The 122348-nt window shown below is 40.7% G+C and overlaps 5 protein-coding genes across 6 annotated transcripts; 1 reads left to right on the forward strand and 4 right to left on the reverse strand.

Annotated features, from left to right (window-relative positions):
* The first annotated feature begins 385 nt into the window (after nucleotides 1-385).
* On the forward strand, nucleotides 386-11227 carry LOC143041357 (uncharacterized). 2 transcript variants are annotated; one of them, XM_076213188.1, is made up of 2 exons: nucleotides 386-1752; nucleotides 10207-11227. In XM_076213188.1, the coding sequence occupies exon 2, from the start codon at nucleotides 10361-10363 to the stop codon at nucleotides 11147-11149; it is 789 nt and encodes a 262-aa protein (XP_076069303.1). In that variant the 5' UTR covers nucleotides 386-1752; nucleotides 10207-10360; the 3' UTR covers nucleotides 11150-11227. The 2 variants fall into 2 exon arrangements, with proteins under 2 accessions (XP_076069303.1, XP_076069302.1); XM_076213187.1 differs by lacking the exon at nucleotides 386-1752 and adding an exon at nucleotides 2525-2625.
* A 6668-nt stretch (nucleotides 11228-17895) lies between these two features.
* Nucleotides 17896-32225, reverse strand: LOC143041358 (uncharacterized). The gene is made up of 2 exons (XM_076213189.1): nucleotides 32117-32225; nucleotides 17896-20705 (listed from the first exon to the last, which is right to left on the reverse strand). The coding sequence occupies exon 2, from the start codon at nucleotides 20630-20632 to the stop codon at nucleotides 18332-18334; it is 2301 nt and encodes a 766-aa protein (XP_076069304.1). The 5' UTR covers nucleotides 20633-20705; nucleotides 32117-32225; the 3' UTR covers nucleotides 17896-18331.
* An 8363-nt stretch (nucleotides 32226-40588) lies between these two features.
* On the reverse strand, nucleotides 40589-55314 carry LOC143041168 (uncharacterized). The gene is made up of 2 exons (XM_076212991.1): nucleotides 55224-55314; nucleotides 40589-44055 (listed from the first exon to the last, which is right to left on the reverse strand). Exon 2 carries the CDS (start codon nucleotides 43734-43736, stop codon nucleotides 40932-40934), a length of 2805 nt encoding a protein of 934 aa, XP_076069106.1. The 5' UTR covers nucleotides 43737-44055; nucleotides 55224-55314; the 3' UTR covers nucleotides 40589-40931.
* A 17638-nt stretch (nucleotides 55315-72952) lies between these two features.
* On the reverse strand, nucleotides 72953-86607 carry LOC143041169 (uncharacterized). The gene is made up of 2 exons (XM_076212992.1): nucleotides 86511-86607; nucleotides 72953-75354 (listed from the first exon to the last, which is right to left on the reverse strand). Exon 2 carries the CDS (start codon nucleotides 75116-75118, stop codon nucleotides 72956-72958), a length of 2163 nt encoding a protein of 720 aa, XP_076069107.1. The 5' UTR covers nucleotides 75119-75354; nucleotides 86511-86607; the 3' UTR covers nucleotides 72953-72955.
* A 12270-nt stretch (nucleotides 86608-98877) lies between these two features.
* LOC143041170 (uncharacterized) lies at nucleotides 98878-115320 on the reverse strand. The gene is made up of 2 exons (XM_076212993.1): nucleotides 115224-115320; nucleotides 98878-101276 (listed from the first exon to the last, which is right to left on the reverse strand). The coding sequence occupies exon 2, from the start codon at nucleotides 101035-101037 to the stop codon at nucleotides 98878-98880; it is 2160 nt and encodes a 719-aa protein (XP_076069108.1). The 5' UTR covers nucleotides 101038-101276; nucleotides 115224-115320.
* Between the last annotated feature and the right edge of the window lie 7028 nt (nucleotides 115321-122348).

The raw sequence follows: 122348 nt of genomic DNA on the forward strand, positions 1-122348 counted from the left end.
CTACAATTCCCATTATGTCCGGTTCTTTTTCCTTCAGATAATCATTTAGCTCATTCAATCCTGTAATTAATCCATCTATATTTGTGTAAGACACTCATAGTTTTCTGCCACTTCCATTGTATTCTCTGTTTCCCTTTTGTTTTTCTCTAGTATGTCGAATTTCCTTACTTTTACAATATTCACCACTCTCCAATAGAATTTCTCTTTTTCTGACTCTGTTCTGTTCTCGTTTTTTTCCTTAGCTTGTTGTCTTTTCATTTTTTCCTCCTCTCTTTCCTCTTTATTCATTTCCCTTTTTATCCATACCTTTTTATATTGTTCACTTTCTGCTAGTTTCCCTGTTTTTTATAAGATGTTCTCTGCCGTCGTTTGTGACCTGAATTTAATCTTAATTGGTCTGGTCTTATCTGTACTATACTTTCCGAGTCTAAACTTCTCTTCAATTTGTTTCATAATTTCAGGTTCATCTTCCTGAACTAATTCTAGTAATCTGCTTACTTTTTCATTTTCCTCATTGATTCTTGTGGTTCTATCTGGGTTGTGTTTCTCTTCCATTCCTAATATAATTATACATTTCTTTTTATCTGCTAAGTCTCTTACTATATTCTCCTTTTGTCTCATCACTTTAATAACTGAGTCTTCAGTTTGTTCATTCATTTGCTGTTTAATTATGTCAGTAAATGCAACTATACTGTTTTCTTGGATTGTCTTCCAACCCTTAGCTTCTTTAACTATGGCCTCTTTGTTTTCTTTATTATTCCTCTTTAATTCTTCATTCTCCTCTTTCACTTCTTTTAACTGTCCTTTTAGCTCTTCTATTTCCTTAGTTAAGTTTCTGTTTGCCTTCTCGAGTGCTTCCAATCTTTCAACCCTTTTCGCCATTTTTGACATTCTACCGAACCTACTCTCCCAATGTTCGGTCATTTGTTCAAGTTTTTCTTCGAGTCTTGCCAGTCGGGGGAGGTTGGTATCCGCCCCCCCCCCTCATTAAATCCATGGAAATTATCTTCCTCACCTTCTATTGTGCTACTCATATCTCTCTAATCTTTACATTTTTGTTAGACATTTCGTCGTCACTAAATTGGTCCGGCCCTCTTTTGTTTACATGGCGTCTGCCTGCCTGGACCAAGTCCTCCCCTTCCTCATTTCCTTCCATTTCCCTCAGTTATACCTCCCCTTCTCCCTTTTCCTCACCCTCCCACTACACCACGAGCAATCCCCCCATGTAAATACAATAGGTACTTCCTTTCCTTTGGGATCCACGAAAATTTCACTTTTTCTTCAGAACGTCCTCTACGCCGTCCATCCGATCAAGTGTGTGTGTGTGTGTGTGCCGATTGCACTATGTATGGAAATATTGTATAATGTAATTGTAATGGCGTATATAATTGATGTACATGTAAAGAGGTGTATTTCGTCGAAGTAACGGCAATTACGGCCTGTGAGGTTGAGCACTTGGTTATGAGTCGTATGTAACATAAAATGGAAAATGTTATTGTATAAGATTGATGGAATATAGTGGTCCAGTGTATATAATGAAATAAAACAAGATTAAAGAAACACTAAAGAAACAAGGAATGTTAAGTAGAACATGACTCAATTATTTACGGTCCCTTGTATGTAGCACTCCGCCAATTGAAAGTAGTGCGAGTTTCCCTCGCCAGGTTCGTAATGATAGCTGTTCTTTTGTGTTCAGAGATCAGGCAAGTGAAGAGGTGTCCACTACGATAAGTTGCCTGGAAACCATTATTGGTAAGACGAAAGAAAATTAGAAGCACTAGGCAGTGTGTCAGAATGCCAAAGCTGTGACAATTATTGATTAAACTTGAGCTTTTTTCTTTATCTTTGATAGTCAGTATATATTTATTGAAGCATTAAAATCATATGATATCAGTGCTCATTTCTTATTTATTTGACTACCGCAGTAATAGAGTCGTTTACTGCGGTAAAAGGCAGTACCCCGAGTTTCATGACGACTTGTAGAATGTCTGCCTGTGGTTCTAAAAAAGTGCCTTCCCGCTAAACTTTCTTCACTAGGTTGGCATACACACATCTATCACTACGTCTTGCCAACCAGGGCCGAGAAAAAAAAATCTTCTGCTTCTTCAGTTTCCGTAGCTTTCGTACGTTTTTTAGTAAATGAAGTACAGTTATAACCAGTCTTTCGAAGTATATGTGGTAATCTTCTACAAGGTGGCAGGAGAATAATTGGCGGGAAGTATGGTTATTGCTAACTACCCGCCAGCCAAAAAGTCGACAGAAAAACTTTCCCAGTGTGACGGATACGCAAGCAAGTAGTACATGCGTATACTGTACAATGTTAGCTAGAAATGCTTGGTGTGTCAGGTGAGTGTAAAAATGAGCCACAATTCCTGCGGTTTATGTATAGAATATAAATAGAATTGCATATTATTGGTTATGCATGATATTTTTATTTATTATTTTTAAATGTCACTATACTTTTATTAAAACATTAAAAGCAATATGGCAACGTTTTGATTTTCATTTGACTACCTCAGGTAGACTCACTGTAGATATAAACGAAAACATAGCCGCGAGCTTAGATATTGTTTTCGTTTGCTGCCAGCCAAAAAACTATCAAACAAAACACTCCCTATGTGACAGGTACGCAAGAGTTTGATAGCAAAGTACCACAAGCTAGTATAATTATTAAGAAATGCGTAGTGTGCCGCCACCTTAAAGATTGGTAGATGTGGTCTGGTTTTTCATGGGTTGCAATCGCCGCCACCAAATTTGTAGACAGAATGAAGGCGAATTACCACATGCTTCTTTAGTGTTTACATTCTCTCACACCAGACGTGCAATTACTATAGGCAAATTTACAAACTAGTAGACTTTCTAAGGGTATTGCATTGATGGGCTACCGGGGTTTTATGCATTATATGATTATTTGCTGGAATACTCAAAAGTTTAAAGTGCATAACTTTAATATTTAATTACTTGAAAAGTACGGATTTGCGACGGAAGTGATGTACACCATCGTTCATATCACAACATTTCTCACCAGAAACACATAAGCCACACATCAAATTCTATGATTAGGTGAAACTATAATTTGTCCAAAATGAGATATTGTTCAGTTGAAAGAAACCCAGCGTTTCAAAAATTGTATAGGGGGCTGTTTGAAGGGACATTAAATTTTGTTTTGGGTTGGGATACTCAAAATTCAAAGAAAGCATTTCAAATGACAATAGCCCTTTAAGAACTAGGAAGTAGTTAACAGTATATACTGATGTTTTAAAACAATTCCAAGTTGTAAATACACATTTTGACGTAAGTGTAGAATTGGGTATATGTAAAGATGTTTGCTTGTCTTTTTTTCAAATCACCACTGATGTTACTATAGATTTGTGGTACTTATATCTGGGGTTGAAAATATTCAGAATGATAAAAGCTACTTACTGATGCAGGTAAAAATTGGAACCTTGAGATTTAACATAAAGTAACCTAACCTAATTCTTGGTAACTGTAAAGATGCTCGTCTTAGTGTTTTAAAAATCGTTGCCGACATTACTATGAATTTATTATATATAAACATGGGCTAGCAGATGATATAGGGAAGGGTTGCAGATTGGCAAACATCTGTGAATACTTAAAATTATGTAGAATCATTAGATAGATAGATAGACTTTATTTGGCACTGAATCAATGTCCATGAAGTGCAAATAATGACAAGAACACAAGGTTCGGAATAATAATTGCAAATTGCCGAGGATAACACAAAAAGCATGTACGCTTATTTCCATTGTGGTCCTCATCAGATTATTATTCTACACTAAGTCGCACAGACAACATACATAGGGGGTTAAGGGGACCAGAGACAATCATGAGTAATACCAGTCAGTACAAATATGACATATAAACATTGTTATAGTTTTGCTAATATTACTAAAATGTTTGTACACATAGGATATTGAGACCAAAAAATTGAGCACCATCACAAAAAGGAACATTGCATTAAGCAAAGGAACAACAAAATAATGTTAAATTGTAACAAAACAGTGTGAGTGAGTACTATATCAGAGTAGTACATTAATGATATACTGCATTATTCTACAGCTGTATGAACATGTATGAGTGTGTACTGTATCAGAGTAGTAGTATTAATGATATACTACAATATTCTACAGCTGTATCAACATGTTATAGTGAATGCTACACTGCAGCTAGGGTCACCTATTAATTAAATCTAACATTTTACCTGAATCTTAGGATGGAGTGGGCAATTAGTATGTGCACTAGGGAGTAGTATATTATAACCTGAAGCACCAGAGGTAGGGTACAGGGGACCAGTACTCGTATGAGTAAAACAAGGAGAATGAGGAAAAAGGTCATATCATAACCGTTCTTGGACCCTACCTGAGACATATACCATATTATGACTAGCAAAACAAAGGTGGAAACCAATTTGTAACATCAATCATTGTTATACTAAACTAAACTTCTGAAGGACAAAAAAAAGGGGGGGAGGTCAGAACAGTTATGAGTGAAAGCAGATTTGAATGGTATTACTCATGGAATCAGGTATCCCTCACTAAGCTAGTAGTACATAAAATCAAGTCTGTTCTCTCCATAGCTGAGACATATAATAACCCTTGACTTTTTTCTTGAAGGTAACCTTGCTATTTGACTTCTTAATGGACACAGGTAGTGAGTCCCATAGTTGAGCACCTGTGAAGTGAAAGCTGTTTTTGGTGAAGGGACCTGCATGAGGTACAATAAGAGACTTTTGACTGTTCTGGGTTCGGTTCTCAGCTGATAATGTAAAATTACAGCTCACATATGAGGGAGCAGAATTATGAACGACATTGTAAACCCGGTTTAGTTTCAGCTGCTGGACACGATATTTTACAGGTAACATTCTACCTTGCTAAATTCTTCTATACCAATATGACTACATTGAGGTAAATTTAGTATGAATGTAATGATCTTATTTTGTGCAGCCTATAGCTGAGACTGGTTTTTTCTGCTCAGACTACTGTACCAAGAGCTACAAGTGTAATCAAAGTGATGTTGTAACAAGGCTGAGACCAGAAGCTTCTTTGTTTCTAGATCAAAATTTCTGGCTTTTCTGTACAAAAATTTGACTTTATGTGAACACTTGGATACAATCTTATCCGTTATAGCATTCCCTGAGAGGGACTGATCTAAGGGTATTACAAGATAGGTTACATTTTGACACCAAGACATTAACCCCACATCTGACCTGTACATCGCTGTGTTTCCTGAGGTTGGGTTTTGATGCGAAGACAATACTTTCCGTTTTACCGAGGTGTAAAGACAGCCTATTTTCTATGAGCCAGTCCTGGACCGATGACAGTTCGACACTCAGTTTCTCCTCTACTTCTACCTGAGACAATTAGTGCGGAGTCGTCTGCAAATAGCAGTAACTTACAGTTCACCACACCTGGCATGTCGTTAATATAGACCAGGAACAGTAGCGATCCAAGAATTGAACCTTGTGGTACAGCACAAGTTATCTCTCTGTCTTCTGAGCAGGCTTCATTTACCTGTACAAGTTGTTTGCGACCTGTAAGGTAGGACTTGAACCAGCCAACATTCGCCACTCCTAATGCCTGAAGTTTTTTCAATAAAATATCATGAAAATTATCTTGTATAAAATTATCTTGTCTCAGATACAGGCATACATATACCAAAGGATTTTTCCCCCTACATGGGGGGTAGCCAAAAAGAAAAAGGCATAGAAACCACTCCCACCCATTCCATTTCCTTTATATTCCACTCCCCTCCACCCTCCTCCCTCCCTCTTATCTTGGTATCTCCTAGATGATGGGTGATCCCTGCATCCTGTCCACTGCCCTGGGTAAGAAGTAGTTGCAAGACAGCACATCCACAGGAAGGCCGCTTCATAAATTTGACGACACCCCCTCTCCGTCCCCTCATGTAGAAAAGGAGAGGACGGGGAGAAACCCCTTCGGGCTGCATCAAATTTTTTCTCATACATACTTCCTCACCCCCCATCCCCCCACCCACTCCCCCTCATGCATCACAGCATCATCTATACACAACCCCTCTCCATTTCTAATGGAACAACAATCTCATTTTTAATTTCCTTTAAGATTCTTGGATGCCAACCGTCAGGCCCTGGTGTTTTATTAACTTTGAGTTTATCTATACACCATATGGGCCCTCCCCAGCTGCAAGCATGTGCTGGGGAGGGCCTGTGCCAGTAACTGTCCCAAAGAGCCCCAGCCTCTTCATGAACTTATCATTAGTGGTAAATGGGCTGTGACAGTAGGCGACTCTCCAGTTCAGTTCCTCCTACGTGAAAGTGGCCCCGATTCTGATGAGCATGTCATCATCTTTGCCACAGAAGAACATCTCCAGTAGCTAGCAGCAGCAGCATATACTTGGTGCATGGATGACAACTTGCCCATGCCCCCGTCAGTCTTCATGCAACTGTATGTTATCCAGGGAACAGTTGATAGTGTTTTCCTACCCCTCGCCTATGCCCTTCTTCAACATGAAGTCACTTTGGATTATCAACAACATCAGTGAGGGCTGGAACAACAAGTTTTTATCCCCTGTTGGCCACCATCATCCATCCATCTGGAAGTTAGTAGAGTGCCTGAAAGCCGAATGTGCCAATCACCACAGTGTTGCTCCAGGCAGAAATGGGTGTCCGGCCAAGAAGTGTACCAAGAAGGTGTGCATGGAGCTTCAGTCTCGGCTACACAACCTTTGTGAAGATAGGGTCTCTCACAAGAAGACCATTCCTCAGTTCCTCAGAGGGCTTAGCCATAATATTTGTGGTGGGCAACCCAACATCTAAACATGAACAAACTCTGATGCACAAATGGTAAACAATATTGTGACTTTGCATATTAGTTATTATTTTTCGATAATGTGTGATATATGAATTGTGATATTTGCTAAGGTGCAGGGATGACCCGTTATCTAGGAGGTGCTAAGATGGGAGGGAGGGTGGAGGGGTGTGGAGTGTTTTCAGGGATGGAATGGGTGGGAATGATTTTATGCCTTTTCCTTTATGGCTACCTCCCTAGTAAGGGGGAAAAAGCCTTGGTATATGTATGTATGATGTAAAAATGTATAATCATTGTTTTATCGGATCAATAAACTTCCCAGGCTACAGGTTACACAAGATAATTAGATTCATACTAAATTTACCTCAACGCAGTCATATTGGTATTGAAGAATTTAGCAAGGTAGGAATGTTACCTGTAAAATATTGTGTCTGGCAGCTGAAACTAAACCAAGTTTACAATGTTGTTCATAATTCTGCTCCCTCATATGTAAGCTGTAACTTTACATTATCAGCTGAGAACTGAACCCGGAACAGTCAAGAATCTCATATTGTACCTCATGCAGGACCCTTCACCAAAAACAGTTTTCACTTCACAGGTGCTCAGCTATTGAACTCACTACCTGTGTCCATTAAGGAGTCAAATAGCAAGGTTACATTCAAGAAAAAAGTCAAGGGTTACTATATGTCTCAGCTATGGACAGAGAGCCTTGATTTTGTGTACTACTAGCTTAAGTGAGGGTTACCTGATTCCATGAGTAATACCATCCAAATTCTGCGTTCACTCATAACTGTTCTGACCTCCCCCCCTATTTTCTTGTTCTTCAGAAGTTTAGTTTAGTATAACAATGATTGATGTTTACAATCTGGTTTCCACCTTTGTTTTGCCAGTCTTAATATGGTATATGTCTCATGTTGGGTCCAAGAACAGTTATGATCTGACCTTTTTCCTTGTCTCCTTGTTGTTTTACTCATACGAGTACTGGTCCCCTGTACCCTACCTCTGGTGCTTCAGGTAGAATGGACTACTAGTGCTCGTACAAATTGCCCACTCCGTCCTGAGATACAGGTTAAATGTTAGACTTAATTAATAGGTGACCCTAGCTGCAGTGTGGCATTCACTATACCTACATGTTGTTACAGATGTAGAATATTGTAGTATATCATTAATGGTACTACTCTGATATAGTACTCACTCATACATGTTGATACATCTGTAGAATAATGCAGTATATCATTAATGGTACTACTCTGATATATTACTCACTCATAATGTTTTGTTACAGTTTAACATTACTTTGTTGTTCCTTTGCTTAATGCAATGTTCCATTTTGTGATGGTGCTCAAATCTTTGGTCTCAATATTCCTATGTGTACAAACATTTTAGTAATACAGTATTAGCAAAACTATTACAATGTTTATTTGTCATGTGTACTGACTGGTATTACTCATGATTGTCTCTGGTCCCCTTAACCCCCTACATATGGTGACAGTGTGACTTAGTGTAGAATAACAATCTGATGAGGACCACAATGGAAATAAGCGTACATGCTTTTTGTGTTATCCTCGGCAATTTGCTTTGATTTATTCTGATCTATGTGTTCTTGTCATTATTTGCACCTCATGTACATTGATTCATTGCCAAATAAAGTCTATCTATCTATCTCTATAGTTGATCATTTAGTGATAATGAGTCATTTGACCGAAATGTCCTGGTCCGAATGATCCGGTCCGAAACGTCCTACAATTCTCAAACGTCACGTGATGACCCACAGTGGACAGAAAAAATTGAATGTGACCTGTGTGATGCAGCTTTCTCACGAGAGGATCATCTCAAACGTCACGTGATGAACCATAGTGGAGAGAAGCCTTTCAAGTGTGACTTGTTTGATGCAGCTTACTCAGAAAAGAGTGCTCTCAAGTATCACATAATGACCCATACTGGAGAAAAGCCTTTCAAATGTGACATGTGATGCAGCTTACTCAGAAAATAGTGCTCTTAAATGTCACATAATGACCCACACTGGAGAGAAGCCTTTCCAGTGTGACGTGTGGTGTGATGCAGCTTTCTCACGAAAGAGTGATCTCAAACGTCACGTGGTGACCCACAGTGGACAGAAAACTTTGCAATGTGACCTGTGTGATGCAGCTTTCTCACGAAAGGAGCATCTCAAATGCCACGTGGGAAGGTGTCCTCCTGCATGTGGGGAAATGACAATCTTGGAAGATGGATGTGGGGAAATGACAATCTTGGAAGATGGATGTGGGGAAATGTTCATGTGGGAAACTGTCCGTACACCGGTGTTAGGTTTGGTATCGAATCCTGGGGCAATGCACGCATGTGTAGTATAAATATTTGAGAAATTGTGCTTGTCCGTCTGTCTGCTTGAGTGCCATGGTATGTATGCCACGAAACTTCGACGATATGGAACCAATCGTTGCCAAAATTGGAACCTAGATTGGTCGTTATATGTGTGTGTGTGTGGAGGGGGGTGTATCCCGGCAAATTGAAACTAATAAAGGATTCGCATGAATCACACAAACATTGATTTCTGATATCCTTGAGTATTGGATGGGCGAAAATATCACCAAGATTTTTTGTTTCCAGTTATGTGTGCTATTGTATATCATAGTTCTCTTCGTAATATTTATTCATTCACTCCCGTGGTTTGCTGTTTTTCACTTTACCAGTAACTTAGAATATTGAATCTTAGGCCACATAAAATTGGTGATTGCCTTGTAAAAAAGATAAAAGTGGAAATGAGTGTTTTTATTGTATATATTTTCTTTCACAAAAATTCTGGAGTTTATCATTTCATGACATCTTAGGATATACATTAGAAATACCCTCGCAATAGAAAAGTAAGTTTACAACTTGGACCTGTAAGATTCACCTAAACATCTGTCTTCTTTCTGGAACAATAAACCCAAGTGACATGTACAATCGCGGTTTTATTATCATTATTTTTATTATTGTTACGTCAAAACTACCAGTACTTTCTCCCACCAATTGATTAGGCAGCAAATTTATACATTTAAAAGATATGTGTATATATATATATATATAGGTGGGCGTAAAAAGGTGCATAGACCAATATACCTGGGCACTAGGAACACATTGATAGACTCGACAAAAAGTGAGAGGGTACAGGATGAAGAAAGGCCACAGTGTGTATAAACGTGATTTAATTTATTTCCTTTTTCGTTCAAGTGTGTAGTCCACATGTCCAACTAAGTAATCCGTGACCAATGTTAACGGTGGTGGTTGATGGCGAGCAGTTTGGGTACGTAGGTGGGCACCTATTCGAGGGCTGGAACAATGTAACTGGTGTGGATGTAATGTGCACACATCCCATTTTCATGAGTGATTTTAATAATCAATTTTACTGTTCTTTTTTTAGGCCAGGAGAGAAGCCATTTCAGTGTGACCTGTGTGATTACCCTTTCTCACAAAAGGGTGATCTCAAACAACACATGGCCCACACAGGAGAGAAGCCATTCTAGTGTGACCTGTGCAATAAAGCTTTTTCACATAAGGGTAACCTCAAATGTCACATGATGAACCACACAGGAGAGAAGCCATTCCAGTGTGACCTGTGCAATAAAGCTTTTTCACGTAAGGCTGATCTCAAACGTCACATGATGATCCACACGGGAGAGAAGCCATTTCAGTGTGACCTGTGTGATTCAGCTTTCTCACTAAATAGTCATCTGAAACGTCACATGAAGACCCACACAGGAGAGAAGCCATTTCAGTGTGACCTGTGTGATTCTGCTTTCTCGCTAAAGGGTGATCTCAAATTTCACATGATGACCCACACAGGAGAGAAACCATTTCAGTGTGACCTGTGTGATTCTGCTTTCCCACGAAAGGCTGATCTCAAACTTCACATGATGACTCACACAGGAGAGAAGCCATTTCAGTGTGGCCTGTGTGATTCTGCTTTCCGCCGAAAGGCTAATCTCAACCTTCACGTGATGACCCACACGGGAGAGAAGCCATTTCAGTGTGACCTGTGTGATTCTGCTTTCCCACAGAAGGCTAATCTCAAAGTTCACATGATGACCCACACAGGAGAGAAGCCATTTCAGTGTGACCTGTGTGATTCTGCTTTCCTACGAAAGGCTGATCTCAGACGTCACATGATGACCCACACAGGAGAGAAGCCATTCCAGTGTGACCTGTGCAATAAAGCTTTTTCACATAAGGGTCATCTCAAAAGTCACATGGTGACCCACACGGGAGAGAAGCCATTTCAGTGTGACCAGTGTGATTCAGCTTTCTCAGGAAATTCTGGTCTCAAACGTCACATGATGACCCACACGGGAGAGAACCCATTTTAGTGTGACCTTTGTGATTCTGCTTTCTCGCAAAATGCTAGTCTCAAACGTCACATGGTGACCCGTGTACACTGTTACAATTACTATTAATATTTTCATTGTTATCATTAGCATTGTCATCATATTTACCACTTGCTAAGCATTATCATTATTATTACATTTGCCACAATGAATTTTTAATGTTCACACTTGTCACCAACTATGGTACCACGGGGAGGTAGTGAGGTCCACCCCATGTATATAACGCCCACATCCTGTTTATACACCATTCCTTTGAAAAAGCATACCTGCGAAACTAGTCAGGAATAAACTCTAGACTAAGACTCCTGTGTTTCCTACTCCGCTTATATATATATATATATATATATATATATATATATATATATATATATATAATATATATATATATATATATATATATTATATTTAAGCGTTACCACTATCGCCGCCCTTGTAAAATCCTCCATATGGATATAGCGACTCACTTCTGTCCGGGAAAATGAAATGAATGAATGAATGAATCCCCGAAAGGACATATATTGTACAAGATCCTACGGGAGCTTAGCGGTGACGTGAACCAACGAACTTTCTCCTCCGCCGTTACACCAGATTCCTTCTTTCAAGTCTTGACGGCATAATAATCTCGAGTCAATATTTTTCTTGCTTACACAAGGGTTCTACTCTCTTTTCTACCTATCAAGACCTTACAAGACAGGTTATTTATTATATGTATTATATTTTGCATGAGGCTAAGGCGGGAAGTCCACCCGTGCAGGGAGTTTGTATACATGTACTATATAAAATTATTTGATGAAATAAAAAAAATGTGAAAGTTTGTATGCATGTATATTGTATAAAAATATTCTTAACCCTAATACAACAATCGGCAGACCAGTACGGCATAGCTACTATACTGTGTGTTTTTTTTTCTCCCTCATTTTCGTCTCCTCCAATCGTTGATAGCTAGTGATAAAAAGTTGACATGAAAAGATTCTTAACCTAACCTAATACATATACATAATATATAAAGATCTCGTATAGGCTCTGTTGTAACCACTTTTATGACATTAAATGTTAATATTAACGAAGCCATGGAACATTTTGAAAAAAAAGTCCAATCAAATGAGCCCACATTCTGTGTTTCGATAGACGTTCCTCATAGAGACTGTGTTTGCATTAAAGCTGATGTAGATTGCCGAAGAGTCCTAGGACATGGTAGCCAGGGGAGGTGAAATGTCAGCCGTTTGTTTGCAGTTATGTTGGTATAGACGAAGCAGGAATGCTAGGGCAGAAAGAGAAGAAGAGAAAATGTCAACAACACCTGGTGTTCCCAGGAGGTCACACATCCAAGTACTAACCAGACCCAACGCTGGTTAACTTCGCTCATCGGCCGAAAAGTGGTGTGTTCAAAAGTTGTATGGCCGTTGGCAACGATTTCTCGTACTTCACAACTTTTTATCTCTACTTCCACGCTACCAGGTTATGGTGGACGAGGTGTTGTATTGAGACGTTGGATCGTGCGTTGCATTTGGGACACTCTTTTGCCTTAAAAGGGCGCTTCAGTTGTACAGACTAGGAGAAGATGCTTCAATATTTCTTCCGGGATCTTAGGGGGATGCAATTCAGGGTGACGATACACAATATTCAGGATTATATCTATTGTGGGAAGAATAGGAACATGTGAAAATAACGATTCCACATCGAGGGAAGCCATTATTCCTTGGGGTTGCTTGCTGTGTAGTATGTTGATAAAATCCTCAGATGATTTTATGGAGTATTTCTTAGGAATGAAAGGGGTGATGATATTGCTGAGCTGTTTGGCGGGTCCATATGTAGGTGTAATAATTTGTGAGATGATCGGGCGGAGAGGGGAGTTTGGCTTGTGTGTTTTGACGATCCTATAAATATAGACTTGAGAGAATTCACCGGTAATGGGAGGGGTGTGCAGATGGTCCACGACTGCGTTATTAGCTGCGATGAGTTTGTTAACCTGAACCTCAAGTGGGATCACTAGAAATTTTCTTGAATTTAGAAGTGTCGCAGAGGATGTGGTTAATTTTAGAGATAGTCTTCTTTGTTAAGTAAGACATAAATGGACTTATCAGCTCGTCGAATGACGAGGTTAGGGTTGTTGCGTAACTCAGAGGCGGCTTGTTTGAGTTGTGGAGTGAGGAGGGAACTATTTTTGTGACTGCGGCTTTTGGTGGTTTCAGCTAATAACTGGGGTTGTAAATCAGAGGAAATAGTAACCTTACCATCTTTCTGGAGTTGGAGGAGGGACTGAAGGAAGAGTTCCACCTCGGCAACCTTATCCGCTTTATCAAAATTTGGCTGCAGGTGACAGTTGAGTCCAAGATTGAGAAGTTCCTTTTGCGCTTCTGTCAGGATGTGATCCGAAAAGTTAATGTAAACTTCAGAGCGCTGTGGGAGAAGGAAGAGGCCTCCGTAGAGGCGACTCAACTTTTTGATAGTTTTGTTTTCTACGATGTTCTTGCGATGTTGCTTGACGATGTCCAAAGTAGAAATGAGGCTGCGTCGGACTTCGGATGTTATGGAGAAATCGTCAAAATGGTTCATTAAATCATTGAGCTTCTGTTGCTGGATATCAAGCTGTTCGGTTTTTATAGTAATTTGCCGTTGGATCAGTTGCTTTCTATATATATATATACATGTATATAGGAGTTGGGGCATATTCTCACCAAAGCGGGTGTGAGCGTTGCTTTCTCCACGGGTAAAAAATTAGGAGAAGTTGTCAAGAATAGAAATAAATCAGAAAAGGATATAGAGAAGGGCGCGATTTACAATATACCATGTGGTGGTTGTCCGTTAGGATATTATGGAGAGACGGGAAGATCAGTGGAGCTACGGACATATGAGCACAAAAATGACGTCAGAGCTCACAGAACCTCCAACTCGCTAGTATATTTAGACCAATGTGGTCATCTTCCAGATTGGAAAAAGATAGAGGTGCTCCACAAAGGTCTAGAGAAAAAGAAAAGAAAAATAGTGGAGGCAGCCCACATTACTTCCCACCCCTGCATCAACCATAGGGAAGGGTTTATAAAATTAGCAGGAGCAGTAAGTACTCTGATTGTCAAGGAGGTAAAAAGGACAATTGAGAACGGAGGGAGAAGTGACATGGTCGGAGTCACATGAAAAAAAAGGGTAGAGGACGGATGAGAGTATAGAGAGAGGGGAACACGGCAAGGATGGATTATATAAGCTGTTAATTTTCTGAAACTGTATGTACTTTGAGAATGTCCTGGTAAGGACGAAACGTCAGTGAATAAAACTCCAACTGTTCTTTGTGTTTAACTCACCACCCTTCCACTCATTTGTCTTACATACTTCAATATGTATATATATATATATATATATATATATATATATTATATATCATATATATTATATATTCATATATATATATATATATATATATGCAACAGTAATCACATAAAACACGTGAATAAAGATTTATGCTTGTAACCACGAGGAAAATAAAGATCGGAATACTGAACGTTTTCGTCTTAATAGACAAAAACGTTCAGTATTCCGATCTTTATTTTCCTCGTGGTTACAAGCATATATATATATATATATATCTATATATATATATATATATATATATATATACGTGGAGTTAAAAACGACAGCATTGTTGTAGTTCAGTTTTTTCTTCGTATTTTCGATTTTCTTGATAAGATATTTTCCATTAACTGGGTGAATTGAAATTAGGTCTCTATATTCTTCCATTTGTTCTTATTTGACATCGACGTTTCGTCTTAAACAAGACATTATCAAGATATAACTGAAATAGCAAAAATTACATGGTAACAGCAAAGGTACTAGACAATATCAAGATATAACTGAAATAACAAAAAATACATGGTAACAGTAAAGGTACTAGACAATATCAAGATAAAACTGAAATAACAAAAATTACATGGTAACAGAAATAATAAAGGTGACAGATTTGTGAAAATAAATACAAAGACTTACATTTAAAGGGGGCAAAGAGGAAGAAGGGTGTGACAATCGGGGATGACACAAGGGGGGGAGGAGGAAAGGGGCAGACAATAAGAACCTCAGAGGTCAAGGGGTAAGGGGAGTGGGGTAACTCCACGTGTATTACTGAGAACCTGCTCCCCCCTTTACTAATATATATATATATATATATATATATATATATATATGCAATAAAAACACTAGCAGCGTGTGTTCACAAATGCGTAAGTAACCACTAGGAAAAGTAAACTAACGAAGCAGAGCGCTTTCATAATTCCTTCTTTGTATCTGTACTGAAGATGTAATTATACGAAAGCGCTCTGCTTCGTTAGTTTACTTTTCCTAGTGGTTACTTACGCATATATATATGTATATATATACATACATATAATTTATATATATATATATATATATATATATATATATATATATATATATGCGTATACTTTGGCAGGAGGTTCTCCCTCTGGCACGAAATGTTGTATATAATAGCATGATGGCAACTCACAATTTTCTTGTTAACTTGTTCAATACTGTGAACAAGGCGACGTATTTCAAGAGGCAATCTATGTAGAAGGTCAGCAAAGGACATTTCAACACTGCCTCATTGTTGAAATGTCCTTTGCTGACCTACATAGATTGCCTCTTGAAATACGTCGCCTTGTTCGCAGTATTGAACAAGTTAACAAGAAAATTGTAAGTTGTCATCATGCTATTATATACAATATGTATATATATATATATATATATATATATATATATATATATATATATATTCATACTGATGACCCACTTTCTGTGATCCTCTTCAGCAGATATGAATTACAGAGTAGAGAACAATGTGTATTTATACTAAAACAGTGAGGTAAGCTAGAAGGGACGGGGGCTCAGGTGACATGTCCGGCGCGCATTGTGTGCATCTTGGTGGCTCAGGTCACATGTCCAGCGTTGCATGGACCTTGGTGTCTTTTGTCCACCGCTAATGTAGATAACATTTTATTTATAGCAAAAGAAGAAATACAATCTGGTGACCATTGGCCATAGGAAATGTTATAATTTTTCTTCTGACACTACATTCGGATTTGTAAATTAATTATTTCAGCATCGTCCCAATTTATCCGGTGGTTTTTGTTGGCGACGTGCTGAAATACCGCGGAATTTTCCTGCCGGTATTTTACAGAGTTCTTGTGCTCCTTGACCCTGGTAGTGAGATCTCGACCTGTCTGTCCCCAATATACATCCTTACAATCTAAACAAGGTAATTTGTAAACTCCAGGAATTGTATTACTCTTGGATCTATGATGTATATTGACGACTTTACTGAACAAATTGTTGGGATAATTGAAAATAAAATTGACCTTTTCCTTTAAAGGTATCAAATGAGACAAGTCATTAATTGATTTAGTAAAAAACACGATCCAACGTCGCAACACAACACCTCACCCACCATAACTTGCACCTCATTAACCATTCGCTCCCATTGCCAGACCACATCCAAACATATAAATACATCACGCGCGCGCCTGCTGTAAACGTTTTAAGTGTTAGTATCTCTTGTTGCGAGGACTTACTGGTGGGTTTCTTTCATCAGTCACTTTTAAGTATAAATATTGTGTAAGTTACGAGTGTAATAATGCTTTTCCAGCCACAATCACACCTTTCGCTGTCAAACATTATTAAGGCAAAAAAGTGTCCCAAAAGCAACGCACGATCCAACGTCGCAACACAACACGTCCTGGGAACACCAGGTGTTGTTGATATTTTCTCTTCTTCTCTTTCTGTCCTAGCATTCTTGCTTCGTCTATACCAACATAACTGCAAACAAACGGCTGACATTTCACCTCCCCTGGCTACCATGTCCTAGGACTCTTTGGCAATCTACTACATCAGCTTCAGTGCAAACACATTCTCTAAGAGGAACGTCTATCCAAACGCAGTATGTGGGCTCATTTGATTGGACTTTTTTCAAAATGTTCAATGGCCTCGTTAATATTAACATTTAATGTAATAAAAATGGTTACAACATAGCCTATAAGAGATCTTTATATATTATGTATATGTATTAGGTTAGGTTAAGAATCTTTTTATGTCAACTTTTTATCACTAGCTATCAACGATTGGAGGAGACGAAAATGAGGGAGAAAAAAACAACAACAACAATATAGTAGCTATGCCGTAATGGTCTGCCGATTGTTGTATTAGGGTTAAGAATCTTTTTATACAATATTTCTTTATTTTAAAAACATAATTTTATATAGTACATGCATACAAACTTTCACATTTTTTGTTATCAAATAATTTTAAGTACATGCATACAAACTCCCTGCACGGGTGGACTTCCCGCCTTAGCCTCATGCAAATTATAACATACATACAATAAATAACCTGTCTTGCAAGGTCTTGATAGGTAGAGAGTAGAACCCTTGTGTACGCAAGAAAAATATTGATTCGAGATGATTATGCTGTCAAGACTTGAAACAAAGAATCTGGTGTAACGGTGGAGAAAGTTCGTTGGTTCACGTCACCGCTAAGCTCCCGTAGGATCTTGTATTTTATGTCCTTTCGGGGATTCATTCATTCATTCATTTCATTTTCCCGAACAGAAGTGAGTCGCCATATCCACATGGAGGATTTTACAAGGGCGGCGATAGTGGTAACACTTAATATAATAATACACACACACACACATATATATATATATATATATATATATATATATATATATATATATATATATATATATATATATATATATTCATGTAAGCGGAGTAGGAAACACAGGAGTCTTAGTCTAGAGTTTATTCCTGACTAGTTTCGCAGGTATGCTTTTTCAAAGGAATGATGTACAAACAGGCTGTGGGCATTTTATACATGGGGTGGACCTCACTACCTCCCCGTGGTACCATAGTTGGTGACAAGTGTGAACATTACATATTCATTGTGGCAAATGTAATAATAATGATAATGCTTAGCAAATGGTAAATATGATGACAGCGCTAATAATAACAATGAAAATATTAATAGTAATTGTAACAGAGTACACGGGTCACCATGTGACGTTTGAGACTAGCATTTTGCGAGAAAGCAGAATCACACAGGTCACACTAAAATGACTTCTCTCCCGTGTGGATCACCATGTGACTTTTGAGACCATTTCCTGAGAAAGCAGAATCACACAGGTCACACTGAAATGGCTTCTCCCGTGTGGGTCATCATGTGACTTTTGAGATGACCCTTACGTGAAAAAGCTTTATTGCACTGGTCACACTGGAATGGCTTCTCTCCTGTGTGGGTCATCATGTGAAGTTTGAGATCCGCCTTTCGTGGGAAAGCAGAATCACACAGGTCACACTGAAATGGCTTCTCTCCCGTGTGGGTCACCATGTGACTTTTGAGCTGACCCTTACGTGAAAAAGCTTTATTGCACTGGTCACACTGGAATGGCTTCTCACCTGTGTGGGTTATCATGTGAAGTTTGAGATCAGCCTTTCGTGCGAAAGCAGCATCACACAGGTCACACTGAAATGGCTTCTCTCCTGTGTGGGTCATCATGTGAACTTTGAGATTAGCCTTTCGTGGGAAAGCAGAATCACACAGGTCACACTGAAATGGCTTCTCTCCTGTGTGGGTCATCACGTGATGTTTGAGATTACCCTTTCGTAGAAAAGCTTTATTGCACTGGTCACACTGGAATGGCTTCTCTCCTGTGTGGGTCATCATGTGAACTTTGAGAACATCCTTTCGTGGGAAAGCAGAATCACACAGGTCACACTGAAATGGCTTCTCTCCCGTGTGGGTCACCATGTGACTTTTGAGATGATCCTTAAGTGAAAAAGCTTTATTGCACTGGTCACACTGGAATGGCTTCTCTCCTGTGTGGGTCATCATGTGATTTTTGAGATTAGTCTTTTGTGGGAAAGCAGAATCACACAGGTCACACTGAAATGGTTTCTCTCCTGTGTGGGTAATCATGTGAAGTTTGAGATCACCCTTTCGTGGGAAAGCAGAATCACACAGGTCACACTGAAATGGCTTCTCTCCTGTGTGGGTCTTCATGTGACTTTTGAGATGATCCTTACGTGAAAAAGCTTTATTGCACTGGTCACACTGGAATGGCTTCTCTCCTGTGTGGGTCATCATGTGAAGTTTGAGATTAGCCTTTTGTGGGAAAGCAGAATCACACAGGTCACACTGAAATGGCTTCTCTCCTGTGTGGGTCATCATGTGATGTTTGAGACTAGCCTTTCGTGGAAAAGCAGAATCACACAGGTCACACTGAAATGGCTTCTCTACTGTGTGGGTCATCATGTGATGTTTGAGATTACCCTTTAGTGAGAAAGCAGAATCACACAGGTCACACTGAAATTGCTTCTCTTTTGTGTGGGTCACCATGTGACTTTTGAGATGACCCTTACGTGAAAAGGCTTTATTGCACAGGTCACACTTGAATGGCTTCTCTCCTGTGTGGGTCTTCATGTGAAGTTTGCGATCACCCTTTCGTGAGAAAGCAGAATCACACAGATCACACGGAAATGGCTTCTCTCCTGTGTGGGTCACCATGTGATGTTTGAGATCATCTTTACGTGAGAAAGCAGAATCACACAGGTCACAATGAAATGGCCTCTCTCCTGTGTGGATTATCATGTGACGTTTCAGATAACTATTTAGTGAGAAAGCAGAATCACACAGGTCACACTGAAATGGCTTCTCTCCTGTGTGGTTCACCATGTGACATTTTAGATCACGCTTTCGTGGGAAAGCAGAATCACACAGGTCACACTGAAATGGCTTCTCTCCCGTGTGGGTCACCATGTGACCTTTGAGATTACTCTTACTTGAAAACGCTTTATTGCACTGGTCACACTGGAATGGCTTATCTCCTGTGTGGGTCATCATGTGAACTTTGAGATTAGCCTTTTGTGGGAAAGCAGAATCACACAGGTCACACTGAAATGGCTTCTCTCCCGTGTGGGTCCTCATGTGACTTTTGAGATCACCATTTAGCGAGAAAGCAGACTCACACAGGTCACACTGAAATGGCTTCTCTCCCGTGTGGGTCTTCATGTGACGTTTCAGATGACTATTTTGCGAGAAAGCAGAATCACACAGGTCACACTGAAATGGCTTCTGTCCTGTGTGGGTCTTCATGTGAAGTTTGAGATGATCCTTACGTGAAAAAGCTTTATTGCACTGGTCACACTGGAATGGCTTCTCTCCTGTGTGGGTCATCATGTGAAGTTTGATATCAGCCTTTCGTGGGAAAGCAGAATCACACAGGTCACACTGAAATGGCTTCTCTCCTGTGTGGGTCATCATGTGACATTTGAGATCAGCCTTACGTGAAAAAGCTTTATTGCACAGGTCACACTGGAATGGCTTCTCTTCTGTGTGGTTCATCATGTGACATTTGAGATTACCCTTATGTGAAAAAGCTTTATTGCACAGGTCACACTGGAATGGCTTCTCTCCTGTGTGCGCCATGTGTTGTTTGAGATCACCCTTTTGTGAGAAAGGGTAATCACACAGGTCACACTGAAATGGCTTCTCTCCTGACCTAAAAAAGAACAGTAAAATTGATTATTAAAATCACTCATGAAAATGGGATGTGTGCACATTACATCCACACCAGTTACATTGTTCCAGCCCTCGAATAGGTGCCCACCTACGTACCCAAACTGCTCGCCATCAACCACCACCGTTAACATTGGTCACGGAATACTTAGTTGGACATGTGGACTACACACTTGAACGAAAAAGGAAATAAATTAATTCATGTTTATACACACTGTGGCCTTTGTTCACCCTGTACCCTCTCACTTTTAGTTGAGTCTATCAATGTGTTCCTAGTGCCCAGGTATATTGGTCTATGCACCTTTTTACGCCCACCTATATATATATATATATACATATCTTTTAAATGTATAAATTTGCTGCCTAATCAATCGGTGGGAGAAAGTACTGGTAGTTTTGACGCAACAATAATAAAAATAATGATAATAAAACCGCGATTGTACATGTCACTTGGGTTTATTGTTCCAGAAAGAAGACAGATGTTTAGGTAAATCTTACAGGTCCAAGTTGTAAACTTACTTTTCTATTGCGAGGGTATTTCTAATGTTTAGGTAAATCTTACAGGTCCAAGTTGTAAACTTACTTTTCTATTGCGAGGGTATTTCTAATGTATATCCTAAGATGTCATGAAATGATAAACTCTTTTAAAAGGTAATCACAGCAAACCACGGGAGTGAATGAATAAATATTACGAAGAGAACTATGATATACAATAGCACACATAACTGGAAACAAAAAATCTTGGTGATATTTTCGACCATCCAATACTCAAGGATATCAAAAATCAATGTTTGTGTGATTCATGCGAATCCTTTATTAGTTTCAATTTGCCGGGATACACCCCCCCCCCACACACACACCCTACATGAAAAGCGAACAAACGAGTGAATTTTGGCAGAAATGGCACCAGGTGGAATTCATCATAAAAAGTTCAAACTTGTCGAAATACGCGGAAACACATCACGAGAAATCCACATGTTACATGAAGTACTGAGAAATAAACAAAATAACATGTGTGATCTCATTTGGCACATCCAACTGCCTCTTAACAAGTGCTTTCCAACACTTAGCAAACGGAGAGAGCCAATCCTGTTTGCTGTAATTTGGCATAATTATTATAATTAATCCATAAGTATAACGACCAATCTAGGTTCCAATTTTGGCAACGATTGGTTCCGTATCGTCGAAGTTTCGTGGCATACATACCATGGCACTCAAGCAGACAGACGGACAAGCACAATTTCTCAAATATTTATACTACACATGCGTGCATTGCCCCAGGTTTCGATACCAAAACCCAACACCGGTGTACGGACAGTTTCCCACATGAACATTTTCTCACATCCATCTTCCAAGATTGTCATTTTCCCACATGCAGGAGGACACCTTCCCACGTGGCATTTGAGATGCTCCTTTCGTGAGAAAGCTGCATCACACAGGTCACATTGCAAAGTTTTCTGTCCACTGTGGGTCACCACGTGACGTTTGAGATCACTCTTTCGTGAGAAAGCTGCATCACACCACACGTCACACTGGAAAGGCTTCTCTCCAGTGTGGGTCATTATGTGACATTTAAGAGCACTATTTTCTGAGTAAGCTGCATCACATGTCACATTTGAAAGGCTTCTCTCCAGTATGGGTCATTATGTGATACTTGAGAGCACTCTTTTCTGAGTAAGCTGCATCAAACAAGTCACACTTGAAAGGCTTCTCTCCACTATGGTTCATCACGTGACGTTTGAGATGATCCTCTCGTGAGAAAGCTGCATCACACAGATCACATTCAATTTTTTCTGTCCACTGTGGGTCATCACGTGACGTTTGAGAATTGTAGGACGTTTCGGACCTGATCATTCGGACCAAGACGTTTCGGTCAAATGACTCATTATCACTAAATGATCAACTTTAAATAATCTGAGAAGTCTATTGAGCCGATAAAATAATGATGATTTAATTTTAATAATTTTCATTACTTAAAATGTGGCAAATGTCACAATTCATATATTACACATTACCGAAAAATAATCATTAATATGCAAAGTCACAATATTGTTTACCATTTGTGCATCAGAGTCTGTTCATGTTTAGATGTTGGGTTGCCCACCACGAATATTATGGCTAAGCCCTCTGAGGAACTGAGGAATGGTCTTCTTGTGAGAGACCCTATCTTCACAAAGGTTGCGTAACCGAGACTGAAGCTCCATGCACACCTGCTTGGTACGCTTCCTTGGCCGGACACCCATTTCTAGTCTGGAGCAACACTGTGGTGACTCTGGCACATTCGGCTTTCAGGCACTCTACTAACTTCCAGATGGATGGATGATGGCGGCCAACAAGGGATGAAAACTTGTTGTTCCAGCCCTCCCTCACTGATGTTGTTGGTACGGGGTTGATTATCCAAAGTGACTTCATGCATGTTCCACAGTTCGGGCGGAAACATTGCAGGAACACGGCGAAAGGTGATGGGTGCAACACTGCCTACGCGGTCATTGGCAATCTTCCGTTGAAAAAGGGCATAGGCGAGGGGTAGGAAAACACTATCAACTCTTCCCTGGATAACATACAGTTGCATGAAGACTGACGGGGACATGGCCAAGTTGCCATCCATGCACCAAGTATCTGCTGCTGTTGCTGCTGCTGCTAGCTACTGGAGACGTTCTTCTGTGGCAAAGATGATGACACGCTCATCAGAATCGGGGCCACTTTCATGTAGGAGGAACTGAATTGCAGAGTCGCCTGCTGTCACAGCCCATTTACCACTAATGATAAGTTCATGAAGAGGCTGGGGCTCTTTGGGACGGTTACTGGCACGGGCCCTCCTCAGCACACGCTTGCATGTATCAGCGGCTGGTAAACGAGCGTTCACTGCATCAGCAACACTGGCACTCACAAAAGTAAAGATCTGGTTCGGTTTGTCAACTGCAACATCATTAGCTGGATGGCAATGGCCAATATGTGCAAAGGGAGACTAGTGATCCTTGGTGGTTATAACAATGCCTAGGTATCTAACAAGAGGATCACGTTTGACACATCGCCAAGTTAACTGTGGCAATGTTTCAGACCACCACGTTTGGTGTATAGAGAAACTCAAAGATAACACACCAGGACATGACGGTTGGCATCCAAGAATCTTAAAGGAAATGAAAAATGAGATTGCTGTTCCATTAGAAATTATTTTCTAGAAATCCATCATATCTGAAGGCAACAAAAAGAATCCAAATAACTAAAGGCCTATAAGTTTGACTTCAATAGTAGGAAAAATTAATGGAAATTATCATCAGAGATGCTATCAAACATCATTAAGAAAGTAACTGTTTGATAAATGATAGCCAGCATGGTTTCAGACGGAAACGTTCTTGCGTGACTAACTTACTTGAATTCTACAACACAGTTATCTCGAATTATGTCAAGAAACAATATAGATTTAATATATCTAGACTTTGCAAAAGCTTTTGATACCGTCCCACACGAAAGACTACTTACTAAATTAGCTTCACACGGAATAAATGGTAGCCTATTAAGTTGGACAAGTAATTGGTTCAATGATCGAGAGTTCTTTTGAATAGAAAATACTTCTGGTTGGAAAAATGTTACGAGTGGAGTTCCTCAGGGTTCCATTCTTTGGCCACTTCTATTCATAGTATGATATAGACCACGGACTAAAATCTATTGTTTCCAAATTTCCTGATGATACAAAATTAAGCGGAATGGCAAATGATCACTTAAACCAAATAGATATTCAAGATTTAGATAAATTACAGCAATGGTCTGATAAGTCACTAATGAAATTTAGCACAAGTAAATGCAAGGTAATGCACATAGGTAAAATAACTTGCTTTGACTGCCATAGATCGATATCATCCACTTTGGAGACCTCTGATCTTGTCAGTGCCTGACAAACATGTATCACGTTACTGCTGTCAATAGTTTTCCTCTACTGGCATTTAAACTTGAGTTCTTGGTGCCTAGGGAATCCATAAACTTCATCCTGTGACAGAAATACAGACCTTGTTATGAATAGAAGGTTCTTCTGGCAAATTTTTTGCTTGACACTGCAACTTCTGGCCATTCAATAGTTCATGCTACCCAAAGATATTGCTACATACCTCTCCTGATCATCATGTCTTGGTGATAGATATCAGTTTTATTGACATTTATGGGATGTCAGCCAAGACAATTACTTAGTGCAGTTTGGATAAAATACACATGGTAAACAGGATCCGCAATCCAATTAGATTCTAACCACAAATAAAATCACAATGAACATTTGCACTCATGTCATACCTGACTTCAGATATTATCTTACTGGTCTACAAGATCATCCCTCAATGAACTTGAGGTAAATTAGGTGGAAAAAACATATTGTATTATCCAAAGTTACATTGCATTCAGGGGTATAAATCCTAACATTCAGAAAATACCCAACAGGCAATTTTTTCCCAACAGTTTTCCTGTTGATTTGACCTCATCGGTGGTGCCATTTCAATTGGAAATCACTTGTCTGTACTAAACCCCTACCCCCATATGGAGGCTGCATTAGGAAATAAGTATTGCAATTTTGAGAAGCATGCAAAGTCAGAGATTAGTGAGATATATGACAACATTGTTCAAATAAAAGATAAATCAATCACAGTATTCTCCTGTTCTGACCATATCTAACCTATCCAGTCTCTCCCTCATGGGGAATAGATTTTTCGATGTTTACCCCGTCTGGGGTATTCCTTCACCCCATCTGGGGTATTGGCTGCATGTTATTGTTGCAAAGTAGCATGCAGTTGATATTTTAGGGTCTATATGGGGCGCCCCTATGGACCAGAGCCAAACATCATTTTGTCTGTGATGGAAGAAAACTCTGTTCATAGAGAAATGATGACACTTTTATACTACGACTATCCCTCCGTTATGCTGTCCCCCAACCCCTTGTTACTGTCCTGTACCATTTCTCTGAATATTCATTTCCTTTTTTTCGCCGACCCTGTGGTGGGGGAAGAGAATGCTACCACCAAGTCTTTCCACTTGAGTTGTAAAAGGCGACAAAAAAACGGGACGGGGATGGGTTTAGGAGTCATGCTACCTGTAGCCCCAAAAGGGGACATTCCTACAAAAGAAGGAAAGCCATAAGAGGGTCTGGAAGTTTTCTAACCAGTACCCTAAGGTTTGGGTTTTTTATTGTGTGTGGATGTGGTACAGATGAGAGTAAAAGGGAAGAGATAGGCAGTATGTTTGTGAAAAGAAAGATGTGCTGGTTTGAGTGAAACTAAAATGAAAGGAAAGGGCATCTGTGAGTTTGGGAGTGTAGCTGGGAGGTACTCAGGAGTGAAGAGGGGATGAGTGAGAAAAGGGGTGGCTATACTAGTAAGTGAAGAGATAAGTAAGCGGGTAGTGGAGTGGAAGGAGGTTTCATCAAGGTTGATGTGGATGAAGGTGAAGCTGGGAAGGGAGACGTGGGTTTTTGTAAGTGCGGATGGAGTTGGTAGTGAGAAGAGCGTAGAGGAAAGGGAGGCTTTTTGGGTAGATATAAATGAGTGCATAGAGGGATTAGGGAGAAATGTCAATGTAGTTGTATTGGGAGACCTTAATGCTTGGGTAGGAAAGGAACCAATAGACGGAGTGATTGGGAAGTATGGAGTTCCAGGTAAAAATCGTAGTGGAGAAACGATGGTGGAGATGTGTCTTGAAAGAGAGTTGATAATAGCATGTACATTGTTTAGGAAGAAAGTCAAGCATAAGTACACATGGGAGAGGGTAGTGCATAGAAGGGTGGCAGATAGAGTGTTAATGGACTGTATAGTGGTGACCTGGAGTACGGTAGGAAGAGTTAAGGATGTACATGCTCTAAGGGGAGGGGGGAATATCAGATCCTTTCCAGGTGGAAGGTAAATTGAGAGTGGAGAATAGGTGGAGAAAGAGGAAAAGGGCAGAAGGTGGGGAGGTACTTAGAGTGAACTGCTTAAATGAGGGGAAAAAAAGGAGAGTGAGTATAAAAAGAACCTGAAAGAGGAGTGGGAGGCAGTAAAGGATAGAGTAGAACTAGGATTGGAGGAATGGGGATGGTTCAAGGAGGGAGTCATAAGGTGTGCAAAGATGGTGTGTGGAACAAGGTGGGCGGGAGGAAATTGAAGGGTAGTGAGTGGTGGGATGAGGAAGCAAAGCAAAGAAATGAGTAGAAGAGAAGAAGCAGGCTTTCATAGATTGGCTGGAAAGTAGGACGAGGGAATCGTATGAGAGGTACAAAGTAAAGAGAAGGGAAGTTAAGCATAAGATAAAGGAAGCAAAGAACAGAGCAGATGTGAAATGGGGTAAGAGTATGACAGAAAGTTTTGAAAGCAATAAAAAGATATTTTGGAAGGAAAATAAAAGAGAAAGAGGAGGCGAATCAAGTAGAGAAGAAAAGGTAAAAGGTGCAGATGGAGAGATGATAATGGAAGAGAAGGCAGTGAGAGGAAGGTGGGCAGAGTATTTTAGGGAGTTGCTAAATGTGAAGGAGGATAGGGAGGGAAAGGTAGTTGCAGTGGGAATTGCCAAGAAAATGAGAGTGATGAGTGAGGAAAATGAAGGAGAAATAGGGAAGGATGAAGTGAAAGCAGCTGTTAAGATGATGAAAGCAGGTAAGGCACCTGGTCTGCATGGATGCCATGCAGAATGTCTGAAGAAAGGAGGTACAGCTATGGTGGACTGGCTGGTGAGGTTATCTAATGTTTGTTTAAGAGGGGGTAGAGTGCCGGAGGACTGGAGGAGTGCCTGTGTAGTTCCACTTTACAAAGGAAAGGGGGACAAGTGTGAGTGTAGTAGTTTCAGAGGGATCAGCTTGTTGAGTGTAGCTGGGGAGGCTTATGGGAGGCTCTTGATTGAGAGGATTAGGAGAGGAACAGAGGGAGTAATTGGTGAGGAACAGTGTGGGTTTAGGACAAGTAGGGGTTGTGTAGATCAGATTTTTGTGGTAAGACAGATATGTGAGAAAGCTATAGGGGAAGGTAAGGATGTTTTTTGGGCTTTTATGGATCTGGAAAAGGCTTATGACAGGGTAGGCAGAAAGGCACTGTAGGAGGTACTGCAGATATATGGGATAGGAGGAAAGCTGTTAACAGCAGTCAAGAAAGTAGTAGAGCTTGTGTTAGGATTAGAAATGGAGAGAATGAATGGTTTGAGGTAAAGGTGGGACTTCATCAGGGATGTGTTATGTTGCCCTGGCTGTTCAATCTTTATATGTACGGGGTGGTGCGAGAGGTAAATGCGAGGGTAGTAGGTCATGGGTTGGAGATGATTAAAGAAAATGGAGAAAAGTGGGAGGTGAGCCAGCTGTCGTTTGCTGAAGACACTGCGCTTGTAGCAGGATCAGAGGAGGGATTGAGGAAGTTAGTGACAGAGTTTGAGAAGGCATATGAAAGAAGGAAGCTGAAGATAAATGTGGGTAAAAGTAAGGTGATGAGATGTACAAGGGGAGAGAGTGACAGTAGGCTGGAAGTAAGCATTAAGGGTGAAAGACTGGAGAAAGTGGATAGTTTTAGATACTTGGGTGCGAATGTGGCAGGGAAGGGAGGAGTGGAGGTGGAGGAAGAATGTAGATTGAAAGAGGCAAATGCCTTGGTGGATTGAAAAGTGTAATGAGAGATAGACATCTGGGAATGGATGCTAAGAGGAGGTTATATGAAGGAGTGATTGTGCCAATAGCATTGTACGGGGCAGAAACATGGAACATGAGGGAGGAAGAGAGGAGTTTGAATGTGTTTGAGATGAAATGCCTAATAAATATGATAGGGGTTACTAGGCTGGATGGAGTGAGAAATGAGGCGGTGAGGAGGAGAACAGGGGTGGAAAGGGAACTGGGAGATAGGGTTGATGAAAGAGTATTAGGATGGTTTGGACAAATGGAAAGAATGAGTGAAGAAAGATTAGTAAAAGAGGTGTGGAAGGCAGAGGTGGAAGGAGTGAATATGAGGGGACGTCCTAGGATGAGATGGATGGATGGGGTGAAAGGGGCATTACAAAAGATAGGAATGTCTGTGGAGGAAGGACGGGAGAGGATAGAAGATAGGGGTGAATGGAGAGGGGTTGTGTATAGATGATGCTGTGATGCATGAGAGGGAGTGGGTGGGGGGATGGGGGGTGAGGAAGTATGTATGAGAAAAAATTTGATGTAGACCGAAGGGGTTTCTCCCCATCTTCACCTTTTCTGCATGAGGGGACGGAGAGGGGGGGGGGGTCGTCAAATTTATGAAGCTGCCTTGCTGTGTATGTGCTGTCTTGCAACACTACTTCTTACCCAGGGCAGTGGACAGGATACAGGGATCACCCGTCATCCAGGAGATGCCAAGAGGGGAGTGGAATTTAAGGAAATGGAATGGGTGGGAGTGGTTTCTATGCCTTTTCCTTTTTGGCTACCCCCCCGTGTAGGGGGAAAAATCCTTTGGTATATGTATGCCTGTATTTGAGACGAGATAATTTTATACAAGATAATTTTCATGACATTTTATTGAAAAAACTTCAGGCATTAGGAGTGGCGAATATTGGCTGGTTCAAGTCCTACCTTACAGGTCGCAAACAACTTGTACAGGTAAATGAAGCCTGCTCAGATGACAGAGAGATAACTTGTGCTGTACCACAAGGTTCAATTCTAGGATCGCTACTGTTCCTGGTCTTTATTAACGACATGCCAGGTGCGGTGAACTGTAAGTTACTGCTACAGTATTTGCAGACGACTCCGCACTAATTGTCTCAGGTAGAAGAAGAGGAGAAACTGAGTGTCGAACTGTCATTGGTCCAGGACTGGCTCATAGATAATAGGCTGTCTTTACACCTCGGTAAAACGGAAAGTATTGTCTACGCATCCAAACCCAACCCCAGGAAACACAGCGATGTACAGGTCAGATGTGGGGTTAATGTCTTGGAGTCAAAACAAGAGGTAACCTATCTTGGAATACCCTTAGATCAGTCCCTCTCAGGGAATGCTATAACGGATAAGATTGTATCCAAGTGTTCACATAAAGTCAAAGTTTTGTACAGAAAAGCCAGAAATTTTGATCTGGAAACAAAGAAGCTTCTGGTCTCAGCCTTGTTACAACATCACTTTGATTACGCTTGTAGCTCTTGGTACAGTAGTCTGAGCAGAAAAAACCAATCTCGGCTATAGGTTGCATAAAATAAGATCATTAGATTCATACTAAATTTACCTCATCATAGTCATATTGGTATAGAAGAATTTGGCAAGGTAGAATGTTACCTGTAAAATATCGTGTCCAGCAGCTGAAACTAAACCAGGTTTACAATGTCGTTCATAATTCAGCTCCCTCATATGTGAGCTTTAATTTTACATTATCAGCTGAGAACCGAACCCGGAACAGTCAAAAGTCTCTTATTGTACCTCATGCAGGTCCTTTCACCAAAAACAGCTTTCACTTCACAGGTGCTCAACTATGGAACTCACTACCTGTGTCCATTAAGAAGTTAAATAGCAAGGTTACCTTCAAGAAAAAAGTCAAGGGTTACTATATGTCTCAGCTATAGACAGAGAACAGCCTTTGATTTTATGCACTACTAGTTTAGTGAGGGATACCTGATTCCAACAGTAATACCATCCAAATCTGCTTTCACTCATAACTGTTCTGACCTCCCCCCTTTTATTGTCCTTCAGAAGTTTAGTTTAGTATAACAATGATTGATGTTACAAATTGGTTTACACCTTTGTTTTGCTAGTCATAATATGGTATATGTCTCAGGTAGGGTCCGAGAACAGATATAATCTGACCTTTTTCCTCATTCTCCTTCTTGTTTTACTCATATGAGTACTGGTCCCCTGTACCCTACCTCTGGTGCTTCAGGTTATAATATACTACTCCCTAATGCACATATTAATTGCCCACTCCGTCCTAAGATTCACGTAAAATGTTCCATTTAATTAATGGGTCACCCTAGCTGCAGTGTAGCTTTCACTATAACATGTTGATACAGCTGTAGAATATTGTAGTATATCATTAATGGTACTACTCTGATATAGTACACACTCATACATGTTCATACAGCTGTAGAATAATGCAGTATAATATTAATGGTACTACTCTGATATAGTACTCACTCATACTGTTTTGTTACAATTTAACATTATTTTGTTGTTCCTTTGCTTAATGCAATGTTCCTTTTTGTGATGGTGCTCAATTTTTGGTCTCAATATTCTATGTGTACAAACATTTTAGTAATATTAGCAAAACTATAACAATGTTTATATGTCATATGTGTACTGACTGGTATTACTCATGATTGTCTCTGGTCCCCTTAACCCCCTATGTATGTTGTCTGTGCGACTTAGTGTAGAATAACAATCTGATGAGGACCACAATGGAAATAAGCTTACATGCTTTTTGTGTTATCCTCGGCAATTTGCAATTATTATTCCGAGCCATGTGTTCTTGTCATTATTTGCACTTCATGGACATTGATTCAGTGTCAAATAAAGTCTATCTATCTATCTAATGATTCTATATCATCTGCTAGCCCATGTTTATATATAATAAATTCATAGTAACGTCGGCAACGATTTTTAAAACACTAAGACGAGCATCTTTAAGTTACCAAGAATTAGGTTAGGTTACTTTATGTTAGATCTCAAGGTTCCAATTTTTACCTGCATCATTAAGTAGCTTTTATCATTCTGAATATTTTCATCCCCAGATATAAGTACCACAAGTCTATAGTAACATCAGTGGCGATTTGAAATAAAGACAAGCAAACATCTTTACATATACCCAATTCTACACTTTCGTCAAAATGTTTATTTACAACTTGGAGTTGTTCTAAAACATCAGTATATACTGTTAACTACTTCCTAGTTCTTAAAGGGCTATTGTTATTTGAAATGCTTTCTTTGAATTTTGAGTATCTCAACCCAAAACAAAATTTAACGTCCCTGCAGACAGCCCCCTATACAATTTTTGAAATGCTGGTTTTCTTTGAATAGTTTCACCCAATCATACAATTTGATATGTGACTTATGTGTTTCTGGTGGGAAATGTTGTGATATGAACGATGGTGTACATCACTTCCGTCGCAAATCCGTACTTTTCAAGTAATCAAATATTAAAATTATGCACTTTAAACTTATTTTGAGTATTCAAGCCAATAATCATATAATGCATAAACTAACCCATCAATGCGATACCCTTCGAAAGCCTACTAGTTTGTGAATTTGCGTATAGTATTTGCACGTCTGATGTGATAGAATGTAAACAGTGACTAAAGAAGCATGTGTAATTCGCCTTCATTCTGTCTACGAATTTGGTAGCGGCGATTGGAACCCATTAAAAACCAGACCACATCTACCAATCTGGTGGCGGCACACTACGTATTTCTTAATAATATACAAGCTTGTAGTACTTGCTTTGCTATCAAACTCTTGCCTACCTGTCACATAGGGAGTGTTTTGCTTGATGATTTTTTGGCTGGCGGCAAACGATAACAATATCTAAGCTTGCGGCTTTGTTTTCGTTTATGTTTACAGTGACTCTACCTGAGGAAGTCAAATGAATATCAAAACGTTTTCATATTGCTTTTAATGTATTAATATGAGTATAGTGACATTTAAAGATAATAAATAAAGATATCATGCATAACCAATAATATGCAATTCTATTTATATTCTATACATACAGGAATGGAGGCTCATTTTTACACTCACCGGAATAGCAAAAATGGCCGTAGGTGTCGACACACCAAGCATTTCTGGCTAACATTGTACACGCATGTACTACTTGCTTGCGTATCCGTCACACTGGGAAAGTTTTTTTTTCTGACGATTTTTTGGCTGGCGGGTAGCTAAAGCAATAACCAAACTTCCCGCCAATTTTTTTCCTGTCGCCTTGTAGAAGATTACCAAACATACTTCGAAAGACTGGGTATAACTGCACTTCATTTACTAATAAGCGTACGAAAGCTGCGGAAACTGAAGAAGCAGAAGAAAGGTTTTGTCTCGGTCCTGGTTGGCAAGACGTAGTGGTAGATGTGTGTATGCCAACCGAGTGAAGAAAGTTTAGCGGGAAGGCACTTTTTTAGAACCACAGGCAGACATTCTACAAGTCGTCATGAAACTCGGGATACTGCCTTTTACCGCAATAAACGACTCTATTACTGCGGTAGTCAAATAAATAAAAAATGAGCACCGATATCATATAATTTTAATGCTTCAATAAATATATACTGACTATCAAAGATAAAGAAAAAAGCTCAAGTTTAATCAATAATTGTCACAGCTTTGGCATTCTGACACACTGCCTAGTGCTTCTAATTTTCTTTCGTCTTACCAATAATGGTTTCCAGGCAACTTATCGTAGTGGACACCTCTTCACTTGCCTGATCTCTGAACACAAAAGAACAGCTATCATTACGAACCTGGCGAGGGAAACTCGCACCACTTTCAATTGGCGGAGTGCTACATACAAGGGACCGTAAATAATTGAGTCATGTTCTACTTAACATTCTTTGTTTCTCTAGTGTTTTTTTAATCTTGTTTTATTTCATTATATACACTGGACCACTATATTCCATCAGTCTTATACAATAACATTTCCCATTTTATGTTACATACGACTCAAAACCAAGTGCTCAACCTCACAGGCCGTAATTGCCGTTACTTCGACGAAATACATCTCTTTACATGTACATCAATTATATACGCCATTACAATTACATTATACAATATTTCCATACATGGTGCAATCGGCACACACACACACACACACACTTGATCGGATGGACGGCGTAGAGGACGTTCTGAAGAAAAAGTGAAATTTTCGTGGATCCCAAAGGAAAGGAAGTACCTATTGTATTTACATGGGGGGTTGCTCGTGGTGTAGTGGGAGGGTGAGGAAAAGTGAGAAGGGGAGGGATAACTGAGGGAAATGGAAAGAAATGAGGAAGGAGAGGACTTGGTCCAGGCAGGCAGACGCCATGTAAACAAAAGAGGGCCGGACCAATTTAGTGACGACGAAATGTCTAACAAAAATGTAAAGATTAGAAAGATATGAGTAGCACAATAGAAGGTGAGGATGATAATTTCCATGGATTTAATGAGGGGGGGGGCGGATACCAACCTCCCTCGACTGGCAAGACTCGAAGAAAAACTTGAACAAATGACCGAACATTGGGAGAGTAGGTTCGGTAGAATGTCAAAAATGGCGGAAAGGGTTGAAAAATTGGAAGCACTCGAGAAGGCAAACAGAAAATTAACTAAGGAAATAGAAGAACTAAAAAGACAGTTAAAAGAAGTAAAAGAGGAGAATGAAGAATTAAAGAGGAATAACAAAGAAAACAAAAAGGCCATAGCTATAGAAGCTAAGGGTTGAAAGACAATCCAAGAAAACAGTAAAGTTGCATTTACTGACATAATTAAACAGCAAATGAAAGAACAAACTGAAGACTCAGTTATTAAAGTGATGAGACAAAAGGAGAATATAGTAAGAGACTTAGCAGATAAAAAGAAATGTATAATTATATTAGGAATGGAAGAGAAACACAACCCAGATAGAACCACAAGAATCAATGAGGAAAATGAAAAAGTAAGCAGATTACTAGAATTAGTTCAGGAAGATGAACCTGAAATTATGAAACAAATTGAAGAGAAGTTTAGACTCGGAAAGTATAGTACAGATAAGACCAGACCAATTAAGATTAAATTCAGGTCACAACGACGGCAGAGAACATCTTATCAAAAACAGGGAAACTAGCAGAAAGTGAACAATATAAAAAGGTATGGATAAAAAGGGAAATGAATAAAGAGGAAAGAGAGGAGGAAAAAATTAAAAGACAACAAGCTAAGGAAAAAAAAAACCGAGAACAGAACAGAGTCAGAAAAAGAGAATTCTATTGGAGAGTAGTGAATATGAAAGTAAGGAAATTCGACATACTAGAGAAAAACAAAAGGGAAACAGAGAATACAATGGAAGTGGCAGAAAACTAAGAGTGTCTTACACAAATATAGGTGGATTAATTACAGGATTGAATGAGCTGAATGATTATCTAAAGGAAAAAGAACCGGACATAATGGGAATTGAAGAAACGAAATTAAAAGGTCCACTACCACCCACCAGTGTAGGACATGACGCATATAATTATTGGATTAGAAACAGAGAGAAAAAGCAAGGGGGTGGAGTTATGTTCCTGACTAAGGATATAAACGTGAGGTGTGTCACATATGGAAAGAATACAGTAGAGATGATTATGATCGAAGTGGAAGATAGAGATAAGAAGAACAGAAAGTTTGTGATAAATTATGTGCCTCCAATAACAGCCTCATGAGAAGAGAGTGAACATAAAAGTATGTTAGACGACACAAAGATAACATTAAATAAGATAATGGAAGATGGAGGAAGAATAGTTATGGTGGGCGACTTTAATTGCAAAGAAGTCTGCTGGGAAGAGATGACAGTAAAGGGTGGAGACGGCTCATGGGAAAATGTTCTACTCGAGATGATTATTGACCATACAATGACGCAATGTATACAGGAGAACACCAGGTATAGAAATGAAGAACCATCGAGACTAGACCTAATAATCACATCTGAACCTAGAAGAGTAGAAAAGATTGAATATAAAACACCAATAAGTAAAAGTGACCATATAATGATTGAACTGGAACTAAATGAGGAAAAATACATGAAAAGAAATGAACAATATAGAAAAGGAAGAATGATGTATGAAAAAACAAACTTTGATAAAATAAGAGAATTCTTTCAAAAGGAAAAATGGGAAGGAATATACGAAGAAGAAACAACAGTGGAAGAGAAATGGAATATTTTGACAAAAATTTATAAAAAGAAAAAAGAAAGAAAAAAAAAGTGGAAAAGTATGTCCCAAGACAAAAACAAGAAAAAGAATATGTAAAATGCTGGTACAACAAAAGTTGTAGGGAGTTAAAAGACAAAAGAGACAAAGCTTGGACCAAATGGAAAAAAAGACAAAAAAAAAACTGAAAAATGGAAAATATATACTTGTTATAGAAATGAATATGTACAAGCGTGCAGAGAGGAAAAGAGAAAATATGAAAAAGATGTCATAGAAAAATGTAAAGATCAACCAAAACTATTCTACAGATTTATAAATAGCAAACTGAAAAACAAACAAGATTTGGAGAAATTAAGACAAGGAGGAGTTGAATACACAGAGGAAATTGAAATGGCGGAAATTATGAACAAGCATTTTAAATCAGTATTTCCAAGGGAGAACATACAACCTGAAGAGATCGAATGGAAAGAGAAAGCCCCCCCCCCATGAAAGAAATAGAAGTAACATAGAATGAAATATTTAAACACTTGAGTAATCTTGATGTCAGAAAATGGCATGGACCAGATGAAATAGCAAACTGGATTTTGAAAGAATGCAGAAATGAACTGGCAGACAAAATACATAGCATACTAAACAGTTCCTTGAAAGAAGGAAAAGTCCCAGAAGATTGGAAAAAGCAAATATAGTACCTATATACAAAGGGGGAAATAAAGAAGACCCTACCAACTACAGACCAGTCTCTCTAACAAGTACAATAGCAAAAATATGTGAAAGAATTGTCAAAAGTAGATGGGTAAAATATTTAGAAAAAAAAAACCGTGCTAAATCCAAGGCAATTTGGATTCAGACAAGGACGATCATACGTCACCAATTTAATATGTTTCTATTCAAGGCTAATAGATATCATACAAGAAAGAGATGGATGGGCTGATTGTGCATTTCTAGACCTAAAAAAAGCTTTTGACAAAGTACCACATAAGAAATTGCCTAAGAAATTAGAAACTGAGGGAAGAATACAGGGAAAACTGCTTAAATGGATGGAAGACTTTTTGCAAGAAAATAAAATGAGAGTAGTGATAAGAGACAAACACTCAAAATGGGATGAAGTAATAAGCGGTGTTCCACAAGGAACAGTTCTGGCCCCAATAATGTTTGCTATATATATTAATGATATGGATGACGGATTTGAAAGTTATATGAGCTTCTTTGCAGATGATGCAAAACTGTAAAAAAAAAAAAAAAAAAAAAAAAAAAAAGTGAACACGGAAGAAGATTGTGAGTCATTACAGAGTGATCTAAATAAAGTACAGGAATGGAATAGGAAGTGGGAGATGGAGTTCAACACTAAAAAGTGTAGTCTAATGGAATTTGGAAAAAGCAAAAACAGAATAACAGGAGCATATAAATTGGGAGAATAAAAAAAGTAGAAAATGAGAGGGACCTGGGAGTCATTGTTATGAACAATATGTCACCTGAGAAACATACAAGATTTTTGGAGAAACTTATAACTTAATAAGAACAATCAAAGTGGCATTTACATACCTGGATGAAGAAATGGTGAAGAAAATTCTAATCACTCTGATAAGACCAAGATTGGAATATGCAGCGACGATATGGTCACCAAGTACAAAAAAAAGAAATGTATAAAAAAAAATTGAAAGGATACAAAGAGCAATTACAAAATTGCCACCAACACTCTCAAAACTATCATATGAAGAGAGACTAGCAAAACTTGAACTACAGCCACTAGAGCAAAGAAGAAAGGAGATTTGATAGCTATTTACAGAATCATGAAAGGCATAGAAATTATTGATAGAGAAAATCTGATAAAATGGGATGATAGAAATACAAGACGACACGGGAAGAAAATCAAGAAAGACTGCTATAGAAGAGATTTCAAAAAGAACAGCTTTCCTCACAGAGCAATAGACAGTTGGAACAAGTTAGATGAGAAAGTAGTGTATGCAAAAACAATACATGAATTTAAAAATAGTTTAGATAAAGTGAGATATGAAGACGGGACCCCACGAGCATAGCTCCCTTTCCCGTAAAATACAACTAGGTAAATACACACACACACACACACATATATATATATATGTATGTATATATATAAATATATATATATAATACAGTACATATATATATATATATACATATATTCAAATATGTATATATACATATATATATATATATATATATATATATATATAGTTACCTGAAGGGACTACTGAAAAAGGACTTTGAGGAGGTCATTCAGGATTGGGTGAGAAGCATGCATAAGCTTATGAAAATAGTGTTTCTTTTGACATTTTCTCATTACTTATTGTAGGAGTATTTGTATATATATATATATACATATAAATATATATATGTATACACACACACACACACATATATATATATATATATATATATATATATATATACATGCAATAAAAACACTAGCAGCGTGTGTTCACAAATGCTTAAGTAACCACTAGGAAAAGTAAACTAAGCAGAGCGCTTTCATAATTCCTTCTTTGTATCTGCACTGAAGATGTAGTTATAGGAAAGCGCTCTGCTTCGTTAGTTTACTTTTCCTAGTGGTTACTTACGCATATAAATATATATGTATATATATATATATATGTATATACACATATATATATATTCATACTGATGACCCACTTTCGGAGAAGAATAAGCGAAGATATAGAGATCTGTATATTTCGATCACTTACTGTGATCCTCTTCAGCAGATATGTGTATTTATACTAAAACAGTGAGGTAAGCTAGAAGGGACGGGGGCTCAGGTCACTTGTCCGGCGCGCATTGTGTGGATCTTGGTGGTCACATGTCCAGCGTTGCATGGACCTTGGTGTCTTTTGTCCACCGCTAATGTAGATGATAACATTTTATTTATAGCAAAAGAAGAAATACAATCTGGTGACCATTGGCCATAGAAAATGTTATAATTTGGAAATTTGTTTATTAGGGAGGATTCTACCATTTTTCTTCTGAAACTACATTTGGATTTGTAAATTATTTCAGCATCGTCCCAATTTATCCGGTGGTTTTTGTTGGCGACGTGCTGAAATACCGCGGAATTTTCCTGCCGGTATTTTACAGAGTTCTTGTGCTCCTTGACCCTGGTAGTGAGATCTCGACCTGTCTGTCCCCAATATACATCCTTACAATCTAAACAAGGTAATTTGTAAACTGCAGGAATTGTATTACTCGTGGATCTGATGTATATTGACGACTTTACTGAACAAGTTGTTGGGATAATTGAAGATAAAATTGACCTTTTCCTTTAAAGGTATCAAATGAGACAAGTCATTAATTGATTTTGTAAAAAACACTATCCAACGTCGCAACATAACACCTCACCCACCATAACTTGCACCTCATTAACCATTCGCTCCCATTGCCAGACCACATCCAAACATCACGCGCGCGCCTGCTGTAAACATCTTAAGTGTTTGTATCTCTCGTTGCGAGGACTTACTGGTGGGTTTCTTTCATCAGTCACTTTTAAGTATAAATATTGTGTAAGTTACGAGAGTGTAATAATGATTTTCCAGCCACAACCACACCTTTCGCTGTCAAACATTATTAAGGCAAAAAAGTGTCCCAAATGCAACGCACGATCCAACGTCGCAACACAACACCTCGTCCACCTACTTGGTAGCGTGGAAGTAGAGATAAAAAGTTGTGAAGTACGAGAAATCGTTGCCAACGGCCATACAACTTTTGAACCCACCGCTTTTCGGCCGATGAGCGAAGTTAACCAGCGTTGGGTCTGGTTAGTACTTGGATGTGCGACCTCCTGGGAACACCAGGTGTTGTTATTTTCTCTTCTTCTCTTTCTGTCCTAGCATTCTTGCTTCGTCTATACCAACGTAACTGCAAACAAACGGCTGACATTTCACCTCCCCTGGCTGCCATGTCCTAGGACTCTTTGGCAATCTACTACATCAGCTTCAGTGCAAACACAGTCTCTATGAGGAACGTCTATCCAAACACAGAATGTGGGCTCATTTGATTGGACTTTTTTTCAAAATGTTCCATGGCTTCGTTAATATTAACATTGCAATGTCATAAAAGTGGTTACAACATAGCCTATACGAGATCTTTATATATTATGTATATGTATTAGGTTAGGTTAAGAATCTTTTCATGTCAACTTTTTATCACTAGCTATCAACGATTGGAGACGAAAATGAGGGAGAAAAAAACACAATATAGTAGCTATGCCGTAATGGTCTGCCGATTGTTGTATTAGGGTTAAGAATCTTTTTATACAATATTTTTTATTTTAAAAACATTATCTTATATAGTACATGCATACAAACTTTCACATTTTTTTTTATTTTATCAAATAATTCTATATAGTACATGTATACAAACTCCCTGCACGGGTGGACTTCCCGCCTTAGCCTCATGCAAAATATAATACATATAATAAATAACCTGTCTTGCAAGGTCTTGATAGGTAGAAAAGAGAGTAGAACCCTTGTGTAAGCAAGAAAAATATTGACTCGAGATTATTATGCCGTCAAGACTTGAAAGAAGGAATCTGGTGTAACGGCGGAGGAGAAAGTTCGTTGGTTCACGTCACCGCTAAGCTCCCGTAGGATCTTGTACAATATATGTCCTGTCGGGGATTCATTCATTTCATTTTCCCGAACAGAAGTGACTCGCTATATCCATATGGAGGATTTTATAAGGGCGGCGATAGTGGTAACGCTTTATATATATATATATATATATATACATATAAATATATATATATATATGCACACACACACACACACATATATATATATATATATATATATATATATATATATATATCGAGGAATGGACGACAAAATGAGTGGCAGGGTGGTGAGATAAACACCGAGAACCGTTGAAGTTTTATTAACTGACGTTTCGCTCTTAACAGAGCTTCTTCAGAGTGTACAAACATAATCGGGAAATCAACAATTATATATCTTACATCATTCCGCGTTCCTTCCTTAACCCACCCCCTCCCTCCCTCTCGCACCCTTCATATATATATATATATATATATATATATATATATATATATACAAATATATATATATATATGTAAGCGGAGTAGGAAACACAGGAGTCTTAGTCTAGAGTTTATTCCTGACTAGTTTCGCAGGTATGATTCTTCAAAGGAATGGTGTATAAACAGGCTGTGGGCATTATATACATGGGGTGGGCCTCTACCTCCCCGTGGTACCATAGTTGGTGACAAGTGTGAACATTAAAAATTCATTGTGGCAAATGTAATAATAATGATAATGCTTAGCAAGTGGTAAATATGATGACAATGCTAATGATAACAATGAAAATATTAATAGTAATTGTAACAGTGTACACGGGTCACCATGTGACGTTTGAGACTAGCATTTTGCGAGAAAGCAGAATCACACAGGTCACACTAAAATGGGTTCTCTCCCGTGTGGGTCATCATGTGACGTTTGAGACTAGAATTTCTTGAGAAAGCTGAATCACACTGGTCACACTGAAATGGCTTCTCTCCCGTGTGGGTCACCATGTGACTTTTGAGATGACTCTTTTGTGAAAAAGCTTTATTGCACAGGTCACACTGGAATGGCTTCTCTCCTGTGTGGGTCATCATGTGATCTTTGAGATTATCCTTACGTGAAAAAGCTTTATTGCACTGGTCACACTGGAATGGCTTCTCTCCTGTGTGGGTCATCATGTGATCTTTGAGTTTACAATTTAGCGAGAAAGCAGAATCACACAGGTCACACTGAAATGGCTTCTCTCCTGTGTGAGTCATCATGTGAAGTTTGAGATCACCCTTTCGTGGGAAAGCAGAATCACACAGGCCACACTGAAATGGATTCTCTCCTGTGTGGGTCATCATGTGAACTTTGAGATTAGCCTTACGTGTAAAAGCTTTATTGCACTGGTCACACTGGAATGGCTTCTCTCCTGTGTGGGTCATCATGTGATCTTTGAGACTAGTCTTTAGCGAGAAAGCTGAATCACACTGGTCACACTGAAATGGCTTCTCTCCCGTGTGGGTCACCATGTGACTTTTGAGATGACTCTTATGTGAAAAAGCTTTATTGCACAGGTCACACTGGAATGGCTTCTCTCCTGTGTGGGTCATCATGTGATCTTTGAGATTAGCCTTACGTGAAAAAGCTTTATTGCACTGGTCACACTGGAATAGCTTCTCCCCTGAGTGGGTCATCATGTGATCTTTGAGTTTACCCTTTAGCGAGAAAGCAGAATCACACAGGTCACACTGAAATGGCTTCTCTCCTGTGTGAGTCATCATGTGAACTTTGAGATTAGCCTTTTGTGGGAAAGCAGAATCACACAGGTCACACTGAAATGGCTTCTCTCCTGTGTGGGTCATCATGTGATCTTTAAGTTTACAATTTAGCGAGAAAGCAGAATCACACAGGTCACACTGAAATGGCTTCTCTCCTGTGTGAGTCATCATGTAAAGTTTGAGATCACCCTTTTGTGGGAAAGCAGAATCACACAGGCCACACTGAAATGGATTCTCTCCTGTGTGGGTCATCATGTGAACTTTGAGATTAGTCTTACGTGTAAAAGCTTTATTGCACTGGTCACACTGGAATGGCTTCTCTCCTGTGTGGGTCATCATGTGATCTTTGAGACTAGCCTTTAGCGAGAAAGCTGAATCACACTGGTCACACTGAAATGGCTTCTCTCCCGTGTGGGTCACCATGTGACTTTTGAGATGACTCTTATGTGAAAAAGCTTTATTGCACAGGTCACACTGGAATGGCTTCTCTCCTGTGTGGGTCATCATGTGATCTTTGAGATTAGCCTTACGTGAAAAAGCTTTATTGCACTGGTCACACTGGAATGGCTTCTCTCCTGTGTGGGTCATCATGTGATCTTTGAGTTTACCCTTTAGCGAGAAAGCAGAATCACACAGGTCACACTGAAATGGCTTCTCTCCTGTGTGAGTCATCATGTGAACTTTGAGACTAGCCTTTTGTGGGAAAGCAGAATCACACAGGTCACACTGAAATGGCTTCTCTCCTGTGTGGGTCATCATGTGAAGGTTGAGATTAGCCTTTCGGCGGAAAGCAGAATCACACAGGCCACACTGAAATGGCTTCTCTCCTGTGTGGGTCATCATGTGATCTTTGAGATTAGCCTTTCGTGGGAAAGCAGAATCACACAGGCCACACTGAAATGGCTTCTCTCCTGTGTGGGTCATGATGTGAAGTGTGAGATCACCCTTTAGTGGGAAAGCAGAATCACACAGGCCACACTGAAATGGCTTCTCTCCTGTGTGGGTCTTCATGTGACGATTGAGATGACCCCTTAGTGAGAAAGCAGAATCACACAGGTCACACTGAAATGGCTTCTCTCCTGTGTGGGTCATCATGTGAAGGTTGAGATTAGCCTTTCGGCGGAAAGCAGAATCACACAGGCCACACTGAAATGGTTTCTCTCCTGTGTGGGTCATCATGTGAAGTTTGAGATCACGCTTTCGTGGGAAAGCAGAATCACACTGGTCACATTGAAATGGCTTCTCTCCTGTGTGGGTCATCATGTGAAGTTTGAGATAACCCTTTCTTGGGAAAGCAGAATCACACAGGTCACACTGAAATGGCTTCTCTCCCGTATGGGTCTTCATGTGACGTTTGAGATCACCCTTTCGTGGGAAAGCAGAATCACACAGGTCACACTGAAATGGCTTCTCTCCCGTGTGGGTCATCATGTGACGTTTGAAATCACCCTTTCGTGGGAAAGCAGAATCACACAGGCCACACTGAAATGGTTTCTCTCCTGTGTGGGTCATCATGTGAAGGTTGAGATCACCCTTTTGTGGGAAAGCAGAATCACACTGGTCACATTGAAATGGCTTCTCTCCTGTGTGGGTCATCATGTGAAGTTTGAGACTGGCCTTTCGTGGGAAAGCAGAATCACACTGGTCACATTGAAATGGCTTCTCTCCTGTGTGGGTCATCATGTGAAGTTTGAGATCACCCTTTCGTGGGAAAGCAGAATCACACAGGTCACACTGAAATGGCTTCTCTCCCGTGTGGGTCATCATGTGACGTTTGAAATCACCCTTTCGTGGGAAAGCAGAATCACACAGGTCACATTGAAATGGCTTCTCTCCTGTGTGGGTCATCATGTGAAGGTTGAGATTAGCCTTTCGGCGGAAAGAAGAATCACACAGGCCACACTGAAATGGTTTCTCTCCTGTGTGGGTCATCATGTGACGTTTGAGATCACACTTTTGTGGGAAAGCAGAATCACACAGGTCACACTAAAATGGCTTCTCTCCCGTGTGGGTCATCATGTGACTTTTGAGATAATCCTTACGTGAAAAAGCTTTATTGCACTGGTCACACTGGAATGGCTTCTCTCCTGTGTGGGTCATGTGACATTTGAGATTACCCTTATGTGAAAAAGCTTTATTGCACAGGTCACACTGGAATGGTTTCTCTCCTGTGTGGGCCATGTGTTGTTTGAGATCACCCTTTTGTGAGAAAGGGTAATCACACAGGTCACACTTAAATGGCTTCTCTCCTGACCTAAAAAAGAACAGTAAAATTGATTATTAAAATCACTCATGAAAATGGGATGTGTGCACATTATATCCACACCAGTTACATTGTTCCAGCCCTCGAATAGGTGCCCACCTACGTACCCAAACTGCTCGCCATCAACCACCACCGTTAACATTGGTCACGGATTACTTAGTTGGACATGTGGACTACACACTTGAACGAAAAAGGAGATAAATTAAATCACGTTTATACACACTGTGGCCTTTGTTCACCCTGTACCCTCTCACTTTTTGTCGAGTCTATCAATGTGTTCCTAGTGCTCAGGTATATTGGTCTATGCACCTTTTTACACCACCTATATGTATATATATTATATATATATATATACATATCTTTTAAATATATAAATTTGCTGCCTAATCAATCGGTGGGAGAAAGTACTGGTAGTTTTGACGCAACAATAATAAAAATAATGATAATAAAACCGCGATTGTACATGTCACTTGGGTTTATTGTTCCAGAAAGAAGACAGATGTTTAGGTGAATCTTACAGGTCCAAGTTGTAAACTTACTTTTCTATTGCGAGGGTATTTCTAATGTATATCTTAAGATGTCATGAAATGATAAACTCTAGATTTTTTGTGAAAGAAAATATATACAATAAAAACACTCATTTCCACTTTAATCTTTTTTAAAAGGCAATCACCAATTTTATGTGGCCTAAGATTCAATATTCTAAGTTACTGGTAAAGTGAAAAACAGCAAACCACGGGAGTGAATGAATAAATATTACTAAGAGAACTATGATATACAATAGCACACATAACTGGAAACAAAAAATCTTGGTGATATTTTCGCCCATCCAATACTCAAGGATATCAAAAATCAATGTTTGTGTGATTCATGCGAATCCTTTATTAGTTTCAATTTGCCGGGATACACCCCCCCCACACACACACACCCTACATGAAAAGCGAACAAACAAGTGAATTTGGGCAGAAATGGCACCAGGTGGAATTCATCATAAAAAATTCAAACTTGTCGAAATACGCGGAAACACATCACGAGAAATCCACATGTTACATGAAGTACTGAGAAATAAACAAAATAACATGTATGATCTCATTTGGCACATCCAACTGCCTCTTAACAAGTGCTTTCCAACACTTAGCAAACGGAGAGAGCCAATCCTGTTTGCTGTAATTTGGCATGATTATTATAATTAATCCACAAGTATAACGACCAATCTAGGTTCCAATTTTGGCAACGATTGGTTCCATATCGTCGAAGTTTCGTGGCATACATACCATGGCACTCAAGCAGACAGACGGACAAGCACAATTTCTCAAATATTTATACTACACATGCGTGCATTGCCCCAGGTTTCGATACCAAAACCCAACACCGGTGTAGGCTTCTCTCCAGTGTGGGTCATTATGTGACATTTAAGAGCACTATTTTCTGAGTAAGCTGCATCACATGTCACATTTGAAAGGCTTTTCTCCAGTGTGGGTCATTATGTGATATTTGAGAGCACTCTTTTCTGAGTAAGCTGCATCAAACAAGTCACACTTGAAAGGCTTCTCTCCACTATGGTTCATCACGTGACATTTGAGATGATCCTCTCGGGAGAAAACTGCATCACACAGGTCACATTCAATTTTTTCTGTCCACTGTGGGTCATCACGTGACGTTTGAGAATTGTAGGGCGTTTCGGACCGGATCATTCGGACCTAGACGTTTCGGTCAAATGACTCATTATCACTAAATGATCAACTTTAAATAATCTGGGAAGTTTATTGAGCCGATAAAATAATGATGATTTAATTTTAATAATTTTCATTACTTAAAATGTGGCAAATGTCACAATTCATATATCACACATTACCGAAAAATAATCATTAATATGCAAAGTCACAATATTGTTTACCATTTCTGCATCAGAGTCTGTTCATGTTTAGATGTTGGGTTGCCCACCACGAATATTATGGCTAAGCCCTCTGAGGAACTGAGGAATGGTCTTCTTGTCAGAGACCCTATCTTCACAAAGGTTGCGTAACCGAGACTGAAGCTCCATGCACACCTGCTTGGTACGCTTCCTTGGCCGGACACCCATTTCTAGTCTGGAGCAACACTGTGGTGACTCTGGCACATTCGGCTTTCAGGCACTCTACTAACTTCCAGATGGATGGATGATGGTGGCCAACAAGGGATGAAAACTTGTTCCAGCCCTCCCTCACTGATGTTGTTGGTACGGGGTTGATTATCCAAAGTGACTTCATGCATGTTCCACAGTTCGGGCGGAAACATTGCAGGAACACGGCGAAAGGTGATGGGTGCAACACTGCCTACGCGGTCATTGGCAATCTTCCGTTGAAGAAGGGCATAGGCGAGGGGTAGGAAAACACTATCAACTCTTCCCTGGATAACATACAGTTGCATGAAGACTGACGGGCACATGGCCAAGTTGCCATCCATGCACCAAGTATCTGCTGCTGTTGCTGCTGCTGCTAGCTACTGGAGACGTTCTTCTGTGGCAAAGATGATGACACGCTCATCAGAATCGGGGTCACTTTCATGTAGGAGGAACTGAATTGGAGAGTCGCCTGCTGTCACAGCCCATTTACCACTAATGATAAGTTCATGAAGAGGCTGGGGCTCTTTGGGACGGTTACTGGCACGGGCCCTCCTCAGCACACGCTTGCATGTATCAGCGGCTGGTAAACGAGCGTTCACTGCATCAGCAACACTGGCACTCACAAAAGTGAAGATCTGGTTCGGTTTGTCAACTGCAACATCATTAGCTGGATGGCAATGGCCAATATGTGCAAAGGGAGACTAGTGATCCTTGGTGGTTATAACAATGCCTAGGTATCTAACAAGAGGATCACGTTTGACACATCGCCAAGTTAACTGTGGCAAAGTTTCAGACCACCACGTTTGGTGTATAGAGAAACTCAAAGATAACACACCAGGACATGACGGTTGGCATCCAAGAATCTTAAAGGAAATGAAAAATGAGATTGCTGTTCCATTAGAAATTATTTTCTAGAAATCCATCATATCTGAAGGCAACAAAAAGAATCCAAATAACTAAAGGCCTATAAGTTTGACTTCAATAGTAGGAAAAATTAATGGAAATTATCATCAGAGATGCTATCAAACATCATTAAGAAAGTAACTGTTTGATAAATGATAGCCAGCATGGTTTCAGACGGCAACTTTCTTGCGTGACTAACTTGAATTCTACAACACAGTTATCTCCAATCATGACAAAAACAATATAGATTTAATATATCTATACTTTGCAAAAGCTTTTGATACCGTCCCCCACGAAAGACAACTTACTAAATTAGCTTCACATGGAATAAGTGGTAGCCTATTAAGTTGGACTAGTAATTGGTTGAATGATCGAGAGTTCTTTTGAATAGAAAATACTTCTGGTTGGAAAAATGTTACGAGTGGAGTTCCTCAGGGTTCCATTCTTTGGCCACTTCTATTCATAGTATGATATAGACCACGGACTAAAATCTATTGTTTCCAAATTTGCTGATGATACAAAATTAAGCGGAATGGCAAATGATCACTTAAACCAATTAGATATTCAAGATTTAGATAAATTACAGCAATGGTCTGATAAGTCACTAATGAAATTTAGCACAAGTAAATGCAAGGTAATGCACATAGGTAAAATAACTTGCTTTGACTGCCATAGATTGATATCAACCACTTTGGAGACCTCTGATCTTGTCAGTGCCTGACAAGCATGTATCACGTTACTGCTGTCAATAGTTTTCCTCTACTGGCATTTAAACTTGAGTTCTTGGTGCCTAGGGAATCCATAAACTTCATCCTGTGACAGAAATACAGACCTTGTTATGAATAGAAGGTTCTCCTGGCAATTTTTTTGCTTGACACTGCAACTTCTGGCCATTCAATAGTTCATGCTACCCAAAGATATTGCTACATACCTCTCCTGATCATCATGTCTTGGTGATAGATACCAGTTTTATTGACATTTATGGGATGTCAGCCAAGACAATTACTTAGTGCAGTTTGGATAAAATACACATGGTAAACAGGATCCGCAATCCAATTAGATTCTAACCACGAATAAAATCACAATGAACATTTGCACTCATGTCATACCTGACTTCAGATATTATCTTACTGGTCTACAAGATCATCCCTCAATGAACTTGAGGTAAATTAGGTGGAAAAAACATATTGTATTATCCAAAGTTACACTGCATTCAGGGGTATAAATCCTAACATTCAGAAAATACCCAACAGGCAATTTTTTCCCAACAGTTTTCCTGTTGATTTGACCTCATCGGGGGTGCCATTTCAATTGGAAATAACTTGTCTGTACTAAACCCCCACCCCCATATGGAGGCTGCATTAGGAAATAAGTATTGCGATTTAGAGAAGCATGCAAAGCCAGTTATTAATGAGAGATATGACAACAACATTTTTCAAATAAAAGATAAATCAAGCACAGTATTCTCCTATTCTGACGATATCTAACCTACCCAGTCTCTCCCTCATGGGGAATAGATTTTTCGATGTTTACCCCGTCTGGGGTATTCCTTCACCCCATCTGGGGTATTGGCTGCATGTTATTGTGGCAAAGTAGCATGCAGTTCATACTTTAGGATCTATATGGGGTGCCCCTATGGACCAGAGCCACACATCATTTTGTCTGTGATGGAGGAAAACTCTGTTCATAGAGAAATGATGACACTTTTATACTACGACTATCCCTCCGTTATGCTGTCCCCCAACCCCTTGTTACTGTCCTGTACCATTTCTCTGAATATTCATTTCCTTTTTTTCGCCGACCCTGTGGTGGGGGAAGAGAATGCTACCACCAAATCTTTCCACTTGAGTCGTAAAAGGCGACAAAAAACGGGACGGGGATGGGTTTAGGAGTCATGCTACCTGTAGCCCCAAAAGGGGACATTCCTAAAAAAGAAGGAAAGCCACAAGAGGGTCTGGAAGTTTTCTAACCAGTACCCTAAGGTTTGGGTTTTTTTATGTGTGTGGATGTGGTACAGATGAGAGTAAAAGGGAAGAGATAGGCAGAATGTTTGTGAGAAGAAAGATGTGCTGGCTTTGAGTGAAACTAAAATGAAAGGAAAAGGCATCTGTGAGTTTGGGAGTGTAGCTGGGAGGTACTCAGGAGTGAAGAGGGGATGAGTGAGAAAAGGGGTGGCTATACTAGTAAGTGAAGAGATAAGTAAGCGGGTAGTGGAGTGGAAGGAGGTTTCATCAAGGTTGATGTGGATGAAGGTGAAGCTGGGAAGGGAGACGTGGGTTTTTTGTAAGTGCGTATGGAGTTGGTAGTGAGAGGAGCATAGAGGAAATGGAGGCTTTTTGGGTAGATATAAATGAGTGCATGGAGGGATTAGGGAGAAATGTCAATGTAGTTGTATTGGGAGACCTTAATGCTTGGGTAGGAAAGGAACCAATAGATGGAGTGATTGGGAAGTATGGAGTTCCAGGTAAAAATCGTAGTGGAGAAACGATGGTGGAGATGTGTCTTGAAAGAGAGTTGATAATAGCATGTACAGTGTTTAGGAAGAAAGTCAAGCATAAGTACACATGGGAGAGGGTAGTGCATAGAAGGGTGGCAGATAGAGTGTTAATGGACTGTATAGTGGTGACCAGGAGTATGGTAGGAAGAGTTAAGGATGTACATGCTCTAAGGGGAGGGGGGAATATCAGATCCTTTCCTGGTGGAAGGTAAATTGAGAGTGGAGAATAGGTGGAGAAAGAGGAAAAGGGCAGAAGGTGGGGAGGTACTTAGAGTGAACTGCTTAAATGAGGGGAAAAAAAGGAGAGTGAGTATAAAAAGAACCTGAAAGAGGAGTGGGAGGCACTAAAGGATAGAGTAGAACTAGGAGTGGAGGAGGAATGGGGATGGTTCAAGGAGGGAGTCATAAGGTGTGCAAAGATGGTGTGTGGAACAAGGTGGGCGGGAGGAAATAGAAGGGTAGTGAGTGGTGGGATGAGGAAGCAAAGAAATGTGTAGAAGAGAAGCAGGCTTTCATAGATTGGCTGGAAAGTAGGACGAGGGAATCGTATGAGAGGTACAAAGTAAAGAGAAGGAAAGTTAAGCATAAGATAAAGGAGGCAAAGAACAGAGCAGATGTGAAATGGGGTACGAGTATGACAAAAAAAATTGAAAGCAATAAAAAGATATTTTGGAAGGAAAATAAAAGAGAAAGAGGAGGCGAATCAAGTAGAGAAGAAAAGGTAAAAGGTGCAGATGGAGAGATGATAATGGAAGAGAAGGCAGTGAGAGGAAGGTGGGCAGAGTATTTTAGGGAGTTGCTAAATGTGAAGGAGGATAGGGAGGGAAAGGTAGTTGCAGTGGGAATTGCCAAGAAAATGAGAGTGATGAGTGAGGAAAATGAAGGAGAAATAGGGAAGGATGAAGTGAAAGCAGCTGTTAAGATGATGAAAGCAGGTAAGGCACCTGGTCTGCATGGATGCCATGCAGAATGTCTGAAGAAAGGAGGTACAGCTATGGTGAACTGGCTCGTGAGGTTGTTTAATGTTTGTTTAAGAGAGGGTAGAGTGCCTGAGGATTGGAGGAGTGCCTGTGTAGTTCCACTTTACAAAGGAAAGGGGGACAAGTGTCAGTGTAGTAGTTTCAGAGGCATCAGTTTTGTTAGGTGTAGTTGGGAAGGCTTATGGGAGGGTCTTGATTGAGAGGATTAGGAGAGGAATAGAGGGAGTAATTGGTGAGGAACAGTGTGGGTTTAGGACAAGTAGGGGTTGTGTAGATCAGATTTTTGTGGTAAGACAGATATGTGAGAAAGCTATAGGGGAAGGTAAGGATGTTTTTTGGGCTTTTATGGATCTGGAAAAGGCTTATGACAGGGTAGGCAGAAAGGCACTGTAGGAGGTACTGCAGATATATGGGATAGGAGGAAAGCTGTTAACAGCAGTCAAGAAAGTAGTAGAGCTTGTGTTAGGATTAGAAATGGAGAGAATGAATGGTTTGAGGTAAAGGTGGGACTTCATCAGGGATGTGTTATGTTGCCCTGGCTGTTCAATCTTTACATGTACGGGGTGGTGCGAGAGGTAAATGCGAGGGTAGTAGGTCATGGGTTGGAGATGATTAAAGAAAATGGAGAAAAGTGGGAGGTGAGCCAGCTGTCGTTTGCTGAAGACACTGCGCTTGTAGCAGGATCAGAGGAGGGATTGAGGAAGTTAGTGACAGAGTTTGAGAAGGCATATGAAAGAAGGAAGCTGAAGATAAATGTGGGTAAAAGTAAGGTGATGAGATGTACAAGGGGAGAGAGTGACAGTAGGCTGGAAGTAAGCATTAAGGGTGAAAGACTGGAGAAAGTGGATAGTTTTAGATACTTGGGTGCGAATGTGGCAGGGAAGGGAGGAGTGGAGGTGGAGGAAGAATGTAGATTGAAAGAGGCAAGTAAATGCCTTGGTGGATTGAAAAGTTTAATGAGAGATAGACATCTGGGAATGGATGCTAAGAGGAGGTTATATGAAGGAGTGATTGTGCCAATAGCATTGTACGGGGCAGAAACATGGAACATGAGAGAGGAAGAGAGGAGTTTGAATGTGTTTGAGATGAAATGCCTAAGAAATATGATAGGGGTTACTAGGCTGGAGTGAGAAATGAGGCGGTGAGGAGGAGAACAGGGGTGGAAAGGGAACTGGGAGATAGGGTTGATGAAAGAGTATTAAAATGGTTTGGACAAATGGAAAGAATGAGTGAAGAAAGATTAGTAAAAGAGGTGTGGAAGGCAGAGGTGGAAGGAGTGAATATGAGGGGACGTCCTAGGATGAGATGGATGGATGGGGTGAAAGGGGCATTACAAAAGAGAGGAATGTCTGTGGAGGAAGGACAGGAGAGGATAGAAGATAGGGGTGAATGGAGAGGGGTTGTGTATAGATGATGCTGTGATGCATGAGAGAGAGTGGGTGGGGGGATGGGGGGTGAGGAAGTATGTATGAGAAAAAATTTGATGTAGACCGAAGGGGTTTCTCCCCATCTTCTCCTTTTCTGCATGAGGGGACGGAGAGGGGGGGGTCGTCAAATTTATGAAGCTGCCTTGCTGTATATGTGCTGTCTTGCAACACTACTTCTTACCCAGGGCAGTGGACAGGATACAGGGATCACCCGTCATCCAGGAGATGCCAAGAGGGGAGTGGAATATAAAGGAAATGGAATGGGTGGGAGTGGTTTCTATGCCTTTTTCTTTTTGGCTACACCCCCGTGTAGGGGGAAAAATAATTTGGTATATGTATGCCTGTATTTGAGACAAGATAATTGTATAAAAGATAATTTTCATGACATTTTATTGAAAAAACTTCAGGCATTAGGAGTGGCGAATATTGGCTGGTTCAAGTCCTACCTTACAGGTCGCAAACAACTTGTACAGGTAAATGAAGCCTGCTCAGATGACAGAGAGATAACTTGTGGTGTACCACAAGGTTCAATTCTAGGATCGCTACTGTTCCTGGTCTATATTAACGACATGCCAGGTGTGGTGAACTGTAAGTTACTGCTATTTGCAGATGACTCCGCACTAATTGTCTCAGGTAGAAGAAGAGGAGAAATTGAGTGTCGAACTGTCATCGGTCCAGGACTGGCTCATAGATAATAGGCTGTCTTTACACCTCGGTAAAACGGAAAGTATTGTCTTCGCATCAAAACCCAACCTCAGGAAACACAGCGATGTACAGGTCAGATGTGGGGTTAATGTCTTGGAGTCAAAACAAGAGGTAACCTATCTTGGAAAGCTTCTGGTATCAGCCTTGTTACAACATCACTTTGATTACGCTTGTAGCTCTTGGTACAGTAGTCTGAGCAGAAAAAACCAATCTCGGCTATAGGTTGCATAAAATAAGATCATTAGATTCATACTAAATTTACCTCATCATAGTCATATTGGTATAGAAGAATTTGGCAAGGTAGAATGTTACCTGTAAAATATCGTGTCCAGCAGCTGAAACTAAACCAGGTTTACAATGTCGTTCATAATTCTGCTCCCTCATATGTGAGCTTTAATTTTACATTATCAGCTGAGAACCGAACCCGGAACAGTCGAAAGTCTCTTATTGTACCTCATGCAGGTCCCTTCACCAAAAACAGCTTTCACTTCACAGGTGCTCAACTATGGAACTCACTACCTGTGTCCATTAAGAAGTCAAATAGCAAGGTTACCTTCAAGAGAAAAGTCAAGGGTTACTATATGTCTCAGCTATGGACAGAGAACAGCCTTTGATTTTATGCACTACTAGCTTAGTGAGGGATACCTGATTCCATGAGTAATACCATCCAAATCTGCTTTCACTCATAACTGTTCTGACCTCCCCACTTTTTTTGTCCTTCAGAAGTTTAGTTTAGTATAACAATGATTGATGTTACAAATTGGTTTCCACCTTTGTTTTGCTAGTCATAATATGGTATATGTCTCAGGTAGGGTCCGAGAACAGATATAATCTGACCTTTTTCCTCATTCTCCTTCTTGTTTTACTTATATGAGTACTGGTCCCCTGTACCCTACCTCTGGCGCTTCAGGTTATAATATACTACTCCCTAATGCACATATTAATTGCCCACTCCGTCCTAAGATTCACGTAAAATGTTCCATTTAATTAATGGGTCACCCTAGCTGCAGTGTAGCTTTCACTATAACATGATGATACAGCTGTAGAATATTGTAGTATATCATTAATGGTACTACTCTGATATAGTACACACTCATACATGTTCATACAGCTGTAGAATAATGCAGTATAATATTAATGGTACTACTCTGATTTAGTACTCACTCATACTGTTTTGTTACAATTTAGCATTATTTTGTTGTTCCTTTGCTTAATGCAATGTTCCTTTTTGTGATGGTGCTCAATTTTTGGTCTCAACATTCTATGTGTACAAACATTTTAGTAATATTAGCAAAACTATAACAATGTTTATATGTCATATGTGTACTGACTGGTATTACTCATGATTGTCTCTGGTCCCCTTAACCCACTATGTATGTTGTCTGTGCGACTTAGTGTAGAATAACAATCTGATGAGGACCACAATGGAAATAAGCGTACATGCTTTTTGTGTTATCCTCGGCAATTTGCAATTATTATTCTGAACCATGTGTTCTTGTCATTATTTGCACTTCATGGACATTGATTCAGTGTCAAATAAAGTCTATCTATCTATCTAATGATTCTACATAAGATGTTTGCCAATTCTACATTAAGATGTTTGACAATCTGCAACCCTTCCCTATATCATCTGCTAGCCCATGTTTATATATAATAAATTCATAGTAACGTCGGCAACGATTTTTAAAACACTAAGACGAGCATCTTTAAGTTACCAAGAATTAGGTTAGGTTACTTTATGTTAGATCTCAAGGTTCCAATTTTTACCTGCATCATTAAGTAGCTTTTATCATTCTGAATATTTTTAACCCCAGATATAAGTACCACAAGTCTATAGTAACATCAGTGGCGATTTGAAATAAAGACAAGCAAACATCTTTACATATACCCAATTCTACACTTACGTCAAAATGTTTATTTACAACTTGGAGTTGTTCTAAAACATCAGTATATACTGTTAACTACTTCCTAGTTCTTAAAGGGCTATTGTTATTTGAAATGCTTTCTTTGAATTTTGAGTATCCGAACCCAAAACAAAATTTAACGTCCCTGCAGACAGCCCCCTATACAATTTTTGAAATGCTGGTTTTCTTTGAATAGTTTCACCCAACCATAGAATTTGATATGTGGTTTATGTGTTTCTGGTGGGAAATGTTGTGATATGAACGATGGTGTACATCACTTCCGTCGCAAATCCGTACTTTTCAAGTAATTAAATATTAAAATTATGCACTTTAAACTTATTTTGAGTATTCAAGCCAATAATCATATAATGCATAAACTAACCCATCAATGCGATACCCTTCGAAAGCCTACTAGTTTGTGAATTTGCGTATAGTATTTGCACGTCTGATGTGATAGAATGTAAACAGTGACTAAAGAAGCATGTGTAATTCGCCTTCATTCTGTCTACGAATTTGGTAGCGGCGATTGGAACCCATGAAAAACCAGACCACATCTACCAATCTGGTGGCGGCACACTACGCATTTCTTAATAACATACTAGCTTGTGGTACTTGCTTTGCTATCAAACTCTTGCCTACCTGTCACATAGGGAGTGTTTTGCTTGATGATTTTTTGGCTGGCGGCAAACGATAACAATATCTAAGCTTGCGGCTATGTTTTCGTTTATGTTAACAGTGACTCTACCTGAGGAAGTCAAATGAATATCAAAACGTTTTCATATTGCTTTTAATGTATTAATATGAGTATAGTGACATTTAAAGATAATAAATAAATATATCATGCATAACCAATAATATGCCATTCTATTTATATTCTATACATAGACCGCAGGAATGGAGGCTCATTTTTACACTTGTAGTGACGCAGCCACAGGCGGTCACACACTTCCCATAGTTGGCAAGAGGTGAATATGAGCTAGCCAATCAGGAGCCAGCAAATGGTTCTCGAGCGGCTAGCGACCTCTCTTGCCAACTACGCTGAGCCGCGAGCGACCCTTAAATAGGGCAGCGGCGGCTAGTCAGGGGAGAATGGTAATAGCCACGGCAGCAGCAACAACATCTCGTCCAGTCTTGTAGCAGTTCCATCGAGCCTCGCCGTCATCAGCCGCCACCGCCTCTGACGTTAGGCTCACCGTCCAGCTACGACTGATCAGATCCACTAACCAGTGGCTATTACTTGTGGTTTTACCAAAGAGATTAGAATAAGAGACCAAAGTGAATTTCATTTTCCCTGGCTTGTTCGAACCAAACCACTACAAATTGGTGACCCCGGTGAAAGACAACCAGGATTATGGAAAATTCACAAGTGAAACTTCCCAGTTTCTCCCGTGACTTGGAGAGCTGGCTACTTCACACAGAAGCCTATTTAGCCACTCAAGGTGACGTTCCAGACCACCAAGCCTTCGGCGCGTACATCGCCGCTCTACCAACGGACGTCATCGCCCTTGTCCGTAACGCGGTCTCTTCTCCTCCGGAAGAAGGCAAGTGTGCCGCCCTCAAGACTGCCTTACGGAAGCTATGCGCCAGGCCTGACGACCAGCTCTACCGAGATATCCAGCAGAGCGAACTCGGCGACACCACCCCCTCACAGCTATACACCCGTATGGCCAACCTCAACACCCGTGCAAAGGTGGCATTGCCCAAGGAACTCCTCCGCTCCATTCACCTCTCCAAGATGCCGGACGCCCTCCACTTACACCTGGAAGCTTTAGCCGGCGATAAGGACGACGAACAATACTGCGAAATAGCAGATAGGTTGTTCCAGCGACATACCTCGGTACACAAACCAGTGCATAGTGTTCGCGCAAAGTGTAGTGACAACCCAGGTGTTACCGACCATAGTGCTGTGAGTGAAAACATTCCCATGTCATATAGTGCCAGTGACCAAAGTATGCAGCAACTACGGCAGGAAGTCGCCGACATGAAGACCTTGCTCAACCAGTTGCTTGCCGAGAAGGGAACCCCCCCTCAACCACCACCTAGCCCCGCTCCACGACAGGATACTGCCTCCTGTTGGTACCATACCCGCTTCGGAGCCAAGGCGCTCAGATGCACACAACCATGCAGCTGGTCGCAGGGAAACGCCAAACGCGGGGGTCGGTAAGCACTCCTACCCCCGCTAACCATACTCACACCCTCCTCTCAGTGCGTGATCGCCACTCTGGCCTCTCTTTTCTGGTAGACACGGGCTCAGCCGTCAGCATCATACCCCCGACGGAAGAACCCAACCACGGTACACGGTGGCCATCCTACGACCTGCTTGCAGCCAACGGTACGCCCATTGCAACGTACGGCAGCCACCACAGCGTCCTGGACCTCCACGATGTCAAGTTCCCTTGGACATTCGTCATAGCAGCGGTCCAGCACCCCATTCTTGGCTACGACTTCCTCCAGCATTACAATATGGTAGTAAACGCCAAGGATAACTGCTTGTACCACGGCACGACAAGCATACCGGGAACCACCACTAACGCCAAATCCCACCAGATATCGTCCCTCCAGTCCGCTGGCGATTATGTACGCATCCTGCAGGAGTTTCCCCAGCTAACATCGCCAGACAAGACCAACACCACCACCACCCCTCACAACATCATGCACCACATCCAGACATTTGGACCGCCAGTACACAGCAAGCCTCGACGACTTTCCCCAGAGAAGTTGGCCGCTGCCAAACAGGAGTTCCAAGAACTCCTAGACCAGGACATCATCCAACCATCGGAGAGTGCTTGGGCATCACCACTCCACATGGTTCCCAAGCCACCCCCACCGCCCACCCAATGGCGGGCTTGCGGTGACTACCGTCAACTTAACCGCATCACGAAGCCCGACCGCTACCCCATCCCTCACGCTCAAGACTTCCACTTCAAGCTTCACGGGAAGCAGGTCTTCTCCAAAATTGACCTGGTCAGGGCGTTTCATCAAATCCCTGTAGCGCCGGAAGACGTCCAGAAGACAGCCATAGCCACTCCGTTCGGCCTCTTCGAGTGGAAGATGATGGCCTTTGGCCTCCGGAATGCCGCCCAGACGTTCCAGAGGTTCATAGACTATGCCCTCAGAGACTTCGACTTCATCACCGTTTACATCGACGACATCCTCGTAGCCTCCGATACCCACGACCAACACCGCCAACACCTCCGCCTCCTCTTCCGCCGCCTCCAAGATTATGGCCTCCGGGTACATCCGTCCAAGTGTCTCCTCGGAGTTTCATCTCTCGACTTCCTCGGACACCGCATCTCAACAGCAGGTCTGTATCCTCTCCCTCAGAAAGTAGACACAATCCAAGATTTCCCACAGCAAACAACCATCAAGATGCTCCGACGATTCCTAGGAATCGTCAATTATTACCACAGATTCATCCCCAACGCAGCTGCAAAACTCGCTCCCTTGAACGACCTCACCAAGAACCATTCCAAGCGGTCGGTCAAACCTGTGAGATGGTCTTCCGAAGCGACCCAGGCATTCGAACAAGCCAAGGCGGCAATCGCTGAAGCCGCCCGCTTGTCCTACCCAGTAGCTCACGCACCCACATTCCTTACCACTGATGCCTCCTCCACAGCAATTGGCGCCGTCCTCCAACAGAAGATCAACGGCCAGCTCCAGCCTATCGCCTTTTTCTCCAAACGTCTGGACCCTCCTCAAATTCGCTACAGCGCCTTTGACAGGGAACTGCTAGCCATAGTCTCGGCTGTCAAGCACTTCCTTTACTTCCTGGAAGGCCGGCCTTTCGTTATCCTTACAGACCACAAGCCACTCGCCCATGCCCTAGACAGAGTCTCCGACCATCACTCCCCAAGAGTCTCCCGGCAGCTGTCCTTCCTCTCCCAATTTGATACTCGCATTGAATACATCAAGGGAGAGGATAACCAGGTAGCCGATGCCTTGTCTAGAATCACCTCCAGCATCCTCCCTAACCACAACATAGACTACGCACGCACGCATCGCCGCATCTCAGAACAACGACGGTGAACTCCGCCTCCTACGTATGCACGACACCTCGTCCCTACAGCTAAGACAGCTTCCCAACAACCCCGTACCATTGTGGTGTGACATCTCCACAGGCAAACCCCGTCCGTACATCCCCGCCTGTCACCGTAAGGACGTCTTCTCCTCCTTCCATGACCACAGTCATCCGGGCATCCGCGCGACACAACGCCTCATCACGGATCGAGTCGTCTGGCCAGGCATCAACAAGGATGTCAGACAATGGACCCGGACCTGCCTCCCCTGCCAGACGGCCAAGGTTACGCGCCACGTCCACGCACCACTCCAGCGTTTTCCTGCACCAACGGCACGTTTCCAGTCAGTTCATGTGGACATTGTGGGCCCCCTTCCGCCTTCTCGCGGCATGCGTTACCTCCTTACGTGTATCGACAGGTACACCAGGTGGCCAGAAGCGATCCCCCTTCCGGATATATCCGCCGAGACGACCGCCCGTGCTTTCCTCTCTGGATGGGTATCCAGATTCGGCGCACCTCACATCATTGTCACCGATAGGGGCTCCCAGTTCGAATCTGACCTATGGTCCAGCCTCCTCAAGTTCCTTGGCACCAAACGTAACCGGACCACCGCTTACCACCCCCAAGCCAATGGACTCGTGGAACGGTTCCACCGCCAACTGAAAGGAGTCGCTGAAGGCACAACCCTCATGCGACTGGGTCGACGCCCTTCCCCTGGTGCTTCTCACGATCCGCGTCACACCTAAGGTCGACAATGACATTTCCCCATCGCAGCTACTTTACGCTGAGAACCTTCGCCTCCCTGGGGAAATTGCCACGCCTGCCGTCGGCGATCCGGATCGTCACGCCCTCCTCCAACTCATCAAGGACACATTCGCCAACACCCGTCCAACACCCCCTCGTCCACCACAACCACAGCCGGAGCACCTTCCCCCGGCCCTGTCTACAAGTGACTACGTCTTCGTCAGGAAAGACTCCACACGAGCTCCTCTTCAGCGCCCATACGACGGCCCCTTCCGAGTCCTCAGCAGATCACCAAAGTACTTCGTGATCAACCGAGGTGCCAAACCGGATAGCGTCTCCATCGACAGGCTCAAGCCGGCCCATCTCCCCATCAATCCCCCTACCAAACCTCCAGGGCCACTACAATACCTCTTACAGCATGGTCCTAACCCCATCCTCACCACCGAACCAAGTCATTCCTCACCCCCCGAAACACTCTCCCTTCCAAACCAACACTCCCCTCCAGGGCCACTACAATACATCTTACAACATGGTCCTAACCCCATCCTCACCACCGAACCAAGTCATTCCTCACCCCCCGAAACACTCTCCCTTCCAAACCAACACTCCCCTCCTGCCCCTGAATCTTCACCATACACAGATCACACGCACACGACAGCGAACCCTTCTCCTTCTCCCACCCCGCAACCACATCCTTCTACAACTGTTCCCGGCACCCCGCAAGATCCTCCCCACCCTACGCCCCCACTCTACCATGCAATGCAACAATTCTCACCCAACCTTATGTCTCCACAGCTCCATACTCAACCGACCCCACCTCGCCAGGCATCTGACTTCGACCACACCACCCTGCATTCGAGCCCCCCTCCATCAAGGCCCTCCTCGCCAGACATGCCCCCTGATGGAATGACCACACGTTTTGGGCGAGTGATACGAAGGCCACACCGATTCAACCACGTCGCGCGCGTCGCTCCCTATCTCCCTCGACGCCCGCTCTCGAAGAGAGGGGGAGTGGTGTAGTGACGCAGCCACAGGCGGTCACACACTTCCCATAGTTGGCAAGAGGTGAATATGAGCTAGCCAATCAGGAGCCAGCAAATGGTTCTCGAGCGGCTAGCGACCTCTCTTGCCAACTACGCTGAGCCGCGAGCGACCCTTAAATAGGGCAGCGGCGGCTAGTCAGGGGAGAATGGTAATAGCCACGGCAGCAGCAACAACATCTCGTCCAGTCTTGTAGCAGTTCCATCGAGCCTCGCCGTCATCAGCCGCCACCGCCTCTGACGTTAGGCTCACCGTCCAGCTACGACTGATCAGATCCACTAACCAGTGGCTATTACTTGTGGTTTTACCAAAGAGATTAGAATAAGAGACCAAAGTGAATTTCATTTTCCCTGGCTTGTTCGAACCAAACCACTACACACTCACCTGACTAGCAAAAATTGCCGTAGGTGTCGACACACCAGGCATTTCTGGCTAATCAAAACGTTTTCATATTGCTTTTGTTTCAATATGAGTATAGTGACATTTAAAGATAATAAATAAAGATATCATGCATAACCAATAATATGCAATTCTATTTATATTCTATACATAAACCGCAGGAATGGTGGCTCATTTTTACGCTCACCTGACTAGCAAAAATTGCCGTAGGTGTCGACACACCAGGCATTTCTGGCTAACATTGTACACGCATGTACTACTTGCTTGCGTGTCCGTCACACAGGGAAAGTGTTTTTCTGACGACTTTTTGGCTGGCGGGTAGCTAAAGCAATAATCAAACTTCCCGCCAATTTTTCTCCTGCCGCTTTGTAGAAGATTAGCACATATACGCCGAAAGACTGGGTATAACTGTACTTCGTTTACTAATAAGCGTACGAAAGCTACGGAAACTGGAGAAGCAGAAGAAAAGGTTTTGCCTCGGTCCTGGTTGGCAAGACGTAGTGATAGATGTGTGTATGCCAACCGAGTGAATAAAGTTTAGCGGGAAGGCACTTTTTTAGAACCACAGGCAGACATTCTACAAGTCGTCATGAAACTCGGGATACTGCCTTTTACCGCAGTAAACGACTCTATTACTGCGGTAGTCAAATAAATAAAAAAATGAGGACCGATATCATACCATTTTAATGCTTCAATAGGTTTATACTGACTATCAAAGATAAAGAAAAAAACTCACGTTTAAACAATAACTGTCACAGCTTTGGCATTCTGACACACTGCCTAGTGCTTCCCATTTTCGTTTTGTCTCTTTTCAGCCCTTCGTCTACTACTATTCCTTCGCTCTATGGAATCGCTGAAAGTCTTAATGGCTCTAGTAACTACTTCTTGGTATTTTCCCGGCAACTGTTTTGGGAGTTGAGCGCTAATTGGTTGCAGTGCCTTATCAAGTTTAAGTGTCTTCTATTTACTTATAGGAACTTCCCTGTCTTCCAAGATATCTTTGTGTGCTCATGATCGAAGTCATCACAGATGTTATAATGTTAAGATTGAATTGTTTCAACTTCTCAATTAGTTAAATCAATTCACCCTATTACAATATTGTGTCCTTGTAATTTGTGATTATGATTGGTATAATTTACGTATGCATTGCCATTTTATTTTGTTTCTCATTTGTTTTGGTTGGAGGGTCCGCTGCATTTCGTACCCCCCCCCACCCCCCACCTGCGCGTTTGCCGCCTCTCGCCATTGCTAATCACGTTGCAGTGACTCGTGTTCAGTGTATCGGAAACTTAGCGAAACAAGAAATGTGTTTCGTGACGTGCCCCGAAATCAGAATCTGCAAGTTTAGTCGAGGTTCATTGACAAACCCAATCCAGTGATTCAATACATGGAACTTACGTGTTCAAGAAAACAAACTTCTACAGAGTGTATGAAGCGGAAAGATCGACGAAATCGGGGAAAATTAAATCCTTGGGCGCGATTCCCCTACCCTACCACGTGTCCAGTGCTATCGACTAAGGACAGGCATAGTTCCCGCCGCCCCTATGTGACGCATGAATCTACGAATATCGACAGCATCCTGTTCAATTGAGGGCATCCACTCATTTGAAGACATCACCAGTCAGTGCACTATTACAGGAGAGAATAATCAGAGGTATTATCTTTATATTTAGCTAGGTCTTAGAGCGCGCAGGGCTAGCCGGGTAGGAAGTCTCCAACCATATACGTATGTTGTATCTTGCCCATTTAGTTGATAAGTGAATTACTGTGAAATAATGTTCATGCTACAAAGATAAAACCTGAATATTAATTGCATGCCACTGACTGTGGATATATCTTGAATTATAGTCAAATCAGTGTGATAAATTCTGTTTAATTAGCCCTAGGACTGTGATTTACATGAGTTTACTCCTCTCTTTTGAGAAACATTTCTCTGGTCCTTCGAAATACACGCTGGAATTGAAGGGAACGTGTGTGGTTCGAGCGGGGTCTCAAATTTCCTGGACTTTGGCTCCCAACTGCAGCTATCCTCCTTCATCAATTACCAATTTCCCAGTGTGTGAGAATTCTCATGCCCCTCAACCACCCCCTTCTCCAGGGATTTCGGGACAACACTCATGTTAACATAATGATTGAAGTGTGCCTAAATAAAACTTTACATGGAAAAGTAGCTTAGACCAGAGGTTCCCAAACTTGACCATACCAAGGACCCCCAGACACGATGAGTCTCAACCAAGGACCCCAACCAAACCAAATTTATCAATACCAAACCGGGATACCCAGTATTATCCAGTACAGCATAGTACATTTAATATTTACTTATTGCTGCACATTGCATAAATCAAAAATATGATGATAGAGTTGCAGTGATATCATTTTTTTTTTGTTATAAGCTATATATATTTTTCATGAGTTACAAAAAATACTTTCCTTCATTGTGTTGCGGACCCTAGGGTCACACCGTATTATCTTCGTTGTTTGTCAAATAGATGGAATCTATGGATGACTTTCTTAAAGAAATTTTGATAGTTACCTTCTGGTGAAAAATGTACAAGATTGACATCTAACTCTTTGAGATGAGTAATAACAGGATTGTGGATGTTTTGTACTCAAACCATTTCATACTCAAGTACCTTTGTACCTAAAGAGACCATATGTACACGCCATCATCTGACAGATATACCATATCTGTTATGATATATTGCATTCTACTTTTCATTAGAAATATACTGAAAATCGCCAAATAGGCAAATACATATTCGCGCCACCCTGACTAGAATGACTTCAATTTCGCTCTAGTTTTTTCATCTGGCCATGATATTTGGGGGTGGGGGTGGGATGGCCTATATCAATCACATCTTAATATAACTCGATAACATTCCAAGTTTGGACTAACAAGACCTGAATCTATACATGACCTACTCTAGGAAGGTTTATATAGTTCCTCTCACTCATTTGACTGAAATAAGTGATGTTTGGCAAATAGAAAAAATCTATCCGCAATATCTACTTAAAAGAATAAACCAATGTATTCTCAGGCAGGAACTGCTATCAACGAACTCTAGAAAACGTGGAAGTAGCTAGATGACAAAGTATAATGGGAGAAGTAGTGCTTTAACATCTTCGACCTACAGCTCGTTGAAACACAGACATTATATACACATACCCAGTCATCCTCCAGGAACCCTGTGACACTTGTGCGGTAATGCTTTGTGGAAATTCTATTTGATATCAGTATAAAGTTGGACATTTTGTTAGCTTTGGTCTCATTTGCGCATTTCCCACACTAGTTTCTCAAATGGGCGCGCTCTTCCCATATAAACTTTTTATACAAGAACATATTACTAGTGCAAAATATATATACTATAGCCAGCACTCATACCCGGTACACTTTGTATTTGTTTAGATTTTAGTGAAATAATATCAGAGAACACACTTATTATAACTATCAGTTTACCATTTGCGGATTTTTCACTATATTTAAAGTTGTTGATGCTTCTGAAATTTTAGTTCCTAATAACCATGAAAATATTTTTACTAAGGGACCCTGAGTGAATTGAACTTGGCGGTATTTAACGCCTTTTAACACTATGCTTAACAGCATAGACCTACAATTAAATAGAATTGTTTAAAAACACCCATAAAAATGGAAGGCATGCACATCACATCCACGCCATTGACAGTGTCCTAGCCCTGTGCCTCTTTCATATTTTTTCTACCATAACAAAATTCTGCTTTACATGCCTAACCCCGAGAAGGTGCTCATCTCGCGGCGTCCACTCAATAACACACTTGCTCCATCGCTCATCAGTTGTTCGCACTAACTTACCTGCCCAATTCCACTTCCTCTCTTTTACCACCTCCACAATATATTTCACTCTAGTCTGCTCTCTCACCCAACTCAATAAGTAATGAGAAAATGTCAGGAGAGACACCATCTATTTTTATAAGCTTGCAAAACTTTGTCTCCTTCAAAATAATTGCCTCTCGCACCTACACACTTCTGCATGCGTCTTTCCCAATCCTGGAAGACGTCCTCAAAGTCCTTTTTCAGTTGTAGAGAGGATTATGTCCGTGGCGCTCCGTGGGGTGCTTGGAAGGCCATTTGTCCACCCAGGGAAGCTAGAGCCACGGAGGTTGTACCTCCCTGTACATTTATTGTTGGAGCCTTCTCTCGAATATGGAAGGCCTCCAGGATCTCCAAACGATGAAAGTTGTGTGCGGTGTCGATGATCTTTGTATTCTCCACCAGGATATTTCTAGTCAGGAGGAGTTGTTGTTGTTGTTGTTGTTTCGAAAAATGTTTCTTCGGGGCTCCAGCTCGTAGATGACACGTTAATTCTTCTGGAGAGAGAAGTCGTCGTCATTCCTATATAAAACATAGGACGAAGCTTACAGTCTTCGTGCGGGCAGATGAATTCATAGACGACATTTCTCCTCCGTAGTGGGTTGAGTTACGGGTCGGGTTATTTCGCAGGATGAGGTTTGACGTTTTGAAATTCTTATAATAAATCCGAAGCTCCAGCTTTTCTCCAGGGTCGGATGGTTGTACACCGCGTTCAACAATTTCTCTGGGGATTCTTTCGTTCGTCCGTTCGGTAAGCTGTACTCATGATAGATAATTGAGAATAATTGAGGGGCTTTTCTTGGGAGGGACGGTGTCATGATTTAGGTAGTTCTCCATATTTCGTCGGATGACTCCTTATTGGGAAATCCATTGTTAACCAGGACTTGCTGCAAGCGTTGAAGCTCTTGGTGTAAAAGAGGCCATGTGGAGCAATGCGTGAATGCCCTGTTCACGTATGAACATATGACGCTAAAAAGGGCAAAGAACCATCAGCATGGTGTTCACTTGTGAAGTTTAGACAAGAGTACTGTTCTTGTGCTTTAGAATCAAAACAGTATTCTGTTACTGTACTTCAAAGGTAGAAGTGATAGTATAAGTTAAGTAGATTAAGCGTCGTGTACTCAATTTATTTAGTAACTGTTTTTATTCTCTTTTGTTGTTTTATATTTTCTCTTTACCGTTTGTATTGGCGAAGGAGCGAAATGGCTTGTGAAGGTTGTGTGAACCTGGAGGACAGTCTTAGGAAGTGCGAGGAGAAATTCGTCTTCTCACGAGTGCGCTATGTGAGAAGAGTGAATTCTCCCCACAACCCAAAGAGCGTTCCACCTCTTCCACTTCTGCTACTGCCGTGAGCGAGTGGCGCTCCGTGGGATCCCGTTTGTCGAGCCCACGTTCGGTAAGCGGGCGCTCTGCGGAGCAACCGCTGGCTGTAGCCAATCGTTCTGCTTTGCTGGAGGATGAGGTGGCTGAAAATCAGGAGTTCTTGGTGGTGGGGGACTCAATGGTGCGAGGCTGTGACGGCATCCTGCAGCGGAAGATCAAACGACATTGCAAGCTTGTGTGTCAACCGGCCGTTGGATCGTCGATTGTACCCAGACCATCAGGGAGCAAAGGCGGACGAACACGATTACGATTGTGCATACGGAAAGTAACGATGTGGGTAGGGTGAGATCAGAGGAACTTGTTCGGAATTACAAGGTCCTCCTTCAGGAGATGAAGGAACGTGGGAGCCGTCACGTAGTCTGTGGGATCCTTTCGAGGATCTACACTGGCATGTTTTGGAACAGTAGAACCATAGGGACCAATGAGAGTATATCGCGATTGTACACGCAACTGGGATGCCGTTTTCTTGATCCTTGGTATCTCTTTTCCAGGCGTCATGACCTTTATGCTTCTGATGTGATCCACCTTACTCGGAGAGGCAAATATTCTTACAAACCTCATTGTGGGAGTTTGTAATTAGTTCCTTTTTTTAGGAACTCAAAGGGAAGGGGAAATAGTGTATTGGGGGTAAACAGATTAGAGTATAACAATAATGTAGAGCAATATGTCAGTGTTGGACAAAATCTTTTTTTATGATATAATGTCGGTAGAGGACGAAATATTACATTGGGATGTAATGTCAAAGGACAAAATATCACGATGGAATGTAATGATAGTGGAGGACAACATATCACGACGGGATGAAATAAAAGTGGAGGACAAAATATGATTTTAGGAAGGGATGCCGGACAGAATGTCAGCGAACAAAGGGTGGCCGGTGTGGAACGCAGTGACGTAGGGGGGCAAGGTATGCATAAGAGATCGGATGACCGTGAGGGACAAGATGTCTGTGATAGGGCAAATGTCCATGAGGCACTGAATGTCAATGAAGGACTAAATGTCAAAATTGAGTAAGGTGTCAATAAAGAACAAAATTATAATGTAAGGTATGATGCTAAAATACAAAACGTGCCAAAAGGAAATAATCACGAGTTTCTACCATGTATCTAGAATACCCGATTTTAGTAAAGCACATTTAATAGGACTACGTCAGCTTACAGATTGGGAGGCAAAATTAAGCAAAAGACCTGTAGATCAGCTATGGAAATTATTTCAACATACGCTCACTAAGATGATTCATACTTACATCCCGTTTAAGGACAGACGCCCCCCCCCCCCCAATCAGGCTCGCCCAAAATGGTTCGACAAAGACACTGAAAAAGTATTGCTAAAAAGAGATAGGCTTATAAGAAATACAAGTACTCAGGTGCACCTAATAACTATCAAAGTTATGTAATAATACAGATTTAAAAAAGACAATAGAAATACGAGAACGACAATATGAAATTAATATCACTGATAAAATCAAAGAAAATTCCAAAGAAACCCATAGCTACATTAGATACAAAAGTTATTAGGAATCACATTGGCCCACTATTCTAAACAACTATTTTAGCTCAGTATTCGTAAACGAAACACCTCAAAGTGAACTTCAAACTGAAACCTGTGAAAAGTCTAGGGTGAACTTACTACGGTAAATATAACAAAAGGAAAAAGTAAAAGATGTATAGAAAAACCCAAAATTGATAAAACACAAGAGCCTGACGATTGGCATCTAAGAATATTTAAAAAATGAGACTGTTCTTCCATTAGAAATTATTTGCAAATAATCCATCATATCCGAAGATATTCCAAGAGAATAGAAGGTATCTAACGTTACTCACCCCATTCGAAAAAGGTGACAAATATCAACCAAATAACTACAGGCTTATAAGCTTGACTTAAATCGTAAAAAAAATTATGGAAGTTATCATCAGAGATGCTATCGAACACTATTTAGAAAGTAACTGTTTGATAAATGATAGCCAGCATGGATTCAGACGGAAACGTTCTTGTATGACTAACTTACTCAAATTCTACAACACAGTCATCTCGATTTATGGCAAAAGAAACAATATAGAGGCGATGCAATGGAAGCAGTCTTTTAAAAAAGCACGATAATATCCTGCCAATCCTAGGAAAGGGCGTACTTGTTCAACCGTCTTAGGTGTAGGAAAACTTCTAACAGCTTTGATCTTATCATCTGTAGTATGAACGCCGTCTTTGTCTACCACATGACCTACGGATTGGATGCTGGACTTAAAAAATGAATGTTGCAAGACTAAGGACAACATATGGAAGTGAATTTTTACATCCTTGTAAACTAGAATCAAGTCATCCAACTACACATAAAGTCCAATACCCACTAGTCCATGAGTTAATAAGGCGCTGGCATGTTAAAGGAGCATTCCGTAAAGCCATGGGGCAACGGAGCCATTCCTAACGACCTGATGGAGTTGAGAAGGCCGTCATCTTACGAGGCTTTTCTTCCAAAGGAATCTGCCAAAAGCCAGCCTTTGGGTCCAAGGTGGTGAACATTGTGTTACCTGTTCCTATGGACTGAAGATCACACAACACAGGCAAAGGGTAATGACCTGGAACTGTGACATCGCTGACACGCCTATAATCCAAAACAAGGCGAAATGACCCACTCCTCATATGCACACAAGGAACGGGGAGTTCCAGTAGGAACGAGACTCTTGGATGACACCCCCACTCAACAACTCGTCAGTTAGAGATTGAGGTACAAGTCTACGAGAATGAGGCAACCTGTAAGAAGATACGTACCCTGAGCGCACCCCTGGTTTAAGATCAATGTTATAGACAACACAATCCGTAATTCCTAGTCGTTCCCCGGCTAAGGCCAGAGATTGACGATGTGTCGCTAACAGTTCAATGAGACAGTCTCTTACCTCAGGGAAATCAGCGTTACTTACATATGTCTCATACTGAGAGGCTAAATGAGCTGTGTCACTTGCGTGTGTAGACAATTGAATTGAAGCTGCTATGATAGGAGATAAATCCTGGATAATGTCACCATTAACGACTGGCCTATGCATTGCAGAAATTGCATTGTTGTCGAAAGTAACTATACGGTGTCGAGGAGATATATCTATAACATGAGTTGCTAAAGTATCAACGACTTAGAGACAGTGCAAATAAATCCAAGAATAGACTAGGGAGAGCCTTGTGCAGCTTGCAAAGCACTACAAGAAGGTAGGTATGGTACCTTGTACAAATTCTTGAGAGCAGAATATGCTTTATTACTTATTACACATTCTGCCCCAGTGCCTACCGCTACAGAGATAGGTAATTGGTCCATATAATACTGAAAGGTAAGGAGTTGGGAAGAGAAAGCAGCCAGTAAAGGGGCAATCTTGGACTGGTCACTATTAGTCAGTCTTTGGGCTTTTGATACGGGCGCTTGTGAAAATGGGACTAAGTGTGCCTGGGGATTTAAACAATTTCCTGCTTTCAGCTTCAAAATGTTGGAACACTGAGGACGCACAGGTCGATGAGCGAAGTTAACCAGCGTTGGGTCTGGTTAGTACTTGGATGTGTGACCTCCTGGGAACACCAGGTGCTATTGGTATTTTAGCTTCTTCTCTTTCTGTCCTAGTATTCTTGCTTCATTTATATCAACGTAACTGCAATCAAACGGCTGCCATGTCATAGGACCCTAGGTCAATCTACTATATCAGCTTCAGTGCAAACACCGTCCTCGTAGTATGATACCCTATGAGGAACGTCTATCCTAACGTAGAATGCGGGCTCATTTAATTTGACTTTTTTTCAAAATGTTCTATGGCCTCGTTAATATTAACATAGTGATGTCACAAAAATGGTTACAAAATATCGTATAAGAGATCTTTATATATTATGTATATGTATTAGGGGTTTAAGAGTCTTTTCATATCAACCTTTTTATCAATAGCTATCAACGATTCGAGATGAAAATGAGGGAGGAGAGAAAAACAACACAATACAGTAGCTATGCCGTAATGGTCTGCCGACTGTTGTATTAGGGTTAAGAATCTTTGTATACAATGTATTTCATTCTAAAAGCATTATTTTATATAGTACATGCATACAAACTTTCACATTTCTTATCTTATCAAATTATCTTGTATAGTACATACGTACAGTACATACACACCTGGACTGCCTGCATGGGTGGAATTCCCGTCTTAGTCTCATGTAAAACATAACATACATGTAGTTACCTGTCACTACCTTCTTGCAAGAGGTAGGTAGAAAAGAGAGCAGAAGCCTTGTGTAAGCAACAAAAATATTGATTAAATACGAGTCTGGGAGTTCGCGTGTATTGCGGAGATGACATTCCTTTGTGTGAGAATTATGCAGACTCGAGGTCATTATGCCGTAAAGACTTGAAAAAAAGAATCTGGTGTAACGGTGGAGGAGAAAGTTCGTTGGTTCACGTAAGATCACGTCACTACTAAGCTCCCGTAGGATCTTGTATTTTATGTCCTTTCGGGGATTCATTCATTCAGTTCATTTTCCCGAACAGAAGTGAGTCGCCACATCCATATGGTGGATTTTATAAGGCCGGCGACAGTGGCAACACTTACACACACACACACACACACACACATATATATATATATATATATATATATATATATATATTCATGTAAGCGTAGGAAACACGGGAGTCTTAGTCTAGAGTTTATTCCTGACTAATTTCGCAGCTATGCCTTTTCAAAGGAATTTTGTACAAACAGGCTGTGGGCATTTTATACATGGGGAGGACTTCACTACCTCCCTGTGTTACCATAGTTGGTGACAAGTGTGAACATTACATATTCATTGTGGCAAATGTGATCATAATGCTAATGCTTGGCAAGTGGTACATATGATGACAACACTAATAATAACAATGAAAATACTAATAGTATTTGTAACAGTGATAACAATAACAAAAATAATTAGGATAATAATAAATGTTGAAAATAAATACTGATTAATAATATTTGGAATACAACAAAATAGTCATGATAAAAAGAAGAGAATAGTGAGGGTTATGATGAAAACATTAAGTGGTGAAGGAACAAAGTAGAAATAATGGAGGATACGTGAACTGGTGGCATGTGAAATAAGGTATAGTAGCATGGCATAAGAGGAAAGCTGGAAAGGGTAGGCAGAAGTGGGAAATAGGTGTCTACTTAGAGTCTGGGAAGCCATTCTCGGAGGGCAAGTGTCGCGGTAGATTTTGTCCATTTTAAGTCACCAGTTCTCTTGTTTGTGTTTTTGTGGTTGGCAATGTAAAGTGATTCAATTATTTTCCATTGTTTCTTGTGTAGTCCTTTGGCTAGAATGGTGGATCCCGCACAGTTTGGTAGGTGTCCCTCTGTGTCTATGTGGATAATTAGAGCGTTTGTTTCTCGGTGGTGTCTAATGTCCGATTTGTGTTCCCAGAGCCTGTTGTCCTCTGTATGTTTCTCCGTAGTATGCAGTGTCGCAGTCATTGCAGTGAATTTTGTATATGATGTTATTGTCACGGTTCGTCTTGGTTTTGTATGTGACCAAGTGTCCTATTTTCTTCCCTGTGAGAGAAGTCCTGCCTGTCTCGACGTTTTGGAAAGCATGTGAGAGAGGCCAGAGTAAGGAACCACAACGTATCGTAAATCTGCCCTCTCTTCACTTTCTTTCCTCCGTCTGATTTTAGTGGCTTTCCGTAGTGACGTCCCTAACATGCCCTCGGGGTACCTTTGGTTCCTGAATGCAGCGATTATGTATATAATTTCATCTTGTAAATACTCTTCGCTGCATATTATAAGAACCCTAAGATAAAACCCAATGATAATTCCTGATTTGGTATTTTCGTCATGTGCGCTAAAATAGAGAACACCCTTTCGTGGGAAAGGAGAATCAGACAGGTCTCAATAAAGTGGCTTCTCTCCTTCGTGGGTCATCATGTGACGTTTCAGATCACCCTTTCGTGGGAAAGCAGAATCACACAGGTCACACTGAAACGGCGTCTCTCCTGTGTGGGAGATCATGTGACATTTGAGATCACCCTTTCGTGAGGAAGCATAATCACACATACCACAATGGAATGGCTTTTCTCCTGTGTGAGTCATCATGTGACGTTTGTGATCAACCTTTCGTTGGAAAGCAGAATCACACAGGTCACACCGGAATGGCTTCTCTCCTGTGTGGATCATCGTGTGAATTCTGAGATCAGACTTTCGTAGGAAAGCAGAATCACACAGGTCACATCGGAATGGCTTCTCTCCTGTGTGGGTCATCATGTGAATTATGAGATGACCCTTTTGTCGGAAAGCAGAATCACACAGGTCACACTGGAATGGTTTCTCTCCTGTGTGGGAGATCATGTGACATTTGAGATCAGCCTTTCGTGAGGAAGCATAATCACACAGGTTACACTAAAATGGCATCTCTCCTGTGTGGTTCATCATGTGACATTTGAGATCAGAATCTCGTCGGAAAGCAGAATCACACAGGTCACACTGAAATGGCGTCTCTCCTGTGTGGGTCATCATGTGAAGTTTGAGAGCCTTTCGTGAGGAAGCATAATCACACATACCACACTGGAATGGTTTCTCTCCCGTGTGGGTCATCAAGTGACGTCTGAGATCAGCCTTTCGTGAGGAAGCAGAATCACACAGGTAACACTGAAATGGCCTCTCTCCTGTGTGGGTCATGATGTGAAGTGTGAGATCACCCTTTTGTGGGAAAGCAGAATCACACAGGTCACACTGAAAGGGCTTCTCTCCTGTGTGGGTCATCATGTGATGTTTGAGACAAGCCTTTCGCCGGAAAGCAGAATCACACAGGCCACAGTGAAATGGCTTCTCTCCTGTGTGGATCATCATGTGACGTCTGAGACCATCCTTCCCTGAGAAAGCAGAATCACACAGGTAACACTGAAATGGTTTCTCTCCCGTGTGGGTCATCATGTGACGTTTGAGATCAACCTTTCATGGGAAAGCAGAATCACACAGGTCACACTGAAATGGCTTCTCTCCCGTGTGGGTCACCATGTGACTTTTGAGATGACCCTTACTTGAAAAAGCTTTATTGCACTGGTAACACTGGAATGGCTTCTCTCCTGTGTGGGTCATCATGTGAACTTTAAGATTAGCATTTTGTGGGAAAGGAGAATCACACAGGTCACACTGAAATGGTTTCTCTCCTGTGTGGGTCATCATGTGAAGTTTGAGATCAGCGTTTCGTGGGAAAGCAGAATCACACAGGTCACACTGAAATGGCTTCTCTCCCGTGTGCGTCATCATGTGAACTTTGAGATCACATTTTCGTGGGAAAGCAGAATCACACAGGTCACACTGAAATGGCTTCTCTCCTGTGTGGGTCTTCATGTGAAAATTGAGATGATCCTTACGTGAAAAAGCTTTATTGCACTGGTCACACTGGAATGGCTTCTCTCCTGTGTGGGTCATGATGTGAAGTTTGAGATCAGCCTTTCGTGGGAAAGCAGAATCACACAGGTCACACTGAAATGGCTTCTCTCCTGTGTGGGTCATGATGTGAAGTTTGAGATCAGCCTTTCGTGGGAAAGCAGAATCACACAGGTCACACTGAAATGGCTTCTCTCCCGTGTGGGTCATCATGTGAACTTTGAGATGACCCTTACGTGAAAAAGCTTTATTGCACAGGTCACACTGGAATGGCTTCTCTCCTGTGTGGGTCATCACGTGAAGGTTGAGATTAGCCTTTCGGCGGAAAGCAGAATCACACAGGTCACACTGAAATGGCTTCTCTCCTGTGTGGGTCATCATGTGAAGGTTGAGATCAGCGTTTCGTGGGAAAGCAGAATCACACAGGTCACACTGAAATGGCTTCTCTCCCGTGTGCGTCATCATGTGAACTTTGAGATCACATTTTCGTGGGAAAGCAGAATCACACAGGTCACACTGAAATGGCTTTTCTCCTGTGTGGGTCTTCATGTGAAAATTGAAATGACCCTTACTTGAAAAAGCTTTATTGCACGGGTCACACTGGAATGGCTTCTCTCCTGTGTGGGTCATCATGTGAAGTTTGAGATCACCCTTTCGTGGGAAAGCAGAATCACACAGGTCACACTGAAATGGTTTCTCTCCTGTGTGGGTCTTCATGTGAAGTTTGAGATCACATTTTCGTGGGAAAGCAGAATCACACAGGTCACACTGAAATGGCTTCTCTCCTGTGTGGGTCATCATGTGAACTTTGAGACTACCCTTACGTGAAAAATCTTTATTGCACTGTTCACACTGGAATGGCTTCTCTCCTGTGTGGGTCATGATGTGAAGTTTGATATCAGCCTTTCGTGGGAAAGCAGAATCACACAGGTCACACTGAAATGGCTTCTCTCCCGTGTGGGTCATCATGTGTACTTTGAGACTACCCTTACGTGAAAAAGCTTCATTGCACTGGTCACACTGGAAAGGCTTCTCTCCTGAGTTGGTCATCACGTGAAGGTTGAGATTACCCTTTCGGCGGAAAGCAGAATCACACAGGTCACACTGAAATGGCTTCTCTCCTGTGTGGGTCATCATGTGAAGTTTGAGATCAGCCTTTCGTGGGAAAGCAGAATCACACAGGTCACACTGAAATGGTTTCTCTCCTGTGTGGGTCATCATGTGAAGTTTGAGATCAGCCTTTCGTGGGAAAGCAGAATCACACAGGTCACACTGAAATGGTTTCTCTCCTGTGTGGGTCATCATGTGAAGTTTGAGATCACCCTTTAGCGAGAAAGCAGAATCACACAGGTCACACTGAAATGGCTTCTCTCCCGTGTGGGTCATCATGTGACGTTTCAGATGACTATTTAGTGAGAAAGCTGAATCACACAGGTCACACTGAAATGGCTTCTCTCCCGTGTGGATCATCATGTGACGTTTGAGATCAGCCTTATGTGAAAAAGCTTTATTGCACAGGTCACACTGGAATGGCTTCTCTCCTATGTGGGTCTTCATGTGAAAATTGAGATGACCCTTACGTGAAAAAGCTTTATTGCACTGGTCACACTGGAATGGCTTCTCTCCTGTGTGGGTCATCATGTGAAGTTTGATATCAGCCTTTCGTGGGAAAGCAGAATCACACAGGTCACACTGAAATGGCTTCTCTCCTGTGTGGGTCATCATGTCACATTTGAGATCAGCCTTACGTGAAAAAGCTTTAATGCACAGGTCACACTGGAATGGCTTCTCTCATGTGTGGTTCATCATGTGACATTTGAGATTACCCTTGTGAAAAAGCTTTATTGCACAGGTCACACTGGAATGGCTTCTCTCCTGTGTGCGCCATGTGTTGTTTGAGATCACCCTTTTGTGAGAAAGGGTAATCACACAGGTCACACTGAAATGGTTTCTCTCCTGACCTAAAAAAGAACAGTAAAATTGATTATTAAAATCACTCATGAAAATGGGATATGTGCACATTACATCCACACCGGTTACATTGTCCCAGCCCTCGAATAGGTGCCCACCTACGTATCCAAACTGCTCGCCATCAACCACCACCGTTAACATTGGTCACGGATTACTTAGTTGGACATGTGGACTACACACTTGAACGAAAAAGGAGATAAATTAAATCACGTTTATACACACTGTGGCCTTTGTTCACCCTGTACCCTCTCACTTTTTGTCGAGTCTATCAATGTGCTCCTAGTGCCCAGGTATATTGGTCTATGCACCTTTTTACACCACCTATATGTATATATATTATATATATACATATCTTTTAAATATATAAATTTGCTGCCTAATCAATCGGTGGGAGAAAGTACTGGTAGTTTTGACGCAACAATAATAAAAATAATTATAATAAAACCGCGATTGTACATGTCACTTGGGTTTATTGTTCCAGAAAGAAGACAGATGTTTAGGTGAATCTTACAGGTCCAAGTTGTAAACTTACTTTTCTATTGCGAGGGTATTTCTAATGTATATCCTAAGATGTCATGAAATGATAAACTCTAGATTTTTTGTGAAAGAAAATATATACAATAAAAACACTCATTTCCACTTTTATCTTTTTTAAAAGGCAATCACCAATTTTATGTGGCCTAAGATTCAATATTCTAAGTTACTGGTAAAGTGAAAAACAGCAAACCACGGGAGTGAATGAATAAATATTACGAAGAGAACTATGATATACAATAGCACACATAACTGGAAACAAAAAATCTTGGTGATATTTTCGCCCATCCAATACTCAAGGATATCAAAAATCAATGTTTGTGTGATTCATGCGAATCCTTTATTAGTTTCAATTTGCCGGGATACACCCCCCCCACACACACACCCTACATGAAAAGCGAACAAACGAGTGAATTTGGGCAGAAATGGCACCAGGTGGAATTCATCATAAAAAATTCAGACTTGTCGAAATACACGGAAACACATCACGAGAAATCCACATGTTACATGAAGTACTGAGAAATAAACAAAATAACATGTATGATCTCATTTGGCTCATCCAACTGCCTCTTAACAAGTGCTTTCCAACACTTAGCAAACGGAGAGAGCCAATCCTGTTTGCTGTAATTTGGCATGATTATTATAATTAATCCACAAGTATAACGACCAATCTAGGTTCCAATTTTGGCAACGATTGGTTCCATATCGTCGAAGTTTCGAGGCATACATACCATGGCACTCAAGCAGACAGACGGACAAGCACAATTTCTCAAATATTTATACTACACATGCGTGCATTGCCCCAGGTTTCGATACCAAAACCCAACACCGGTGTAGGCTTCTCTCCAGTGTGGGTCATTATGTGACATTTAAGAGCACTATTTTCTGAGTAAGCTGCATCACATGTCACATTTGAAAGGCTTTTCTCCAGTGTGGGTCATTATGTGATACTTGAGAGCACTCTTTTCTGAGTAAGCTGCATCAAACAAGTCACACTTGAAAGGCTTCTCTCCACTATGGTTCATCACGTGACATTTGAGATGATCCTCTCGGGAGAAAACTGCATCACACAGGTCACATTCAATTTTTTCTGTCCACTGTGGGTCATCACGTGACGTTTGAGAATTGTAGGGCGTTTCGGACCGGATCATTCGGACCTAGACGTTTCGGTCAAATGACTCATTATCACTAAATGATCAACTTTAAATAATCTGGGAAGTTTATTGAGCCGATAAAATAATGATGATTTAATTTGAATAATTTTCATTACTTAAAATGTGGCAAATGTCACAATTCATATATCACACATTACCGAAAAATAATCATTAATATGCAAAGTCACAATATTGTTTACCATTTGTGCATCAGAGTCTGTTCATGTTTAGATGTTGGGTTGCCCACCACGAATATTATGGCTAAGCCCTCTGAGGAACTGAGGAATGGTCTTCTTGTGAGAGACCCTATCTTCACAAAGGTTGCGTAACCGAGACTGAAGCTCCATGCACACCTGCTTGGTACGCTTCCTTGGCCGGACACCCATTTCTAGTCTGGAGCAACACTGTGGTGACTCTGGCACATTCGGCTTTCAGGCACTCTACTAACTTCCAGATGGATGGATGATGGTGGCCAACAAGGGATGAAAACTTGTTGTTCCAGCCCTCCCTCACTGATGTTGTTGGTACAGGCTTGATTATCCAAAGTGACTTCATGCATGTTCCACAGTTCGGGCGGAAACATTGCAGGAACACGGCGAAAGGTGATGGGTGCAACACTGCCTACGCGGTCATTGGCAATCTTCCGTTGAAGAAGGGCATAGGCGAGGGGTAGGAAAACACTATCAACTCTTCCCTGGATAACATACAGTTGCATGAAGACTGACGGGGACATGGCCAAGTTGCCATCCATGCACCAAGTATCTGCTGCTGTTGCTGCTGCTGCTAGCTACTGGAGATGTTCTTCTGTGGCAAAGATGATGACACGCTCATCAGAATCGGGGCCACTTTCATGTAGGAGGAACTGAATTGGAGAGTCGCCTGCTGTCACAGCCCATTTACCACTAATGATAAGTTCATGAAGAGGCTGGGGCTCTTTGGGACGGTTACTGGCACGGGCCCTCCTCAGCACACGCTTGCATGTATCAGCGGCTGGTAAACGAGCGTTCACTGCATCAGCAACACTGGCACTCACAAAAGTGAAGATCTGGTTCGGTTTGTCAACTGCAACATCATTAGCTGGATGGCAATGGCCAATATGTGCAAAGGGAGACTAGTGATCCTTGGTGGTTATAACAATGCCTAGGTATCTAACAAGAGGATCACGTTTGACACATCGCCAAGTTAACTGTGGCAAAGTTTCAGACCACCACGTTTGGTGTATAGAGAAACTCAAAGTTAATAACACACCAGGACATGACGGTTGGCATCCAAGAATCTTAAAGGAAATGAAAAATGAGATTGCTGTTCCATTAGAAATTATTTTCTAGAAATCCATCATATCTGAAGGCAACAAAAAGAATCCAAATAACTAAAGGCCTATAAGTTTGACTTCAATAGTAGGAAAAATTAATGGAAATTATCATCAGAGATGCTATCAAACATCATTAAGAAAGTAACTGTTTGATAAATGATAGCCAGCATGGTTTCAGACGGTATCCCACTTACTTGAATTCTACAACACAGTTATCTCGAATTATGTCAAGAAACAATATAGATTTAATATATCTAGACTTTGCAAAAGCTTTTGATACCGTCCCACACGAAAGACTACTTACTAAATTAGCTTCACACGGAATAAATGGTAGCCTATTAAGTTGGACAAGTAATTGGTTCAATGATCGAGAGTTCTTTTGAATAGAAAATACTTCTGGTTGGAAAAATGTTACGAGTGGAGTTCCTCAGGGTTCCATTCTTTGGCCACTTCTATTCATAGTATGATATAGACCACGGACTAAAATCTATTGTTTCCAAATTTCCTGATGATACAAAATTAAGCGGAATGGCAAATGATCACTTAAACCAATTAGATATTCAAGATTTAGATAAATTACAGCAATGGTCTGATAAGTCACTAATGAAATTTAGCACAAGTAAATGCAAGGTAATGCACATAGGTAAAATAACTTGCTTTGACTGCCATAGATTGATATCAACCACTTTGGAGACCTCTGATCTTGTCAGTGCCTGACAAGCATGTATCACGTTACTGCTGTCAATAGTTTTCCTCTACTGGCATTTAAACTTGAGTTCTTGGTGCCTAGGGAATCCATAAACTTCATCCTGTGACAGAAATACAGACCTTGTTATGAATAGAAGGTTCTCCTGGCAATTTTTTTGCTTGACACTGCAACTTCTGGCCATTCAATAGTTCATGCTACCCAAAGATATTGCTACATACCTCTCCTGATCATCATGTCCTGGTGATAGATATCAGTTTTATTGACATTTATGGGATGTCAGCCAAGACAATTACTTAGTGCAGTTTGGATAAAATACACATGGTAAACAGGATCCGCAATCCAATTAGATTCTAACCACGAATAAAATCACAATGAACATTTGCACTCATGTCATACCTGACTTCAGATATTATCTTACTGGTCTACAAGATCATCCCTCAATGAACTTGAGGTAAATTAGGTGGAAAAAACATATTGTATTATCCAAAGTTACACTGCATTCAGGGGTATAAATCCTAACATTCAGAAAATACCCAACAGGCAATTTTTTCCCAACAGTTTTCCTGTTGATTTGACCTCATCGGGGGTGCCATTTCAATTGGAAATCACTTGTCTGTACTAAACCCCCACCCCCATATGGAGGCTGCATTAGGAAATAAGTATTGCGATTTAGAGAAGCATGCAAAGCCAGTTATTAATGAGAGATATGACAACAACATTTTTCAAATAAAAGATAAATCAAGCACAGTATTCTCCTATTCTGACGATATCTAACCTACCCAGTCTCTCCCTCATGGGGAATAGATTTTTCGATGTTTACCCCGTCTGGGGTATTCCTTCACCCCATCTGGGGTATTGGCTGCATGTTATTGTGGCAAAGTAGCATGCAGTTCATACTTTAGGGTATATATGGGGTGCCCCTATGGACCAGAGCCACACATCATTTTGTCTGTGATAGAGGAAAACTCTGTTCATAGAGAAATGATGACACTTTTATACTACGACTATCCCTCCGTTATGCTGTCCCCCAACCCCTTGTTACTGTCCTGTACCATTTCTCTGAATATTCATTTCCTTTTTTTCGCCGACCCTGTGGTGGGGGAAGAGAATGCTACCACCAAATCTTTCCACTTGAGTCGTAAAAGGCGACAAAAAACGGGACGGGGATGGGTTTAGGAGTCATGCTACCTGTAGCCCCAAAAGGGGACATTCCTAAAAAAGAAGGAAAGCCATAAGAGGGTCTGGAAGTTTTCTAACCAGTACCCTAAGGTTTGGGTTTTTTATTGTGTGTGGATGTGGTACAGATGAGAGTAAAAGGGAAGAGATAGGCAGAATGTTTGTGAGAAGAAAGATGTGCTGGCTTTGAGTGAAACTAAAATGAAAGGAAAAGGCATCTGTGAGTTTGGGAGTGTAGCTGGGAGGTACTCAGGAGTGAAGAGGGGATGAGTGAGAAAAGGGGTGGCTATACTAGTAAGTGAAGAGATAAGTAAGCGGGTAGTGGAGTGGAAGGAGGTTTCATCAAGGTTGATGTGGATGAAGGTGAAGCTGGGAAGGGAGACGTGGGTTTTTTGTAAGTGCGTATGAAGTTGGTAGTGAGAGGAGCATAGAGGAAATGGAGGCTTTTTGGGTAGATATAAATGAGTGCATGGAGGGATTAGGGAGAAATGTCAATGTAGTTGTATTGGGAGACCTTAATGCTTGGGTAGGAAAGGAACCAATAGATGGAGTGATTGGGAAGTATGGAGTTCCAGGTAAAAATTGTAGTGGAGAAACAATGGTGGAGATGTGTCTTGAAAGAGAGTTGATAATAGCATGTACAGTGTTTAGGAAGAAAGTCAAGCATAAGTACACATGGGAGAGGGTAGTGCATAGAAGGGTGGCAGATAGAGTGTTAATGGACTGTATAGTGGTGACCAGGAGTATGGTAGGAAGAGTTAAGGATGTACATGCTCTAAGGGGAGGGGGGAATATCAGATCCTTTCCTGGTGGAAGGTAAATTGAGAGTGGAGAATAGGTGGAGAAAGAGGAAAAGGGCAGAAGGTGGGGAGGTACTTAGAGTGAACTGCTTAAATGAGGGGAAAAAAAGGAGAGTGAGTATAAAAAGAACCTGAAAGAGGAGTGGGAGGCAGTAAAGGATAGAGTAGAACTAGGAGTGGAGGAGGAATGGGGATGGTTCAAGGAGGGAGTCATAAGGTGTGCAAAGATGGTGTGTGGAACAAGGTGGGCGGGAGGAAATAGAAGGGTAGTGAGTGGTGGGATGAGGAAGCAAAGAAATGTGTAGAAGAGAAGAAGCAGGCTTTCATAGATTGGCTGGAAAGTAGGACGAGGGAATCGTATGAGAGGTACAAAGTAAAGAGAAGTGAAGTTAAACATGAGATAAAGGAAGCAAAGAGAGAGCAGATGTGAAATGGTGTAAGAGTATGACAAAAAAAAATTGAAAGCAATAAAAATATATTTTGGAAGTAAATTAAAAGAGAAAGAGGAGGCGAATCAAGTAGAGAAGAAAAGGTAAAAGGTGCAGATGGAGAGATGATAATGGAAGAGAAGGCAGTGAGAGGAAGGTGGGCAGAGTATTTTAGGGAGTTGCTAAATGTGAAGGAGGATAGGGAGGGAAAGGTAGTTGCAGTGGGAATTGCCAAGAAAATGAGAGTGATGAGTGAGGAAAATGAAGGAGAAATAGGGAAGGATGAAGTGAAAGCAGCTGTTAAGATGATGAAAGCAGGTAAGGCACCTGGTCTGGATGGATGCCATGCAGAATGTCTGAAGAAAGGAGGTACAGCTATGGTGGACTGGCTGGTGAGGTTATCTAATGTTTGTTTAAGAGGGGGTAGAGTGCCGGAGGACTGGAGGAGTGCCTGTGTAGTTCCACTTTACAAAGGAAAGGGGGACAAGTGTGAGTGTAGTAGTTTCAGAGGGATCAGCTTGTTGAGTGTAGTTGGGGAGGCTTATGGGAGGGTCTTGATTGAGAGGATTAGGAGAGGAACAGAGGGAGTAATTGGTGAGGAACAGTGTGGGTTTAGGACAAGTAGGGGTTGTGTAGATCAGATCGTTGTGGTAAGACAGATGTGTGAGAAAGCTATAGGGAAAGGTAAGGATGTTTTTTGGGCTTTTATGGATCTGGAAAAGGCTTATGACAGGGTAGGCAGAAAGGCACTGTAGGAGGTACTGCAGATATATGGGATAGGAGGAAAGCTGTTAACAGCAGTCAAGAAAGTAGTAGAGCTTGTGTTAGGATTAGAAATGGAGAGAATGAATGGTTTGAGGTAAAGGTGGGACTTCATCAGGGATGTGTTATGTTGCCCTGGCTGTTCAATCTTTACATGTACGGGGTGGTGCGAGAGGTAAATGTGAGGGTAGTAGGTCATGGGTTGGAGATGATTAAAGAAAATGGAGAAAAGTGGGAGGTGAGCCAGCTGTCGTTTGCTGAAGACACTGCGCTTGTAGCAGGATCAGAGGAGGGATTGAGGAAGTTAGTGACAGAGTTTGAGAAGGCATATGAAAGAAGGAAGCTGAAGATAAATGTGGGTAAAAGTAAGGTGATGAGATGTACAAGGGGAGAGAGTGACAGTAGGCTGGAAGTAAGCATTAAGGGTGAAAGACTGGAGAGAGTGGATAGTTTTAGATACTTGGGTGCGAATGTGGCAGGGAAGGGAGGAGTGGAGGTGGAGGAAGAATGTAGATTGAAAGAGGCAAGTAAATGCCTTGGTGGATTGAAAAGTGTAATGAGAGATAGACATCTGGGAATGGATGCTAAGAGGAGGTTATATGAAGGAGTGATTGTGCCAATAGCATTGTACGGGGCAGAAACATGGAACATGAGAGAGGAAGAGAGGAGTTTGAATGTGTTTGAGATGAAATGTCTAAGAAATATGATAGGGGTTACTAGGCTGGATGGAGTGAGAAATGAGGCGGTGAGGAGGAGAACAGGGGTGGAAAGGGAACTGGGAGATAGGGTTGATGAAAGAGTATTAAAATGGTTTGGACAAATGGAAAGAATGAGTGAAGAAAGATTAGTAAAAGAAGTGTGGAAGGCAGAGGTGGAAGGAGTGAATATGAGGGGACGTCCTAGGATGAGATGGATGGATGGGGTGAAAGGGGCATTACAAAAGAGAGGAATGTCTGTGGAGGAAGGACGGGAGAGGATAGAAGATAGGGGTGAATGGAGAGGGGTTGTGTATAGATGATGCTGTGATGCATGAGAGGGAGTGGGTGGGGGGATGGGGGGTGAGGAAGTATGTATGAGAAAATATTTGATGCAGACCGAAGGGGTTTCTCCCCGTCTTCTCCTTTTCTGCATGAGGGGATGGAGAGGGGGGAGGTCGTCAAATTTATGAAGCTGCATTGCTGTGTATGTGCTGTCTTGCAACACTACTTCTTACCCAGGGCAGTGGACAGGATACAGGGATCACCCGTCATCCAGGAGATGCCAAGAGGGGAGTGGAATATAAAGGAAATGGAATGGGTGGGAGTGGTTTCTATGCCTTTTTCTTTTTGGCTACCCCCCGTGTAGGGGGAAAAATCCTTTGGTATATGTATGCCTGTATTTGAGACAAGATAATTTTATACAAGATAATTTTCATGACATTTTATTGAAAAAACTTCAGGCATTAGGAGTGGCGAATATTGGCTGGTTCAAGTCCTACCTTACAGGTCGCAAACAACTTGTACAGGTAAATGAAGCCTGCTCAGATGACAGAGAGATAACTTGTGCTGTACCACAAGGTTCAATTCTAGGATCGCTACTGTTCCTGGTCTTTATTAACGACATGCCAGGTGCGGTGAACTGTAAGTTACTGCTATTTGCAGACGACTCCGCACTAATTGTCTCAGGTAGAAGAAGAGGAGAAACTGAGTGTCGAACTGTCATCGGTTCAGGACTGGCTCATAGAAAATAGGCTGTCTTTACACCTCGGTAAAAGTATTGTCTTCGCATCAAAACCCAACCTCAGGAAACACAGCGATGTACAGGTCAGATGTGGGGTTAATGTCTTGGAGTCAAAACAAGAGGTAACCTATCTTGGAAACCTTCTGGTCTCAGCCTTGTTACAACATCACTTTGATTACGCTTGTAGCTCTTGGTACAGTAGTCTGAGCAGAAAAAAACAATCTCGGCTATAGGTTGCAGCACAAAATAAGATCATTAGATTCATACTAAATTTACCTCATCATAGTCATATTGGTATAGAAGAATTTGGCAAGGTAGAATGTTACCTGTAAAATATCGTGTCCAGCAGCTGAAACTAAACCAGGTTTACAATGTCATTCATAATTCTGCTCCCTCATATGTGAGCTGTAATTTTACATTATCAGCTGAGAACCGAACCCGGAACAGTCAAAAGTCTCTTATTGTACCTCATGCAGGTCCCTTCACCAAAAACAGCTTTCACTTCACAGGTGCTCAACTATGGAACTCACTACCTGTGTCCATTAAGAAGTCAAATAGCAAGGTTACCTTCAAGAGAAAAGTCAAGGGTTACTATATGTCTCAGCTATGGACAGAGAACAGCCTTTGATTTTATGCACTACTAGCTTAGTGAGGGATACCTGATTCCAACAGTAATACCATCCAAATCTGCTTTCACTCATAACTGTTCTGACCTCCCCACTTTTTTTGTCCTTCAGAAGTTTAGTTTAGTATAACAATGATTGATGTTACAAATTGGTTTCCACCTTTGTTTTGCTAGTCATAATATGGTATATGTCTCAGGTAGGGTCCGAGAACAGATATAATCTGACCTTTTTCCTCATTCTCCTTCTTGTTTTACTCATATGAGTACTGGTCCCCTTTACCCTACCTCTGGTGCTTCAGGTTATAATATACTACTCCCTAATGCACATATTAATTGCCCACTCCGTCCTAAGATTCACGTAAAATGTTCCATTTAATTAATGGGTCACCCTAGCTGCAGTGTAGCTTTCACTATAACATGTTGATACAGCTGTAGAATATTGTAGTATATCATTAATGGTACTACTCTGATATAGTACACACTCATACATGTTCATACAGCTGTAGAATAATGCAGTATAATATTAATGGTACTACTCTGATATAGTACTCACTCATACTGTTTTGTTACAATTTAACATTATTTTGTTGTTCCTTTGCTTAATGCAATGTTCCTTTTTGTGATGGTGCTCAATTTTTGGTCTCAATATTCTATGTGTACAAACATTTTAGTAATATTAGCAAAACTATAACAATGTTTATGTGTCATATGTGTACTGACTGGTATTACTCATGATTGTCTCTGGTCCCCTTAACCCCCTATGTATGTTGTCTGTGCGACTTAGTGTAGAATAACAATCTGATGAGGACCACAATGGAAATAAGCGTACATGCTTTTTGTGTTATCCTCGGCAATTTGCAATTATTATTCCGAACCATGTGTTCTTGTCATTATTTGCACTTCATGGACATTGATTCAGTGCCAAATAAAGTCTATCTATCTATCTAATGATTCTACATAATTTTAAGTATTCACAAAGATGTTTGCCAATCTGCAACCCTTCCCTATATCATCTGCTAGCCCATGTTTATATATAATAAATTCATAGTAATGTCGGCAACGATTTTTTAAAACACTAAGACGAGCATCTTTAAGTTACCAAGAATTAGGTTAGGTTACTTTATGTTAGATCTCAAGGTTCCAATTTTTACCTGCATCATTAAGTAGCTTTTATCATTCTGAATATTTTCATCCCCAGATATAAGTACCACAAGTCTATAGTAACATCAGTGGCGATTTGAAATAAAGACAAGCAAACATCTTTACATATACCCAATTCTACACTTACGTCAAAATGTTTATTTACAACTTGGAGTTGTTCTAAAACATCAGTATATACTGTTAACTACTCCCTAGTTCTTAAAGGGCTATTGTTATTTGAAATGCTTTCTTTGAATTTTGAGTTTCTCAACCCAAAACAAAATTTAACGTCCCTGCAGACAGCCCCCTATACAATTTTTGAAATGCTGGTTTTCTTTGAATAGTTTCACCCAAACATAGAATTTAATATGTGACTTATGTGTTTCTGGTGGGAAATGTTGTGATATGAACGATGGTGTACATCACTTCCGTCGCAAATCCGTACTTTTCAAGTAATTAAATATTAAAATTATGCACTTTAAACTTATTTTGAGTATTCAAGCCAATAATCATATAATGCATAAACTAACCCATCAATGCGATACCCTTCGAAAGCCTACTAGTTTGTGAATTTGCGTATAGTATTTGCACGTCTGATGTGATAGAATGTAAACAGTGACTAAAGAAGCATGTGTAATTCGCCTTCATTCTGTCTACGAATTTGGTAGCGGCGATTGGAACCCATGAAAAACCAGACCACATCTACCAATCTGGTGGCGGCACACTACGCATTTCTTAATAACATACTAGCTTGTGGTACTTGCTTTGCTATCAAACTCTTGCCTACCTGTCACATAGGGAGTGTTTTGCTTGATGATTTTTTGGCTGGCGGCAAACGATAACAATATCTAAGCTTGCGGCTATGTTTTCGTTTATGTTTACAGTGACTCTACCTGAGGAAGTCAAATGAATATCAAAACGTTTTCATATTGCTTTTAATGTATTAATATGAGTATAGTGACATTTAAAGATAATAAATAAATATATCATGCATAACCAATAATATGCCATTCTATTTATATTCTATACATAAACCGCAGGAATGGAGGCTCATTTTTACACTCACCTGACTAGCAAAAATTGCCGTAGGTGTCGACACACCATGCATTTCTGGCTAATCAAAACGTTTTCATATTGCTTTTGTTTCAATATGAGTATAGTGACATTTAAAGATAATAAATAAAGATATCATGCATAACCAATAATATGCAATTCTATTTATATTCTATACATAAACCGCAGGAATGGTGGCTCATTTTTACGCTCACCTGACTAGCAAAAATTGCCGTAGGTGTCGACGCACCAGGCATTTCTGGCTAACATTGTACACGCATGTACTACTTGCTTGCGTGTCCGTCACACAGGGAAAGTGTTTTTCTGACGACTTTTTGGCTGGCGGGTAGCTAAAGCAATAACCAAACTTCCCGCCAATTTTTCTCCTGCCGCTTTGTAGAAGATTAGCACATATACTCCGAAAGACTGGGTATAACTGTACTTCGTTTACTAATAAGCGTACGAAAGCTACGGAAACTGGAGAAGCAGAAGTAAAGGTTTTGCCTCGGTCCTGGTTGGCAAGACGTAGTGATAGATGTGTGTATGCCAACCGAGTGAAGAAAGTTTAGCGGGAAGGCACTTTTTCAGAACCACAGGCAGACATTCTACAAGTCGTCATGAAACTCGGGATACTGCCTTTTACCGCAGTAAACGACTCTATTACTGCGGTAGTCAAATAAATAAAAAAATGAGGACCGATATCATACCATTTTAATGCTTCAATAGGTTTATACTGACTATCAAAGATAAAGAAAAAAACTCACGTTTAAACAATAACTGTCACAGCTTTGGCATTCTGACACACTGCCTAGTGCTTCCCATTTTCGTTTTGTCTCTTTTCAGCCCTTCGTCTACTACTATTCCTTCGCTCTATGGAATCGCTGAAAGTCTTAATGGCTCTAGTAACTACTTCTTGGTATTTTCCCGGCAACTGTTTTGGGAGTTGAGCGCTAATTGGTTGCAGTGCCTTATCAAGTTTAAGTGTCTTCTATTTACTTATAGGAACTTCCCTGTCTTCCAAGATATCTTTGTGTGCTCATGATCGAAGTCATCACAGATGCTATAATGTTAAGATTGAATTGTTTCAACTTCTCAATTAGTTAAATCAATTCACCCTATTACAATATTGTGTCCTTGTAATTTGTGATTATGATTGGTATAATTTACGTATGCATTGCCATTTTATTTTGTTTCTCATTTGTTTTGGTTGGAGGGTCCGCTGCATTTCGTACCCCCCCCCCCACCTGCGCGTTTGCCGCCTCTCGCCATTGCTAATCACGTTGCAGTGACTCGTGTTCAGTGTATCGGAAACTTAGCGAAACAAGAAATGTGTTTCGTGACGTGCCCCGAAATCAGAATCTGCAAGTTTAGTCGAGGTTCATTGACAAACCCAATCCAGTGATTCAATACATGGAACTTACGTGTTCAAGAAAACAAACTTCTACAGAGTGTATGAAGCGGAAAGATCGACGAAATCGGGGAAAATTAAATCCTTGGGCGCGATTCCCCTACCCTACCACGTGTCCAGTGCTATCGACTAAGGACAGGCATAGTTCCCGCCGCCCCTATGTGACGCATGAATCTACGAATATCGACAGCATCCTGTTCAATTGAGGGCATCCACTCATTTGAAGACATCACCAGTCAGTGCACTATTACAGGAGAGAATAATCAGAGGTATTATCTTTATATTTAGCTAGGTCTTAGAGCGCGCAGGGCTAGCCGGGTAGGAAGTCTCCAACCATATACGTATGTTGTATCTTGCCCATTTAGTTGATAAGTGAATTACTGTGAAATAATGTTCATGCTACAAAGATAAAACCTGAATATTAATTGCATGCCACTGACTGTGGATATATCTTGAATTATAGTCAAATCAGTGTGATAAATTCTGTTTAATTAGCCCTAGGACTGTGATTTACATGAGTTTACTCCTCTCTTTTGAGAAACATTTCTCTGGTCCTTCGAAATACACGCTGGAATTGAAGGGAACGTGTGTGGTTCGAGCGGGGTCTCAAATTTCCTGGACTTTGGCTCCCAACTGCAGCTATGATCCTTCATCAATTACCAATTTCCCAGTGTGTGAGAATTCTCATGCCCCTCAACCACCCCCTTCTCCAGGGATTTCGGGACAACACTCATGTTAACATAATGATTGAAGTGTGCCTAAATAAAACTTTACATGGAAAAGTAGCTTAGACCAGAGGTTCCCAAACTTGACCATACCAAGGACCCCCAGACACGATGAGTCTCAACCAAGGACCCCAACCAAACCAAATTTATCAATACCAAACCGGGATACCCAGTATTATCCAGTACAGCATAGTACATTTAATATTTACTTATTGCTGCACATTGCATAAATCAAAAATATGATGATAGAGTTGCAGTGATATCATTTTTTTTTTTGTTATAAGCTATATATATTTTTCATGAGTTACAAAAAATACTTTCCTTCATTGTGTTGCGGACCCTAGGGTCACACCGTATTATCTTCGTTGTTTGTCAAATAGATGGAATCTATGGATGACTTTCTTAAAGAAATTTTGATAGTTACCTTCTGGTGAAAAATGTACAAGATTGACATCTAACTCTGAGATGAGTAATAACAGGATTGTGGATGTTTTGTACTCAAACCATTTCATACTCAAGTACCTTTGTACCTAAAGAGACCATATGTACACGCCATCATCTGACAGATATACCATATCTGTTATGATATATTGCATTCTACTTTTCATTAGAAATATACTGAAAATCGCCAAATAGGCAAATACATATTCGCGCCACCCTGACTAGAATGACTTCAATTTCGCTCTAGTTTTTTCATCTGGCCATGATATTTGGGGGTGGGGGTGGGATGGCCTATATCAATCACATCTTAATATAACTCGATAACATTCCAAGTTTGGACTAACAAGACCTGAATCTATACATGACCTACTCTAGGAAGGTTTATATAGTTCCTCTCACTCATTTGACTGAAATAAGTGATGTGAGTCACATTGTTTATGATACACTGTGCATTTAGCAAAATACTTGTTTGGCAAATAGAAAAATCTATCCGCAATATCTACTTAAAAGAATAAACCAATGTATTCTCAGGCAGGAACTGCTATCAACGAACTCTAGAAAACGTGGAAGTAGCTAGATGACAAAGTATAATGGGAGAAGTAGTGCTTTAACATCTTCGACCTACAGCTCGTTGAAACACAGACATTATATACACATACCCAGTCATCCTCCAGGAACCCTGTGACACTTGTGCGGTAATGCTTTGTGGAAATTCTATTTGATATCAGTATAAAGTTGGACATTTTGTTAGCTTTGGTCTCATTTGCGCATTTCCCACACTAGTTTCTCAAATGGGCGCGCTCTTCCCATATAAACTTTTTATACAAGAACATATTACTAGTGCAAAATATATATACTATAGCCAGCACTCATACCCGGTACACTTTGTATTTGTTTAGATTTTAGTGAAATAATATCAGAGAACACACTTATTATAACTATCAGTTTACCATTTGCGGATTTTTCACTATATTTAAAGTTGTTGATGCTTCTGAAATTTTAGTTCCTAATAACCATGAAAATATTTTTACTAAGGGACCCTGAGTGAATTGAACTTGGCGGTGTTTAACGCCTTTTAACACTATGCTTAACAGCATAGACCTACAATTAAATAGAATTGTTTAAAAACACCCATAAAAATGGAAGGCATGCACATCACATCCACGCCATTGACAGTGTCCTAGCCCTGTGCCTCTTTCATATTTTTTCTACCATAACAAAATTCTGCTTTACATGCCTAACTCCGAGAAGGTGCTCATCTCGCGGCGTCCACTCAATCGCTCCATCGCTCATCAGTTGTTCGCACTAACTTACCTGCCCAATTCCACTTCCTCTCTTTTACCACCTCCACAATATATTTCACTCTAGTCTGCTCTCTCACCCAACTCAATAAGTAATGAGAAAATGTCAGGAGAGACACCATCTATTTTTATAAGCTTGCAAAACTTTGTCTCCTTCAAAATAATTGCCTCTCGCACCTACACACTTCTGCATGCGTCTTTCCCAATCCTGGAAGACGTCCTCAAAGTCCTTTTTCAGTTGTAGAGAGGATTATGTCCGTGGCGCTCCGTGGGGTGCTTGGAAGGCCATTTGTCCACCCAGGGAAGCTAGAGCCACGGAGGTTGTACCTCCCTGTACATTTATTGTTGGAGCCTTCTCTCGAATATGGAAGGCCTCCAGGATCTCCAAACGATGAAAGTTGTGTGCGGTGTCGATGATCTTTGTATTCTCCACCAGGATATTTCTAGTCAGGAGGAGTTGTTGTTGTTGTTGTTGTTTCGAAAAAAATTCTTTGGGGCTCCAGCTCGTAGATGACACGTTAATTCTTCTGGAGAGAGAAGTCGTCGTCATTCCTATATAAAACATAGGACGAAGCTTACAGTCTTCGTGCGGGCAGATGAATTCATAGACGACATTTCTCCTCCGTAGTGGGTTGAGTTACGGGTCGGGATATTTCGCAGGATGAGTTTTGAGGTTTTGAAATTCTTATGATAAATCCGAAGCTCCAGCTTTTCTCCAGGGTCGGATGGTTGTACACCGCGTTCAACAATTTCTCTGGGGATTCTTTCGTTCGTCCGTTCGGTAAGCTGTACTCATGATAGATAATTGAGAATAATTGAGGGGCTTTTCTTGGGAGGGACGGTGTCATGATTTAGGTAGTTCTCTATATTTCGTCGGATGACTTCTTGTACGTCCTTATTGGGAAATCCATTGTTAACCAGGACTTGCTGCAAGCGTTGAAGCTCTTGGTGTAAAAGAGGCCATGTGGAGCAATGCGTGAATGCCCTGTTCACGTATGAACATATGACGCTAAAAAGGGCAAAGAACCATCAGCATGGTGTTCACTTGTGAAGTTTAGACAAGAGTACTGTTCTTGTGCTTTAGAATCAAAACAGTATTCTGTTACTGTACTTCAAAGGTAGAAGTGATAGTATAAGTTAAGTAGATTGAGCGTCGTGTATTCAATTTATTTAGTAACTGTTTTTATTCTCTTTTGTTGTTTTATATTTTCTCTTTACCGTTTGTATTGGCGAAGGAGCGAAATGGCTTGTGAAGGTTGTGTGAACCTGGAGGACAGTCTTAGGAAGTGCGAGGAGAAATTCGTCTTCTCACGAGTGCGCTATGTGAGAAGAGTGAATTCTCCCCACAACCCAAAGAGCGTTCCACCTCTTCCACTTCTGCTACTGCCGTGAGCGAGTGGCGCTCCGTGGGATCCCGTTTGTCGAGCCCACGTTCGGTAAGCGGGCGCTCTGCGGAGCAACCGCTGGCTGTAGCCAATCGTTCTGCTTTGCTGGAGGATGAGGTGGCTGAAAATCAGGAGTTCTTGGTGGTGGGGGACTCAATGGTGCGAGGCTGTGACGGCATCCTGCAGCGGAAGATCAAACGACATTTCAAGCTTGTGTGTCAACCGGCCGTTGGATCGTCGATTGTACCCAGACCATTAGGCAGCAAAGGCGGACGAACACGATTACGATTGTGCATACGGAAAGTAACGATGTGGGTAGGGTGAGATCAGAGGAACTTGTTCGGAATTACAAGGTCCTCCTTCAGGAGATGAAGGAACGTGGGAGCCGTCACGTTGTCTGTGGGATCCTTTCGAGGATCTACACTGGCATGTTTTGGAACAGTAGAACCATAGGGACCAATGAGAGTATATAGCGATTGTACACGCAACTGGGATGCCATTTTCTTGATCCTTGGTATCTCTTTTCCAGGCGTCATGACCTTTATGCTTCTGATGTGATCCACCTTACTCGGAGAGGCAAATATTCTTACAAACCTCATTGTGGGAGTTTGTAATTAGTTCCTTTTTTTAGGAACTCAAAGGGAAGGGGAAATAGTGTATTGGGGGTAAACAGAGTAAGGTATAGCAATAATGTAGAGCAATATGTCAGTGTAGGACAAAATATCATTTTAGGATATAATGTCTGCAGAGGACGAAATATTACATTGGGATGTAATGTCAAAGGACAAAATATCACGATGGGATGAAATAATAGTGGAGGACAAAATGTCACGACGGGATGAAATAAAAGTGGAGGACAAAATATGATTTTAGGAAGGGATGCCGGACAGAATGTCAGCGAACAAAGGGTGGCCGGTGTGGAACGCAGTGACGTAGGGGGGCAAGGTATGCATAAGAGATCGGATGACCGTGAGGGACAAGATGTCTGTGATAGGGCAAATGTCCATGAGGCACTGAATGTCAATGAAGGACTAAATGTCAAAATTGAGTAAGGTGTCAATAAAGAACAAAATTATAATGTAAGGTATGATGCTAAAATACAAAACGTGCCAAAAGGAAATAATCACGAGTTTCTACCATGTATCTAGAATACCCGATTTTAGTAAAGCACATTTAATAGGACTACGTCAGCTTACAGATTGGGAGGCAAAATTAAGCAAAAGACCTGTAGATCAGCTATGGAAATTATTTCAACATACGCTCACTAAGATGATTCATACTTACATCCCGTTTAAGGACAGACGCCCCCCCCCCCCAAATCAGGCTCGCCCAATATGGTTCGACAAAGACACTGAAAAAGTATTGCTAAAAAGAGATAGGCTTATAAGAAATACAAGTACTCAGGTGCACCTAATAACTATCAAAGTTATGTAATAATACAGATTTAAAAAAGACAATAGAAATACGAGAACGACAATATGAAATTAATATCACTGATAAAATCAAAGAAAATTCCAAAGAAACCCATAGCTACATTAGATACAAAAGTTATTAGGAATCACATTGGCCCACTATTCTAAACAACTATTTTAGCTCAGTATTCGTAAACGAAACACCTCAAAGTGAACTTCAAACTGAAACCTGTGAAAAGTCTAGGGTGAACTTACTACGGTAAATATAACAAAAGGAAAAAGTAAAAGATGTATAGAAAAACCCAAAATTGATAAAACACAAGAGCCTGACGATTGGCATCTAAGAATATTTAAAAAATGAGACTGTTCTTCCATTAGAAATTATTTGCAAATAATCCATCATATCCGAAGATATTCCAAGAGAATAGAAGGTATCTAACGTTACTCACCCCATTCGAAAAAGGTGACAAATATCAACCAAATAACTACAGGCTTATAAGCTTGACTTAAATCGTAAAAAAAATTATGGAAGTTATCATCAGAGATGCTATCGAACACTATTTAGAAAGTAACTGTTTGATAAATGATAGCCAGCATGGATTCAGACGGAAACGTTCTTGTATGACTAACTTACTCAAATTCTACAACACAGTCATCTCGATTTATGGCAAAAGAAACAATATAGAGGCGATGCAATGGAAGCAGTCTTTTAAAAAAGCGCGATAATATCCTGCCAATCCTAGGAAAGGGCGTACTTGTTCAACCGTCTTAGGTGTAGGAAAACTTCTAACAGCTTTGATCTTATCATCTGTAGTATGAACGCCGTCTTTGTCTACCACATGACCTACGGATTGGATGCTGGACTTAAAAAATGAATGTTGCAAGACTAAGGACAACATATGGAAGTGAATTTTTACATCCTTGTAAACTAGAATCAAGTCATCCAAATACACAAAAAGTCCAATACCCACTAGTCCATGAGTTAATAAGGCGCTGGCATGTTAAAGGAGCATTCCGTAAAGCCATGGGGCAACGGAGCCATTCCTAACGACCTGACGGAGTTGAGAAGGCCGTCATCTTACGAGGCTTTTCTTCCAAAGGAATCTGCCAAAAGCCAGCCTTTGGGTCCAAGGGTGGTGAACATTGTGTTACCTGTTCCTATGGACTGAAGATCACACAACACAGGCAAAGGGTAATGACCTGGAACTGTGACATCGCTGACACGACTACAATCCAAAACAAGGCGAAATGACCCACTCCTCATATGCACAACAAGGAGCGGGGAGTTCCAGTAGGAACGAGACTCTTGGATGACACCCCCACTCAACAACTCGTCAATTAGAGACTGAGGTACAAGTCTACGAGAATGAGGCAACCTGTAAGAAGATACGTACCCTGAGCGCACCCCTGGTTTAAGATCGATGTTATAGACAACACAATCCGTAATTCCCAGTCGTTCCCCGGCTAAGGCCAGAGATTGACGATGTGTCGCTAACAGTTCAATGAGACAGTCTCTTACCTCAGGGAAATCAGCGTTACTTACATATGTCTCATACTGAGAGGCTAAATGAGCTGTGTCACTTGCGTGTGTAGACGATTGAATTGAAGCTGCTATGATAGGAGATAAATCCTGGATAATGTCACCATTAACGACTGGCCTGTCCATTGCAGAAATTGCATTGTTGTCGAAAGTAACCATACGGTGTCGAGGAGATATATCTATAACATGAGTTGCTAAAGTATCAACGACTTAGAGACAGTGCAAATAAATCCAAGAATAGACTAGGGAGAGCCTTGTGCAGCTTGCAAAGCACTACAAGAAGGTAGGTATGGTACCTTGTACAAATTCTTGAGAGCAGAATATGCTTTATTAATTATTACACATTCTGCCCCAGTGCCTACCGCTACAGAGATAGGTAATTGGTCCATATAATACTGAAAGGTAAGGAGTTGGGAAGAGAAAGCAGCCAGTAAAGGGGCAATCTTGGACTGGTCACTATTAGTCAGTCTTTGGGCTTTTGATACGGGCGCTTGTGAAAATGGGACTAAGTGTGCCTGGGGATTAAACAATTTCCTGCTTTCAGCTTCAAAATGTTGGAACACTGAGGACGCACAGGTCGATGAGCGAAGTTAACCAGCGTTGGGTCTGGTTAGTACTTGGATGTGTGACCTCCTGGGAACACCAGGTGCTATTGGTATTTTAGCTTCTTCTCTTTCTGTCCTAGTATTCTTGCTTCATTTATATCGACGTAACTGCAATCAAACGGCTGACAATTCACCTCCCCTGGCTGCCATGTCATAGGACCCTAGGTCAATCTACTATATCAGCTTCAGTGCAAACACCGTCCTCGTAGTATGATACCCTATGAGGAACGTCTATCCTAACGTAGAATTCGGGCTCATTTAATTGGACTTTTTTTTCAAAATGTTCTATGGCTTCGTTAATATTAACATAGTGATGTCACAAAAATGGTTACAAAATATCGTATAAGAGATCTTTATATATTATGTATATGTATTAGGGGTTTAAGAGTCTTTTCATATCAACCTTTTTATCAATAGCTATCAACGATTCGAGATGAAAATGAGGGAGGAGAGAAAAACAACACAATACAGTAGCTATGCCGTAATGGTCTGCCGACTGTTGTATTAGGGTTAAGAATCTTTGTATACAATGTATTTCATTCTAAAAGCATTATTTTATATAGTACATGCATACAAACTTTCACATTTTTTATCTTATCAAATTATCTTGTATAGTACATACGTACAGTACATACACACCTGGACTGCCTGCATGGGTGGAATTCCCGTCTTAGTCTCATGTAAAACATAACATACATGTAGTAACCTGTCACTACCTTCTTGCAAGAGGTAGGTAGAAAAGAGAGCAGAAGCCTTGTGTAAGCAACAAAAATATTGATTAAATACGAGTCTGGGAGTTCGCGTGTATTGCGGAGATGACATTCCTTTGTGTGAGAATTATGCAGACTCGAGGTCATTATGCCGTAAAGACTTGAAAAAAAGAATCTGGTGTAACGGTGGAGGAGAAAGTTCGTTGGTTCACGTAAGATCACGTCACTACTAAGCTCCCGTAGGATCTTGTATTTTATGTCCTTTCGGGGATTCATTCATTCAGTTCATTTTCCCGAACAGAAGTGAGTCGCCACATCCATATGGTGGATTTTATAAGGCCGGCGACAGTGGCAACACTTACACACACACACACACACACATATATATATATATATATATATATATATATATATATATATATATTCATGTAAGCGTAGGAAACACGGGAGTCTTAGTCTAGAGTTTATTCCTGACTAATTTCGCAGCTATGCCTTTTCAAAGGAATTTTGTACAAACAGGCTGTGGGCATTTTATACATGGGGTGGACTTCACTACCTCCCCGTGTTACCATAGTTGGTGACAAGTGTGAACATTACATATTCATTGTGGCAAATGTGATCATAATGCTAATGCTTGGCAAGTGGTACATATGATGACAACACTAATAATAACAATGAAAATACTAATAGTATTTGTAACAGTGATAACAATAACAAAAATAATTAGGATAATAATAAATGTTGAAAATAAATACTGATTAATAATATTTGGAATACAACAAAATAGTCATGATAAAAAGAAGAGAATAGTGAGGGTTATGATGAAAACATTAAGTGGTGAAGGAACAAAGTAGAAATAATGGAGGATACGTGAACTGGTGGCATGTGAAATAAGGTATAGTAGCATGGCATAAGAGGAAAGCTGGAAAGGGTAGGCAGAAGTGGGAAATAGGTGTCTACTTAGAGTCTGGGAAGCCATTCTCGGAGGGCAAGTGTCGCGGTAGATTTTGTCCATTTTAAGTCACCAGTTCTCTTGTTTGTGTTTTTGTGGTTGGCAATGTAAAGTGATTCAATTATTTTCCATTGTTTCTTGTGTAGTCCTTTGGCTAGAATGGTGGATCCCGCACAGTTTGGTAGGTGTCCCTCTGTGTCTATGTGGATAATTAGAGCGTTTGTTTCTCGGTGGTGTCTAATGTCCGATTTGTGTTCCCAGAGCCTGTTGTCCTCTGTATGTTTCTCCGTAGTATGCAGTGTCGCAGTCATTGCAGTGAATTTTGTATATGATGTTATTGTCACGGTTCGTCTTGGTTTTGTATGTGACCAAGTGTCCTATTTTCTTCCCTGTGAGAGAAGTCCTGCCTGTCTCAACGTTTTGGAAAGCATGTGAGAGAGGCCAGAGTAAGGAACCACAACGTATCGTAAATCTGCCCTCTCTTCACTTTCTTTCCTCCGTCTGATTTTAGTGGCTTTCCGTAGTGACGTCCCTAACATGCCCTCGGGGTACCTTTGGTTCCTGAATGCAGCGATTATGTATATAATTTCATCTTGTAAATACTCTTCGCTGCATATTATAAGAACCCTAAGATAAAACCCAATGATAATTCCTGATTTGGTATTTTCGTCATGTGCGCTAAAATAGAGAACACCCTTTCGTGGGAAAGGAGAATCAGACAGGTCTCAATAAAGTGGCTTCTCTCCTTCGTGGGTCATCATGTGACGTTTCAGATCACCCTTTCGTGGGAAAGCAGAATCACACAGGTCACACTGAAACGGCGTCTCTCCTGTGTGGGAGATCATGTGACATTTGAGATCACCCTTTCGTGAGGAAGCATAATCACACATACCACAATGGAATGGCTTTTCTCCTGTGTGAGTCATCATGTGACGTTTGTGATCAACCTTTCGTTGGAAAGCAGAATCACACAGGTCACACCGGAATGGCTTCTCTCCTGTGTGGATCATCGTGTGAATTCTGAGATCAGCCTTTCGTAGGAAAGCAGAATCACACAGGTCACATCGGAATGGCTTCTCTCCTGTGTGGGTCATCATGTGAATTATGAGATGACCCTTTTGTCGGAAAGCAGAATCACACAGGTCACACTGAAATGGCGTCTCTCCTGTGTGGGTCATCATGTGAAGTTTGAGATCACCCTTTCGTGAGGAAGCATAATCACACATACCACACTGGAATGGTTTCTCTCCCGTGTGGGTCATCAAGTGACGTCTGAGATCAGCCTTTCGTGAGGAAGCAGAATCACACAGGTAACACTGAAATGGCCTCTCTCCTGTGTGGGTCATCATGTGAAGTGTGAGATCACCCTTTTGTGGGAAAGCAGAATCACACAGGTCACACTGAAAGGGCTTCTCTCCTGTGTGGGTCATCATGTAATGTTTGAGACAAGCCTTTCGCCGGAAAGCAGAATCACACAGGCCACAGTGAAATGGCTTCTCTCCTGTGTGGATCATCATGTGACGTCTGAGACCATCCTTTCCTGAGAAAGCAGAATCACACAGGTAACACTGAAATGGTTTCTCTCCCGTGTGGGTCATCATGTGACGTTTGAGATCAACCTTTCATGGGAAAGCAGAATCACACAGGTCACACTGAAATGGCTTCTCTCCCGTGTGGGTCACCATGTGACTTTTCAGATGACCCTTACTTGAAAAAGCTTTATTGCACTGGTCACACTGGAATGGCTTCTCTCCTGTGTGGGTCATCATGTGAACTTTGAGATTAGCATTTTGTGGGAAAGGAGAATCACACAGGTCACACTGAAATGGTTTCTCTCCTGTGTGGGTCATCATGTGAAGTTTGAGATCAGCGTTTCGTGGGAAAGCAGAATCACACAGGTCACACTGAAATGGCTTCTCTCCCGTGTGCGTCATAATGTGAACTTTGAGATCACATTTTCGTGGGAAAGCAGAATCACACAGGTCACACTGAAATGGCTTCTCTCCTGTGTGGGTCTTCATGTGAAAATTGAGATGACCCTTACGTGAAAAAGCTTTATTGCACTGGTCACACTGGAATGGCTTCTCTCCTGTGTGGGTCATGATGTGAAGTTTGAGATCAGCCTTTCGTGGGAAAGCAGAATCACACAGGTCACACTGAAATGGCTTCTCTCCTGTGTGGGTCATGATGTGAAGTTTGAGATCAGCCTTTCGTGGGAAAGCAGAATCACACAGGTCACACTGAAATGGCTTCTCTCCCGTGTGGGTCATCATGTGAACTTTGAGATGACCCTTACGTGAAAAAGCTTTATTGCACAGGTCACACTGGAATGGCTTCTCTCCTGTGTGGGTCATCACGTGAAGGTTGAGATTAGCCTTTCGGCGGAAAGCAGAATCACACAGGTCACACTGAAATGGCTTCTCTCCTGTGTGGGTCATCATGTGAAGGTTGAGATCAGCGTTTCGTGGGAAAGCAGAATCACACAGGTCACACTGAAATGGCTTCTCTCCCGTGTGCGTCATCATGTGAACTTTGAGATCACATTTTCGTGGGAAAGCAGAATCACACAGGTCACACTGAAATGGCTTTTCTCCTGTGTGGGTCTTCATGTGAAAATTGAAATGACCCTTACTTGAAAAAGCTTTATTGCACGGGTCACACTGGAATGGCTTCTCTCCTGTGTGGGTCATCATGTGAAGTTTGAGATCACCCTTTCGTGGGAAAGCAGAATCACACAGGTCACACTGAAATGGTTTCTCTCCTGTGTGGGTCTTCATGTGAAGTTTGAGATCACATTTTCGTGGGAAAGCAGAATCACACAGGTCACACTGAAATGGCTTCTCTCCTGTGTGGGTCATCATGTGAACTTTGAGACTACCCTTACGTGAAAAATCTTTATTGCACTGTTCACACTGGAATGGCTTCTCTCCTGTGTGGGTCATGATGTGAAGTTTGATATCAGCCTTTCGTGGGAAAGCAGAATCACACAGGTCACACTGAAATGGCTTCTCTCCCGTGTGGGTCATCATGTGTACTTTGAGACTACCCTTACGTGAAAAAGCTTCATTGCACTGGTCACACTGGAATGGCTTCTCTCCTGTGTGGGTCATCACGTGAAGGTTGAGATTACCCTTTCGGCGGAAAGCAGAATCACACAGGTCACACTGAAATGGCTTCTCTCCTGTGTGGGTCATCATGTGAAGTTTGAGATCAGCCTTTCGTGGGAAAGCAGAATCACACAGGTCACACTGAAATGGCTTCTCTCCTGTGTGGGTCATCATGTGAAGTTTGAGATCAGCCTTTCGTGGGAAAGCAGAATCACACAGGTCACACTGAAATGGTTTCTCTCCTGTGTGGGTCATCATGTGAAGTTTGAGATCACCCTTTAGCGAGAAAGCAGAATCACACAGGTCACACTGAAATGGCTTCTCTCCCGTGTGGGTCATCATGTGACGTTTCAGATGACTATTTAGTGAGAAAGCTGAATCACACAGGTCACACTGAAATGGCTTCTCTCCCGTGTGGATCATCATGTGACGTTTGAGATCAGCCTTATGTGAAAAAGCTTTATTGCACAGGTCACACTGGAATGGCTTCTCTCCTATGTGGGTCTTCATGTGAAAATTGAGATGACCCTTACGTGAAAAAGCTTTATTGCACTGGTCACACTGGAATGGCTTCTCTCCTGTGTGGGTCATCATGTGAAGTTTGATATCAGCCTTTCGTGGGAAAGCAGAATCACACAGGTCACACTGAAATGGCTTCTCTCCTGTGTGGGTCATCATGTCACATTTGAGATCAGCCTTACGTGAAAAAGCTTTAATGCACAGGTCACACTGGAATGGCTTCTCTCATGTGTGGTTCATCATGTGACATTTGAGATTACCCTTGTGAAAAAGCTTTATTGCACAGGTCACACTGGAATGGCTTCTCTCCTGTGTGCGCCATGTGTTGTTTGAGATCACCCTTTTGTGAGAAAGGGTAATCACACAGGTCACACTGAAATGGTTTCTCTCCTGACCTAAAAAAGAACAGTAAAATTGATTATTAAAATCACTCATGAAAATGGGATATGTGCACATTACATCCACACCGGTTACATTGTCCCAGCCCTCGAATAGGTGCCCACCTATGTATCCAAACTGCTCGCCATCAACCACCACCGTTAACATTGGTCACGGATTACTTAGTTGGACATGTGGACTACACACTTGAACGAAAAAGGAGATAAATTAAATCACGTTTATACACACTGTGGCCTTTGTTCACCCAGTACCCTCTCACTTTTTGTCGAGTCTATCAATGTGCTCCTAGTGCCCAGGTATATTGGTCTATGCACCTTTTTACACCACCTATATGTATATATATTATATATATACATATCTTTTAAATATATAAATTTGCTGCCTAATCAATCGGTGGGAGAAAGTACTGGTAGTTTTGACGCAACAATAATAAGAATAATGATAATAAAACCGCGATTGTACATGTCACTTGGGTTTATTGTTCCAGAAAGAAGACAGATGTTTAGGTGAATCTTACAGGTCCAAGTTGTAAACTTACTTTTCTATTGCGAGGGTATTTCTAATGTATATCCTAAGATGTCATGAAATGATAAACTCTAGATTTTTTGTGAAAGAAAATATATACAATAAAAACACTCATTTCCACTTTTATCTTTTTTAAAAGGCAATCACCAATTTTATGTGGCCTAAGATTCAATATTCTAAGTTACTGGTAAAGTGAAAAACAGCAAACCACGGGAGTGAATGAATAAATATTACGAAGAGAACTATGATATACAATAGCACACATAACTGGAAACAAAAAATCTTGGTGATATTTTCGCCCATCCAATACTCAAGGATATCAAAAATCAATGTTTGTGTGATTCATGCGAATCCTTTATTAGTTTCAATTTGCCGGGATACACCCCCCCCCACACACACACACCCTACATGAAAAGCGAACAAACGAGTGAATTTGGGCAGAAATGGCACCAGGTGGAATTCATCATAAAAAATTCAAACTTGTCGAAATACGCGGAAACACATCACGAGAAATCCACATGTTACATGAAGTACTGAGAAATAAACAAAATAACATGTATGATCTCATTTGGCACATCCAACTGCCTCTTAACAAGTGCTTTCCAACACTTAGCAAACGGAGAGAGCCAATCCTGTTTGCTGTAATTTGGCATGATTATTATAATTAATCCATAAGTATAACGACCAATCTAGGTTCCAATTTTGGCAACGATTGGTTCCATATCGTCGAAGTTTCGTGGCATACATACCATGGCACTCAAGCAGACAGACGGACAAGCACAATTTCTCAAATATTTATACTACACATGCGTGCATTGCCCCAGGTTTCGATACCAAAACCCAACACCGGTGTAGGCTTCTCTCCAGTGTGGGTCATTATGTGACATTTAAGAGCACTATTTTCTGAGTAAGCTGCATCACATGTCACATTTGAAAGGCTTTTCTCCAGTGTGGGTCATTATGTGATATTTGAGAGCACTCTTTTCTGAGTAAGCTGCATCAAACAAGTCACACTTGAAAGGCTTCTCTCCACTATGGTTCATCACGTGACATTTGAGATGATCCTCTCGGGAGAAAACTGCATCACACAGGTCACATTCAATTTTTTCTGTCCACTGTGGGTCATCACGTGACGTTTGAGAATTGTAGGGCGTTTCGGACCGGATCATTCGGACCAAGACGTTTCGGTCAAATGACTCATTATCACTAAATGATCAACTTTAAATAATCTGGGAAGTTTATTGAGCCGATAAAATAATGATGATTTAATTTGAATAATTTTCATTACTTAAAATGTGGCAAATGTCACAATTCATATATCACACATTACCGAAAAATAATCATTAATATGCAAAGTCACAATATTGTTTACCATTTGTGCATCAGAGTCTGTTCATGTTTAGATGTTGGGTTGCCCACCACGAATATTATGGCTAAGCCCTCTGAGGAACTGAGGAATGGTCTTCTTGTGAGAGACCCTATCTTCACAAAGGTTGCGTAACCGAGACTGAAGCTCCATGCACACCTGCTTGGTACGCTTCCTTGGCCGGACACCCATTTCTAGTCTGGAGCAACACTGTGGTGACTCTGGCACATTCGGCTTTCAGGCACTCTACTAACTTCCAGATGGATGGATGATGGTGGCCAACAAGGGATGAAAACTTGTTGTTCCAGCCCTCCCTCACTGATGTTGTTGGTACGGGGTTGATTATCCAAAGTGACTTCATGCATGTTCCACAGTTCGGGCGGAAACATTGCAGGAACACGGCGAAAGGTGATGGGTGCAACACTGCCTACGCGGTCATTGGCAATCTTCCGTTGAAGAAGGGCATAGGCGAGGGGTAGGAAAACACTATCAACTCTTCCCTGGATAACATACAGTTGCATGAAGACTGACGGGGACATGGCCAAGTTGCCATCCATGCACCAAGTATCTGCTGCTGTTGCTGCTGCTGCTAGCTACTGGAGATGTTCTTCTGTGGCAAAGATGATGACACGCTCATCAGAATCGGGGCCACTTTCATGTAGGAGGAACTGAATTGCAGAGTCGCCTGCTGTCACAGCCCATTTACCACTAATGATAAGTTCATGAAGAGGCTGGGGCTCTTTGGGACGGTTACTGGCACGGGCCCTCCTCAGCACACGCTTGCATGTATCAGCGGCTGGTAAACGAGCGTTCACTGCATCAGCAACACTGGCACTCACAAAAGTGAAGATCTGGTTCGGTTTGTCAACTGCAACATCATTAGCTGGATGGCAATGGCCAATATGTGCAAAGGGAGACTAGTGATCCTTGGTGGTTATAACAATGCCTAGGTATCTAACAAGAGGATCACGTTTGACACATCGCCAAGTTAATTGTGGCAAAGTTTCAGACCACTACGTTTGGTGTATAGAGACACTCAAAGATAACACACCAGGACATGACGGTTGGCATCCAAGAATCTTAAAGGAAATGAAAAATGAGATTGCTGTTCCATTAGAAATTATTTTCTAGAAATCCATCATATCTGAAGGCAACAAAAAGAATCCAAATAACTAAAGGCCTATAAGTTTGACTTCAATAGTAGGAAAAATTAATGGAAATTATCATCAGAGATGCTATCAAACATCATTAAGAAAGTAACTGTTTGATAAATGATAGCCAGCATGGTTTCAGACGGAAACGTTCTTGCGTGACTAACTTACTTGAATTCTACAACACAGTTATCTCGAATTATGTCAAGAAACAATATAGATTTAATATATCTAGACTTTGCAAAAGCTTTTGATACCGTCCCACACGAAAGACTACTTACTAAATTAGCTTCACACGGAATAAATGGTAGCCTATTAAGTTGGACAAGTAATTGGTTCAATGATCGAGAGTTCTTTTGAATAGAAAATACTTCTGGTTGGAAAAATGTTACGAGTGGAGTTCCTCAGGGTTCCATTCTTTGGCCACTTCTATTCATAGTATGATATAGACCACGGACTAAAATCTATTGTTTCCAAATTTGCTGATGATACAAAATTAAGCGGAATGGCAAATGATCACTTAAACCAATTAGATATTCAAGATTTAGATAAATTACAGCAATGGTCTGATAAGTCACTAATGAAATTTAGCACAAGTAAATGCAAGGTAATGCACATAGGTAAAATAACTTGCTTTGACTGCCATAGATTGATATCAACCACTTTGGAGACCTCTGATCTTGTCAGTGCCTGACAAGCATGTATCACGTTACTGCTGTCAATAGTTTTCCTCTACTGGCATTTAAACTTGAGTTCTTGGTGCCTAGGGAATCCATAAACTTCATCCTGTGACAGAAATACAGACCTTGTTATGAATAGAAGGTTCTCCTGGCAATTTTTTTGCTTGACACTGCAACTTCTGGCCATTCAATAGTTCATGCTACCCAAAGATATTGCTACATACCTCTCCTGATCATCATGTCTTGGTGATAGATATCAGTTTTATTTACATTTATGGGATGTCAGCCAAGACAATTACTTAGTGCAGTTTGGATAAAATACACATGGTAAACAGGATCCGCAATCCAATTAGATTCTAACCACGAATAAAATCACAATGAACATTTGCACTCATGTCATACCTGACTTCAGATATTATCTTACTGGTCTACAAGATCATCCCTCAATGAACTTGAGGTAAATTAGGTGGAAAAAACATATTGTATTATCCAAAGTTACACTGCATTCAGGGGTATAAATCCTAACATTCAGAAAATACCCAACAGGCAATTTTTTCCCAACAGTTTTCCTGTTGATTTGACCTCATCGGGGGTGCCATTTCAATTGGAAATCACTTGTCTGTACTAAACCCCCACCCCCATATGGAGGCTGCATTAGGAAATAAGTATTGCGATTTAGAGAAGCATGCAAAGCCAGTTATTAATGAGAGATATGACAACAACATTTTTCAAATAAAAGATAAATCAAGCACAGTACAGGCACACCTCGACTTACGTCGTTTCGACTTACGTCGTTTTCGAAGATACGTCGGTTTTCAAAAATAATATGGAAAAAAATTCAAGTTGTCGTTTTACTTGACTTTACGTCGGTCAGCCAATAATGGAATCGCATAAACACCAAAAAACGTTTCAAGCATTTCAAGCAATTCATGTTACAATAAATAAGAATAAAAGCATGTAAAATTATATAAAGATTCAGTAACTGCTAAAATATATACCATAAAATAGTATGGCCTAGTCCACTAGAACATGAAATCGCAACGGTACTTCCAATACGTATTTACCGTAAGCGGCGTCTCGACTCCCGCAATTCTTTTGGATTATTATCTGTTTACTGAATTTTTGTAAATTTTCTCATTAACATTCACTTGTAACTGTAATATTTGCCCCCATGCCTCCTAAGAAAAGTTCTAGTGAAAGTGCTAAGCGTCATGCTATTTCGCTGGAGGAGAAAATGGCTATGATAAAACGTCATTGTAATGGTGAAAAAGTTGTATCGATTGCACGATGTTTTGGAGTAAGTCGGACAACTGTATCAACGATTGTGCATAATAAAGACAAGATTTTAACACATGTCACATCTGAAGCCCCATTGATGAAGAACACGATCATCAACAAGAAAAGAGGTAAGATATTTGAAGAAATGGAAAATCTTCTTTCGATTTGGGTTGATAGGAGGAATCGTCAGAATGCGAATCTTAGTCAAGAGCTCATTCAGGAAAAAGCGTTGTCTTTGTTTGAGGACCTAAAGGAAAAATATCCAGATGAGAAAGATGTAGATTTCAAAGCAAGTCCTGGATGGTTTATGAGATATAAAAACAGGAGAAATTATCACTTCCTTAAAAGACAAGGTCAAATCGCATCAGCTGATGAACAAGCAGCAGCGCAATTTCCTGCTACACTCAAGAAAATCATCCAAGAAAACGGGTTTCTTCCTGAGCAAATTTTCAACGTAGACCAAACAGGATTATATTGCAAGAAATTACCAGATCGTTCATTTCTTTCCAAGGAAGAGAAAACCATTCCAGGTTACAAGGTCTCAAAAGAACGTGTGACCATAATGTTGGGAGGTAACTGTGCAGGAGATTTTAAATTAAAGCCTGTTTGTTTAGCATGTACACAACCCCCGTGCCCTGAAGAATATACCCAAAGCATCTCTCCCTGTTATATGGATGGCTAACTCAAAAGCTTGGGTCACTGTTGTTATTTTCGAAGATTGGTTTTTCAATAATTTTGTCCCAGCAGCAGAGAAGTATTGTAAGGAGAAGGGGATTCCTTTAAGGTTTTACTTATCTTAGATAATGCTCCTGGCCACCCACAAAACATCGCAGATTTTCACCCCAACATTACCGTCATATACCTCCCCCCAAACACTACGTCTATTCTCCAGCCAATGGATCAGGGGATAATTGCTATCTTCAAACGTTATTATAAGAAGCGTACGCTACGGCAAGCAATAGCTGCAATTGAGATGGATGAGTCTATCACACTTCGCGACTTTTGGAAGGGGTATGACATCTACAAAGCTTTACAGAATGTAGCAGCAGCATGGAATGATGTTCAGAGCACTGCTATGAATGGTGTATGGAAAAAGCTATGCCCGCAATTTGTGCACGAGTTTAAGGGCTTCGATGCTCTTGTTGTCGACAAAGATTTGGTTACAATGAGCAAAGAGCTGGATATGAATTTGGAGGAAGAGGATTTCACAGATTTATTTGAAAAAGACAAGGAGTTACTGACGAACAAGGATTTGATGGAACTTCAGGAGCAACAAAAGAAAGAAGAAGAAGAAGAAGATGAATCTGAGCCACGCCACTTCACCATTAAGAAAATGGAGGAAGCATTTGCACACATCGAAAAAGGTCTTGCTATGTTTGAGGATATGGATCCAAATGCTCAACGCTTTTCCAAGATAATGGGGGCTTGTTATGAAGCTTTTGCTCCTTATAATCTAATCCTTGAAGAAAAGAACAAGAAGACGGTTCAAGGCACTCTTGACCAGTTTATACGCGTCGAACGAGAATCAGCTGATGTTGATGTCGACAATCCCCAGCCATCTACGTCTACAACGTAAACATCAACATATTGTATCTACTGTTTTGGTAAACTGAAAATACATTAAAGTTTTTCACTTATTACAATATGATTATATGTAAGCTTGAAATAGTTTTTATTTCTTTGTTTTTTGTTTTGTTTTACCGTATGTTATTGACAATGCATTCATACAGTACAGCACCGCGAAATAGCAACGCGTAAACATCGACATAATGTATGTACTGCATTGGTAAATTAAAAAGACTTTATTCAATTTTTCACTTATTACAAAATGATTGTAAGCTTAAACTAGTTTTTATTTATTTGTTTTTTGTTTTGTTTCACCGTATGTAATTGACAATGCATTCATAAAGAACAGCAAATTGTACGTATTGATGAATAAGTACAGGTACTTTTTTATACTTTATTACAAAATTATAAATAAATGTTCTGTTTGAAAACTTAAAATAGATTTTTATTAACCTTGTTTAATAAAAAATGCAATCAAAAGTAAAATAAAGTACTGAAAAATGGCTATTGGCAGTTTAGCCTAGGCTACACCAGGCCTACCTAGCCTACTTGTAAGCAAATTCGACTTACGTCGTTTTTCGACTTACGTCGTGTCTCCTGGAACCAATTAACGACGTAAGGTGAGGTGTACCTGTATTCTCCTATTCTGACGATATCTAACCTACCCAGTCTCTCCCTCATGGGGAATAGATTTTTCGATGTTTACCCCGTCTGGGGTATTCCTTCACCCCATCTGGGGTATTGGCTGCATGTTATTGTGGCAAAGTAGCATGCAGTTCATACTTTAGGGTCTATATGGGGCGCCCCTACAGACCGGAGCCACACATAATTTTGTTTGTGATAGAGGAAAACTCTGTTCATATAGAAATGATGACACTTTTATACTACAACTATCCATCCGTTATACTGTCCTGTACCATTACTGTCCTGTACCATTTATCTGAATATTCATTTCCTTTTTTCGTCGACCCTGTGGTGGGGGAAGAGAATGCTACCACCAAGTCTTTCCACTTGAGTCGTAAAAGGCGACAAAAAACGGGACGGGGATGGGTTTAGGAGTCATGCTACCTGTAGCCCCAAAAGGGGACATTCCTAAAATTGGAGGAATGCCACAAGAGGGTCTGGAAGTTTTCTATCCCGTACCCGGGGGTTTGGGGGTGTGCTTGTGTGTGGATGTGGTACAGATGAGAGTAAAAGGGAAGAGATAGGCAGAATGTTTGTGAGAAGAAAGATGTGCTGGCTTTGAGTGAAACTAAAATGAAAGGAAAAGGCATCTGTGAGTTTGGGAGTGTAGCTGGGAGGTACTCAGGAGTGAAGAGGGGATGAGTGAGAAAAGGGGTGGCTATACTAGTAAGTGAAGAGATAAGTAAGCGGGTAGTGGAGTGGAAGGAGGTTTCATCAAGGTTGATGTGGATGAAGGTGAAGCTGGGAAGGGAGACGTGGCTTTTTGTAAGTGCGTATGGAGTTGGTAGTGAGAGGAGCATAGAGGAAATGGAGGCTTTTTGGGTAGATATAAATGAGTGCATGGAGGGATTAGGGAGAAATGTCAATGTAGTTGTATTGGGAGACCTTAATGCTTGGGTAGGAAAGGAACCAATAGATGGAGTGATTGGGAAGTATGGAGTTCCAGGTAAAAATCGTAGTGGAGAAACGATGGTGGAGATGTGTCTTGAAAGAGAGTTGATAATAGCATGTACAGTGTTTAGGAAGAAAGTCAAGCATAAGTACACATGGGAGAGGGTAGTGCATAGAAGGGTGGCAGATAGAGTGTTAATGGACTGTATAGTGGTGACCAGGAGTATGGTAGGAAGAGTTAAGGATGTACATGCTCTAAGGGGAGGGGGGAATATCAGATCCTTTCCTGGTGGAAGGTAAATTGAGAGTGGAGAATAGGTGGAGAAAGAGGAAAAGGGCAGAAGGTGGGGAGGTACTTAGAGTGAACTGCTTAAATGAGGGGAAAAAAAGGAGAGTGAGTATAAAAAGAACCTGAAAGAGGAGTGGGAGGCAGTAAAGGATAGAGTAGAACTAGGAGTGGAGGAGGAATGGGGATGGTTCAAGGAGGGAGTCATAAGGTGTGCAAAGATGGTGTGTGGAACAAGGTGGGCGGGAGGAAATAGAAGGGTAGTGAGTGGTGGGATGAGGAAGCAAAGAAATGTGTAGAAGAGAAGAAGCAGGCTTTCATAGATTGGCTGGAAAGTAGGACGAGGGAATCGTATGAGAGGTACAAAGTAAAGAGAAGGAAAGTTAAGCATAAGATAAAGGAGGCAAAGAACAGAGCAGATGTGAAATGGGGTACGAGTATGACAAAAAAATTTGAAAGCAATAAAAAGATATTTTGGAAGGAAAATAAAAGAGAAAGAGGAGGCGAATCAAGTAGAGAAGAAAAGGTAAAAGGTGCAGATGGAGAGATGATAATGGAAGAGAAGGCAGTGAGAGGAAGGTGGGCAGAGTATTTTAGGGAGTTGCTAAATGTGAAGGAGGATAGGGAGGGAAAGGTAGTTGCAGTGGGAATTGCCAAGAAAATGAGAGTGATGAGTGAGGAAAATGAAGGAGAAATAGGGAAGGATGAAGTGAAAGCAGCTGTTAAGATGATGAAAGCAGGTAAGGCACCTGGTCTGCATGGATGCCATGCAGAATGTCTGAAGAAAGGAGGTACAGCTATGGTGGACTGGCTGGTGAGGTTATCTAATGTTTGTTTAAGAGGGGGTAGAGTGCCGGAGGACTGGAGGAGTGCCTGTGTAGTTCCACTTTACAAAGGAAAGGGGGACAAGTGTGAGTGTAGTAGTTTCAGAGGGATCAGCTTGTTGAGTGTAGCTGGGGAGGCTTATGGGAGGCTCTTGATTGAGAGGATTAGGAGAGGAACAGAGGGAGTAATTGGTGAGGAACAGTGTGGGTTTAGGACAAGTAGGGGTTGTGTAGATCAGATTTTTGTGGTAAGACAGATATGTGAGAAAGCTATAGGGGAAGGTAAGGATGTTTTTTGGGCTTTTATGGATCTGGAAAAGGCTTATGACAGGGTAGGCAGAAAGGTACTGTACGAGGTACTGCAGATATATGGGATAGGAGGAAAGCTGTTAACAGCAGTCAAGAAAGTAGTAGAGCTTGTGTTAGGATTAGAAATGGAGAGAATGAATGGTTTGAGGTAAAGGTGGGACTTCATCAGGGATGTGTTATGTTGCCCTGGCTGTTCAATCTTTATATGTACGGGGTGGTGCGAGAGGTAAATGCGAGGGTAGTAGGTCATGGGTTGGAGATGATTAAAGAAAATGGAGAAAAGTGGGAGGTGAGCCAGCTGTCGTTTGCTGAAGACACTGCGCTTGTAGCAGGATCAGAGGAGGGATTGAGGAAGTTAGTGACAGAGTTTGAGAAGGCATATGAAAGAAGGAAGCTGAAGATAAATGTGGGTAAAAGTAAGGTGATGAGATGTACAAGGGGAGAGAGTGACAGTAGGCTGGAAGTAAGCATTAAGGGTGAAAGACTGGAGAAAGTGGATAGTTTTAGATACTTGGGTGCGAATGTGGCAGGGAAGGGAGGAGTGGAGGTGGAGGAAGAATGTAGATTGAAAGAGGCAAGTAAATGCCTTGGTGGATTGAAAAGTGTAATGAGAGATAAACATCTGGGAATGGATGCTAAGAGGAGGTTATATGAAGGAGTGATTGTGCCAATAGCATTGTATGGGGCAGAAACATGGAACATGAGGGAGGAAGAGAGGAGTTTGAATGTGTTTGAGATGAAATGCCTAATAAATATGATAGGGGTTACTAGGCTGGATGGAGTGAGAAATGAGGCGGTGAGGAGGAGAACAGGGGTGGAAAGGGAACTGGGAGATAGGGTTGATGAAAGAGTATTAGGATGGTTTGGACAAATGGAAAGAATGAGTGAAGAAAGATTAGTAAAAGAGGTGTGGAAGGCAGAGGTGGAAGGAGTGAATATGAGGGGACGTCCTAGGATGAGATGGATGGATGGGGTGAAAGGGGCATTACAAAAGAGAGGAATGTCTGTGGAGGAAGGACGGGAGAGGATAGAAGATAGGGGTGAATGGAGAGGGGTTGTGTATAGATGATGCTGTGATGCATGAGAGGGAGTGGGTGGGGGGATGGGGGGTGAGGAAGTATGTATGAGAAAAAATTTGATGTAGACCGAAGGGGTTTCTCCCCATCTTCACCTTTTCTGCATGAGGGGACGGAGAGGGGGGGGGGGGTCGTCAAATTTATGAAGCTGCCTTGCTGTGTATGTGCTGTCTTGCAACACTACTTCTTACCCAGGGCAGTGGACAGGATACAGGGATCACCCGTCATCCAGGAGATGCCAAGAGGGGAGTGGAATTTAAGGAAATGGAATGGGTGGGAGTGGTTTCTATGCCTTTTTCTTTTTGGCTACCCCCCCGTGTAGGGGGAAAAATCCTTTGGTATATGTATGCCTGTATTTGAGACGAGATAATTTTATACAAGATAATTTTCATGACATTTTATTGAAAATACTTCAGGCATTAGGAGTGGCGAATATTGGCTGGTTCAAGTCCTACCTTACAGGTCGCAAACAACTTGTACAGGTAAATGAAGCCTGCTCAGATGACAGAGAGATAACTTGTGCTGTACCACAAGGTTCAATTCTAGGATCGCTACTGTTCCTGGTCTTTATTAACGACATGCCAGGTGCGGTGAACTGTAAGTTACTGCTATTTGCAGACGACTCCGCACTAATTGTCTCAGGTAGAAGAAGAGGAGAAACTGAGTGTCGAACTGTCATCGGTCCAGGACTGGCTCATAGATAATAGGCTGTCTTTACACCTCGGTAAAACAGAAAGTATTGTCTTCGCATCCAAACCCAACCCCAGGAAACACAGCGATGTACAGGTCAGATGTGGGGTTAATGTCTTGGAGTCAAAACAAGAGGTAACCTATCTTGGAATACCCTTAGATCAGTCCCTCTCAGGGAATGCTATAACAGATAAGATTGTATCCAAGTGTTCACATAAAGTCAAAGTTTTGTACAGAAAAGCCAGAAATTTTGATCTGGAAACAAAGAAGCTTCTGGTCTCAGCCTTGTTACAACATCACTTTGATTACGCTTGTAGCTCTTGGTACAGTAGTCTGAGCAGAAAAAACCAATCTCGGCTATAGGTTGCACAAAATAAGATCATTAGATTCATACTAAATTTACCTCATCATAGTCATATTGGTATAGAAGAATTTGGCAAGGTAGAATGTTACCTGTAAAATATCGTGTCCAGCAGCTGAAACTAAACCAGGTTTACAATGTCATTCATAATTCTGCTCCCTCATATGTGAGCTGTAATTTTACATTATCAGCTGAGAACCGAACCCGGAACAGTCAAAAGTCTCTTATTGTACCTCATGCAGGTCCCTTCACCAAAAACAGCTTTCACTTCACAGGTGCTCAACTATGGAACTCACTACCTGTGTCCATTAAGAAGTCAAATAGCAAGGTTACCTTCAAGAGAAAAGTCAAGGGTTACTATATGTCTCAGCTATGGACAGAGAACAGCCTTTGATTTTATGCACTACTAGCTTAGTGAGGGATACCTGATTCCAACAGTAATACCATCCAAATCTGCTTTCACTCATAACTGTTCTGACCTCCCCCCTTTTTTTGTCCTTCAGAAGTTTAGTTTAGTATAACAATGATTGATGTTACAAATTGGTTTACACCTTTGTTTTGCTAGTCATAATATGGTATATGTCTCAGGTAGGGTCCGAGAACAGATATAATCTGACCTTTTTCCTCATTCTCCTTCTTGTTTTACTCATATGAGTACTGGTCCCCTGTACCCTACCTCTGGTGCTTCAGGTTATAATATACTACTCCCTAATGCACATATTAATTGCCCACTCCGTCCTAAGATTCAGGTAAAATGTTCCATTTAATTAATGGGTCACCCTAGCTGCAGTGTAGCTTTCACATGTTGATACAGCTGTAGAATATTGTAGTATATCATTAATGCTACTACTCTGATATAGTACACACTCATACATGTTCATACAGCTGTAGAATAATGCAGTATAATATTAATGGTACTACTCTGATATAGTACTCACTCATACTGTTTTGTTACAATTTAACATTATTTTGTTGTTCCTTTGCTTAATGCAATGTTCCTTTTTGTGATGGTGCTCAATTTTTGGTCTCAATATTCTATGTGTACAAACATTTTAGTAATATTAGCAAAACTATAACAATGTTTATGTGTCATATGTGTACTGACTGGTATTACTCATGATTGTCTCTGGTCCCCTTAACCCCCTATGTATGTTGTCTGTGCGACTTAGTGTAGAATAACAATCTGATGAGGACCACAATGGAAATAAGCGTACATGCTTTTTGTGTTATCCTCGGCAATTTGCAATTATTATTCCGAACCATGTGTTCTTGTCATTATTTGCATTTCATGGACATTGATTCAGTGTCAAATAAAGTCTATCTATCTAATGATTCTATATCATCTGCTAGCCCATGTTTATATATAATAAATTCATAGTAATGTCGGCAACGATTTTTAAAACACTAAGACGAGCATCTTTAAGTTACCAAGAATTAGGTTAGGTTACTTTATGTTAGATCTCAAGGTTCCAATTTTTACCTGCATCATTAAGTAGCTTTTATCATTCTGAATATTTTCATCCCCAGATATAAGTACCACAAGTCTATAGTAACATCAGTGGCGATTTGAAATAAAGACAAGCAAACATCTTTACATATACCCAATTCTACACTTACGTCAAAATGTTTATTTACAACTTGGAGTTGTTCTAAAACATCAGTATATACTGTTAACTACTTCCTAGTTCTTAAAGGGCTATTGTTATTTGAAATGCTTTCTTTGAATTTTGAGTATCTCAACCCAAAACAAAATTTAACGTCCCTGCAGACAGCCCCCTATACAATTTTTGAAATGCTGGTTTTCTTTGAATAGTTTCACCCAATCATACAATTTGATATGTGACTTATGTGTTTCTGGTGGGAAATGTTGTGATATGAACGATGGTGTACATCACTTCCGTCGCAAATCCGTACTTTTCAAGTAATTAAATATTAAAATTATGCACTTTAAACTTATTTTGAGTATTCAAGCCAATAATCATATAATGCATAAACTAACCCATCAATGCGATACCCTTCGAAAGCCTACTAGTTTGTGAATTTGCGTATAGTATTTGCACGTCTGATGTGATAGAATGTAAACAGTGACTAAAGAAGCATGTGTAATTCGCCTTCATTCTGTCTACGAATTTGGTAGCGGCGATTGGAACCCATGAAAAACCAGACCACATCTACCAATCTGGTGGCGGCACACTACGTATTTCTTGATAATATACAAGCTTGTAGTACTTGCTTTGCTATCAAACTCTTGCCTACCTGTCACATAGGGAGTGTTTTGCTTGATGATTTTTTGGCTGGCGGCAAACGATAACAATATCTAAGCTTGCGGCTATGTTTTCGTTTATGTTTACAGTGACTCTACCTGAGGAAGTCAAATGAATATCAAAACGTTTTCATATTGCTTTTAATGTATTAATATGAGTATAGTGACATTTAAAGATAATAAATAAAGATATCATGCATAACCAATAATATGCAATTCTATTTATATTCTATACATACAGGAATGGAGGCTCATTTTTACACTCACCGGAATAGCAAAAATGGCCGTAGGTGTCGACACACCAAGCATTTCTGGCTAACATTGTACACGCATGTACTACTTGCTTGCGTATCCGTCACACTGGGAAATTTTTTTTTTTCTGACGATTTTTTGGCTGGCGGGTAGCTAAAGCAATAACCAAACTTCCCGCCAATTTTTTTCCTGTCGCCTTGTAGAAGATTACCAAACATACTTCGAAAGACTGGGTATAACTGCACTTCATTTACTAATAAGCGTACGAAAGCTGCGGAAACTGAAGAAGCAGAAGAAAGGTTTTGTCTCGGTCCTGGTTGGCAAGACGTAGTGGTAGATGTGTGTATGCCAACCGAGTGAAGAAAGTTTAGCGGGAAGGCACTTTTTTAGAACCACAGGCAGACATTCTACAAGTCGTCATGAAACTCGGGATACTGCCTTTTACCGCAATAAACGACTCTATTACTGCGGTAGTCAAATAAATAAAAAATGAGCACCGATATCATATAATTTTAATGCTTCAATAAATATATACTGACTATCAAAGATAAAGAAAAAAGCTCAAGTTTAAACAATAATTGTCACAGCTTTGGCATTCTGACACACTGCCTAGTGCTTCTAATTTTCTTTCGTCTTACCAATAATGGTTTCCAGGCAACTTATCGTAGTGGACACCTCTTCACTTGCCTGATCTCTGAACACAAAAGAACAGCTATCATTACGAACCTGGCGAGGGAAACTCGCACCACTTTCAATTGGCGGAGTGCTACATACAAGGGACCGTAAATAATTGAGTCATGTTCTACTTAACATTCTTTGTTTCTCTAGTGTTTTTTTAATCTTGTTTTATTTCATTATATACACTGGACCACTATATTCCATCAGTCTTATACAATAACATTTCCCATTTTATGTTACATACGACTCAAAACCAAGTGCTCAACCTCACAGGCCGTAATTGCCGTTACTTCGACGAAATACATCTCTTTACATGTATATCAATTCAATACGCCATTACAATTACATTATACAATATTTCCATACATGGTGCAATCGGCACACACACAAACACACACACTTGATCGGATGGACGGCGTAGAGGACGTTCTGAAGAAAAAGTGAAATTTTCGTGGATCCCAGAGGAAAGGAAGTACCTATTGTATTTACATGGGGGGGTTGCTCGTGGTGTAGTGGGAGGGTGAGGAAAAGTGAGAAGGGGAGGGATAACTGAGGGAAATGGAAAGAAATGAGGAAGGAGAGGACTTGGTCCAGGCAGGCAGACGCCATGTAAACAAAAGAGGGCCGGACCAATTTAGTGACGACGAAATGTCTAACAAAAATGTAAAGATTAGAAAGATATGAGTAGCACAATAGAAGGTGAGGATGATAATTTCCATGGATTTAATGAGGGGGGGGGGCGGATACCAACCTCCCCCGACTGGCAAGACTCGAAGAAAAACTTGAACAAATGACCGAACATTGGGAGAGTAGGTTCGGTAGAATGTCAAAAATGGCGGAAAGGGTTGAAAAATTGGAAGCACTCGAGAAGGCAAACAGAAACTTAACTAAGGAAATAGTAGAGCTATAATGACAGTTGAAAGAAGTAAAAGAGAAGAATGAAGAATTAAAGAGGAATAATAAAGAAAACAAAGAGGCCATAGCTAAAGAAGCTAAGGGTTGGAGGACAATCCAAGAAAACAGTAAAGTTGCATTTACTGACATAATTAAACAGCAAATGAAAGAACAAACTGAAGACTCAGTTATCAAAGTGATGAGACAAAAGGAGAATATAGTAAGAGACTTAGCAGATAAAAAAAAAGCATAATTATATTAGGAATGGAAGAGAAACACAACCCAGATAGAACCACAAGAATCAATGAGGAAAATGAAAAAGTGAGCAGATTACTAGAATTAGTTCAGGAAGATAAACCTGAAATTATGAAACAAATTGAAGAGAAGTTTAGACTCGGAAAGTATAGTACAGATAAGACCAGACCAATTAAGATTAAATTCAGGTCACAAACGACGGCAGAGAATATCTTATCAAAAACAGGGAAACTAGCAGAAAGTGAACAATATAAAAAGGTATGGATAAAAAGGGAAATGAATAAAGAGGAAAGAGAGGAGGAAAAAATGAAAAGACAACAAGCTAAGGAAAAAAAACGAGAACAGAACAGAGTCAGAAAAAGAGGAATTCTATTGGAGAGTAGTGAAAATGAAATTAAGGAAATTCGAAATACTAGAGAAAAACAAAAGGGAAACAGAGAATACAATGGAATTGGCAGAAAACTAAGAGTGTCTTACACAAACATAGATGTATTAATAACAGGATTGAATGAGCTGAATGATTATCTGAAGGAAAAAGAACCGGACATAATGGAATTGTAGAAAGGAAATTAAAAGGTCCACTACCACCCAACAGTGTAGTACATGATGCATATAATTATTGGATTAGAAACAGAGACAAAACAAGGGAGTGGAGTTATGTTCCTGACTAAGGATATAAACGTGAGGTGTGTCACATATGGAAAGAATAGAGTAGAGATGATTATGATCGAAGTGGGAGACAGAGATAAGAAGAGCAGAAAGTTTGTGATAAATTATGTGCCTCCAAAAACAGCCTCGTGGGAAGAGTGAACATAAAAGTATGTTAGACGACACAAAGATAACATTAAATAAGATAATGGAAGATGGAGGAAGAATAGTTATGGTGGGCGACTTTAATTGCAAAGAAGTCTGCTGGGAAGAGATGACAGTAAAGGGTGGAGACGGCTCATGGGAAAATGTTCTACTCGAGATGATTATTGACCATACAATGACGCAATGTATACAGGAGAACACCAGGTATAGAAATGAAGAACCATCGAGACTAGACCTAATAATCACATCTGAACCTAGAAGAGTAGAAAAGATTGAATATAAAACACCAATAAGTAAAAGTGACCATATAATGATTGAACTGGAATTAAATGAGGAAAAATACATGAAAAGAAATGAACAATATAGAAAAGGAAGAATGATGTATGAAAAAACAAACTTTGATAAAATAAGAGAATTCGTTCAAAAAGAAAAATGGGAAGGAATATACGAAGAAGAAACAACAGTGGAAGAGACATGGAATATTTTGACAAAAATTTATAAAAAGAAAAAAGAAAGAAAAAAAAAAGAGTGGAAAAGTATGTCCCAAGACAAAAACAAGAAAAAGAATATGTAAAATGCTGGTACAACAAAAGTTGTAGGGAGTTAAAAGACAAAAGAGACAAAGCTTGGACCAAATGGAAAAAAAAGACAAAAAAAAAAAAACCTGAAAATGGAAAATATATACTTGTTATAGAAATGAATATGTACAAGCGTGCAGAGAGGAAAAGAGAAAATATGAAAAAGATGTCATAGAAAAATGTAAAGATCAACCAAAACTATTCTACAGATTTATAAATAGCAAACTGAAAAACAAACAAGATTTGGAGAAATTAAGACAAGGAGGAGTTGAATACACAGAGGAAATTGAAATGGCGGAAATTATGAACAAGCATTTTAAATCAGTGTTTCCAAGGGAGAACATACAACCTGAAGAGATCGAATGGAAAGAGAAAGCCCCCCCCCCCCCATGAAAGAAATAGAAGTAACATAGAATGAAATATTTAAACACTTGAGTAATCTTGATGTCAGAAAATGGCATGGACCAGATGAAATAGCAAACTGGATTTTGAAAGAATGCAGAAATGAACTGGCAGACAAAATACATAGCATACTAAACAGTTCCTTGAAAGAAGGATAAGTCCCAGAAGATTGGAAAAAGCAAATATAGTACCTATATACAAAGGGGGAAATAAAGAAGACCCTACCAACTACAGACCAGTGTCTCTAACAAGTACAATAGCAAAAATATGTGAAAGAATTGTCAAAAGTAGATGGGTAAAATATTAAAAAAAAAAAAAAACGTGCTAAATCCAAGGCAATTTGGATTCAGACAAGGACGATCATGCGTCACCAATTTAATATGTTTCTATTCAAGGCTAATAGATATCATACAAGAAAGAGATGGATGGGCTGATTGTGCATTTCTAGACCTAAAAAAAGCTTTTGACAAAGTACCACATAAGAAATTGCCTAAGAAATTAGAAACTGAGGGAAGAATACAGGGAAAACTGCTTAAATGGATGGAAGACTTTTTGCAAGAAAATAAAATGAGAGTAGTGATAAGAGACAAACACTCAAAATGGGATGAAGTAATAAGCGGTGTTCCACAAGGAACAGTCCTGGCCCCAATAATGTTTGCTATATATATTAATGATATGGGTGACGGATTTGAAAGTTATATGAGCTTCTTTGCAGATGATGCAAAACTGTAAAAAAAAAAAAAAAAAGTGAACACGGAAGAAGATTGTGAGTCATTACAGAGTGATCTAAATAAAGTACAGGAATGGAATAGGAAGTGGGAGATGGAGTTCAACACTAAAAAGTGTAGTCTAATGGAATTTGGAAAAAGCAAAAACAGAATAACAGGAGCATATAAATTGGGAGAATAAAAAAAGTAGAAAATGAGAGGGACCTGGGAGTCATTGTTATGAACAATATGTCACCTGAGAAACATACAAGATTTTTGGAGAAACTTATAACTTAATAAGAACAATCAAAGTGGCATTTACATACCTGGATGAAGAAATGGTGAAGAAAATTCTAATCACTCTGATAAGACCAAGATTGGAATATGCAGCGACGATATGGTCACCAAGTACAAAAAAAAATGTATAAAAAAAAATTGAAAGGATACAAAGAGCAATTACAAAATTGCCACCAACACTCTCAAAACTATCATATGAAGAGAGACTAGCAAAACTTGAACTACAGCCACTAGAGCAAAGAAGAAAGGAGATTTGATAGCTATTTACAGAATCATGAAAGGCATAGAAATTATTGATAGAGAAAATCTGATAAAATGGGATGATAGAAATACAAGAGGACACGGGAAGAAAATCAAGAAAGACTGCTATAGAAGAGATTTAAAAAAGAACAGCTTTCCTCACAGAGCAATAGACAGTTGGAACAAGTTAGATGAGAAAGTAGTGTATGCAAAAACAATACATGAATTTAGAAATAGTTTAGATAAAGTGAGATATGAAGACGGGACCCCACGAGCATAGCTCCCCTTCCCGTAAAATACAACTAGGTAAATACACACACACACACACATATATATGTATGTATATATATAAATATATATATATATAATACAGTACATATATATATATATATACATATATTTAAATATGTATATATACATATATATATATATATATATATATATATATATATATATAGTTACCTGAAGGGACTACTGAAAAAGGACTTTGAGGAGGTCTTTCAGGATTGGGTGAGAAGCATGCATAAGCTTATGAAAATAGTGTTTCTTTTGACATTTTCTCATTACTTATTGTAGTAGTATTTGTATATATATATATATACATATAAATATATATATGTATACACACACACACACACATATATATATATATGTATATATACATGCAATAAAAACACTAGCAGCGTGTGTTCACAAATGCTTAAGTAACCACTAGGAAAAGTAAACTAAGCAGAGCGCTTTCATAATTCCTTCTTTGTATCTGCACTGAAGATGTAGTTATACGAAAGCGCTCTGCTTCGTTAGTTTACTTTTCCTAGTGGTTACTTACGCATATAAATATATATGTATATATATATATGTATATACACATATATATATTCATACTGATGACCCACTTTCGGAGAAGAATAAGCGAAGATATAGAGATCTGTATATTTCGATCACTTACTGTGATCCTCTTCAGCAGATATGAATTACAGAGTAGAGAACAATGTGTATTTATACTAAAACAGTGAGGTAAGCTAGAAGGGACGGGGGCTCAGGTCACTTGTCCGGCGCGCATTGTGTGGATCTTGGTGGTCACATGTCCAGCGTTGCATGGACCTTGGTGTCTTTTGTCCACCGCTAATGTAGATGATAACATTTTATTTATAGCAAAAGAAGAAATACAATCTGGTGACCATTGGCCATAGGAAATGTTATAATTTGGAAATTTGTTTATTAGGGAGGATTCTACCATTTTTCTTCTGAAACTACATTTGGATTTGTAAATTATTTCAGCATCGTCCCAATTTATCCGGTGGTTTTTGTTGGCGACGTGCTGAAATACCGCGGAATTTTCCTGCCGGTATTTTACAGAGTTCTTGTGCTCCTTGACCCTGGTAGTGAGATCTCGACCTGTCTGTCCCCAATATACATCCTTACAATCTAAACAAGGTAATTTGTAAACTACAGGAATTGTATTACTCGTGGATCTGATGTATATTGACGACTTTACTGAACAAATTGTTGGGATAATTGAAGATAAAATTTACCTTTTCCTTTAAAGGTATCAAATGAGACAAGTCATTAATTGATTTTGTAAAAAACACTATCCAACGTCGCAACATAACACCTCACCCACCATAACTTGCACCTCATTAACCATTCGCTCCCATTGCCAGACCACATCCAAACATCACGCGCGCGCCTGCTGTAAACATCTTAAGTGTTTGTATCTCTCGTTGCGAGGACTTACTGGTGGGTTTCTTTCATCAGTCACTTTTAAGTATAAATATTGTGTAAGTTACGAGAGTGTAATAATGATTTTCCAGCCACAACCACACCTTTCGCTGTCAAACATTATTAAGGCAAAAAAGTGTCCCAAATGCAACGCACGATCCAACGTCGCAACACAACACCTCGTCCACCTACTTGGTAGCGTGGAAGTAGAGATAAAAAGTTGTGAAGTACGAGAAATCGTTGCCAACGGCCATACAACTTTTGAACCCACCGCTTTTCG

The sequence above is a fragment of the Oratosquilla oratoria genome, chromosome 30 (genome assembly GCF_046742065.1).
Source record: "Oratosquilla oratoria isolate Oo_2021 chromosome 30, ASM4674206v1, whole genome shotgun sequence".
Taxonomy (NCBI): domain Eukaryota; kingdom Metazoa; phylum Arthropoda; class Malacostraca; order Stomatopoda; family Squillidae; genus Oratosquilla; species Oratosquilla oratoria.

What these genes read in the sequence shown, in the direction of transcription:
- LOC143041357 (XM_076213188.1), top strand. Translation starts at nt 10,361, where the DNA reads ATGATGAACCACACAGGAGAGAAGCCATTCCAGTGTGACCTGTGCAAT.
- LOC143041358 (XM_076213189.1), bottom strand. Translation starts at nt 20,632, where the DNA reads ATGGCGCACACAGGAGAGAAGCCATTCCAGTGTGACCTGTGCAATAAA.
- LOC143041169 (XM_076212992.1), bottom strand. Translation starts at nt 75,118, where the DNA reads ATGATGACCCACACAGGAGAGAAGCCATTTCAGTGTGACCTGTGTGAT.
- LOC143041170 (XM_076212993.1), bottom strand. Translation starts at nt 101,037, where the DNA reads ATGACCCACACAGGAGAGAAGCCATTTCAGTGTGACCTGTGTGATTCT.
- LOC143041168 (XM_076212991.1), bottom strand. Translation starts at nt 43,736, where the DNA reads ATGATGACCCACACAGGAGAGAAACCATTTCAGTGTGGCCTGTGTGAT.